Genomic DNA, 144,179 nt, shown 5'->3' with positions numbered 1-144,179 from the left:
GCTGCAACCTCCACTGTGGGCAGCCTGCAGTGCAACATCATCTGTCTCAGCCGGCCCAAGGGTTCCCTGCCCTAACACTCATAGCAAGTTGCAAAGGGAAAGTGCTTTGAAAGCTGGGGCAGAGTTTGTGTGTTTAAAAATCCTTTGTCTGAAAGCAGAACATTTGAAAATAGCTCCCTTAAGGCTCTAAGCATTTTTCCCATAGACAGAAAATGGAGAAACCCTTTAGCACAGAGGCCCCTTAATGCCTCTTCTATTAGATAACTACCTATTTAGACATTCAAAAGAAACAATGGGAAAGTAGAAACCTTCGCTCTTGCCCTAGAAAGGTGTTTATTTATTTATTTATTTAATTGACAGTTTTTCTATACCGTCATTTGGAAGTACCATCACAACGGTTTACAAATCGAACAATAAAAGTATAAAATAACAGAATTATAATTAAATAATACTAAAAAAAATTAAAATTAATAATCAAATCAATAATAACATCAAAAATAAAAGGTAAAAGAAAATAGGGAAGGTGACAAAAGAGGAAAATACCTAGCTTTATCCAGTTCACAGCCCTAAACAGAAGACAAAAAGTAAAGTGCACAGACTGAATGGGCCACTATTTAATATGTAAATCAATTTTAATAGGACCAAAATGAAGATTTTCATTTCAGCTTTGTTACTAGTTAAAAATGTGCTAGTTTTGGTTCTTCTATAGAGGTAGATTTTGGGGTATCCTTAGTCACATTATATTATTACCTTCGACCTCCCAGGATGTGGTTGGAAGTAAGCCATATAGCTTAGCCTTTCTCTACAAAATAAAAAAATCCTAGGGAGATCAACTTTTCAAAACTGTCCGTGGTACACTATGGGGCAGATTTAAAATGTTACATGCGCGGGGTACATTTGTACGCGCTACCTGGCGCGCACAAATATACACCCGATTTTATAACATGCGCGCACTACCGCGCACATGTTATAAAATCCGGGGTTGGCGCGCGCAAGGGGGTGCACATTTGTGCACCTTGCGCGCGCCGAGCCCAAGGGGAGCCCCGATGGCTTTCCCTGTTCCATCCAAGTTGGATGGCTTTCCCTGTTCCATCCATCCATGCCGCGTGTTCCGGCACAGTGGCCTGTGCTGGGGCATAGTGCGCCGGCAGCCGGCCGGCACGCGTAACTCCTGAAAAAAAGGTAGGGGGTGGATTTAGTTAGGGCTGGGGAGTGGGTTAGATAGGGGAAGGGAGGAAAAGGTGGGCAGGATCGAAAAAAAAGTTCCCTCCAAGGCCGCTCCGATTTCGGAGCGGCCTTGGAGGGAACCTAAATTCACCCCCTAAATCCACCCCCTACCTTTTTTTCAGGAGTTACGCGCGCCGGCCAGCTGCCGGCGCACCATGCCCCAGCACAGGCCACTGTGCCGGAACACGCGGGACCGCCTCCGGACCACCACCACCCCCTTGCCCCTGCACCCGGCCCGCCCATTTTGGAAAGCCCAGGGATATACGTGCGTCCCAGGGCTTGCGTGCGCCACCGAGCCTATGCAAAATAGGCTCGGTGCACGCAGGGGTAGGTTTTCGGGAGTTACACGCGTATCTTGCGTGCGTAACCCTTTGAAAATCTACCCCTATTTGCATGCATAAAGTGGGTCTGCAGAGATTTATGCCAGCTTTTTATAAACTAGAAAAAAAGACCCTAAATGATATAACATGTAATCGAATCTAAACAATAAACTTTTTATAAACTTTTTATAAACTGCATGGCGAGAGCTTCATGGTTTATAAAATACCATGTATTTCTGCCCCATTATCATGCATCTAAATTTCAATACATGCTTATATTTATAAGGCAGGAACACATATAATTCTCTACCCATTTTATACAATTATACATCTATAATGTACACACACAAAAACTGCAAAAATGCACACACTATAACCCAGAATTAAACGTGGAGGGTGGTATTTTATAAAGTATGTGCTTACTATGATTATGAAAATACTTAGTTGCATGTGTACTTGGAATCGCCAGTTCATTGATACGTCCACCAGTTCACCCAGAACCCCTTCACCAATTTAGCTAGACCCTCCAGCACCACCCTAAAACCCCACCAGTTTTCAAAGATCTCCCACCGAAAAACTACAGACAAAAAAATCTGAATTTAATTGTGGGTGTTAATTAGCAGATGTAAAATGTACCATCAAATTTTGTAATATAAGCACATTTACTGCTTACAACTTATGTGAACCTGCTCAAATGTCACTATGAAATGCCCCTAAACTGTCCTTTCTTTTCCCTGTTAACATTTACATGTGACACTGCAAGTATGCGTGTACTCTCGAGATTTATAAAATAGGATTTGTGTGCATGCATGCTACTTATGCACATATATGCTAATTTTAGGATTGCAACCACCCAAGTAACTCTATTCCAGAAGGCATAAGGGACAATTTCCAACACAAAAGAGAGGATTTTAGCAAGCTACTGTGATTCCATGCTGTATGCATCTGTTGTGGTATTTTTAAATATCAAAAGAATATCTCACCAGTGAAGTCATGATCATACCATGATATCCAGAAGCTGTATTCCTAGAAAAGTGATGATCATAAGCCAAGTCGAATGCACGTGATCAATTCTTTTAGCCTTTAGCTTTCTTATCTCATAGCATAACTCACCTATTGTTGTGACAGCTGCTTTCCCAGATGTCTGAACAGCCCTGGAACACAGCAAGTCTTTTTTATCACTTACTAAGAAAAGGATAATTAGGTGAAAGGCTTTACAACACTGTAAATCAATTTCATTTATTGCACCTTCAGAACTAAAATGGAATGGAATAATAATTGAAGAAGTTTCCAGGTGGTCCTTTTTCTTTAATAGGACACATTATGCTGTAGTGCAAAGTGACAAGCAATGATAGAACAGCATAATTCTGCCCATAGGTAACCAAGGCCAAAATATGACAGAAGGTGAGTATGGACTATTATTTATAATGGAGATGAATTTTTATTTTCCATAGATCAAGAAGGCATAGTACCACAAAAATTCAGAGTATTCTGGGACCTGGAGGGAGGTACCACAGTGAGATTATTCTGGAGCATTTTCTAAACAGATGGCATCATTTTGTGAAGTGCCGGTAAAGACAAAGATGTAGGGAGACTCGGGCAAAAGTCTTCAAGGATAGGACTAGGCCTCAGTGATGGCACCAGGCCTCGGGCTGAGCCCCAGCTCCAGACCTAGGCCTTGGCACCATGGCTAGGCCTCAGGTCAGGCCTCTATGCTGGGACCAGGCCTTGTGTTATTATTTGGGATAGTTGTGGGTGGATCCTTGGGCCGGTGGCAGATGACCACGCCCCCGGGGGGGAAGATCCTGAGAGGGACCACCGGTCAGGCTCAGAGTTTGGAGACAGACACACACAAGTTCTTTTATTAAACAGGATATTGAACCACCAGAGGTGGCAGTAGTGAGCTGGAAGCGCCCGGCTGGGCTGTAGTCCTTCAGATAACTGGAACAGCGATCCCAGGATGGCTGAGCTGTAGAGAAACTGAATATAGTGAGTAGGCAGGGTATGCAGAGTTCAAGTATAGAATCTCGATGGTAACACTCACACAATAGTCTCATAGAATTAGCCCAGGAGCTGGAATGAATTAGGCCCTCGAGGAGCGAGTACCTGGTTCCAGGGAAAGCTCTGAGAGAGAGATGGTAACTCACTGATGTTGTAGGCAGCGACGACTTCCTGGCAGAAGAGATATTCAGAGCCAAGTCCGGAAACATAGGCCCTCGAGGAGTGAGTACCGGCTCCAGACTGCGACCTGAAAAGCAAAGAGAGAGCGAGGCCCCTGAGGAGCGGGTACCCCTGGTAAGTCTGAGGAGGCAGAGCAACTTAGGTAGAGTAACCCTTGCTAACTCGATTTGTTATCGTTTGTAGAGACCTTAAATATCCGGAGCTGATGATGTCATCTCAGGGGGCGGCCCTGAGGTTCGCACCACTGCTGGTACTTCAGTCGGGGTCGCGTCGCGTGCGTGCCCTAAGGCTTCTGGGAAATCATGGCGGCTTATAGCATCAAGCCGGTCCAGGGACGCCGGAGGGAGACTGCAGAATGACGCCATGGCAGCCAATCTTCCACTGAGCAGAGAGGGAGTCGCCACAGAGGTAAAGAGGGTGGAGTGGAGACGTCGGGCAGCGATGGTTGCAACACCTTGGGGCCGGGCCTAGACTATGGCAGGGACCAGGCCTCAAGGCCAGGCCTCGGTACTGGGACCAGGCTTCAGGACCAGGCCTAGATCTTGGTGCTGGGACCAAACTATGGTATCGCACCCAGCTTGGCCTTAGGCCTTGGTGTCAAGCCCAGCACCTAGACCTAGTCCCAATGGAGGCCAGTTTTTTTATTTTTAATAAATTAATGAATACAAAAATGCATGAAAATTTTGTGTATATTCAGAGGGGCCTATTTTTGGCTCGTTCCATTCATTGCAATTTTTTGTGTTCTTTAAACGTAAATGCATATTTCTAATAGGTGCTGGTATAAATCACGCTGGAAACTGATTGGTGTTCCAAGACAACTTTACTGAAAGGTTCCTTTAAAAACAGTGGCATACTAAGGGAAGGGTGCTGGGATGTGGTCCTCCCTGGGTGACAGCCAGGAGGGGGGTGCCAGCTGGGAGGTCAGCGGCTGCGAGCGGAGCCCATCCCACTTGCAGTGGAAGAAGAGGGAGGCCTCCTGGCTGTGAGCGGTGGAAGCACTGGCTGGCCGCCTAGAGTGCCACGGGTCTACAGCTGGCAACTATCTACCTTTTTCTTCTTCCTGGCCCCCCCCCCATGGCCCAGAAGAGGAAATGATGGGTCCATGCAGGTGGGAAGAAGGAAAGGTCATGTAGTCGCAGTCCAAAGCAGGAGGAAGAGCAACAGCGCTGCCCCCCACCCTACCCACCACTGATGCATGAAGTAGACCCGCACCAGCCCCTGTGCTGCCTCAAGAAAAATGAAGAGTCCCTATCTGTTGCAGAGGCTGAAGGAGGAAGCTGCTACTGTGCTTCTGACGAGGAGTGGGGTAGGAAGTGAGAGAGTGTTTGTGACTATGTGGGTGTGAGCATGTCTGTGAGTGTGTGTCTAGGAGAGTCTGTGTGTTAGAACACATCTGTGTGTGTGTGTATGGGAGTGAAATTGCATGTTTTTGTGTGAGAGAGGGAGCTGTGTGAAGGGGTGTGTATGTGTGAGAGAGAAGTGAAGAGAGCCTGAGTACAGGGGTGTGTGAAAGTTTGTGCAAGAAAGAGAGAGAGAGAGAGAGAGAGCTTGTGTGAGGGAGAGGGGAACCAGAGATCACTGCGGGGGGGGGGGGGGGGGGGGGTGTGAGGAAGGGAGAAATGAGTGGGGGGAGGAGGGACAGAGAAGTGAATTGGGGGGAGGGGGCTGTGCCAAAGGAATTATCCACCCCGGGTGCCAAATACTTTAGATACACCACTGTTTAAAACTAAAAAAAATGTTGGTCAAACTAAATATCAACATCAAGTAACCTTGAAAAGACAGCTCATATAATATTATTATTATTTATTATTATTTAGGATTTTTAATATATCGACATTCATAGGTACATCATGTTGGTTTACATGGAACTGTGTTAACAGGAAAAGAGAGTTACATGAAACTGGAGCATTGTTAACAAAGAATTAAGGAATTTCAAGGGAAAGTATAAAAACAATATGATAACGTGTTGTATGTTGTATATGTTTGTAGGAACCCCCTTCCCCTAGTCAGCCCCTAAATGTCTCTGAAAAGGTTGAGTGAAGATAGGTCTACTTTTATATTTTTATATTTTTAAAGTGCAAGTAAAAACTAATGGTTAGAATAGATCACCTTTGCCAAAAATTCATGGAGTCCATCTGTCTACACTAAGGAAAAGGAGATTATCAGGTAAGTAATCTCAACATTGCTGCTGCCTTTAGGGTTAGAAGTGGAGGAGGCTGCTGCTGCTGCCACTAGTTCGGGGGAAGGGGAGAGTGAGTGAATGAGTAAGCATGTGTGTTTGAGATCCTGTGTGTGTGTGTGTGTATGTGAGTGAGATAGCATGTATGTGAATTATTGAGAGCCTGTACATGTGAAAGAGAGTATGTGTGTGATTGAGAGATGGTTTAGGTGAGGGAGCATGTGAGTATGTGATTGAGAGCATGTGTGAAAGTGAGAGAAAGACAGCATGTGTATCTGTGTGTGATTGACAGCTGGTTTAGGTGAGAGAGCATGTGAGAATGTGATTGACAGCCTGTGTGTAAATGAGAGAAAGAGGTTTGTAAGCATGTGAACGAGAGTCTGTGTGTGAGAGAAAAGGACATCATGTATGTGTGTGATTGAAAGCCTGTGTGCGTAAGCCTGAAAAGATAGACAGCATGTGTGTAAATATGTAATTAAGTGAGAGAGAAAAAGCATGTGTATATGTGAGTGACTGAGAGCCAGTGTGAGAGAGAGAAGAAAGTTGCAAAACCATCCCTCCTGCTAATTCAAAACAATCTCAGGGCACCTGGATATCAAACATTCCCAGGTATGAAGAGCAAAACATTTTTTGTATCATTATTTTTCATTACTGGGTCTTTGTGTCTGCTATTTTAAAATATTTTATTAGTATCTAAAAATTTTTGATATGAGTTTTTAATTATTGGATATTCCATTCATCTGCTGTTTTGAAATAATCTGTTCTTTTTGTTAGTATGGTTTTGCTGCTACTTATTTTATATTTCTTGATTTATTTTATAAGGATGTGTGATGTTTCTTTTTTTCCTTTGTTGCACTGCATACAGAGACTCTAGCTTGTTGCGGTTTCCAATTCAGTTTTTGTCTGCATGCTTCTAGTTATGCGTTTTGGTCTCTTTATTCTTTGTTAGGTGAGGGTCAGCACATGTTATTCAGGCGAGGTTCTCTGCTGGGGTGTAGTTTCTGTGCAGGGCTCTATAGCAGCCTGACTTGGTCTGTTTTCCTAATAGGAGATGTATTGTCTTAAGGCCTGGTGTAATATTTTCAGTGTTGCCTTTTCTTAGGTAAGGTGGTTACTGTTAAGTGCTGGAAATTGGTGCTGTTTTGGTGTGGGATGTTTACCGTTTATGCAATTTCTGTTCAGACAGAATACGTATCTTTTTCTTGTGTCATTCTTAACAATAAAAATAATACTGGACCTTTATTTTTTATTTCCACCTTAAATTGTAATGAGCAGTGTGTCACACATGTGAACGTGATCTGTCAGGTGTGTCACAATGGGAAAAAGGTTGAAAACCACTGCATTAGAGCATTCAAAATCAGGTATATTGGTAAATTAGACATCGCATCTGCTTTTGATGCTGTTCTACATGACAAGTTGGTATGTTAGATACAAGAATTTGGAATTGGAAGAACTGTATTACAGTGGTTTGTCTCCTTTTTAGCCAATAGAAAACAGAGAGTATGTAGCAATGGAGAATTTTTGGTTCAGTGTCCAGGTTGGGGTAATGCAAGGATCTGTTTTGTCTCCAATACTATTCAATAAATATTTGAGCCCATTAGGGAAATTGCTATTGGCTTTAAGGCTAACTTCTAAATGTTATGCAGATGATGTGCAATTTTTCATTCCAAGTATTAAACCTGGGGAACTACCTTTGCCAAAATTTCAACAAAGTATGAAAGTGATTCAGAATTGGCTAATGAAAAATGAATTAATTTTAAATTGTAGTAAAACAAATATTTTATGGTTAGGAAACCCTCAGTCTTTGACAATGAATGTGAATTTTGGGAATTATATATTAATAGTTAAAACTGAGACCCGTAACTTAGATGTAATGTGGAACTCCACATTGATGCTGAAGGCTCAGGTAAAAGGAGTAGCCAGGAGAGCATTTTTCAAAGTGAAAGTTTTAAGACCATTAAAAAACTTGCTGCCATTGGAGAACTTTCGACTGATAGTCCAAGTGCAATGCTATCTATGTGGGAATGCCGGCAAATTTGGTAAAAGTACTCCTATTGATACAAAACGCTGCTGTTAAGGTGATTTCCAGCTTATCATGGTGGATGTTGCACTGGCTCCCAGTCATAAATGGAATTCTGTTTAAGATGTATACTATAATATATAAATCAGTTATGCAGGAATCTTATGGACTGGCTGGTAAATTAGACAAATATGTACCTAATTGTACATTGAGGTCGGCCTCTGAAGAATTGTTGAGAATACCCTCTCTTTAGGACTATCGGCTAGCCAGAACAAGATCGAGGGCTTATTCAATCATAGCTCCTACTATGTGGAACAGGTTGCCATTAGGGCTATGCCAAAAGCAAGATTATTTGCGATTCAGAAAATTGTTGAAAGCAGAATTATTTAAAAGGACATATGACAATGAAGAAGGGGGTGGGGAGTGTGGGGAAGTGTAAAATATACGTTTTTTATTTTAGAACAATGATTTTAACAGTTGTTTTTACTGTTTGATTTTTTTATGTATGCTTTATTTGTAATCCGTATTGAACAAAATGGATCTTGCAGAATAAAAGATATAATAATAAATAAATAATAATAGAAAATTTTAGCCTTCTGGGTTGAGAAACCTCTTTCTAAGCATAATGTTGTCTTTTATGGAGCAATGACCCCATCTTGTGTCTGGTGTGCAGTTTGCATTTCTGTATTTCCTATGGGCTGTTTTCATGGGCTGAAAAGTTATCTGTCTAAATGGCAAAACAGCAATATTCATTGCCGTGTGTGGCTACATTTTTCACGTAGGAGTCAGGCAGGAGGTGTATCCGGGAGGAGTGGAGTTTGGAGTGGATATTCATAGTTAGCCCCTTAACTTTAAGATAGCTGGATATATTCAGCAGCAGCGCTGCCACACCACTGAATGTCCCAGTTAAGTTAGCCCTGTAGTTGTATTTGGCTAACATAGGCCTAGATTCATCATTTTGCAATAAATATAGCAAGAACAGTGCACGAGATAAAAAAAGGAGGGAGGGAGAGAGAGAGACTCTGTGGAGGCCCACTGATTTATGAACTCTTTTTACCACTGTAAGAGGGGGCATTATGAACTTGGAGTGAGGTTCGGGGGGGGTGAGTTGTGGTTTGGGGGGCAGTTTACATGCACAGTCATATGTATGAACAGCACGGTTACCATCAGTGATGATTTAATGTGATTTGGAGTGATGAAAGGTAAAAGAAGAGTAGATTTGTACCATGTTCTCTATACCTTGCTGCAACAAACCTCACTCCGAGTTCATAATGCCCCCTCTTACAGTGGTATAAAGGGTTTAAAAAATCCGTGGGCCTCCACAGAGACTCTCTCTCTCTCTTCTGAAATGAGATTTGTGATAAATCCCATTTCAGCTGTAATGCACCTGCTATCACAGGCATAATACTCACAAAAAAGGTGTAGTTAAATCCCATGATAGTATGTGTTACATTTTTGCATACAATGTTAAACAACCCTTATTTCCATTTACTCTGCCCAAACTCCTCCCACTTGAATACATTTTTCAAATTTGCATATGCATTTTGCAATGCAATATTTATCGCATGCGTTATATGGCATTATCACGGGCGTTAGGGTCATAAGAACATAAGAAATTGCCATGCTGGGTCAGAGCAAGGGTCCATCAAGCCCAGCAGCCTGTTTCCAACAGAGCCCAAACCAGGCCACAAGAACCTGGCAATTACCCAAACACTAAGAAGATCCCATGCTACTGATCCTAGTAATAACAGAGGCCATTCCCTAAGTCAGCTTGATTAATAGCAGTTAATGGACTTCTCCTCCAAGAATTTATCCAAACCTTTTTTAAACCCAGCTACACTAACTGCACTAACCACATCCTCTGGCAACAAATTCCAGAGCTTAATTGTGCATTGCGTAAAAAATAATTTTCTGCGATTAGTTTTAAATGTGCCACATGCTAACTTCATGGAGTGCCCCCTAGTCTTTCTACTATCCGAAAGAGTAAATAACCGATTCACATCTACCCGTTCTAGACCTCTCATATTTTTAAACATCTCTATCATATCCCCCCTCAGCCATCTCTTCTCCAAGCTGAAGAGCCCTAATCTCTTCAGCCTTTCCTCATAGGGGAGCTGTTCCATCCCCTTTATCATTTTGGTTGCCCTTCTCTGTACCTTCTCCATTGCAACTATATCTTTTTTGAGATGCGGCGACCAGAATTGTACACAGTATTCAAGGTGCAGTCTCACCATGCAGCGATACAGAGGCATTATGACATTTTCCGCTTTATTAACCATTCCCTTCCTAATAATTCCTAACATTATGTTTGCTTTTTTGACTGCTGCAGCACACTGAGCCGATGATTTCAAAATATTATACACTATGATGCCTAGATCTTTTTCCTGGGTGGTAGCTCCTAATTTGGAACCTAACATCGTGTAACTACAGCACGGGTTATTTCTTCCTATATGCATCACCTTGCACTTGTCCACATTAAATTTCATCTGCCATTTGGATGCCCAATCTTCCAGTCTCGCAAGGTCCTCTTGTAATGTATCACAATCTGCTTGTAATTTAACTACTCTGAATAATTTTGTATCATCCGCAAATTTGATAACCTCACTCATTGTTTTCCTTTCCAGATCATTTATAAATATATTGAAAAGTATCAGTCCATGTGCAGATCCCTGAGGCACTCCACTGTTTACCCTTTTCCACCGAGAAGATTGACCATTTAATCTTACTCTCTGTTTCCTGTCTTTTAACCAGTTTGTAATCCACAAAGGACATCGTCTCCTATCCCATTACATTTTAGTTTTCTTAAAGCCTCTCATGAGGGACTTTGTCAAACGCCTTCTGAAAACCCAAATACACTACATCTACCGGTTCACCTTTATCCACATGTTTATTAACTCCTTCAAAAATATGAAGCAGATTTGTTAGGCAAGACTTCCCAGGCCCGCGTAAGTTATAAAATCAGGGGTCAGCGCACGCAAGTGGGTGCACAATTGTGCATCTTGCGTGCGCCAACCGCACTGCCTTCCCCCGTTCCCTTCCCTTCCCTCTAGCCTGACCTTCCCACCCCTTTCCCTAACCTTTCCCCCCAGCCCTAATCTAACCCCACCCAGCACGCAACTTGCGGGATCAGCAAGTTGCGTGCTGATCCCGGCCCAGACCGCCCCTCCCCGCTCCCTCCCTGCCCCTTTTTGCAAGCCCGGGACTTACACACATCCCGGGGATTTACGTGTGTATCCTTTCTAAAATCCAGCCCTTAGTCTCTTGTATGATTTTTATCCTGTTGACTCTATACCCTCCCGGACATAAAGTGCCACACCCCCACCAAGTTGATCCTCCCTATCATTGTGATATAATTTTTACCCTGATATAGCACTGTTCCATTGGTTATCCTCCTTCCACCAGGTCTCCGTGATGCCAATTATGTCAATCTAATTATTTACTGCTATATACTCTAACTCTCCCATCTTACTTTTTAGACTTATGGCATTGGCATACAGACATTTCAAAGTGTGGTTTTTGTTTGTATTAACAACCTGCTTTTCAGTTGTTAGGGATAATTTGGAAATCATTAGCTTTGGTGATTTTTTACATATAGGCACATGGACTATGTTTGCTTTTAATGGAACCTCTCTTTTGGGATGCCCTAACTCTCCTGTTTCATTAGTATCCTTCAAGGATACATTCATCTGAACCATGCACTGCTGAGTGACTGTCAGCTTTCCCCCTTGTTCTAGTTTAAAAGCTGTTCTATCTCCTTGTTGAAAGTTAGTGCCAGCAGCTTGGTTCCACTCTGGTTAAGGTAGAGCCCATCCTTTCGGAAAAGTCTCTCCCTTCCCCAAAAGTTTCCCCAGTTCCTTACAAAACTGAATCCTCTTCCCTGCACCATCGTCTCATCGATGCATTGAAACTCTGGAGCTCTGCTTGCCTCTGGGGACCTGCACGTGGAACAGGAAGCATTTCAGAGAATGCCACCCAGAAGGACCTATTGCTGAGACATTTATCTGCCAGTCAGGTCATGATTTAAATGGCCCATCAGGCTGACGACATCGGGGAGGTGCCGTCGCTGAGTTTCCACTGCAGGGCCTAGACATAGTGGCCATGCATGGTCGTGCACATGCCTAAAGCAAGATGGAGGAGGCATGGCATTGGCGACATCTTGAGACCTGAAGCAAGCTGGTAGTAAGGTGCACCGGCCACAGGGTGGAGTCTGCAGTCAGTGTGGCACTATAGGAAGCAGTCTCCCTGTTCATTAAAGAAGAAGCCTCTAGAGTCTGGTCCACTACACCATCTGCTTAACCAATTTTTCTTCCTGAATCCACATCCCAGTGCGAGGAACGATCAGAACCCCTCTGCATATGGTTTTTATTTAATGCACCCATGCAAGGGATTATATATAAACTAGGTATTTCCATTCTTATCTACTTCTTCTACCTCTTTACGTTTATGTAGTACTACACAGTGTACACAGCACTGTATGGACATATAGAGGTCCATTTTCAGCTGCTATGCGACTCAGCTAGTTAGCTGGATAAATATATACGGCTAATCAATGGGGTATATTCAGCGGCGTGGTTGCGCCACTGAATATGCCCGGCTATTAAAGTTAGCGGTCATATCTAACCAACTAACTTTAGGACAGTCCTACGGCCTGACCAGGGTTAACTTATGTGTCTAACTATGCTCTGCCCGGAAATGCCTCTCATCCACCCCTGGAACACCTAAAACGTTTACGGCTCTCAGTTATCCGTCTAAATGGCTTTTGAATATTGACCTCATAGAAGTCATAGTTCTTGCTCTATGGATCTTACAATCTAGTCACCAGACAGATATTGAGAACCAATGAACACTGAGGAGCAAACATGGCTCCTGAAGTGTAGGCAGGATGTTATGCCAGCATTTTATCTCTCTCTCTTTTCTTCTTCTTCTGGTACTGATATTCAAGCAGAAGGGAAAAAGCACAGGACTGCTTCTACAGCAAAGTCCATAAGCAATGTATGTCAAGCAGTACCTTCTGAATTTTCAAGAAAGCTCATCACCCGGTAAAAAATGTTGCTAACTGCAATCTTTATGCGATATCATAAAACTTAAGATAACTGCACAGAGCAGCAATTACTAAGAGAACACGGGTAGCCTGCACAGAGTAGCAATTGCTATGTAGGGAAGCTTGCTGGGCAGACTGGATGGACCATTTGGTATTTTTTCTGCCAACATTAGTATGATAGCTAGATTGCAATGAAATGAAAGCTGAAATACAGTCTATACTAAAATCTGTAATAAGAGCTTATATTAGAGGGAAAATAGACCAAACAGTTGCAGGTAAAGAAGGTAAAGAAAGACTATAACCAGGTACAGTAGTTTTATAAGAAATTAAAAGAGGAAATAATGGCATTGAAGTATTTGAAATGTAATGAATCTTTCAGTTAAGGATGGAGGTCTGGAGGACTCTGCACTCCAGAAGCTTATATAAAAAAAACAGCCAAAAGGGTGGATGGGTGACTGGTAGGCTGGAAGGAAAATAAATACTAATCACCAGCAATTAAACAATCTTGCTTCTTTTCATGAGAGAAAAATCTGACATTAAAGCATAGAACAGCAGTGTCAGGAAAATGAAATAGCTGTAGATGTGGCAGATGTGGCTCTCTAGAAAGGGAAAATTACTAGGGATATTTCAGACCCAGACCAATCTTTTATCTAAAATTATGCTACAAGTCTAGCCCTATCATAAATATACTAGTACATGGGAGTTGAATTTCAAAGGAAATTAGCAGAACATTTTAAGCCCTAAGAAAATCTAAATTTTAATAGTATCTGGCACCGGCAGTTTTAACTGCTGCTGTAATACAGCAGCACCAAGAGTACTGCAAACATAGGAGGTAATGTACTAAGCCACGATAAGGCTATACGAGTAAAAAAGTATTTATCTCACATAAAAAGCTGTTTACCGCGCGATATACCCATATTGCAGTGAACTTGCATGCTAGTTTGTGAAAAAATCTGCTCCTATTGAATTAGCTGCAAAAATTTACTAATACATGCAACATAGCTAATGCATAGGTAATCCTATGCTAATAAATCAACATGGCTTGCCACAGGCATGTTATCCTCTGAAAAATTTGTTACAATTTAGGAGATGATTTTTAGGTGGGAGTACTGGGAAATTAATGCATGTCCTGATGCTCCTACACTGAAATTAAAGGGCCACATGGCCCAGAACCCCCACAACTGTGTAAAATAACCCCCGGGGGTCTGTGTGGACCCCTGCCTAACCCTTTGCCACCTGTTGAGGTGATCCCACAATGAAAAAAAGAAAATAAAAACTTTTAGTGTTGCACAGCAATGCTCTGCTCTCTTCCTCAAACCCCTCCCCTTTTAAAAATTTCTCCCCGCTTCTAATTCCCTGCCTCCCCAGAACCCACCCCATACTTAATAAAACTCCCTGGTGTCTAATGGCCCCCTGACTAGTGGCCTACTCCCGGACTCCCCCTCCATACATTAGATGAAATCCCTAGTGTCTAGTGAGGCCCAGAGTGCATCCTAGGCTCCAGGCCGTTCAACATCATTTTCCAAAATAGCATTGACTGGACTTTGCTTCTATCGTGTGGGCCGGGTCTTTCAAGACCCCTGATGGGTATTTTGGCAAATTGGGAGGGGAGGGGGTAAGGCCAATGCTGGTGGCCCCGTGCGAAGGTGGCCACCATCTCATGTTTTCACTCTTTCCCTGCAAAAAATAACCTGATATTTCTCCATCCCCCGCAATAAAATATCACGGCTTGATAAATCTAATTTGAATTAATAACCCACCTCTGAAGTAACAAAAGGAGGTTATCTGCAAATCATCTCAAATAAAAAAAAAAAAGTAACAAGTAAGAGCAAAAGAATTATTCACACGGAGTTTATGCCTCAAAGGAGATTTCAGTTGTGCAGGTTCATAAAATAAAGACTGTACTCCCTGATACATAATTAAGCAAGAGAATCAGAGCAGAAATTCAGCTCCAACAGCCACAAACCTTAAGAATATTTTTGTCTGGGCTGGATTGTTTTGCTAATATCAGGGATCACACATACTCAGTTACCTAAAAAAAAGTGCTTTATTATCCAGTCTCTGGCTCAGTAATATGGGAATACGGGATAAACTTGGCTCCTGACTCATTCTCTCCTTATATACAATAAAGCACAAAACCACAAATATGGATTTAAACAATGCCCCAGTTTATTGAATTACATAATCTGAGCCCAAAACATTTTAACACGAAACAAAACACGAACTCTGCCCCACTCCCATAACAGCCTTGGGGTGAAATGCAGCCTCCACCCAGAGACACACCTTCAAAGAGCCATACCAGCTTCCAAGACAGTTCCGGCAGACCACTGCCATGCACCAAGATCTTCCTGTCACGACCAAACAGAAAGGTCCTATAGTACAGACGGAAACTAGTCCAGCCCATACACCCATACACTCTGCTTACAGAGGATCCGTTTCTAGCATTCTTTGAGAGACGCATTCAGCCAGGCTCTACAATCACTACTCACTACTGCCACCTCTGGTGGTTCCATATACTGTTTAATAAAAGATTCAAATCTGTGTTTGTCTGTATGGAGTTTAGCCTGACACTGTGGTCCCTCACGGGACTGCCCCCCGTGGGAGTGGTCAGCTGCCACAGTGTCCAAGGATCCACCCAAACACCAGTAACCCTAACAAAACCCCATAGGAAAGAACCAGCCAGGGGTCATTTAGGCTCCTGTTTGATTTGAAAATCCCATGGAGAAAGAAAATGGTCAGAAGGAGGGGGAGGAAGCCCGGTGGGAGAGAAATGGTCCTCAGATCCCACCCAGGGAGAAACTGAATGAAAAAATGAGAGGACAAAAGCCTAGCCAGTCACCATGTTAATGACGGCAGGCTGGTATACACCCTCCGCCTCTAACTAATAAAAGATATGAAAAATATACTCCAGGATTCTGTGTCTTCTCCTGATTGTTCTAGGAGAATGGTTCCCATACCTATCCTGGGGAACTCCCAGCCAGTCGGATTTTCAGGATCTTTGCAATGGCTATCCATGAGATAAATTTGGCATATAATGGAGGCAATGCATGCAAATCTATTTCATGCATATTCGTTGTGGATATCCTAAAAGCCCCAACTGGCTGAGGATCTCCCTGGATAAGTTTGGGAACCAATGTTCTAGGATGTTAGTAAGATTCAGGCTATCTTGGGACAGAGACCTGTTTGATCCTATGTTTGATCATAGGAAGAAAATACTCTTCCTGTCTGTTTTCCTAATAGGAGGTGTATCGGTGTTTAGGGCCTGATATAATATTTGCAGTATGGCTTTTTTCATAGGTTGAGTGCTGGCAGTTATGATATGGAAGACTTACTATATTGGAATTGTAGTTCATTTATTCCTGGCTTTCTGTGGACCAAGTCCACACCCAGTGCACTTTACCATAGGCCTAATACCATATGGGATCCAGTAAACCGCCTTGATTACTATGAGAAAGGTAGTTTATTAAATTTATTAAAATATTATTATTGAAAATGTGTTTTTTGCAGTGCACGCCTATATAATATATATATGTTGTAATTACTTCAGAAGATTATACTTTGAATGTTTATTTTCCATATGCAATCTGCCTTTTTAGGTTGGGGAAGTTAAATGCATTTTAAAATGGAAAAGAATGCATAAGTTTTAATTATGTGGGGAGGTGAGGGAAGGGGGAATGAAAGGCTGTAAGGTTTGTCTAGGGCATCTAATACCCTAAGAGAGAATGTGTCACACACACAGACTCCCACCATTCACCAACCTCTCACACCCCCAGGGGGCAGATCCTGGAAAAGGGTGGGAGGCAGGCAATAGGAATGGAGGAGTCCCATTTCTAGACCCAAGAGGAGGGGCAGTCTAAGGCCTCCCCGCCCCATTAAACATTTCTCCGGCGCCCACTAGTGTGGATTCTGAAGACTGAGAACAAAAAAATAACAGGCCCAAAAATTGGGTGGTTAGAGCAGTGGGGCTGCAAACAAGGGAAGCCAGGCCTCCTGATGTCATTGGTTCGTGGTGGGATGAGCTCCACCACAGCCTCGCGGGCCTCTTTGAGGCCCACTGTCCTTCCTGATTGTGGGGGGGGGAGAGGAAGCTGGGTGCATGCGTGCGCACACGCAAACGAAACAGCGGCCTCTCCTGCTGCCGCCGGCTTGCTGCCTCCTCTGGGTGTGCCGCCCTGTGCAAATGCATGGTATTGTATGGTTTTAGCCCCCCATATACCAGGCACGAGACTCAAGAGATATTTTAGAAATTTAGTAAAATGTTTATTATGGTAAATAAATGATAGCCAAGTACAATACAAGTATCTGGGAAGGATAAGCATAGACTCTGCAAATTATCAGAAGCCCTTAAGCTCATCCTTGCCTATGTCACAATCTTACAAGGCTTACATACATTTTTTTCCTAGTTACTTTTGCCAAGTATTGATCATTTCTAAATATGTCATTCTGGCCTGGCTTCCCTTCCCTAGACCACCTGCACCCAACATTCATTCTCTTTCTTTGGTGTCTAAATGTTTGTTCTCCTTCTGTACTATCTTCCTATCATCTCTTATCAATGCCTGCACTTTCCTTTGTAGTTGATCTCCACACAGACCACACATATATTGTGAGGCATTCCTATATCCTTCACTCCTCACTGACTTAGGCCCATATCCTGTAGCTGTAATTAGCTGCTTTCCTTTCAGCAAACAGCACAGCATGTATTTGACATGTGCTCAAACAAACTTAGTAAGGCCTAGCTCAGCAGTCCAGCAGTCAGAATTAAACAATATGTTCACCCGGTCGCGCTGGGCCTGTGCAAAGTCCATGGGTACTTTTGTACCCATAGATCTTGTGAATTTTCAAAGAGAAATTATGTGAATAGTTAACTTTGAATACAGGGCCTGAAAGTACAAATTACCCACAGATTTTACTCCTGCTATCTGTGTGATCAAAATGTTCATGGAAAAAAATGCATGTAAATTTCAAAATTCACAGTCTGTACATATTTTCCACTACTGTCCAAAACATACTTTCAGGATCCTGTGTCCCCTCAACCATCTAAAACTCAGATGACGTGGACTCTGTCCTCAAAATCCCATGCCTCAATAAATTGGTTCGTCTATAAGATGCCACCTGCCTTGTGTCATTTTTGCCACACCAGACTAACACAGCTCTCCCTCCGAAGATTATACACCCAGTGAAAGCCCCCCACGTGTGCTTTGAGCCAGACAGAGGAAGACAACGTTCATGAAGGAGTTCGATTCCATGAACCCCTGAAGACTGCACAGCTGTGATGCCTCTCGTCTCATCATGCTGCAGTGAAACGCACAGCCATCTTGATTTACTAACATTTGCAACGCAAATAACACGTAATGACGTACTTACGCACTAACGTTTAGTGAACGTGACTCCATTTTGGATTCATATTTTGTATTGTATTAATACGAACGCTGTCGCGAATATCTAACCCGTCAATTAAATGACGAAACAATAGTCTGATCATAAGCTACACCTACTAGAGACCACGCTAGCTATTGCTTGTTCAGCAGTTTGTAAAATGTTTGTTCAGCAAAACCAGAACGCATGTGTGAAAGATAAGAACTGTAAAGTGTATAAAGGTTTGCTCCGAAGGGGGCGTGGCATGCAGTTGTACTAAGCCGTTGTCTTAGCTGCATCTTGCTGGCAATAAAAGTCTATCTTCACGGATCAGTTGTCTGGGCCTTCTTACTGACAGAAAAAGAGACGGTTACATTGGCGAGCCAGCCAGGAGGTACCGGAGACGCTATTTTAGCTCTCCAGAAGGTCCGGTAGGTTGGTGGCGGAGCGGTCCCCCTGATACACCTGGTGAGTGGCCACCGCTGAGTTCAGCGATCAGGTTTCTAAGGGGATCGTTCCACAGAAATTCTGCCGGGACCTCTGGATTGATGATCCGGGAAGAAGGCTTTCCTGACGATCGGAAGACCCCTGCAGGCGAGTATTATGGGAATCTGGAAATAAGTAAAGACTAGCTAGCTCAGGAAATAGCCCGGTCTTTTCTGGCTGACCGAGGGGGCCTTGATCACACCCCACGCAGTGTGTTAGTAGGAATTATGCTCCGAAGACCACGCGGATAATCTGTATGGAAATAATAAGTAGCGTATACGACAGTGGGAATAGGTTTCTTGTTGTGTGAAAGAGAGTGAATGGCCTCGCAGTTCTAGACCGGGCGACCGCGTTCTAGTCGGGGCAATTGTGACCCTTTGTGTCTGACGGATACGGACCCCTTACCTATCCGTCTTCCCTTCCCTCCTTTGTCTGTGAACTCTATCCTAATGGGAGGGAGCGGGTCGACTCCGTTAAAAGTCATGACGGAACACTATAGCGAAGTGTTCGATGAACATAAATGTACGAAACCCGGAATGATTCAACGATGCACCCATAAATGGCCCGGTTTCTGTGTAAATTGGCCTCCTACAGGAACCTTTAATTTCCAAACGGCCACACGGGTCCAGAAAATAGTTATACGAGAAGGGAATCCGGGTTGCCCTGAGGATATACCATACATAACCGCGTGGATCGCAGTTATTGAAAATCCTCCATCTTGGGCGAAGAAATTAGTGGAGGGAGCCGCCCTCGTAATGGTGGCTCAAGCATGTAAGATGGGAGACCGGAAATCCCCAAACCGGAAGAGAAAGGGCAAAGCGGCCATATTGGACTCTACAGAGCATGCGTCAGCTGAGGCGGCCATATTTGTAGTACAAGGGAATATCTTGGCCAAACAAAACACCAGAATAATAACAGCTGTCTACCAAAATCGTTTAGCCTTGGACTACCTCCTAGCACAAGAAGGTGGTGTCTGTGGCAAATTTAACCTCTCAAATTGTTGTTTGCAGATCGATGATAAGAGCAAAGTTATCGAGGAAATTACTGATCGCATGATCCGATTAGCTCATGTCCCTGTGCAAACATGGACCGGTATCCTTGATTGGACTTCCTCACTACCAAATTGGCTTACTTCAATCCCCGGATTGAAGGACATCTTCATTCCTCTTTTGTTTTTTATTCTAACTTGCATTCTGTTCCCTCTTTGTTTACCTCTTATTTTCAGAAATCTACGATCTATGATTGAAACCATTGCTGATCGCAGGGCTGCAGCTCATATTATGATGATCAATAAGTATGTGTCGATTTCTACTTTCCCTGATTCTGAAGCATCTGACTCTGATGATATCTCTTTTGATTCTGATAATGATTATTTTGATACTAAACTCTAAAACCACCTAATTCACCGACAGGACCACTTTTGTTACTAGGGAAAGCCGGGCTACAAAGGGGGTTGACGCCAGTAGGGCCCATCCGTCTCAAACCCGTGAAGTAACCAACGACCTAGTAACATTTTAGGGTCCACCTTACAGTTATTAGTATTGATTCTTGCTTCTCTTTTCAGTTACTTAACAGCTGCAAATGATACTTCCACTCTCCATCGGCGTTGAAAGTATCAAAGGGGGGAATGAAGGAGTTCGATTCCATGAACCCCTGAAGACTGCACAGCTGTGATGCCTCTCGTCTCATCATGCTGCAGTGAAACGCACAGCCATCTTGATTTACTAACATTTGCAACGCAAATAACACGTAATGACGTACTTACGCACTAACGTTTAGTGAACGTGACTCCATTTTGGATTCATATTTTGTATTGTATTAATACGAACGCTGTCGCGAATATCTAACCCGTCAATTAAATGACGAAACAATAGTCTGATCATAAGCTACACCTACTAGAGACCACGCTAGCTATTGCTTGTTCAGCAGTTTGTAAAATGTTTGTTCAGCAAAACCAGAACGCATGTGTGAAAGATAAGAACTGTAAAGTGTATAAAGGTTTGCTCCGAAGGGGGCGTGGCATGCAGTTGTACTAAGCCGTTGTCTTAGCTGCATCTTGCTGGCAATAAAAGTCTATCTTCACGGATCAGTTGTCTGGGCCTTCTTACTGACAGAAAAAGAGACGGTTACATTCAGACAATTTATCTGGGTATATAACTTTTAAAATTGTTTCCCTTTGAAAATGTGCCAGCGTGCACACTGTGGATATAAAAATACCTGCAGAATTGGCAGGTTCAAATTACATGCCTGAAAAGCACATGCGACGATTTGAAAATGAAATCACTGAGCACACTTTACCTGCTGCGCTCTCGCCCTTCCCCTTTCCCCACAGGTAAAACTATGCACATTGTTTCACAGTATCTACATGGGGGGGAAGGGGGGCACGGCAATTTTCAAGGCATTTTTACATGGGTAAACCATGTTTACCAGTGGGAAAAAACTATCCTCAGGGTATAGTATATAGAAACCATGTCTAGATATTTATATAAACCCCACACCTAAGGGAGAGGAAGCATAAATAACTCCACCTCTCAGCTGTGTGATTTAGAATGTGTATGAATGACATTGTGTACACAATTAAAGATTAAATACACAATATTACTACTATTTCAAGTAATATAACCCATATCAGTGCATGAACTGTTCCAGTTCAAGCAAATTAAGAATGGGTTTCCAACATTCCCACCTAAACTCTGGCCAGAATCACAGGCATTGGAAAAGAGGGGCCACGGCCCCCCACAAAAAATGTGGCTGACTTGACTCCTCCCCCTCTCACTTTCAAATTGCTGCGGAAGAGAGATCTTCTTAAAAAAAAAAAAAAGAATGCATTGGTGGCACTGGGACAGTGCTTGTTGTATTGTCCATTGACTCCCTGCCTGCTCCTGATCAGCTCACTTACAGGCCGATACAGTACAGTGCGCTCCGGCGGAGCGCACTGTTAACCCACGATTGGACGCGCGTTTTCAACGCACTAGCTTTACCCATTATTCAGTAAGGGGTCAAAAACGCGTGTCCAACTCCCCCGAACCTAATAGTGCCCGCAACATACAAATGCATGTTGATGGCCCTATTAGGTATTCCCGCGCAATTCAGAAAGCAAAATGTGCAGCCAAGCGGCACATTTTTCTTTCAGATATTAGCGCCTACCCAAAGGTAGGCGTTAATTTCTCCGGGCACAGGGAAAGTGCACAGAAAAGCAGTAAAAACTGCTTTTCTGTGCACCCTCCAACTTAATATCATGGCGATATTAAGTCGGAGGTCCCGAAGGGTAAAAAAAGTTAAAAAAAAAGTAAAAAAAGTAAAATAAAGTAAAAAAAAATTTGAAATCGGCCCGTGGCTCACGGGTTGGAAACCGGACACTCAATTTTGCCGGCGTCCGGTTTCTGAACCCGTGGCTGTCAGCGGGCTCGCGAATTGACGCCGGCAAAATTGAGCGTCAGCTGTCAAACCCGCTGACTGCCACCGCTCCTGTCCAAAAAGAGGCACTAGGGACGCGCTAGTGTCCCTAGCGCCTCTTTTTGCCGCAGGCCCTCATTTAAATACAGAATCGCACGCACACGAGAGTGGCCTGTGCGCGTGCCGGGAGAGCGGGTGTTCTCCCGGCACGCCAGGGGAGTAGGGAGAGAGGTTTAAAGAGACACTCTTACAGAGCACTTCTAGGGGAATTCTGCTCAAAATATTTGACTGCATTTTTGAGTAACAACTTTTCGGTATTACATTTTAAGTTAATTACTCAAAGACTGATGTATATTGTATTATTTTGACCAATATAAAATTTGCAGAATTTTGCATAATTTTAAAATTTTGTGTGCAGAATTCCCCCAGGAGTATTCTGTGATTTCCTCTCTTCTTGTACCCTGATCCCTTACCCTCCTTCCTCCCCAGACCCAGTGTATATAAGAAAATTGTTGTGATTCCGCCCATGGCTAGGGCCACGGGCGGTCTCTCACCTTCCTGCCAGCCGGCACCCTGACGACGTTGTTCTTTGCGGCCGGAAGCCACCCATGTTTTCCTCGGCACAGCGGGCCTGGAGCCGCCATCATTGCTGATCCATGGCCCAGGCCCGCCGCCGTCTCCGCCGCTCCTCCCCCCATGCAGCTCGGAAGTCGCCAGCATTCCTGCTGCGGCCCGGCAGCTCGCAGCACAGAGTCTGACCTGAAACCTTCCTACGTGGCGGCAGGGAGCTGCTGACGTCTCTGGGCCTGGCGTCGGCTTGGTCCAGTCTTTGCTCCTCTTCACGGCATGGATGCCGCTCTCCAGGGTCCTGCCTCCTACATGCCTCTAGGCGTGGGGCCACGCCTCTTTTCTACATTTGAAGGGCCAGGCCTCCCGGCTCCTCCTGATAACATCATCTCCTGCCGACTATAAATCCTCTGGGGGCTCAGAAGCATTGCCCTTGCTACTGGTCCTCCTGTTCTAGTTGCCTTGGCTCCATGGTTTCCAGAACCTGCCCTTTCCATGCCTTACCTAGCCTGACCATTGCCTGTCTGACTACACTGACCTCTCCATGCCTGATCTCCGCCTGTCTTACTACGTTGACCTCTCCAAGCCTGACCTCCACCTGCCTGACTACGCTGACCTCTCCAAGCCTGACCTCCATCTGCCTGACTATGCTGACCTCTCTAAGCCTGACCACAGCCGGCCTGACTACTCCGTCATCTCTCCAGCAGACCCTCAGAGGTTTACCTATGTCCAAGTGGTCCGGGTACCCAAGGGCTCAACTTGCGGAAACCCCCGTACTGTTATTGGTGAAGCTCCAGCTTGCCTCTGTCTCCTTGTGAGCTCCACCTCCTGGTGGCATGCGCTCTCTGGGTCTGACCAGGCCAAGGATCCACCTCCAGCGCAACAAAAATGATAGGAGTGGATTTGGGGGCATAGTTGGAGGCAATTTGCATGACCCCTCCCCCCAAACAGAAAGGCATTCAGCTGCCCGTGGCCAAAATATTAGCATAAATTCTCATTTTAATTTTACATGATTATGAAAACATAGAAAATTTTCTCTGCAATACAGATTGATGAAGCAGTTGCTCATGATTAGGAGATCTGCAAATGTTTCCAGCGCTCCAGTAACTCTGCAATCAATTTGTCTCACAGAGAAGTACACAAAATCAGATCACACTGAACTAGAACAAACCCTCTCTTTTCCGAATGAACTCACAACAAATCTTCTGAAAATAAATGTGCCTAACGTTAAATAGATGTAAGAAGTCTGCTAACACTGTCCAGATAATTTGAAATTAAACCAACGTTTATCTAAAAAAAATCACTGTTCCATTTGGCCGGACGCAGGCAGGCCCCGCAACAGGCCACACTTACCCCATGCATGCCGAGGCCCTGAACACCACGGAAGAGTGCTGTGCAGCAGGAACACCACTAGGATACTGCTCCCCTTCCTCTCCACATCAGCCTTAGACGCAAACGCACACACCTAAAATGTATTTATTTAAAATTATTTATATACCATCTAACAATAAAATATTGATCCAAACGGTGTACAATGTTCATAAGCAAACAAAAATGAAAAAAATAGAAAAAATATAATCTTGAATTATACTAAAGATTAAAAGTTATAAAACAAAATTTTAAAATAATAACTAACTTTAAACTTTACAAACAAGATAAAAAAGATCAGTTCCCCATGACTTTGGAGTACACAATAAAAAATGATGGATGTGTTAAGGTTACAATAGATCTGTATGTGAGATGGCAAATGCTTTTGAGAAAAGATAGGTTTTTAATGATTTCTTGAATTCTTTTGGGTTTGAAATTTGACATAAGAACATGCCATACTGGGTCAGACCAAGGGTCCATCAAACCCAGCATCCTGTTTCCAACAGAGGCTAAACCAGGCCACAAGAACCTGGCAATTACCTAAACACTAAGAAGATCCCATGCTACTGATGCAATTAATAGCAGTGGCTATTCCGTAAGTCAACTTCATTAATAGCAGTTAATGGACTTCTCCTCCAATGACGAAGTGGGGTTGGTAATGAGTTCCATATTTGTGGGCCAGCAACTGAGAATACTCTGTTTCTTGTAATATTTAAATGTGCTAGGCGTACTGATGGAATATTTAATAGGTTTTTGTTCAGAGACCTTAAATGTCTGGTTGGTTTGTAAATTTGAAGAATAGTGCAAAGCCAGATTGAGGATAGATTATGTAATAGTGAATGTACAATAGTCAGGATTTTATACTGTAAACAAAATTTGATAGGCAGCCAATGTAAAGTATATAATTGGGAGAAATGTGGTTTTTGACAGGTGAGCCAGTTAGGATACGGGCAGCTGAGTTTTGTATTAGTTGTAATGGCTTGATTGCCGAGTCCAGTAATCCCAAGTAAAGGCCATTACAGTAGTCAAGTCCTGAAAAGATTAAAGATTGAAGGACAGAGCGGAAATCCCGATAGAATAGAAGTGGATGGAGGCATTTTAAGAGATGTAATTTGTAAAAAGAATGTCTAACTGTTAAGGAAATGTGCTGAGACAATGACAAGTTGGAGTTTAGTAAAACTCCTAAATTTCGGGCTTTTGTAAGGATCAGTATAGAAATACCGTTTAATAGTAGATGTGAGGGAGGACCGTTCGCCAGGTCACTAATTGAGCTGAGGAATAGAATTTCAGTTTTTTGGGGATTTAATTTTAAAGCGGCTATGAGATAGCCACTTGTCTATAATATTTACGAATAAGGCTACAGTGGATAAAGTTTCTGACCAAGAGTTTTTATAAGGAATGAAAAACTGTATATTGTCAGCATATATTTTGAATTGGATATCCAAAGCTGAAAGAAAGCGACTGCGGCGGGAAAGCTGCTTCACGGCACCTAGTGATGGTATCACCCGGCACCCTGTTTAAGGTCCAACCACTCTACTCTTCCTTGCCTCAGCAACAGGTCTTCTGTCTACAGTGGGTGTTGCCTTACATTCCTGATTCCTGTGTCTCATCCAGCCTTGCCTCCTGCCTTGTTGCCCAGCCTTGTTTTGTCCAGCCTTGTCTTCTCCAGCCTTGTTATCCAACCTTGCTTCATCTAGCCTATTCTTCCAGGCTTGCCTCATCCAGCCTTGTCTTCTCCAGCTTTCCTCATCCAGCCTACCTTGTCCAGCCTCACCTTCTCTTATCTGTTTTGTCCAGTGTCTTCAGTTTGTCTTTGTCCACCCGCAATCCGACTCTTCAGATCTTGACCTCTTGCTTGGACCTGACCATGACTGCCTGCTGCCTGGACCTGACCACTCTTGTTAGTGCCTGCCCTGACCTTGATCTGTCTCTGACTCCGTTAGTCTGCTGTCTGTCCTAACCCCGGTGAGCTTTTGAAATTTAGTTATTGTCACTGTCCTAGGGACCAGCCTAAGACCTGCTGGTTGCTAGAACCCAAGGGCTCAACCCGTGGGGTAGATGACAGGTAAAGGTGAAGCTCCAGACTGTCTCATTAGAGGGTACATTCGTCAACTGCCAGCAATCATAGGCCTCGGTGGTTTGTCCTCAAGGCTGCATCAACTACACTGCAGCACCCAGGGCTCACACACCTGCTAACGTTCATAATCACTTTACTTGCCATAGCTACAAAACAACACCATCTGTCTCAGTACTACTGGAGAAATAATTTTCTTCAGGATAATTAACTGCCAGAAAACTTATAGCTACAAATAAGTGCCTTTTCTTTGTTGTTAGCAGCAAGCTGGAAGCTGCACTTAAAGTTTTCACCTCATGACTACATCCTTGTATATTTCCCTCTCTGTGTCTAAGACAAAACTTATCCTTTTATATGTAACTAGTTAAGTCTCAATAGTATTCAATCATATGCTTCTTATTGGTTACAAGGATGAATGCGCAATGTATTGCTTACTATGCTGAGGCAAATATATACCATTTGTTAGTTAAAATATTTATTAGTATTCCCTAAAATAACAAGGAGCAGTTAATTATAATAAATTCTAGTATCCCTTCTTTCCACTTGATGTCAGTGTAATCTTGCAAATAATACAGAACTGGCTTTAAGACAAAAGGAGCCCACTTCTTGGATGACAGCACTTTCCAGGGATATCTCTATAAACAAGCTGATTGCCTTTCTCATAGTCTCATAGTCATATTTGGTATTTCTGACTTCAAAAAGATTTTCATAAAACTGTTAAATGTCTATTTCTTTTTTTTTTTAATTCAGCTTTACTGAGCAGAGGGAGCAATAATTTTGAATGAATAAATGCTTCTTAAAAATACACTTATTTACATGTATCTTTAAAGTCTAAATACAAAATATTAAAATATGTAACAACAGATTTTCAAGTGCGCCTGAATCTGAATGTATGAAGGACAAGTAACAAGTTCCAATCCTCTGCTTGCTCAAATGGAATATGTCTATGAAGGAGACAGAGAAATGGATATGACTTTGTAAGGTTAATTTCAAGGAGAAACATATTGCATATTTGTTTATCTTTTAACAACACACAGTAAATACATTCCAAAATTCTACCAAAACTTTGCAGATCAATAAGTACACATGCATAATTTAATAAAAAGTCTTACTGGAAAGTTGCTTGAGGAATGTCAGTCAATCTGAGTTTGATCCACAGCCTTGCTGTGTTGTTGCCAGTTGCCATTCTTACTGCCACTGTCTGGCCTGCTGTCGCTGCCGTTATCTTGCATCTCTTCTGGTTCAGCACCCTGCTGTATTGTTGTCACTCTTGCTGCTGCTGCCCCACTAGCCTTCTGCTCTCTTTATTTTATTTTTTCCACTTGTCAACCACCCAATTCTGAAAACTCAAAGCGATGTACATATCGATGAAACACCAATATAATAAAATGACAAAAAAAAAAAATTAAAAAAAGAAATCATCGTAAAAATAAACAATACAATTCATTTAAGACACTTTAGGGTTCCACTGGGGTGTTTTAGTCCCTCAAAGAAAAACAAAAAGAAAAAAGACAAATTTAAAATAGAAAAAAATATTTCCTCCCATGCCCCCTTCCCTCCTCCGGATGCCTCCGAAACTTTTTCCCACTCTTGCGGCTCCTGCCTTGCCTCTTTCTTGGTTCAGTGCTGTGCTGTAGTGTTGTCACATTTCTTGCTGCCTTACTCCTCACTCTATTCCTTGGGGCCTTTTTGCCACTGTGCTTGCTGCCATTCTCTTTACTCTAAGCCTTGGGGTCCTTGTGCAATTATTTTGGGGCTTTGAGGTGTCCGTTCCACAGTTTGTGCTTTTTTGCCTTTTTCATGGTAGCTTGGGCTGTTTATGCCACTGTTGGTGTCCTTTCTAGTGCCATGGAGTGTTCATGCCACTTTTAGGGTTTTGGGGTACTGTTGCCTCTGCTGTAGATGCCCTTCAGCAAGTTTCATACAACTTGGTTAGAAAATACCGAAGTTAGAGTAAAAAATAGGACGAATTGCTTCTCTCATTGGTTTTAATGGAAACAAATGAAATGGATGAACTTCTGATCTGAGCCAAATGAATCAGGAACTGGACTCCAAAATCCATACTGCACCGAAAATGTTTGCCATGTGCACCCCTACTATCTGCGCTGTTAACAATATTACAGCTTTCCTGGTTTCTTCCTAGCATTTTTATTATTAATAATATAAACATTGCTCTTATGTCAGTTTAATAATAACAATGCCACAACTTTATAAACATGGCTACAGCTAGTATAAACCTCACCATTAAAATAAATATGATTAGTGGTATAAAGTTCTGTACCTCTCCACATAAATCAGAATGAGCAGCCATGATCATCTATGAATATAAACACTGCTTATATAAACCAGTTCTTAAGAAGAAGGTCACACAAGATTGTACACAGGCCTTTTCATCTTTCATGCGTAGACTTGTGATTTAAAACTGCATAAAAAAACCTGCAGGTTTTCATGTGCACACCAACACTGTGTCTGGTTCCTGCAGATCTGCTTTATGACTTTTAAGAGATACATATTATGTACAGACAAGTGTGGCCACTGTTTTCTAGAGTAACAGGCAGGATGTTCCATGTTCTGTTGACCTCGAGTGTGAGAGACTTTTCTTGTTATGATGTGAACGAGGGAGTGGAATTTATTAAAGTTGATCCTCTGGTTATGGGTTAGGCCTGAAAGTATTCCTCCTCCTTAGTGAAAATCCTTCCCTTTAGATTCTGCTCCTGTGTTGTGTGCTCCAACAATCTGACAATCTTACCGGTTAAGTTCTCTTTAAAAAAACTAAAGTCAGTGATCCTGGAACTCCCCTTCCTTCCAACAGATAACTGATTTACAAAAGAAACAAATATGTTCACCTTCAGGCTCTGATCCTTCTTCTTCACTTGTGGGCACGTGATAAAAAAAATATGCAAAATGTTCTGCTCCCTTCCCCCAATCTCTAAAATAACCCCCTCGCCCTAATGCCTCAACCACACACCTCAGAAACCCCCAAAGGCACTTCAAAAGTGTTACGAATTTGGGCCAAGGAGGCCTCAGACCAGGCCCTCATACCTTCCGTTGCTGGGCCCCGAGTTCGGTCCCTCTTGCTCTCGCAGCAGTTGGCAGCCCCCTGCGCGGACATGCAACGCCACACACCCCGGTCCCTCCGGCGTTGGCCTGCACCTCTTCTCCGGTGGCGCCTGCCACCCGCGGCCCACGCCACTGCCACTGACATCCTCAGCGTCCTACTCTAGGCGCACGCATGCGCCATGCACCGAGACTTAAAGGGACCATGGTGGGAAAAGCTCCCACGGCCCGTACTGATGATGTCAGCAGTCCAGCATATTTAAGGTAAGCTCTGCCAGTCAGAGCTTGCCTTGGCAACAGGTCACCTCGCTTGCCTTGCATAGTTCCTGAGTTGCCGTGTTCCTGATCCTGAGTTCCAGTGTTCGTTTCTGTTTGTTCCTGTTCCTGACATCCACCTTTCATTGCCGGCCTTGCCTTAGTTCTTCTTTGCTTTGCTCCTCGGACTGATTTTGGCTTGACCCTTGGACTGGACCCGACTATGTCTTCGCCGCCTGCCTCTGACCTTTGTCCGGATATGACTACGACTTTGCCGCCTGCCTCTGACCTCCTTCATTCTTTCTGCCCCTACGCAGGCCAGTTGGAAGCCTCCTCCCTTCTACCTGCCAGTGGGAGTAGGAAGAAGGGAGGAAGCCGCTGATTGGCCAGTGAGGCAGGAAGAAGGGGCATTGCATAGCCCGGGTGGGAGGAATGGTAGTGTCAAACCCCCGATGAAGCAAGGCTGCCACGGGAGCTCATCCCTGTGGCAGTGAAAAGGAAATCCGACAAAGGCCGCCACGGGAGCTCATCCCCGTGGTGGCGAAGAGGAAACCCGACCCCGACCAAGCAAGGCTGCTACGGGAGCCCATCCACGTGGTGGCGAAAAAGAAGGCCTGCCAGAGTAAAGCAGCGGCAGAACTGGAGCCCATCCCTGCAGCGAAGGAAGAAGAGGTTTAGCAGTGTGAGCATATGTGTGTGGGTGTGAATGTATGCCTGGGTGAGAGCTTGTGTGTGGGTGTGAATTTGTGCCTGGGTGAGAGTTTGGGTGTGAATGGGTGTCTGGGTGAGAGTTTGGGTGTGTGAGTATGAATGGGTGCCTGGGTGAGAGTTTGGGTGTGTGGGTATGAATGGGTGCTTGGGTGAGAGCTGGTGTGAATGGATGCGCGAGCATTTGTGTGTGATTGAGAGCTTGTATATAAGAAAGTATGTGTGTGATTGAGAGAGAGACTGGTCAGGGAGGTGATGTGTTTCTGTGTGTGAGAGAGAAATTGGTCAGGAAGATGACTGGTGTGTGTGTGAGAGAGACCGAGACTGGTCGTGGAGTCTAATTGTGTGTGTGTGTGTGTGTGTGTGTGTGTGTGACTGGATGTGGGTGCTAAGGAAGAGGACTGTGAGGACAGAGCTTCAGCAGCCCTTGCTGCTTCTGGTGAGTGCTATTGTTCTGGAAGGGAAAGGAGTAGGAGAGTTGCTGGAGAGGGTAAGTAAAGGTGGCTTTTTAAATTTATTTTTCTTGATTGACTACCATTTTAATTATTGGGTATTATGCGATGTCTGCTGTTTTGAAATAGTTTATTGATATTTGGAGAATTTTTAACAATTGTTATAAGTTTTTAATTGTTGGATGTTATTGTGTTCATCAGCTGTTTTATAACATTTATTAGTATAGCTTTACAATTATTTCTGTATGGGGCTCTATAGCAACTTGGCTTATTCTGTTTTCCTAATAGGAAGTGTATTAGTGTTTAGGGCCTGGTTTAATATTTATAGTGTTGCCTTTTCATAGATAGGGTTGTTACTGTTGATGTGTTCCATAATACAGGTGTAACTTTGTGCGGGTTAGTTTGTATGCATTATTGCAGATCCTGGGACTATGTTAGGTGCTATATTTCTCTTTCCATTTCTCCAGGTTTGCACTGCATGCAGAGTGGCTTTTTTTGTTTTCCATTCCAGTTTCTGTCTCCATATTTATAATTTGTGTTTTTCTGTACTTGGTGAAGGTCAGTTCAGGGTGTGTGACCCAGGTGAGGTATTTTACTAGCATGTAGGCATTTGTATCAATCTTATTTGTTGTGTTTTCTCAATAGGACATGCATTAGTGGTCAATTACTGTCTTTTCATAAGGAAGGCTATTGTGTCTGGTAGTAAAGGGAGTTTGTTTTGCTTTTACTGAGATGTCATCAGAACCAGAATATCTTTTTTGTTTGGCGACTTGTACGGGTGATGCCCTAGTTCTGCTCTGCACTCATTGCTGGGGGTGGAGGGGGTTCCTGGGAATGCAGAGTGCATGTTTACATATAGCCCCGTGACAGTCACATGTTCAGTGTGTCACACATGTGAGAACCATTTGTCAGGTAAGTCCTGGCCAAAAAAAAAAAAAGGCTGAGAACCATTGCACTACAGTAACCTACACTGTCCATTAAAGAACAAGCAGCAATTTTATAGCTTAATAAGTTCCTTGCTAAACTACTAGAGCCTACTCCACAAAGGCACAGGTATATATGGATCCTAATAAAAACATCCCTATGAAGATTCCCTTGGATCCCCCTGCATTGTTTGAAATTTTGGTGTGGGTAGGATATTAAACACAAAGTTATCGGTTGGGGTGTGGGTGCACGCAGACACGACGAGCTCATAAATAAGCCTTCTCGCTTCGAAAAATAGGCTACAAGCAGATTTTTGAGGTCAGCCTTTTTCCTGGGACTGCAGGTTCTAGCCACAATCACCATGTTACACCGTCCTAATAGTAAAGGGCTCGCCTCTTCTGGAATGTCACTGCCAGGCTCCCTCACCCCCGCCCGTGCCACGGTGCTACCCAGCAGCACTCCTGCCTCCTGCCAGCACAGTCACTACATGGCCCGGTGCCCGGACCATCACAGCAGCCAATCAGAGGCGAGCTCTGAAGCCCCCCCCCCCCCCCCCGCCAGGAACGGGCCAATGAGAGACCGCCTTGCGCCTGGCTGGCGGGGAGTGAGTGGAGTTTTCGGCCGCAGCCGTGCCGGCGCGCGCCCTGTGTGCCTTCGGAAGGGGAGGGACGTGAATATGGCGGAACAATCGCCGCCGCCGCCGGGCTCCGCGGCCCCGGGCAATAACTGCGGCGTGCCGGTGCTCTTCTGCTTCTCGGTGTTCGCGCGGCCGTCCTCGGTGCCGCCCGGCTCGGGCTACGAGGCGCTCGTCCAGAAGTTCCTGAACCTGTACGGGGACCGGATCGACGTGCACCGCAAATTCGTGGTGCAGCTCTTCGCGGACGAGTGGGGCCAGTACATCGACCTGCCCAAGGGCTTCCTGGTCAGCGAGAGGTGCAAGGTGCGGCTGGTGCCCCTGCAAATACAGGTGGGAGACAGAGGGAGAGGCCACTGATTGCAGTTGGTTTCTAATAATAATTGTTTTAATTATGTGATGTGTTCAGCCTAGCAAATAATGTCAACGACAGCCCCTTGGTGGCAGCAAAGTATGTTCTTGGCTGAGACTCTACTGTCGCTAATGAACTGAGACTTTTGCGGAAGCAACAAGTGCAGGCTTTTTTTTTTTTTTTTTACTTTGGCAACGCATCTCAAAGCGGCACGCCAATGAAGTTATCGGAGTCTGAATGCTTCTGCTCACTGCAGGCGTTTTGGCTTTCACGGTAAGATCTCGCCCTTAAGCTGCTGCAGGAATGGTGACCTCTGCTTCCGGAGTGCTACAGACACGCCGGTCTGACTTCCCAGGATTTCCAGAAGGAATATGCATGAGAATTATTTTAAAAACATTTATATGATGGTCTGATATGAGCACCCGATGTGGTGAACTAATCTACGCTTCTGGGCATGAGATATAAAACCAATCTGTTAATGGTAATTATTTCTCATTGCTGACCTAGCCTTCTTGGCAATTAGGAAAGCAAAAAGCCTTGGCTCCTTTTTTTTTTTTTTTTTTTCTGAAAGGAAAAATACAGTTCCTGATGCACATCAAAATATATGTGAGCCAAGAATCGGCTGATTTATAACCTCTGGCCGTCTTGGAAAATAGACCTGTACGTGTAAACCAGAAGACTACTGAGCTAGTAGTATGTGAACAGCAGGCGGAACCGAAAATCACAACCAGTTTAGCAACTTCCCCGAGGCAAGTGGATTGCTTTTGAGGAAACAGGGACCTCACCAAATTACACTAGGCCTAGTGTGGATTTCATATTAGCGAAATAAGACGTTGAATAGTTTGGATTTCTGCATCCCTTAAACGTGACAGCATGTGACACATACCCACTGTCTCTTTTTATTTTCTTAAATATTGGGACAAAAATTATTTCTTCCAAGAAGAAAGCATGCAGTAAATCTCAAAATAAAAATGCATCAGTACAATAAGTAACATTTAAGACTTGCAAGCGGGTGCGCGCACACGGACGTGGCAATTTTATTACATTTGTATGTGTCATAAAATTGGCTATACGTGCGCACGACTATATATTGACGTGCGCATATGGAGACTCAAGCGCACACCCACCAACACAATTACCTGTTTCCCCAGTTTTTCCAGTTCGGCCCAGTAAAGGAGAGGACTTCCTAAACCCCCTAACTAACTTGCCTCTCTCTTATCCTATTAGCCCTGAGGCTTAATGCCCCACTGACTAGCCTAGTTTTTTTTTTTTTTTTTTGTTACATGACCATAGCAGAAGTAAAGCTTTGCGGTAGGGGACCCCGGCATGTGCCTAAACGCTTAACGCGCAGACTTCATGGTGCAGTTCTGGCCCACCCATGCCCCTCCCCTTTTGGTGAGAACAATTTTTATGCACGTAGCTGCGCGGGTTTTCAAATCCATGTGGTGCGTGCCAGACCAAGTCATAAGAACATAAGAATATGCCATACTGGGTCAGACCAAGGGTCCATCAAGCCCAGCATCCTGTTTCCAACAGAGGCCAATCCAGGCCACAAGAACCTGGCAAGTACCCAAAAATTAAGTCTATTCCATGTTACCATTGCTAGTAATAGCAGTGGTTATTATCTAAGTCAACTTAATTAATAGCAGGTAATGGACTTCTCCTCCAAGAACTTATCCAATCCTTTTTTAAACCCAGCTAACACTAACTGCACTAACCATATCCCCTGGCAACAAATTCCAGAGTTTAATTGTGCGTTGCGTAAAAAAGAACTTTCTCCGATTAGTTTAGTTTTAAATGTGCTACTTGCTAACTTCATGGAGTGCCCCCTAGTCTTTCTATTATTCGAAAGAGTAAAAAACCGATTCACATCTACCCGTTCTAGACCTCTCATGATTTTAAACACCTCTATCATATCCCCCCTCAGCTGTCTCTTCTCCAAGCTGAAAAGTCCTAATCTCTTTAGTCTTTCCTCATAGGGGAGCTGTTCCATTCCCTTTATCATTTTGGAGTCCTTCTCTGTACCTTCTCCATCGCAATTATATCTTTTTTGAGATGCGGCGACCAGAATTGTACACAATATTCAAGGTGCGGTCTTACCATGGAGTGATACGGAGGCATTATGACATTTTCCGTTTTATTCACCATTCCCTTTCTAATAATTCCCAACATTCTGTTTGCTTTTTTGACTGCCGCAGCACACTGAACCGACGATTTCAATGTGTTATCCACTATGACGCCTAGATCTCTTTCTTGGGTTGTAGCACCTAATATGAAACCTAACATTGTGTAACTATAGCATGGGTTATTTTTCCCTATATGCATCACATTGCACTTGTCTACATTAAATTTCATCTGCCATTTAGATGCCCAATTTTCCAGCCTCACAAGGTCTTCCTGCAATTTATCACTATCTGCTTGTGATACTCTGAACAATTTTGTATCATCTGCAAATTTGATTACCTCACTCGTCGTATTTCTTTCCAGATCATTTATAAATATATTGAAAAGTAAGAGTCCCAATACAGATCCCTGAGGCACTCCACTGCCCACTCCCTTCCACTGAGAAAATTGTCCATTTAATCCTACTCTCTGTTTCCTGCCTTTTAGCCAGTTTGCAATCCACGAAAGGACATCGCCACCTATCCCATGACTTTTTACTTTTCCTAGAAGCCTCTCATGAGGAGCTTTGTCAAATGCCTTCTGAAAATCCAAGTACACTACATCTACTGGTTCACCTTTATCCACATGTTTATTAACTCCTTCAAAAAATTGAAGCAGATTTGTGAGGCAAGACTTGCCTTGGGTAAAGCCATGCTGACTTTGTTCCATTAAACCATGTCTTTCTATATGTTCTGTGATTTTGATGTTTAGAACACGTTCCACTATTTTTCCTGGCACTGAAGTCAGGCTAACTGGTCTGTAATTTCCCGGATCTCCCCTGGAGCCCTTCTTAAATATGGGGGTTACATTAGCTATCCTCCAGTCTTCAGGTACAATGGATGATTTTAATGATAGGTCTGAAATTTCATTTTTTAGTTCACGCGTGTACCTCTCGGCTTTGGCACGCGTAGGGCTTTTAAAATCGACCTGTTAGGAAATTTAATGTTATACGTTGAAAGTAACATAAGTATAGCAACTACATGGCTGCATATAGAATTAAAAAAAAACAACTACGCTAACAATTCTGAGAAAGTGACCGAGTTAGGCAAAACATCCTGGGCAAACTCTGCTCTATATAACTTAATAAATTCAGCAAGTTGAGCAGAATCACAAAATAACATATTCCACACCCTTAAAGATAGCCCTTAAAGATAGCAAAGAACCATAAAAAGAGCTACTCCCTAATTTTAGGACCTCAGGCTGCATATTTATACATTTTTCTTTGTTTCTTGGTGAGCTTAGAGCTATATGGAAACCTGTTGGGAAGGATTCTTTGTTTTTTTTGCTTGAAAAAGATATTGGGAACACAAATTCAGCTATTAGAGTGGCTTTAGCTAGTTTACTAGTCAGAAGTCTCTCTGATAGACTGGACAATAAACTTGAACAGTTAATACCTCTTTTTGTTATATTTCAGTTTTGCCTGTACCTAATGAAAGCCAGTGCTTGTAAGATATCAGGCACAAGAAGCACTTTAGTGACACTAGGTAGGTGGGATTCAGCCATGTTCAGAGATGCCATAAGATATTTACAAAACAAGTCATAAGCGGAGAAGGGCATTCAGCTTGAGAAAGTGTTTCATTTTAAATTCCTAGGAAGTAATTTTCAAAGTTATGTCGCATGCGCAAAATTTATCACATACACGCGTAGGTAGACTGTACTCATGCAATCAGTATTTTACAAAAGTTGAAAGTACACGTGTACTTTACATTTCACACGCATATATACACTTGTAAAAAAAAAAAAAAAAAGACATGATCTTGGGGGTATTCCAGGGCGGGGCCATCATTTTATGCACGAAAGTTGCTATTTTAAGACACACGCGTACATTTGGCAACTTGCTCATGTCCTCTGGAGGGGGCAGCCAGCGGCGAAAACAGCTTGCAGCGGTCCCCCCCGCGCAGGTCCCGGTTCTCCTGGCTCAGCCCTCATCTGAAGATTGTGAAGTCAGGTAAGAGCCCATTGTTCTGTGCCCTCTCCAGTCACGGTGCGAGCGGAGCGAAGCATACTTAAAGCACATGGACGGGCGTGCGTGACACACGCCGTGACGTCACGCCCGCCTGTCCATGTGCTTGAGCACCCAAATTGACAGGCGCTCCAGCAGATGAAAGCACATGGGTGGGTGTGACGTCACGCCCACCCGACCATGTGCTTTCATCGGCTTGAGCGCCCGAAATGACGGGCGCTCAAGCCAATGAAAGTACGCTTCGCTTCGCTCCGCTTGCGCTGTGACTGGAGAGGGCACAGAACAATCTTCAGATGAGGGCTGAGCCAGGAGAACCGGGACCTGCGTGGGGGGGACCGCTGCAAGCTGCTTTCGCCGCCGGCTGCCCCCTCCGGAGGACGGCAGAGAAGGGAAGGGGCTGAAAGCAACAAAAAGTAAGTTTTCATGGGTTAAAGTTGGGATCCTCTTCCTGGTGCCTGTCATTTCAAATGACAGGCACCAGGAAGAGGATCCTTCCTGGTGCCTGGTACCTGTCATTTCAAATGACATTTGAAATGACAGGTACCAGCGGACCCAGGATACTGTATAGGCGCTGTATTAAGCGCCTATACAGTAAAATGGGTTGCGTGGGCCTAACACGTCACAGACGCTTCTTGGAAGTGGCTTGCATTTGCAAGCTATTTAAATACAGTATCGAGCAGTAGATGAGCCGAACTGTGCGTGCGGCAAACGCGGGAGCGCCCGGCACTAACGCAGCTCTTCTACCGCTCCTTACTGTATCGGCCCGTCAGGAAGAAGACAGCCTGACCCCTTCTCCCTGTGTGTGCAGTGCACTATTTGCAGTGTGAGAGGGAAGTGCAGATATAAAGAGAGAAACTGAGCAAAGGGAGAGGGTGAGAGAGCAAGAGAAATCAAAGGGTAATTTATTTTTCTTGTATTATTTAATGCATTACCTAGGCAACATGTACAAATTGTCATGCCAACAAAGGCTCTTGAATGAAATTCCCAGAGCAAGAGACAGAGCAAAGAGGAAGAGGACATTGGAGACAGAAAAGAAGTTAAGGGGAAGAAAAGAATGATCTGGGGCATTGTTACAGGGAGATAAAACTGGGGCTAAGTGAAGCCTCGAGCTGTAATGTGGTTGGCACGGCCAGACGAGAAAGCGAGCCCATCAGATCCACACTGACAACTGTCAGACGTACCCCGAGGCAGGACTGATAGGATCCTTCGCCTATAGCAATCTTCTCCCCCCACAGGTTGATCCCTTGGGTTCTGACGGCTGGCTGGTCTTAGTGTCCCTGGATGGTAACACATGCGAGAGTCCAAGTCCATGTGAAGGTCAGGGCAGACAGCAAACAGCAAGAGCCAGTAGACAGGCCAGAGGTCGGGGCAGGCAGCAGACTAAGAATGATTGGGTCCAAGGCAGAGGAGAGTTTCAGGCAGCGATCAAAGAAGGTCAGGGTCCAAGGTGAGATCAGAATCCGGGAAGTCAAGCTGAGGGAGACAGGACAAAGACGAAAACCAAGGTAAACAGGATAACAGTGAGGCAAGACAGGCAAGGGCAAAGTAGGAAGGCAGGAACGCTGGACTACGGGTTCGAGACGGGCAGAACCATGGCCACACGCACCGGGACCAGGAGGCACCCCAGGAGACCTGATGCGGAGGAGACTGATGCTCTTTTGAAGGAGCCTTAAGTAGAGGAGAGCTGGTGATGTCATCGGGGGGTGCCATGGACCCTTTAAGACTGGAGGTGTTGGGTGTGGGTGCGCCTGGAGAAGATCAAGAGAGGAAAGGAGGTGTGGCAGTGACCTGAGCCGCGCTGAGCGGCGTGTGAGAGCATGGCGGCGGCCAGGGCGCGAGACAGAGCTGGCCGTGTTGGGATGCATGAGGCGGCTCCTTAGGAAAATTGTAAGTGAAAGGAAGCTGGGTGCTACTTAGCATACATGCTGCAGAATTTGCTAATTTTGAACTAATATGATTTATGTGCAGAAAGGTTACACCGATGAGGTGTCTCTTTTCCTGTTCCTTCTCGTTGCCGCCTTGGTGACCCCTGGTTGCATGAAAGATGCGCATGTGCATACATGCACCAGAAAACTTGGATTGAATTGTTTTCTCTGGGAATTTTAAGAGTGCATATTATGACAAGAACAAAAATATTTACCTGGAAAAACGATGAGTAATTTTTTTTCCACTGGTTTTCTCCCATTTTTATTCTTGTAGTAATCACTGATGAGTTCCTGGGTCAAAAAAATCAGAAAATGAAGGGTCCCTATGGAGAGCATGAAGCGTCTCCTTCTCTTCAAGCAAAGAAAGGAGGCAGAGGTGTGGTTTTGTTCTAGTGCAGGGCTTTCCATACCTGTCCTGCAGACCCCCAGCCAGTCAGGTTTGCAGGATATCCACAATGAATATGCATGAGATAAATTTGCATATACTGAGTCTCCATAATATGCAATTTTATCTCATGCATATTCATTGTGGATATCCTGAAAACCCGACTGGCTGTGGGGTCCCCAGGACAGGTTTGGGAAGCCCTGGTCTAGTGAGTGTGTGTGTGTGTATATATTTTTTTGTTTGGGGGTGAGGGTTGGGGAGAGTGAGTTGGAGGGCTGTTGCTACTGGACCTGAAATTTCATGCCCTGTCTAAACAGACTTATCCAGTGTTCCTTTAAGTGAGTGTCTTAATGACTGGATGAACAAAGATAACAGAAGTGTGCTGCTTGACAAATAATAGAAACGCTCAACAGCTCTGAGTGTTTGATTTTCAAGGCTGAGGAAACATTCTTGTTTTTAGATAATGAAAGTTGTTTTCTAATGTTTTCATTTGCCCTGTACATATTTGGCTTCTTCTTAAAGACCTCTATAAGATCTTTATTGATTGAACATTGACAGCCTCCATTAGATACATTGCTGTGATGTCCCCGAAGAAAAGCAGGGCCGCCAGTCTAGGCGCAGTGGGGAATGGGCGTTTAAAAACCAGGGATAGATTTTCTAATAAACTGGTAAATATTGTCCTGTATGTACAGTTAGCTAGCGTTTGTGTGCTACTCACTCTGTCATCTGAAACTGAGCTGTCGGCGGGACGTTTGTAGAGCTGCCGCTGACGCCTGCATCATTTGGGTTTCCTCACACTGCTGAAATGGGAATGTGGGGCTGGATATTCCAGTTGATGATCACCATTTGAAGCTTTGGATTTTAAATTTAATTACTCGCCTTTTCCAAATCCGAGCTCCAAGCAAGTCTGCATTCAGGTGCTGTAGTTATTTCCCTGCCCAAGAGGACTGGAGGATGAATTCTTATTAGCGTGGCTTTCTGTGGATCTGACCAGCTCAGGGTATGCACTAAATGTCCAGAACTCATGGCGTAGGACAATAATGCAAATGACAGATGGATAGTTAGGCTCGCTAACGCCCCATTCCACGCACCCATTGCCTCTCGCATGCCAAGACTGTACAGTGTGTCAGACACGAGTTAGCGTGGAGAAGTGAATGACTGGCCAGGAGAATTTGCACACATTGACGCAGTGTGTGCATATAAGAAAGCACCTTCCCAGGCTGTCATTTTTCACAAGCTCTGTCAGCTAGTTGTCTTAATTACCACAGCAGAAATAACAATTCATAATTCTTGAATGCATGTTCTCCTCAGCCACTGCAACCTCAAGGGCCAAGCTTTTCAAACATGAAGTTAGGTATCCATGTGGGATTTTCTGCCAACAGCATAATTACACAAAGTGGGATGGATTTTGAACTAATATTAGATGATTGAAATAAATCCCCCTACATGCCTAGAAATAAAATATCCAAGTGTTAGGCAGCCAAACGAATGATTTGTTTTGGCATCTGATATTTGTGGTAGAACTGATTATGGGATTTAGTTGGCTAAAGTTCTGTAAAACGTTTTTTTATTCTGTTGCGATGAAAGCTAACGGTTGACACAGCATCAAAAGTAGAAGTCACTTTGTTCTGGAAGTAGCAGCAAAACAAAATCCAGCCTTTGCTTTTTACAGTAGGAATGTATTCAGTTAAATAAGGGAACAACCTTAATCATAATGCATTTTAAACAGATTAATGGCACTGGAGTGTCATCCTGTTAAGTGAGCAGTCGATAGCTGAAATAAGACCTGCAACAGATGAGACAAAGGTCTCTCACCGGTCCTGAATGATTTCGGCCAAGAAATGCAAATATTCGATTTACGTAAAGCAATAAGAATGCTAAATAATCCTGCAATTTATATAGTCTAGCAATTTTTTTTATTTCATGATTTGATTACAATTAAGTTAAACTGTTATGCTTAAAATAGAACCAGGATATTAACTATAAATGAAGCAACAGATGAACACAAATGTTTTAAACTGAATATCAAAACATGGGTTTAAATGACAGTCATAGATTGCCTGAATTTGGCCATTCTCGTTGGTATTTGATGGCAGTGGAGAAATAGAGGCAAACCTTAGTTTGACATACAAAAGAGAAACTACATCTACCAGCATGCAGAGTAAAGAGTTCAGTTCCAGCCCTACTTTGAATGAAGGGTCAAAGTTGCATGAATTACCGGGAGCAGAACATGTGTTTAATTATTTGTATTAAGTAGCTGCCACTTGCAGAGTGGTTGCGAAGCAATGAGGCAGACTCCCTCCTCAGTCCTTGCCCTGCTCGATTCCAGCACGCCCGTTCAGACCCAAGCAGTTGTTCCCTTTTTCCTCCTTACCTGCTCATGTCCGGGCATTCCTCCTGGTCTTCCAGCTTCACAAAGTATAGGCATGTGAACCCATCCCTCGTTGACATGGATGCACCAGCACAGTCCCCGGCAGAAAGATGCCACTTGCAGAGTGCTAAGCATATTACATGTATAGATTAAAAAAAATGTAAACATGGATTCTGTAATAATTTTGTTATAACTGCAGGATTACGTCCAAACTTTTTGTTTGTTTGCACTACTGCTTTAAGTGGCCAATGTACTAAACAGTATTAACATTTGACTGTTAAAGACCGATAAGATGAAAATGAGGCAGAAGTAACAACATCTCCATGAGCTATGTTTTTTTGCATTAATGGATCTGTTATGTTTTACTCATTTTTTTAACACGCGTTCTTTGCTAATAGGTAATGAGCTATTTAGCTTAATTCTACATCTCATTGCTTCATTAGCATTGATTTTGCATTAACTCGCTTGGCCTAGCTTGCATTACAGCTAACAGTGCTGCTAATGCACATTGGTCTGTAGGCGTTGAAAGCATGTCGACATATGCGTTGCATTAAACAACCTTTAGAAAACTGGCTTCTAAATCTACAGTGACTATTTTGTTTACATAAAATCTAATTTTATTTTTCAGCTGACCACACTGGGGAATCTTACGCCCTCAAGCACTGTGTTTTTCTGCTGTGATATGCAAGAAAGGTTTAGACCTGCAATCAAATACTTTGGAGACATCATTAGTGTGGGACAGAGACTGGTAGGTATAAGGTTTATTTTATAGTGGATTTTTATCTCTAAAATGTCACTAAATCCGACTTTTATATGGTGTGTGCTTTTTTAAAATGAATTCAATACTGATGCGTGTTAGTTTCTTCTTTCCATTTTAGCTTCAGGGTGCACGGATTTTAGGAATCCCGGTCATTGTAACCGAGCAGTATCCCAAAGGTCTTGGCAGTACCGTGCAAGAACTGGATCTAACAGGGGTTAAACTTGTGCTTCCCAAAACAAAGTTTTCTATGGTGCTACCAGAAGTAGAAGCTGCCTTAGCAGAAATTCCCGGCGTCCGCAGCGTTGTCTTATTCGGAGTGGAAGTATGTACATTTCTTTCTTAAAGAACCTAGAACCAAAATGTTTGACTTTCGAGGTTCAGTGTGACAAAATGTTTTGAGTTCTGCAGCGTTTCTGATGAAAGGAATCAGGACTTTAGGACTATTGACCTGCGAAATGGTGAATAGTAGAAACCACCTGAGACTCATTTTCAGCTACCAAATATGTGACAGAAAGCACAGTTTCAAACTAAAAGTGCTTTTTGCCTCAAGACTGATCAGTGTAACACTGAGAAAATGTCTAATCAAAGTATTTCTGGGTGCCGAGTGACACTTTGTCTTGATTGTAGTTTGTGCCTATCAGGAGAGATGCTTTTGCACCACTTAAATTGCTCATGCTACTGTAGTATGGATCTGATACTTTTGTCCCATGGTAACGTTTGGTGCTTTTCTGACAGACTCACGTATGCATTCAGCAAACTGCGCTGGATTTGATTGGACGAGGTGTGGAAGTTCATATTGTGGCTGATGCCTCCTCTTCCAGAAGTATGATGGACAGAATGTTTGCATTAGAGGTATTGTAAACCTACAGATTTCACATTCTTTACGTATGACTTAACATTCTCGAGAAGAGAGGGGTAAAGCAGCCATGCCAGCACATTTTCAGATAAAGAAATCATGACTATACCTCCTCTCCTCAGATTTGTATTAAATTCCTAGAAAGATTTACATTGCTTTTTGAAAGTTAACTCCTGTCAATATGAATCCAAGTAAATCAGAGCATTGCTGTGCTGAAGTGAGTATAGATACATATGTAGAAATAAAGTGTCTCTAAGTATCATCTCAGAGGACTCGAGTGGACTACACAATTTTCATAGTCCTCCCCTTTCAACTGCCTTTGCTTGTTTAAATCCTGAAGACATGGCTTCCAGAATTGGATGGATGAGGTCTCACCAGTCATTTGTTTTGGTATTATCACCAGCCTCATTTCTTTTTTTTTTTTTATTTGTACCTCTCCCTACCATGGAATATGATTCCCTGTTCCTCCACCCAAACGCTCTCGCCTCATCTGCCATTATGAACTGCTTTACTGGGTTTCAGCACTTTTATGCACTGAATGAGCTGCCACTCAACCACACGTCAAGCTTTTTAGATGGCGCCTAATTCTTTTCCACACCCTCTGGTGTATCAGCTCTTGCAGAAGAACCTCGTCTTATCAACAAAAAGACAAACCTCCTTTACTACCCCATCTTCAGTATCCCTTAAGATAACTGGTCTTCTCCTTGAAGTGAGCCATTGTACCACCACCCTCCTTTTCCTATTCCTTATCCAGTTTATCACCTTTCTACCTATCACTGAGCTGGCCAGCTTGCTACTTAGCTTCCTCTGTGGAACAGTGTGAAAGGCCTTACTGAAATCTAAGAACATGACGTCCAGCACTCTCCCTAATCTAGTTGCTTTGTTACTCAGTCAAAGAAATCAGATTTGACATGACCTCCCCCTAGCAGTTGCATGCAGCCTGGGATCCTGCATTCAAGATGCTTCACTATATATTTTAGTGGTGATTTCATGAACTTTTCTCCCTGAGTCAGGTTGATTGATCCATAGTTACCAGCCGCCTCCTAAGCTCCCGCTTTCATGCTGAAGAACTGCATCTATCCATTTCCAGTCCCCAGAAACCACTCCTGCCTCCAGAGAGTGATTGTTACTGCCAGAATCTCTTTGTTTCATTCCTTGTCTAGTTTCAGTTTTGCTAGTTCATGAAAACTCTCTTCTAGACGTGAACTGGGATTTACTTCTTTCATTGGTAGTCCTGACATTTATGGTTCCTCGCCAACCACTTTCTTCTGTTAAGATTGCTTCAGGATATTTGCTCAGAATTTGCTTTTCCCTGTCACTCTCCATTCATTCCTGCCCTTCTCCTCTGTCCATTCTCCTTTCTGTAACAACATCTAAAGAAAAGTCAGTATCTTTCTTTCCTGCCTTAGCTGCATTTGCACCTATTGATAACTTTCTTGCCCTTATTTTTGGCAACATCTTCTGAAAGATGTTGCCAAAAATGTTATTTACTTAGTTATTTACTTATTGTTATTTACTTACAGGTCGATCCAGTAAAGTGTGCTCCGTCGGAGCGCACTGTCACCCTGCTCTGGACGCGTGTTTTCCCTTACCCCTTATTCAGTAAGGGGAGGAAAACACGCAGCCCACCCGCGGCACCTAATAGCGCCCTCAACATGCAAATGCATATTGATGGCCCTATTAGGTATTCCCAAGCGATCCAGTAAGTAAAATGTGCAGCCAAGCCGCACATTTTACTCTAAGAAATTAGCGCTGCCCAAAGGTCGGCGCTAATTTTTCCGGCGCCAGGGAAGTGCACAGAAAAGCAGTAAAAACTGCTTTTCTGTGCACCCTCCGACTTAATATCATAGCGATATTAAGTCGGAGGTCCCCAAAAGTAAAAAAAAGTAAAACAAAAAAAAAAAAAAAATTTTGAATTCGGCCTGCGGCTGTCGGGCCGAAAACCGGACGCTCAATTTTGCCGGCGTCCGGTTTCCGAGCCCGTGGCTGTCAGCGGGCTCGAGAACCGACGCCGGCAAAATTGAGCGTCGGCTGTCAAACCCGCTGACAGCCGCCGCTCCAGGCCAAAAGGAGGCGCTAGGGACGCGCTAGTGTCCCTAGCGCCTCCTTTTCCTCGTTTGCACCGCGTCACCTAATTTAAATACTGGATCGCTCGCACCGGCGAGGGGCCGGTGCGCGCGCCGGGAGAGCGGGCGTTAGTCCGCTCTCCCACGGACTTTACTGGATCGGGCTGTTATTTGGTCATAAGTTTATTGCACATTCAGTGACTCATTTTTTACTTTCACCCTGTTCGTTTGCTCCGTCCAGATTTATTCCCGTCGTCACTAGCCTTGAGTTACCCTCCATCAGATAAACTTGGCGCACCTGTGACCTACGTCTGGGATTATTTTAATAATTAAATTACACTGCTGATGCATTAAAAACCCCTTTTTCTGTTTACAAGTGGCAGGCGTAGGATTGCTATTGCATGTACTGGTTCTCTTAACAAACACTTGAGGTGTGCCCCCTATAGAGAAGCCAGGATCTCTCTGCTTCTAAAATGCCTCAATTGACATTCAACAAAATGAAATATTTACCAGCGTACCCCTGACTTGTCTTTTGTATTCAAATAGTCTTCCCTGTGCTGGAGGTCTGTAGACTGTCAAAATTAATGGAAGCTTCATATCGTCTCCATTGCATATCATGGGTCTCCTTCCCTCCCCACATCCCTTACATTTTGACTGCTTATTACATTAGTCTGCCTAAAATGCCAGTCCCTGAACAGAATGACTATATCGCACGTAGGGTTCCCATTGCATAATCCTTCGGATGCTGATCACTTACAGGGCAGCCTCTAACAGTAGAACCTCCAGGACTTGAATTTTATTATCCAGACTATGATGATTTAGGAACCTAGATTTTCTTCCTTTATTCTCCGATCTAATCGCTAGATCCTACCCCTTATTCTGTACAGGCATATTTGTAGCTTTTCCATCTTTGCTGGTTCTTCAATTGACTTCCTTTGTTAGATGGGAGAAACACAGTAACATAGCAGATGAAAGCAGAACAAAACAAATGGGTCCTTTGAGTCTGCCCAGTTATTCCTAGATGCCAGCATGACAGCCAGTAGGCTATTGCGCCTTATCCAAGATAAGTTTTTGGTCATCTTCCTCCATTGTACTCTTGAACTTGCAAGATCCTCTCTTAGTTTACCCCCAGCATCTTAGTTTGATTTTTCCTGCTTTATGCTTCTCGTTACGGGCTTTGAAGTTTTTGCTAGATTTCCTCTGACCTTTCTATTCATAACTTTAAACACCCTTCATGTTCTTCTTTAAAATTGGATTTAAAAAAAAAATCAACATTGTGTATCCTATATACAGGGCAGCAGCGCTACTAAATGGGTTTGCAGTGCCAGATCATTGTCATTCAAACACTGTCCATGCATTCCCCAAGATTACATTAAGCTTCAATTTAATCTGTCATTGAGTGGGACTTTTATCAAGAGTTTTCAGCAGTTGCCTAAAGGAAAAATAGACATTTAAATAAGGCCCACCAGGCTTTTATCAAAAGTCTGATAATACTGGTTTATTTTTAGCTCGGGAGCCCCATATGGTTCTTCATGATGTTACAGAATCAAATGATGCTAAATTTTATATTGTAAAATTAAAATATAGATAACTTCTTGGTATCTCAAAAAAAAACCCCACAAAGTAGATGGCTAGAGATGATAGTTTTATAACGTTCATTGAGGCATGCTTAAAAAAGGCAAGTGTTCGTAACTACTATGGTTCCTTTCAGTTGCTATAGCTACCCATCTTGTTATCTATGTTTTAATCTTAGAATTTAAAATTTTTGCTTCATTTGATTCTGCATTGTTTCGAAACTGAAACTTAATTGTCATGAAAGAGTCACACTGAGCGAGGGTCATGAAGAGCCTTACAGGGCTCCTGAGCAAAAAACTAAGTGAGCACTATTGACTATTTGATAAAAGCCTTGTGGATCTTATTTACTAAAATAAGTTACCATATTTTTCGCTCCATAAGATGCACTTTTTTTTCCCCCAAAAGTGGGGGGGGGGGGGGGAAATGTCTGTGCTTCTTATGGAGCGAATATTAAAAAAAAAAAAAAAAAGCAGCTAACTACAACCCTCCACCCTCCTGACACCCCCCGCCCCCCAAGACTTGTCAAAAGTCCTTGGTGGTCCAGCAGGGGTCCGGGAGCGATCTCCTGCACTCGGGCCGTCGGCTGCCAGTATTCAAAATGGCGCTGATAGCCTGTGCTCCTACCATGTGACAGGGGCCGACTTGGCACCGGTAGCCACTGTGACATAGTAAGGGCAAAGGCTATCGGCGCCATTTTGAATACTGGCAGCCAACTGCCTGAGTGCAGGAGATCGCTCCCGGACCCCCGCTGGACCACCAGGGACTTTTGGCAAATCTTGGGGGGGGGGGGTCAGGAGGGTGGGGGGTTATAGTTAAATAAATTTAAAGGGTTTGGATGGGGAATGGGAACAAAAACCATTTTATGCCCTCCCCTAATTTGCTCCATAAGAAGCACAGACACCCGGGAACAGAGCCGGTTTAGCACACCATTTTTTTATTTTTTTTTTATTTTCCCGCTCTGAATCCTAGGTGCGTCTTATGGTCAGGTGCATCTTTTGGAGCGAAAAATATGGTATATACAAAGTATATTTTTTCTTTAGGCATAAACTGCTGACAGCTCAGGATAAATCCAGTTCAGTGACTTTGATTAAATTGAGGCTTAGTGTAATCTGGTGACGCATAGGCAATGTTAGAACAATGATATGCTGTTGTAGCCTTGCTTAGGGATTACTGCAAAATCTAATTTTCTGTAGTGTGTGTGGGGTTTTTTTTTTTTCTTTCATGGTTTTCCAGGTTTTCTAGGCTAAGCACGGAATACCCTAGAAACTATGAATACTTTTGACATTTTTTCCTAGAAACTGAGAACAAAAACATTTTAGTGCCATTTGCATCCAGACTGCCAGTTATAAAATATAACTCACTGGTATGAGGGAACAGTAATAGCGCCGACAAAAATGACAAATATTTGTTTACAACTCCAGTATAACAACAAGCATGTTCAAACTGATGCAACAGACTTTGCTTCACCAGGATGGGTCAGGAACTGGCTTGAACAAGTAGTTGAATCTTCTTGCTTAAATTGGTGTAGTATTTGCTGCTGCACTAACAGAAGATTATTATTGCGGTGTAGGACATTCAGGCAAAGAAGGGAAAAGAGTAATCATTTTATTTCCTTATAATCATATATTTGTACATAAAATTCGATTTGTTATAATTGAGAGCTTTTACATTGATTGTGCAAGTCCTTGTACTATCCATCCAGTCGTTCCTTCGTCGGGCAGCAGCAGAGATGTGCAGAATTCCACTAACACTGTAAAACCGCAGCCTTTGTAGCATGAAAACCTGTAATCCTTTCCACATATCACAAATGATGAAAAAAGGATAAAAACTTTCAAAAGCCAGCTGTAACTAAAACAATATAAAAAATTATATTGGGATCTCAAACTCCTGTCCTTTAGGGTCACAGAAAAGTCTGATATTCAGGGTAACCAAAATAGGTCAATTAGCTATAAACTTGGATGTACTGCATGAATGACATCTCTTGATAACTTTGAAACTTTCCTGAAGGGTCAGAGCTGGAAACCCCTTTTAGGATATTACGATTCTTTCTTATTAAAAAATTCTTTTTCCTATTATACTAAGCAGGCCAATAGCCAGAATCCCAGAATATTCAGAATATATATATGGCTTAAGCTCACTCTTCCCACAGAGAAACAGACTTTAAAGAAATAGGGTAGAAGTTTGTTTTTATGCTTTGAAATTAAAATAGAACAGTTATTACAGGCCTGCCTGGTGACTGAGATGGAAGGTTATGGGTTTGATTCCTGAGTCGGGTCTTCCACTTTCTGACTCTGCTGGGGCTGCAGATATATTATTCATATCCGCCAGGGAGAAGGGTCATTGCTTAAGGATATACCTAATGGCCTAATTCAGGGCCCATGATTGCAGGTTTCCAGATGGAGCTTTAGTGCATGGCCTTCTGTCCAGAACCATCACTGCAGTGATCAGATTAGATTGTTAGTGGGAGGATGAGATATAAGATAAGGGGAGAAAATCCCTAGGTAGTTGTGAATGGGCTCATGGCACCAGATCCCTGCATTGGTTCTGAATAAGCTGGAAGTATAAAGGAATAATAGAAAACAACTTGATCAAATTTTAAAAAGACCATCTCATTATCTCAGCATAGATTCTGTGACATCTGTAATTACAATAATGCAAGCTAATTTACACACTGTTAACGTGTTTGTGATAGATGCTATAAAATGCTTAAGGACCTTCATTTTCAGATTTTACTTTCCCTGACTTTATCATTGTTTATTATAAGGAACAAAAATGGGTCATTTATGTGATTTATTTTTTTTTTTCATATTTTTGTTCATTTTAATAGAAACTAATCAGTTCATGGAAAAAAAATAATAAAAACTTAAAAATAAGGTCCATGAACATGCTTTATTTAGTAAATTGGGCCCTAAATTTGCTGGTTGGGTAATTTGATTGCACACCACAATTTTTTTTTTCACTATAGGAATCAAAGGTATTAGCAAGCTAAACTTGATCACAGCTGGTCTTCTTGATCATGTACCTAGAAATTTTCTATCTCTTCTGTTTGTTTTTTTCTTCAAAAATTGTTTTTGCACATAAAATTTCCCAGTGTTATAAAACCACTTTGTCATTTCCAGCCAAACACTGGTACTACAAAGCTGAAACAGATGACAGCTGATGTTTTCTTTAGTATAGAATCTGTGTTTTGTTGGGCAGTCTGCGGGCTAATCCCGTGAACTGCTATGCTCACCTTATCGACCAGGCACCGGCTGCAGCGAAATGTTCCCACAGCGGAAAGCCGCTCTGTTCTTCACAGCAACACTCCACCGACCTGCCCTTTGGCTGGACACTACCAACTTCCTGCCACCATGCAAATGGACAACACCAAGATTTAAAGGGTCCATTGTGGGAAAAACCCCGTGGTGTGGCTCAATGACCTCACACAGCTAGGCCTGTAAAAGACCTTCCAGACCATCACCCCCTTACCTCAGCTAATGGTGCTTGTTGACACAGCATTCCTGTCCTTGGTCTCAGCACTCCCTATCTTTCCACTTCAGTTCCAGTGTCATCTTCCTTCAGTTTCAACGTTCCATGTCTTCAGTTCTTGTCTGCCTCCCTTGTTGCCCGTTTGGTCTCTCCTACCTTCCTGCCCTGCTTATTCATCCTTCCATTCCCTTCGGACGGATACCCAGTATTGACCTCAGCTTGACTCCTGGATACTCTTGAACGCCGCCAGCCACGGACCATTGTCTGCCACTGGACATACCACACCTGCACCAAACCAGCTATCTCATCGGATCTCTCCACCTCCAGCAGAGGTCCCCACCTAAGACCTGCCGGCCCCGGTACCCAAAAGCTCAACCTGAGAGGAATGGGGGCTGGGAAAGGCGAAGCTGCAGTTGGGCCTTTGCTTCTTCTGGGTCCGCTTGCCAATAGTGAGGACCTGCAGGACTGCTCCCTGCAGGTTGCGTCACCTCTACTTTGACTCGAGGGTCCACAAACTCAACAAACTGCTTCAGGGGTATAAAGTAAAACAGAATACGTAGCTTTATGACTTGGATGCAGGCATCTCACCCTGTTATGATAGAGGCTATCTTGGGCTGATATCAACTTCAAAGATGTGACGTACTGATTACAATATCTAATGTCAACTTCAACCAAGTACTAATAGCCCTGTGATCACCAGTTGCAGATGTCTTTCACGAACCTCGTTTTTCATGAGTAGCGATATTGAAAGTCAACAACGTTAAAACTGTCGACTTGAATGGAATAGATATGGTGAGTGAAAACCAAAATATGGTTGATCACTATATTTATGTATATTCTCGTTCTTTCTATAGACCAGTGAGCCTGGCTTCAGTGCCGGGAAAAATAGTGAAAACTATTCTCAAGATCAAAATCATAGAGCATATAGAAAGACATGGTTTAATGGAACACAGTCAACATGGATTTACCCAAGGGAAGTCTTGCCTAACAAATCTGCTGCATTTTTTTGAAGGGGATAATAAACATGTGGATAAAGGTGAACCGGTAGATGTAGTGTATTTGGATTTTCAGAAGGCATTTGACAAAGCCCCTCATGAGAGGCTTCTAAGAAAACTAAAAAGTCATGGGATAGGAGGCGATGTCCTTTCGTGGATTACAAACTGATTAAAAGACAGGAAACAGAGTAGGATTAAACGGTCAATTTCATCAGTGGAAAAGGTAAACAGTGGAGTGCCTCAGGGATCTGTACTTGGACTGGTGCTTTTCTATATATATATATATATATATATATATTATATAAATGATCTGGAAAGGAATATGATGAGTGAAGTTATCAAATTTGCGGATGATACAAAATTATTCAGAGTAGTTAAATCACAAGTGGATTGTGATACATTACAGGAGGACCTTGCAAGACTGGAAGATTGGGCATCCAAATGGCAGATGAAATTTAATGTGGACAAGTGCAAGGTGTTGCATATAGGGAAAAATAACCCTTGCTGTAGTTACACGATGTTAGGTTCCATATTAGGAGCTACCATCCAGGAAAAAGATCTAGGCATCATAGTGGATAGTACTTTAAAATCGTCAGCTCAGTGTGCTCCAGCAGTCAGCTCAGTGTGCTGCAGCAGTCAAAAAGGCAAACAGAATGTTAGGAATTATTAGGAAGGGAATTTTTAATAAAATGGAAAATGTCGTAATGCCTCTATATCGCTCCATGGTGAGACCGCACCTTGAACACTGTGTATAGTTTTGTTGTCGCATCTCAAAAAAGATATAGTTGCGATGGAGAAGGTACAGAGAAGGGCAACCAAAATGATAAAGGGGATGGAACAGCTCTCCTATGAGGAAAGCCTGAAGAGGTTCGGGCTGTTCAGCTTGGAGAAGAGACGGCTGAGGGGGGATATGATAGAGGTCTTTAAGATCATGAGAGATCTTGAACGAGTAGATGTGAATCGGTTATTTATACTTTCGAAAAATAGGACTAGGAGCATTCCATGAAGTTAGCAAGTAGCACATTTAAGACTAATTGGAGAATATTCTTTTTCACTCAACACACAATAAAGCTCTGGAATTTGTTGCCAGAGGATGTGGTTAGAGCAGTTAGTGTAGCTGAGTTCAATAAAGGTTTGGATAAGTTCTTGGAGGAGAAGTCCATTAACGGCTGTTAATCAAGTTTACTTAGGGAATGGCCTCTGCTATTACTGGCATCAGTAGCATGGGATCTTCTTAGTGTTTGGGTAATTAGCAGGTTCTTGTGGCCTAGTTTGGCCTCTGTTGGGAACAGGATGCTGGGCTTGATGGACCCTTGATCTGACCCAGCATGGCAATTTCTTATGTTCTTATATTCTTGTATTCTTATCTGTAATCTTACTCAAAAGCAGTACAATAAATGTCTGTCAGGCTCTTAAAGATCAATAAATAGAATTGGCACTATAGGAAACAAGATAGGGCAATATCCAAATTTAATCCCCAGGAGGAAACAGTTTTTAAGCAATTAATCCAAAATTGTTCCTTTTGTAAAAGACGTGGCAAAATCACCATCACGTCAACGGGAACATAGTCTCTCTTTATCAACCAAACCAGAGCTCTTCAAAAGTGTGTTGGAACTCTAGACAGTGAGAAACAATCAGGGCTGCTATCCATTGATTTTTCAAGCAATTTAGACGTTCAGTCATCTTCACCTCGATCTTGCATTTTGTCTTTCCAGCATATGCTCTATTGCATGTGCAGAAAACAATGTACACTACACCACTTGTAGTACAGTCCATGTCATGTCACAAATGACATGACATGTCATTTGTCATGTCAACATAATGTCAACACTAATAAAACAGAAATCCTCATCATCTCGCCTGACGAAAACCACACTCTCTTCAACGTCCAAAGCTCAACACAAGCCACAATACCACCCATTAACCACTCACCTTCTGTTAGAGACTTAGGAGTACGCCTCGACAATCAATTCAACTTCAAATCTTTCATTCTCAACACAACAAAAGAATGTTACTTCAAACTCCAAGTGCTCAAAAATCTGAAACCACTCCTTCACTTCAGTGACTTCCGTTTAGTAGTTCAGTCTATAATTCTGTCCAAGTTGGACTACTGCAACTCTCTTCTGCTAGGTCTTCCGATCTCATCGATAAAACCCTTACAGATGGTACAAAACACTGCGGCGAGGTTACTCACTAACACCAACAAAAGAGCCCACATCACACCAATTCTGCACTACCTCCACTGGCTTCCTATAAAAGCTAGAATCACCTTCAAGACTTTATCAATGATCCACAAGGATATTATGGGCAGCGCCCACCTAAATCTTATCTCGCAACTCCGCCTTCACACATCAAAAAGACCTATCAGATATAATTACAAAGGTTCTTTACATGCTCCCCCGATTAAAACTTCACTAGCTAAACGAGCACTCTCCACAGCCGGGCCCACCCTTTGGAACTCATTACCGCCAGATCTTCGACTAGAAACCTGCCATCTAACTTTCAAGAAAAACCTAAAAACGTGGCTCTTCCGGCAAGCCTTTCCGGAATCGCAAGAACACTTAGACACCGGTCAAAGAGCAAAATAGTTCAATATAAAGTCCACGACCGCCCATATACCCTCAGGACCCGAACACGCCGTATTTGGACAGTCCTCTTGTTATGAAAGACCTTTTCCTGATGCATTAGCTCACTAGCTCATGCTCTTCCCATAGTTATACCCTCAACAGTGCTCACAGTCACCTGTATACCCCAACCAGTACATTTCAACCTTACCTACCAATTATTTGCAGTTAACCGTATCATGTATTCATGTTATTTGACAAATTTTGTAGTCTATTTTATATTTAATATTTAATATTTATTGATTTACGTTCTATTGTTCAATTCTCTGTTTATTGTTTAATGTAACGCCTTACCAGCGACTGTTTTGTTCTATGGAAACTGACTTGATTCGATATGTATATCGAGAATGTTGGTATATAAAAACCCTAAATAAATAAATAAATAAATGAATCAGAAGATTACTGGAAGAAACATAGGACATCAGTATTAAGAGACACATTACAGACTGAGCTCTTCTCGCATAACTGATGCCAACCATTCTGTATTTCTTTGATCAATGGAATGATGACATCTAAGGCAACCAGTGTGTGCCGTAAATTTTTACCCCATCTATAAACAATTCTAGGCAATTTGTGAAATTCTGGTTACAACTACAGCACATGCCAGAGTTTTAAAATGGCCAATTGAACCATATTAACCTTTTGAAGAAAAAGTTAAACACGGGTGATTTTATTGCTTGACTCTTTACCTCTAGGCAAGAAAAGCATTGACAATATAAGTCATTGATGGAACAATAGTAAATAAGCAACTGATGTTGGAAAGGGTAAGTGTTTGACCAGTTAGATTAAAAATGCCCTGTATATAGATTGGCTAACTAAGGGACCATGGTGGCTCCCATGGCCATTCAATGAATTTCAACAGGTGGCAGTCCTGATGGTTTCTCACTGTCTAGAGTTCCAATATACTTTTGAAGAGCTCCAGTTTGGAGTGATAGAGAGACTATGACCCAGTTGGCGTGGCGGTGATTTTGCCACACATGTTTTGCAAAGGGAAAAGTTTTAGATTTATCACTTTATAACTGTTTCCACTAAGGGATTAAATTTGGATATTGGCTTATCTTGTTTCTTATAATGCCGGTTTTGTCTATTTATTTATCTTTAAGAGCCTGACAGACTTTATTGTTCTGGTTTTGAGTCAGGTTACAGATAAGAATGAATGAGGTTATTCATAAATTCAATAGTGATAGACCTTATTTTATTGTTTTTCACTTACCAAATTTATTCCATCCAAGTCCATGGTTTTTAATGTTGCTGACTTTCACTATTGCTACTCAATGAAAAATGGGGTTCATGAAAGATGTCTGCAATTGGCGATCACAGGACTATTTGTACTTGATTTAAACTAACATTATGTATCGTGGTCCTGCTTCACAAGAGTGGGAGCAGAGAGGAAGCTGGAAACTACCGGCTGGTTAGCCTCACCTCTGTTGTGGGAAAATTAATGGGGACTGCTGAAGGAAAGGATAGTGAACTATCTACAGTCAGGAGGATTGCTGGACCTGAAGCAGCATGGATTCACCAGGGGAAGATCCTGTGAGACAAATCTGATTAGTCACCCAATCAAAAAAAAATTAAAGAATTGGATCTTGGATAATGTGATCTACTTGGATTTCAGCAAAGCTTTTGATACGGTCCAACCTAGGAGGCTTGTGAACAAAATGAGAAGCTTGGGAGTTAGCGCCAAGGTGATGGATTACAAACTGGTTGACAGCATGTGGTGGTAAATGGAACCTACTCTGAAGAGAGAACGGTTTTAAGCGGAGTGCCAAAAGGATCATGTTGGGTCAGGTCCTGTTCAATATCTTTGTGAATGACATTGTGGAAGGGATAGAAGGTAAAGTTTTCCTATTTGCTGTCCCATGGTCAGATCACTATCTCATTTCCAGTACCCTATCTTTTAAATCTCTTCCATCTATACAGTCCATGACTAATCCTCTATTTTATTCTCAAATCTTTTAAATCTGAAGATCTACATAATGATCTTCCTGATGCACTCAATAGTATCACTTTTGAAAATGCTGCTTTAGCCACCTCTCAATGGTCCATGGCCCTTGAAAAATTAGCCAACAAAATTTGCCCACTGATAAATAAAATGTTAGTACACAAAAAAACAAACCCTTGGTTTACACAAAGTTTAAAAGAAATGAAAACCTGACTTAGAAGAAGAGAGAGAATTTGGAGGAAATATCCAAATACGGAGAATCTCTCCAGTTACAGAATTCTGCTCTCTAAATATAGAACTAGTATTAACGAGGCTGAACAGACATTCTATGGAAACAAAATGGCACTTCCAGGTTAAAGCATTTTAAGCTTTAACCCGTATTCTCTATTGTATTACTTTATAATTACTTCCTGCCTTTACCTTCTTTCCAGCTATATAAGCTTCCAAGTTCTTACTCCTTGTTGATTGTAACTTTGCCTTATTCACTTCTATTGTTTAATTTACTTTAATTGTTGCTCCAGTTATACCCTTGTTAAATGTAAACCGATCCGATATGGTTATTACTATGAAGGTTGGTATAAAAAACTGTTAAATAAATAAAATAAAATTCATGGCTTAAAATTTAATCCTAAGGCCTTATTTACTTTTGTATAAAGCTTAAATCAGCCCCTCGTCTTCTGTTCTATTTCCCAGCTGTGATGATATCCAAAAGAAATGTGATGACATTGCCATTTTCTTGAAAGAAAAAATTTCCAATCTCACTACAAAATTATCAGCTGTATCCAACCAAACAATCTACATGGCAGGAGATCCTTCAATTTCCTTGGTGGCTGTGCAGATTGGCAGCGTCTACTAATTCTTCTGGTTTTTTTTTTTTTTAAGTTCAGTATTTTTATTGAAGAGCTCTACTTCTAATTCTTAATAAATGCTGTATCTGCAGTTTAGTTTGTGTCCTCTCCTTGCACTCCTTGTCTGTTTTTGGTACCTTCATCTGGTGCTGACAGGGCTGACAGAATACAGTCTGACTGTGTTCTATGTAGGCTACTTAGTCTTGGGACCTGCCTGAGTTCTACCCAGGCAGGAGTTCTATGTCGTTTCACTGATCGATTGGCATTGATTGAGGCGTAGACAGTAAAGGTATCGAGGGCAGCACAGTTTCTGGGGTGGGGGCAGGGAGAGCTCATCTTTCCCACATTCTAAGGAACTAGTCTGCGGGCAGGAGTCATGAACGATGTAGCCTCCTCTCCTGCTCGCCAGTGATGGCATTGCAGTCTTTATGAGAGAGGTTGAGCAGGAGCCTAGGCAAGCAACGTTGCTGTTGCACTTTCAGTACCATGCCCGATAATGGCTGCCGTGCACATCTGTGACCAGTGCACCAATGATATGACATTTTGATGTCAGGACTGTGTTGGGGACTAGGACCACCATTGGGCACCTTGGTCACCCTTGATGCTTTCAAGGTGCCAGGACGCCCTCGATACTATCGATGCTGAAAGGGCCATCGACCAAGGGCCCTGTCGAGTGTTGTGCACACTGTCAATTCATGGTTCCAGGCTTTAGACACCAGCAGGCGCTGTAGATGCCATCATGCATCATGGGTTCTCTGCACCAAAGGAATGGTATCGACCGCGCATCCTTGACTGCCATGGGCATAGATGCACCAGGATAGCAGCACCATCTGGTGTTGCGGTCCATACCATGTTAAGAACCAGGCTGGCTGTCAAGCGCCATGGTTATTATTGAAGCCACTGGAGCCATCCTCAAGGCCATCAAGGAGGGGGGCCACCCCCAAGGCCATCGAGGTTGGGGGCTGCTCTTGGTCGAGCACATGGAGGCTATTGGGCGTGTTTGCCAGTGATGCTATTTGTGGCTGCTTTCAATGATGTCAAGTACTGTCGCACCAGAGCACCATCAAGCGCCTGGTTGTCTTGGAGGCCATTGACCGCCAAGCTGGGGAAGTCCTGAGAGCCCTCAAGCACCATGGAAGCCCTCGGCCAATAGGGGCGTCAGACAGGCAGCTGCAGTGCTATCAAGCGCCAGGGTTGCCATCAACCTTAGGCACCCAGAAGCGCCGAGGCATCCAGGGTGCACCATGGCCTAATGCACTCGAAACTGTCGCATGTTGGGGCACTGACGAGCCTCCTATCTGGTGTTTGGAAGGACAATGTGGGGGGGGGGGGGGTGGCATTGAGATGTGCCATCGATAGTGTACGACTATCAGGTGCCTGGAACCACCGTACAGCGCCAAATGCACTGGGCTCGCAAGGTGCCGTCTCGGCTGGCATCAACAATAGACATGGGCATGCTGTGTTGGTTGTTATCAGCCATAGGCATGGACATGGATGCTGTCAAGCCTGAAGCATTGACACCATCAGGTGCTTTGCTGAGCCAAGGGGAATCGTGGAGGACACCGGCTGTCATCGGTTTCTTTGTGCACTGAGGTGGCGTGTTGGTTCCATGGGGCATCCAGTGGTGCATTGGTGCCGCAGGGCCTCCACCTTCAGGCACCGTGGGCATCATTGGTACTACTGGATCATTGACACCTTCAGGTACCAATCTCCATCGGTACTGGTGACCCTCGGACATTTTTGGAAAACCATTTGCACCTTTGGGCGCTGAGTACATCATGAGTGCCACTGGATTGTCGCTGTATGCAGTCACCTGGGGCACCATAGATAGTGCTGCATGCCATCATGCATGCTGGGTGACTGTGATGCAATTAAGCACTATTGGAGCCCTGGGCATGACATCAGTGTCATTGAAGCAATCCATCACTAGTGAGCACCGAGGATGCTATTGGCATTGGGAGCGCCATAGTCACTGAGGGGATCAGTGGACGGGGCCAAAGGCTGCAGAGCACCATGAGCACCTTCGATTACCATGGGCTTCCCTTCTGCCATTATCCGGTGAAAAGGGAGGTGAGTCATTCACGACCCCAATCCAAGAGTGGCAATTAACCTCTTGGAGCATTATCAGGTACCATGGGTACTAGGGGGGAAATGCTGCCTATCACTAGGGACAGCCATATTCAGAACCCCCAGTGGCACTGGGGACGCCATCGACACATTGTATCTGCTATTAAGAGTTGGTGTAACAGTGGAATGCTTCATACACAGTCAATGGTGGAGATCATCTCACCTCCAAGTGCTTTAGGTGCTGATGAGCGGCATTTTCTCAGCCTGTACTGAGCCTCGTCTGTTTTGCACCTTTGGGTGCAATGGGACACTAGCGAGGAGGACACAATCACACACTTTTGGATTGCTTTTTCACAGTACGCAGCCACCAACTCTTTATAAGTGATGTGTGATCACTGCTGTGTTGTGGGATTCTACCCATGGATGCAGTGATGGGATGCGTACATGCACCCCAATACGCAAGATGGGTACCGCTATATGAGTACTGGTTTAAAAATCTAATAGCTCCAGTTACCCTCTAGTGTAGGTGTGTGGATGTTTCCCTTGTGCACCGCTGCTGCAAGTCGGACATAAGCCTGCATTCCTGGTCAAACCGCTAGGGGTGTGAATTCCAGGAGGGTAGTGTTGGGAATCTTTCCCTCCCACAGAAGAGGTTTGTATCTTTCAATCCCTCCACTATTAACTTACGTTGAATCCTCTTAGAGGGAAAGCCTCTAGGGTACCATCCCTTGCAGGCCCGTTGCCATTCTGGAGCATTGATTCTTTTGAATTGGGGCACCTCCTTGCAGGCCAGGACCTGCAGTTGTTGATGGGATAGCAGCAGTTGTGGGATTGTTCTTTCTGGTCCATGGATTACTGTGGATGGACACCTCTGGCCAATTTGATTGCTTATAAATCTCAGCAATCAGCAACCATAACCCATGTTTCAGAAGGACCCCAAATCCCATTGCTTTCCTGTCCCCTTTGGAGAGGGGAGCTACAACTTGGTTTCCAGAGGCGACCCTTATGGGTTCCCCCGAGCTACTGGGTTGTCTGCCTATACAAGGGTGGCCCTTGTTCTCCATTTCCCAAAAAAATGGATTTCATTACCTCTGATGAGGGGTTGCGTTCTGTTACCTGCAGAATCCAAGAGCAAGGCGGGCGTTAATGCTCGTCCCTAGGTCATCCTGTGGTGCAGCAGGTCTATTTCACGAGGGAGTTATTCCGGATTTGATCTCCCCATCGTACCCAGGGTCTCCCCTTCTTGGCCACTCCTTGGCAAAGATTAGGGGTATTCTGCTCAGGAATCACTCTTTTCTTACCTGCAGAACACACTATGTGGTGTTCGCAGATGACCACTCTTTCTTGCATGCAAAACTCTACCTTACTGGTGAAGGTTCTGGTCTAGTTACATCTCAGTTGGTGGGTGTGCCTTTCAACCTTTCACCATATCTATGGCTGTGTGAGTTGGGGGATGAGGGAATACACAATCGAGATGCTACACTTGTGTTGCAGTGGCTTGCGAGCTATATTTTCCCCCTTTTAGGGATAACCCTGTCTGTGGGCAGGAAGGTCCTGGTTCAGACAACCATTGCCTTCTCCTGGCCCGGATGTTTCTTTGGGGAAAGTAATCATTATCCTGGCCTTAGGTATTGATATTGTTGGTTGGTCTGTTCTGAGATCAGACCAACCCTGCCCTGGTACCCTTTGCCAGGTTGGTAAAGGAATCCTGTTTCTACAGGGGATTGCACTTGCAGTATCCTGCTTTCTGTCCCCTGGTGGTTGTCTTCCCCAGGAAGCTGGCTCGCAGTTTTGGCTGTTCTTGTCATGTTGAGAGGTCTACCGTGGGGGGGATCGTCCTATTGCAATCAGCAGGGAGTTGGTTGTTTTTTTTTTTATCCCGGCAGCCCCGGGGTCTGCCTCATTGTGTGCTTTGATCCTTTTGACTTCTGGCCAGCATATCAGAAGTGGGGGAGAAAAGCTAGGACATTCGTGGTATATCTTAGTTTATGCTTGCAGGGATCTGTACACCACTTTTTCCCTGTTCTTTCGCCAAGTTCTGGCTAGTACTGCCTTTAGCTTTTCATGCTTCACTGAGTTGACCAAAGTGCCTTCGTGCTCACCTGAGCTATCCTGTGAACTGGATGGCTAGGCCTACCCTTGACAGGGTGAGTGTGGGTAAGCTTTAGTCCCAGCTTAACTCCCTACTCAGGAGTTTTTGAGCTAGCAATCCTGTTCAGGGATTGCTTTATATCCTCTTACCCTCGACATCTGTCTTGGGAGGTCAGATCTTTCTGGTGCATTGTCTGGTACATTCTGGACTTAGCTGCTGTTGCCGCTTCTTCTCCCAAATGTTGCTTGGGTTTTTCTGCCCATTGAACGTAATATCCAATTATTGGGTGTGCTTCTGCAAAAGCATTCTATCCTTCAGATGTTAGTGGCCCACAGTTTGTTTCTGGAGGGCTTTCTGACCCCAGTGGGTTTTTTCAGTTGTTTAGTGACACCGAAGGAAACTGCGGTTTTCATCCAAGAGTTCTCCTTGTGGTTGATTCTGTAGGCCTTTTCCTGTATCCAGAAGGAATTAGACCTACCCTGCTGTCAGGGGTTGCTGATCCAAACCCTGGCTGTAATAGTCCCATGAGGCAAAGTATGCATTTTGCTGAAATTGGCATTATGCCCCTGCCTTAGGTGCCCCTGCTATGCATTGGGGTATGTGTGTCTCAGTCTGTTCTGTGGTTTTTCTTTTGTAGAATCCAACTCTTTTCCCACCTAGACCCATTTTTGGGTTGGCAGCCTCACAAACAGCTGGGGTTTCACCCGTATGTGAGGACTACCATCCTGCTTGTCATCAGAGAAAGAGTTGCTTACCTGAGGACAGCAGGATGTTAGTCCTCATTAAACCCACTCACGGGAGTTGGTTTCTCCATTTATTAGCTATATCATAGACTGAGGGACTCTGCCTAGGGAGCAGGGTGTTTAACTACTATAACCAATATCCCGTTTATTCTGTACTTTCGTAATTTATTTTATATATATTCCAATATTTAACTACCTTGTTCTTATGTAAAATTGTTAAATGTTCCCTGTAAAGGCCATGCCTAAATGATAGTTACACTATCATAGTTTTAAGTTATCTGTAAACCGATACGATGTGCAAACGGTTGTCGGTATATAAAAGTTTCAAATAAATAATAAATAAATAAATAAAACTAGAGCTGCACATGCTCAGTAGAGCATGTTTGAAAGCTCTAGAATTCTTTGAGATCAAAGTTCCGTGCCAGGCTCCATCCGATGATGTCACCCATGTGTGAGGACTAACATCCTGCTGTGATCGGAGAACACCTTTTATAGGGAAGCAACTCTGCTTTACTTCATACCCCTGAAGCAGTTACTATGCTAACAGAACATCAGCTGATATTGGGTTTGGGCTTGTAGTACCGGTGTTTGGGAGTTTTTATGAGAAAAGAGAGACAATTTCTGGGTGCATGATTGAGAAGACCAGCAGTAATCAAGTTAGGTCTCGTGTTTGGCTTACTGATACCCTTTATTCCTAAAGTTAAAAGAATTGTGTGTTAAAAAAATTTGGGTTGGTGGGCTCTGAGTATTTGTGGGAATTCAGTCTGAGCTACATTGGTGTACTTTTTGTAAGTTAGGAAATGTGATTACCGATAATATTTAATTATAAGACATGGTCAGGATTCTAATAAAATTGTGAAATAAGAAAAAGGTTTATTTTTCCCTTGGGCTTTCACAATAATATGACCAGATTTATTAAGGGTTTTTTTTTTTCTTATTCTGCTATGGGATAATGAATCAGTCTTTAATTAGCTTATATCTTGAACTTGCCAACAGGAATAGAAATATATTTTAACTGGCACCTGAATTCTCAAGTCTTACAGGTGAATTTTAAAAGGCCAGCACGCACAAAACCAGGAGATATGCAAATATTTTGGGCTGCCTCGCACCGAACAGATTTTAAAAGCTGCCCAAGTGCGCACAAATGAAAAGTTCCAAAAAAAGGGGCATGGGCGTGGTTTGGACGGGCCATGGGTGTTCCTGGATTTCAACTTCAAATTTGCATGTAAATACTTAATACAGGTGCACGCCAGGTTCCCGGCCACATAACTTTAATTCTGCTCTGGAGGATGTGTAAGTAATAAAATAAAGATAAATAGGCAGGGTTTTAAGGTTCAAGGCTAACAGGGGAGAAGGGAGGCTATTAAACTGGGGGAGATTGGAAGACCTATCCCTTACATGGGCAAACTGGGATTGAACTGGTAATGGTGTCTGTGCATGTTTCTATTAAAAAAAAAAAAACAAAAAAAACAAAACCTACTTAGCAGTAGAAGCAGCATTTGCGTGCACAGGCGTGCGTGTACCTAAAATTGTGCACACATGCTTGCGTTCAGGCATATTTTATAAAATATGCGCATATACATGTGTATGTTATAAAACAGCTGCATCCCTAGGCATGGGCTGATGAATGCGCGCACGTGTGCCTGTTTAAAAGTTACTGTCCTCGTGAGCGAGGAGGAAACTTTTTTTTTCACTGTTTTTGCTCATTTTATCTTGCTTTGTTTTCTCTACTTTAATTGTACTTTTTTGTTTATTCTTTATTTTTGCTTTATGGAGTTTTAGGCACCCATGTAACCTGGCTCCTGATATTTTTCAGTCCTACATGCTAATAAAGTTTAGTCCTATTATATTTGGGTGTCTGTATAATTTCTCTAGCATGTTTTCCCAGAGAACTCTAGAGAGATACAAACCCAGTTTCCTTTTGCGAATGGGGAAGGTGCTTGCTTGTGTTTGAAGATGACAAATGATTAATAATATTGAGAATGCCTTAAGATAGTCATGTGGTTTTTGTTTTTCTTTCTTCAGCGTCTTGCCCGCAGTGGGATTATAGTTACCACCAGCGAGGCTGTACTGCTGCAGCTAGTAGCTGATAAGGACCATCCAAAATTCAAAGAGATCCAAAACCTCATTAAAGCAAGTGCCCCAGAGTCGGGGCTTCTTTCCAAAATATAACGAGAACAGCGCTCCAAAGCAGCAATGCTCTGTCAGCATCCAGCAAGAACTCAAGCCATGAATGTACACAAAGCTGTGAGCACACTTGCAAGAACGCAGAAACTTTGACAAACCTGTAAAATGAAAAAATTGATGTCTCTGTGCTTTCTCTTGCAAAAGTTGTCCATTGGTTTTTTTTTGAGTGCCATTGTGTTCTGTTGTCCTCTTTCTGTGGCCAAAGTCCATATGTCAAAAAGTTTTGGGTGTGTTAAAAACCCTTGTTTTTGCAAATGTTTTGCTTTTTATTTTTTAAATTCTTTATTTATAGATTTTACTTTCACACATACATTGAGTAAATAAAATAAGAATAACCACAGCCTAAATTTTTCCACAAAAAGAAAAGGAAAAATACAATCAATAAGGTAATAATATCTGCCTTTAAGAAAAGACAACCCAATATTGTATATCTGAACCCATCATATCTGTGATTTAAATCATCAAACATAAGAGAAAAATGAGACTGTTTTAGAAATAATTGGGTTATAAATGGAGATAAACTTAGAAAGTTTTTCATAGAAAAGCTTAACCTAGAAACAAGCTGGCATTTCTACATATATGCCCTATTCAAGCTACTCACCAATGGGTATTACACTGGCAGATGTTTTATTTTTTATTTTTTTTCTTTAAGCGTAATATGAAACGGGGGTGCCCAGTGGAAACTGTGATGTGCCACTGTTGCGGCACTGCTCGGTAAAGTATTGGGTTTTCTGTGCACTTTCAATATTGTGGAGTTCTGCCATTTCCCTTTTTTTTTTAAATGGGGACAAAAATCAAATATATGGTTTTGCTGTAATATCCTAAAAATCTGTGGTCCTTAATCATTAAAATAATGGTAAATTGTTTTTGATTTCCTTACCAGAGTAGCATTTTATATACTAGATGGGGCATAGGAGATCAAGCCACAATCTGACTACTTTTGTTAGCTAAAACTGACTGAATTGATTTCAAATGATTCAGGACTATAATCTCATCTTGGTGCACTTGCATTCAGACAAGGATTTCTAGTGAGGAGGAATAAGTTCATGCACCGTCTCTGAATGAATGAATGAATCAACTAATCCAATCGAAATTGATAAGCAATCAAAAATAGTGAGAATGCATTAGCAGTTTGATATGTCTGTCTCTATTTAGATTTATATTTCACCTTTCAGCCACTTCAAAGCAGATTACGTTCAGGTACTATAGCTATTTCCTTGTCCCCAGAGGGCTCACAATCTGTTTGTTACCTGACTTATTGGAGGGTAAAGTAACTTGCACAAGGCATGTCAATGCGATTTGAACCTTGGCTCCCATGGTTCATAGACCACTACTCTAACCACTAGGCTGCATGCTGACTGTAAAGGGGACACTGAGGGCTCATAATACCATAAATGTTTCAATTCGTTGGGCAGCAATCAAGGTCAGATGATACCTTTTTGATTAGACTAGTTTAATACTTTTGTGAGTAGATTTCAGGAGTTGTGGTCTTCAAAAGCCAATCACAAATGTATTTATCCAATATCAAAAGTTTCACCTGCAACTTATTTTTCTGTATCAAAGTGGACTGACATGGCAACCACGCTACTTTTTAATCAAGTATAAACAGAAATGTCGTTGTCCCCTAGAACTATGCCCCTGCCATTTATCTTTCTGTTGACCATCAAAAACTGATCCAAGGAACAGATCTGTGGAGGTCAAAAAAGAAAGAGAAGCATTTGTAATTCAGAACTGTAGCAAGGAAGAACTTGAATTCTTTGACAAGCAGGGCTGAAATAGCCATGACATGTGAGGTGACATTATCCAATGGATGGACCCATTTTTCCAGATCTGAGTTTTTACTACTGAGCATATACAGGAGTTCCCTCACATGTTACCTTGCAAGTCCCTTCTTCTTTTTATCTGTGCTGCAGCATGGGCTTGTACCCTTTCTCTTTTGTGAAATATGTTGTATATCCACTGTAGGGACTCTATTTTATTCACATTTTTTTGTTGCTGCCTAGGCACCTGCCTCAACACTGTTTAAAATGATAAGTAAATAACTTGTTTCTTTTTCACAAGTCTTGAATCCATGTCTGACAGACACTCTCCTACCATACATTTGCATTAAGCAGAAGCTCCTCACACAAGACTCCCTGTAGTGCCAGATTCTGGATTCACTATAGTCCGAGTTTAATGCAGAAGAAATACCGCTGACCGGTTTGAATGGTCGGTGCCATTGAGGTAGACAGCACCATCAACACAATCAGCCTCTCAGCGATCGCGTGATACATCGGTGCCAATGTTTTGATGCATCAGCATTGTCTATGCACTTGACACTTTGGACTCAATGCTTCATGTTCTGCATTAGAGGGTGTCTGCATCTTTGGAGCACGCCATACATCTGCATCAGGTCTGTGTCTGCACCAGTTGTCAATATATCAGTCTTATCAATGTATATGTGCCATGGGTGCATTTGATGCCCCTGTTTCATCCATGGCACTCTGCATCGTCTGTGAAGAAGCCTCTGGCTGTCAACACAGATGTTGTGTCTTCCAATTTGACAGTTCCCCTACATCAGAAAATGCCAGAGCCCATTTCCTGACACAAGTAGTCCAGATGGGATTTCCTGCATGGAATATGGTACTGGTATCTCAAGGGAATTTTGATAAAGAAAAGTATACAGGTCCATCACAATAGAAGGGAGCTCTGTCTTGGTGGGGAAGCTAGTTACTTGTGTATGGACAGAGCCCCATCAGTGTTATTGACTTGACACTCTACACATGTCAGGCATATTTTCAGTTGAGTCTGCTTTCTTCTCCTTCCTCTGACATCAGTAAGATTCTTACCTTACTTACCATCTTGTTTGGAGTCATGGTCCCACTAATGTTAAGTGAAACCCTTTTCTTCTCTGATCAGAAAAACTCTCGTCCCTGATACTGGATTCCTCCTCCCAGAATTCTTGATGAAGGTAATTGGCAACATTTGGAAGAGGTATTTTTGGAAAGAGCAGTGATTCCAATACTATAGTGGTTGACTGATCACCTTAGTCCATCATAGTATGGTAGACATGGTCGTAGAGTGGGTGACAGTTATCTAAAACCTTTGGTGAAATGTTCATATGGTGACTCAGCAGCCTTATGTGGTCCAGTGCTCGCATAAACAATAGCAAGTGGGCTGATATCCCCTTCTTCAAAGATGATTATTGAAAGAGAATAAAGTACAGCACCTGACCCCAGTTTTTGACATATATGTGAGCACATCTCTGTCCATGAAGGATAGTTCTCCGCTATTTCTTGAACAGTTGTAGTAAATCACGAAGCACCGTTGAGTCCTTAAGGTTACAGAATATGGTTAGAGTTATTGCCTCCTCCATCTTCTAACGAATCATCATTATTTGGTCTCCTATTTGGAACACTTTGGAAACCCCAATCATGTCTCAAAGTGAAGTCATTCCTTCACCAATAATTAAGAGCTGGTTCCTCCCAACAACTATAGCACATCTATTTCCACTATCCTCATCTTTAAAGATACAAACCAGTTGAATTCTGTCCCCATTTTGCAAAGCATTGTCTTGGGAGAAGTTCACACAGAATGCCCCATACTGCACCATGTCAGGTTTTTCAAAGCAGGAAGGTCTTCACTAATTTGTTGGCAGCATTAGTAGCATGCTTAGGCCACTGCAGAATGTGTATTTGCTCATGCTTAGACAAATGGCTGGTATCAGGAAGTGATAAAACTCTTTCAGCCCTCAATTCTTAAAATATTATTGCTTCAGGATGTGAATAGCTTCAGTGAAGGAAGATACATTCTTCCCACCAGATTAGGTCAATGATACTTCAATTGAGCCACATGATAACAGCAAAGCTTGTAGTCCCCTTACACCCCTGAACCTGAGAATTCTGTATCTGCTCTCATTGGATTTGGTCACGTTACACTTGTTATACTTTATATTGGTTCCTTGATGATGAACATATCCTTGTAAGCCTAGCTAAATCTGTTGTACTGGAGAATACTCCCTTCTTCGGGTTTCTCCCATAACCGGTATCGCTAGTTCCTGCCGTTCACGGACCATAGTCTGGTACAGAACAGGTTTTTTTTTTTCCCAGGTAAACCTCTTGGAGCTGCGAACCATTCCAGTTTGCATGAGAGGTACTCCTATCTCATTCAAGGCATGGGATGGTTAATCCAAACCGACAGTCAAATGGTAGTAAATAAAAGGAGAGACAGGATCTGTGACCCTCTGCTGAAAATCTCAGCAGATTAGGTATGAGTGCTTGGTTGCAAGGTCTCCCTTCATGGAACAGACCTTTCCAGAGTCTCCAGTTCATTAGTGAATAGTCTTCACAGGGTCTTCCAAGCTAAGAGATGGGCCATTTTTCAGGCCCATGTCCTTTAGACCTTTTTGCATTGAAAAATACAGATTTGCTGGGTCCGTTTTTGGGTAACATGAGAGACGAACATGCTATCTGTATTTCCACAACTGTGGATAGTGATAAGAACAGTTCAGAAATTACTTTAGGTTTGGCTAACTGTTCCTCATTGTCGTAGCATGAACCATTCAGGGTGTGTTCTCATATCTCATTAAATAGTTGATCCTCCTCCTGATTCTCACCGAGGGTCGAGTAATTGTCCCTACCACAGGAGAAAGGTCATCTATAACTTATAAACATGCCTTCGCTCAACCTGATAGTAAGGGAATTCAACACTCGATTATTTTCTTTGCTGTTCAAAGAGGTTTGGAGCCTCTTCTATTTGACAAGGAAGCCATATCTCTTAGAGTAGTATGAGTTTGCACAGCAGATATTCTCATCCAGGTACCAGGCTGACCTCTGTTTCCCCTTCCCCTGTTCTACTGAGAATCTGCATCAGTACTTAGTCTCTCTTTCACCAGCAAATCTCAGTGAGGCTGGCACCTTACTACCATTGCAGCATGCTTCTTTCAGAACAGGAAATTCTGCTGTCACTTCATTCTTGAATATTGTGATGTACAGAAGTCTTACTGGCACTTTAAACTTCCAGTTCCAAAACCTCCTGTCTTACACAATCTCATGTTTGAGCAGCAAGAATGGCCTTTTGAAAATTTTACCTAGAAAGTGATTAGTCCTAGTCGTGATCTCTTCGATTAGACAAGTCAGTAACTGCAGTCCTTTTGTAACAAAAGGGTGCACTGCACCCATATTGAATTTCTCCTTAAGTGGCCTATTTATTTCACCGAAATCATGCCATATGCAATGAGACAAGAAGGTCCTTCCTTCATTCCTCTGTGAGAGGGCTATGCCATATTACTGGAGGAGAAATCTGCCATATTGTAAGGCTCTTCAGCTGTTTTTGTTCTACAAACCCTTCAGTCTGGGAGTAGTAGTGGCCATTTGTTCCTTGTTCTTCTGGCTAGCAGGCTATATCTCACACTGCTATGCATTTGCTGGCCTTCCAGTTACAAATTTTGTCAAGGCTTATCAAGTCAGAGCCATGCATTTTTGTTGCTGTCCTGAAACTGTCTCCATTGCAGTCATCTGTAAAGCTGTGACTTGGTCATCTGTATGTTCCACTACTATCTGGACAAGCTGTCCAGAAGAGATTTTAAGCATGCAGTTTGGCATAGACTGTTTGCTAGTAGTCTGCTCTCTACAGTGAGATCTCAGTTGCTTTCCAGTAAGTGCTCCGCTGCAACCCTCACAAGTCATGGCTAATTCAGCCCTGCTTGTTGACAGAGAGAGCAAATTTGTGACAACCTGACATCACATTTATTTATTTAAAAACATTTATATACCGCTATTTGAATACAACCATCATATCGGTTTACAGTGTTTACAAATAGATTAATAACAAACAATATCTCCAATGACTGTAGTTACACTCATACTTTCTTTAAAAAATTTAAACGGTAAAATACAATATAAAAATAGAAATAAAACAAATTCATTAAACCATTCATACCATTACTGATACTCACTGCTTGCACATGCTAGCTCCTTATGTTCTAACTATACAATCCTTTTATTTCTCATTATTTTCTGTGCCAAAAGCTTGCCTATATAACCAGGTTTTGATTTTTTTTTCTTAAATATTGCTGTGTTCAGTTCTAATCTTAACTCAACTGGCAGATTATTCCAGCTAGTTGGACCGGCCAAAGACAACGCTCTTTCCCTTACCGAAGTTAATTTTGTGGATACTAATGATTGGATGGAGAGGAGACCTTTATTGGCAGATCGCAGATTTTTCTACAGTATATGTAACCTTATTGCCGCATTTAGCCAGTCAACATTTTCGTTATGTATCGCTTTATGAATGATACATTTGACACACTGACAAGCTGACAACTTCTAAAAGGAAATTGAAATAAAAGGCCCTGTTGATATTACTGACCCATTACCGTACATCTGAGTAAATGAAGAAATAAGTTAAACATGATTTGCCACAGAGGGAGCGAATGGCAGGGTGCTGGGGACTGATGTATGTACAGCAAGTTTGCTTATTGTTAATTTGCAGGCTGAATTAGTCATGCTTAATGCCTGCCCACCTCCTTGGAGAGGATATTTAGTTCTAATATCGTCTTAGGGGCTCTTGGGGAGACATATGTGCAAGAACTCCCACACATTCTCATTAGCAGACCTACTGAGCTGGCGGGATGGGGCCGTCTGATGATGTCACCTCACATGCCATGGCTAATTTATCCTTCTGTCTTCGGAGAACATTTACAGTAAGAACTTGCTGTATGTACACCACTCCCCAGCACCCTGCCATTTGCTCCCTCTGTGGCAAACCATTTATAACTTGGTATGTCTCCATTTACTCAGCTGTACTTGGTCAGTAAAGTCAGCATAGTCCTTTATTTCAGTTTCCTTTTAGAAGCTGTCAGCGTGTCAGGCTTCCCATGCCATATGTTATAACATTAATTGCAAGAGTGTTTATAGTTTTAAAGCACATTTGGATCCTGTATTTTATTGCAGCATTTATGTAGTGCCCTACATCAAGGTGCTATACAGTAGAGATGTGAATCTGAACTGGAATTGGCTCGGATTCCGGTTCCGATTCACATCGTGGGTTTTTTTTCCCGTCCGGCCCGATCGCGGTTTTGTTTATCGGCTGCACCCGAGCTGATAAACAAACCCCCCCCCCCCCCCCCCCCCCCCCAAAAAAAATATTTTACAGGTACCTGGTGGTCCAGTGGGGGTCCCGGGAGCGATCTCCCGGGCCGTCGGCTGCCACTAATAAAAATGGCGCCGATGGCCTTTGCCCTTACCATGTGACAGGGTATCCGTGCCATTGGCCGGCCCCTGTCACATGGAGGGAGCACTGGATGGCCGGCGCCATCTTTAAAAATTGTGCGGGCCATCTAGTGCTCCTACCATGTGACAGGGGCTGGCCAATGGCACGGATTCACATGGTAAGGGCAAAGGGCCATCGGCACCATTTTGATTAGTGGCAGCCAACGGCCCGGGAATGGGAGATCGCTCCCGGGACCCCCACTGGACCACCAGGTACCTGTAAAAAGTTTTGGGGGGGGGGGGGTCGGGAGGGTGGGGGAAGCTAAGGGATTCGTTTTAAAGGGTCAGGGTGGGTTTAGGGGTTATTTTTGTGTGCTGTTTTTCCCGCCCTCCCCCAAAATGATAAGAGAACCCCCACGAACAATATCATGGGGTTTTCCTATCGTTTTGGGGGAGCCCCCGATTTCTGACGATTTTGAAAATATCGACAATATTTTCAATCGTCCGAAGCCCGATTCACATGCCTACTATACAGCAGTGTTCATACAAATACATAACAATCCCTTTCCCACAAAATCAAGGCTCAAATTCTGTTTCTCCCACTGACACTCCAGGTAATCTTGGGCATTTGTCTCTCATTGACTCAGGGAGCTACTGAGACACAGTCACTTGCCCAAGAGCAGCAGGGAGTGTCAGTGGGAGAAATGGGTTTTGAGCCCTGCTCCTGTGGTTCCCAGCCTAACTAGTAGGCAACCTTCTCTCTTGAATAAAAGACACAATGTGAAGCCAAATAACAAGTTGCTAGGGTTATATTAGCAATTATATAATTGAGCTGATCCTGCTTTCCAGCTATAAATTTGAAAACCTCAGCAATCTGATTTGTTTTCCCCATGTTCTGATAGTTTAATGTGGTTTTTTTATCATGTGATGTTTACAGTAGCAAGAATGCTACTTTTTAGAAATATTTTTGACTCTTATTAGTGGATAATTTATTTTTACATTGGCTCAAAATTCAGTGTCTGTGTCCGCCTGGAGTAATGTCCCTTACCTATTCATTGTTCTGAAACTGTTCTTGTAGTTGAGATTTTGTACCGTATGTAACTTTGTATATCGAAAAATAAAGCCCTAATGTTTGTTCATTTGTTTTTCTATAATTAGATCATGTTGACCACCCATCTCCCTCCTTTATTTAGGCTTCTATCTCTATATTCACCTGCATCTACCTGGGATATCTTCCCATTTTTACTCCCTTTACCACTTCACCATCTAGCCCAGCAATTGTTAGTGCTCGAGAGGCATGAACTGTAGTAACAGAAGGAGGAAAGACATTGCGTTCTCATCAGCAGTTCCCATCCACCCCCCCACCCCCAGTGTCTCCACATAAAACTCAACTCTTGGTTGGCATTTAAAATTGGCCGCAGTTTATTTCAACCAGAACTCAAGCCCTTACAAATATTCAATAATAAGCCCCCTTTAATCCGACCCCCCCCCCCCTTCAACTCCTCCCCGGGCCTCCACCACCTTAAACCCCAATGGAGGAGATACCCTCCCCCTTTCCCACCGCTTCGCCTCGTGCCAGCGTGAGCAAGCTTGAACCGTGAACCTTGGCCCCACGGTTCGCTGGTCTTCCCACGTAGCAGCCCCCCCAGCTATGCAGGGCCTTAACCCCTCCTCCAACCCCCGCCCCCCATTCCCCTTTTATCAACAATAATGCTGGGCTTGGGTTATCCACCACAAAACAAGTCGTTTGCGAATTGTTTCCCCCCACTGTGGCCAGCTATCCTCTACTGCTTATCTCCTTCTCTAAACCTTCTTGAATGGTGTGGTTAAAGAGATCCATTCCAATTTCAGATAAATGGACACCATCTCCACTAAAGAGACCTGCTTCTCCACTCCAAGCCCAGGTATGCCTGATCCAGAATCCCCCCTCCCACTCCATCCACCTACCCATCTGCCTGTTTAGCTTTTTAACCCCACTCTTCCAAACCGTCTCCTCAGCATTTCGCAGACGGATAATAATATCGGACCACCCCAATCTAACTGAAGGCCACCTTGCCCAAATTTGTGCTAAGTCTTTTTTAATACATGTTAGTAAATTTCTGCACGTTTTCCCTCCGACATCATTTCCTCCTAAGTGAACAATTAGTATGTCCGGAACAACCCCACATGTCTATTTGCTCGCTTATGAACGGCAACAACTCGTCCCATTCCATGCGTCTGTGACTAAACCACGCTAATTGCCACCCTAGATGTTCCAGGTCCAGATGTTCCCCATACGGTCTTTTCATGGCATGTCTTTGTGCTCGATGGATATAGGAATGGCCCACGATCCAGGCACATTTGTGACCTCTCCTTCACCCCCCGGCTCTGCAAAAGAAATAATACATTATTCATATCTTATGCCTGCACACACACACCCCCCCTCCCCCCACGTGTATACCGACTCTTCTTGCTCTTTGTTCTATTTGGGGGTTTTTTGGTTTTTTTTATACATCTGATCTAATATAATCCCTGAAAACTTTCGATTTCTTCCGGCCTATACTTTTTATCCCCATGTCAGGTAATCCGGCCTCAGCCGCCGACGTCACTGCCCCTATCCTGAAAGAGTGGGAACTATATCTATTTGCGTCCCTCCCGTCTGCTGCAATCACCATTCTGAGCACCTGAGCGAATTGATACTTGGTCAGTGCAAAACCGTTCTCATGCACTAAAAAGGACCCCCCAATAGCTGGTCTTAACCGCAAATACCTCTAGGCGGAGCGCACTGGGCAAATGATGGCACTTGCCGCCGGCAATAACTTTATGGTAGTGCCTTTGCCCTTCTGATCTGTCTTAGATCTTGGGAGGAAGATCAACACGTCCTGCTCCCTGTCCTGCTCCCCGATGTCCACGCAACCCTATCTGACCCCCGGGGATCCCTTATCTGTCCCTGACCGAGCCACTAACTCGCTGACTCGCATAGCTCTGAAGAACGCCCATGAAAACGCCACGCTGAATAAAACCGCCTCATAAGTAGACCAGCAAACCTGCGGTAACTGCTTAGTTAATCTGACCAAGTCGTTATACTGAATAGGCAACAGTTTGTCTCTCCGCCTACCCAACCTTTTTTGCCAACCCCCTAAAACTTTACGCAACCGAAAACTGCCCATCGGGTTACCCCAACCATGTAACTTTTGAAAGAAAGAGAACCCAATTAAATGCAAGTGGGTCTTGGCCACCGACCATCCACATGCCTTTGCCCCTAGCACAAAATCGACTAGCCATTGCTCCCGAACAGACCCCTCTCCCCAACCCCTAGTACCCAGAAAATTAGCCACTACAGCATATACTTTGGAATATGAAGTCCAAGTACTCGGGGTTACGGATTCTCGGATGAGTTCCCATTCTTCAGCTTGTGATGCATCCGGCCACGAATCCATCACCGCTCTTCCTCCTACCAACTCGACATCTGACGAGGAAATCATATAATGTTCTGCACTCTTCCTCTTTTTCCACTTCACACCTCCCTTTCCGTAGTGCCTTATATTATTGTACGAATTTCTAAGTATTTATTCATGTAGTATTTGTTCGGTTTACTTGCATGCCTTCGTTGTTGTTTATTTACAAAATTATTTCCTTTTATTATTATTTTATTTATTTATTTTTGCGCCCTGGATTGAACCTATCCCTATAAACTCATCTCTCTTTACTGCTGTTTGCCAGTTTTCAGCACTGTCTTAGCCCCTGTCTGTGCGCACTTAGCGCTGGTTTATGCCCCATTGCAATTGGTGCACGCATGCCTAAACTTGCATTCCGGGAATAAACAGGTGGCATGATTGAAAAGCCAACATACATCACCTTTTGGTATCACCGCTTTGCTTTCTTTCCCTACCGTCCCCCCGGCCCGAGTTGCTGCATCCCCCCCCCCCCCCCCCCCCCCCCCCCAGTGCCTCCCCATCTGCTCTGTGTATCCCCCGTGACTGAGCCTCCAGTGCTAGCCTTTGCTACCTTGGTACTTTTGTTTGTCATCTGCGTGAGCCATAAATTAATGTCCTGCGTTCCCCAAGAAATGAACCTGTTACCCGCCATCTTTTCTCTGAATCGCTCATCATAATTGAGCCGCGCCCATCCTTCATAATCCCGGAATGCCCCCAAAATACTATCGCAATACGCCAATAAGGCCCCGTGTTGATCTGGCCAGTAATGACCGACCACGCTGGCTAAACATAAAAAACCTCTCATCCAATTTAATAAGTTTTTTTTGGTACTGTAATGCCTGTCTCAGTCCCTTTCTTTTCTTGCTTCCTTTACCTCCTCCTCCTCCTCCCTCTTCTGCCCTCCACCAAACTGAAGATATGAACGTACTTACGTGTCTTTATTCGCTTCCGTATCTTACCCGGCACCCCTTCCCAAAGCTTGGTCAAAGAAGCCAATGCTGGGTGCCCCATATCCTGTGCTGGCCCCATTCCTCCTTCTCTCTCCTGCCCTGCCTGCGCTGGAATGTCCGAAGAAGATGAGTCTGACGAACTACTATCGGTATCACTGGAGCTACTGACATGCCGGTGCTTCTTGGACTTAGATCTAACCACATGCTCTGGGACCTCTATGTGCCCGTTACCTTCACTGCCTCTCCCCTTGGTCTGTAGGCTCGTCCCACTACCGGTCCGTCCACTCTGGGGTAAACCAGGTCCTTCACCCATCGCTCCTCGGAGTATGATGTTCTCTGTCTCACTTCTCCCCCTATATCTGCAAGAGAAAACACACTAGCCCCAGTATCAGCTCTGCCAGTAACATTGTGCCCCGGCTTCTCTGTGTCCTTGCAAGATCCGCCTCCCACTCTTGTTACCATATGTGCCCTTCCCAGCTCCCTACTAATCTGCCAGTCCCTTCCCCCTTCTTCTCTATCCTCGTTTTGAGTACATGTCCTCCATTCCTGCCAACCCCAAATCCTTGTTGCCTCCCCGCTGCGTGATCTATGCTCTCCCTCCCATATCCTGCGTCCCTCCTACCACCCCCTATCCCCTCCCTTCCCAGGCGCATGCGGCCACACTCGCCGCATGCCTGCTCATGCTCACGACCACGGCATGCCTGCTCGTCCTGTCTTCTCCCGGCTGCTGCTCCGCGTGCTCTCCGTCGACCTCGGCCTTCCCCCAACGTGCCGCCTCTGTCTGTCTCAAAACCTGCTCTTCTCGTTCTGGGACAACTGGTGCTGCCTGCTCTACTTCCTCCATTCCGGGGTCGAGCCTGGTGGCCTCGCGTCCGGCCAGTGACCGCGGTCCTCTCACCCGTCGACGGCAGCTCGCCGCTCTGGTCTGCTATTGGGGACTCAAGCTCTGCCCGCTTGCCTCCCTTGGTCCCCGCTGCCGGGCCTTCTCTACCTCAAAATCCCACAGATATGGTGCGGGCCGCTATCTGCGGGCTGGGGGTGTGCTCCGCCGAGTCGGCGTGGCTGAGCGGGAGGCGATAGGGGCTCACCTCGACCGGGACTGGGCTGCAACGCAGCTCGGGCTCTGCCTCCGGTCCGCTTTCCCTGGAACTGACTACTGCTTGAACCTTCTCCCGCTCCGGGAGGAGGGTTCCCTGGAGCACCCCGGGGGCGTGGGTGCCAACAGTCCCAGCCACGGGGAGAGCCCTGCCCCCCTTTTTTGGGACCGGCTCGCCCCTGGCTTAACGGCAAACTTTTTCTTTCTCCTAACCTTCTCATGTTATTAGCCTGCCCTGCCCACCGAATCATGACCTAAACGGCAACTTAAACTGTGTACTTTCTCCTTTACCTCAGCACAAAATTCGCCTTCCTGCCTCCCTGCTTCCCACGACGAACTGGCCCGTTGCTCTGCTGACGTCACCTTTAACTCACCAATCCCTGTTCCTAGTTTGAACTCGCATTCACTCCTAAGTCTCCCCCCCTCCCTTACTCTATTTGTCTTCCCGCCTTCTGACATTAACACTTTCCATTCCCCGTCCCTGCTGCTGCCTGTGCGCTTTCCCATCTGTTATCCTCGCCGTGCTGTAAACCAGCACGGCTTGCTCTTCCATCTGGAGCCCAGCACAAATAAGCTCTGGAGCCAGCCAGTTGGTTGCACTGTTGCACGATAGGGAAGGGGCTGTGAATTCTGTCTCCATAGTGGCCTCTGCCCTAGCCAACTTGAAGAGCAGTTGCTAGGTCCAGGAATCGAATGCATCTCTTGCAAACAATGCTGCCACTGGGGTCAGCAGGCCGGCCCACCATTAGAGGCTATTATTGAAAGGGACACTGATAAGTGGGAGGATCTAATGCACTTTCATTATGTATCGCTGTGAGCATAATTCAGATCACAGCACATTTTGGACAGATAAAGTGGGGTAGTAATATTTTTTTCATTTGTTGACCTAATAATATTTTTCCCGATGTAATAGTCCTCTTATCTTGCAGAGGGGTTAGTTTTATATGCTATATAGGTTTATGTAAAAAAAAAAAAAAACCTACAAAAAGACAATGCAAAATTTTCTATTTATAATATTCTGTAATAAAAAAAAAAAAAGACCATTAATTTATCACTTGTAACTTAATCACTAAACCATTCATTTTGCTGATTGGATAACACTGCATTTCTTAGCTTCCAGGCAGATGAATTCAGAACCAGTGGGTTATGCACCTCTACCAGCAGATGGAGACGGAGCAAACTGATATCACAGTATATACATTCCTGCAGTGACATCAGCCTGCCAGTATTCTCAGTCTCCAGCAGATGGTGGACGTGCATCTTCCTATTGGGGATTGCTTCAGATCTTAGAAGAAGAATTTAGGAAAATTGATTGCCCCTCTCTCCTGTGATGATACCAGATGGTCCCTCCCCAGCTGAGATTTCCTGAAGTGATTTCAGTGATCCCTTAGAGGTGTGCCTTGGTCCAGTAGCTGTGTTTTTTCAGCCAGTGTGGACTTATCTGTTTAAGCACCTGAAAGGCAGGAGGTGCAGAAAGCTGAGCACGACAGTGACTGTATACACCCTCTCAACCTGCAGCCGGACACTGTCTCTATACTTGGCCAGTAGGCTGAGCTCAGGTATGTTCTGGAAAAAAAAAAAAAAAGAAACAGTGGAGGGGTTAATTTAGGACTTCCTCCAATCTCCGTTCTTGGTGCGCTGTCCCAATGTGCGTTCCTGCTCCCGTAGGGGTTAGGGGACTGGGCAGCTGGCAGGTTAAGCGGCTCCATTGGGCTAGGCCCCGCATTAGGCTTCTTGTTTTTTTGTACATTGCTTGGTAGGCTGCGGCAGCGTTTTTTTCGCACACCTTTTTCTGTGCGGTCGGCTGCCTTCTACACTAGGGTGTCTCCTCTCCTGCAGATTTTGGTATCATCCTCTAAAAGGGAAACCTTTCCCAAATGTATGAATAAAACAGTGGCCGTGTGTTTTTTCCACTTCCCTTGGAGATACTCTTATGTACAATGTAATAGAAGAGGCTGGGTATCAGGGAGAAGGGTAGAGCAATAAGAAAAAGGGAGCAGTTTGTCATGAGGAAGTAAAGAAAGACAGTGTACTTGTTCATTACCAAATTCCTTTTTCTTTGCCAGGCTCATCCATGCATAGCTCCATAATTACTTTTCACCACAGGAATAAACAAAAAGTGAATTTGTAGGAAAATGTGTTAAGATAACTGCATATTGAAGCTGAGTTAATTTAGTTGTACTGTTCTTTTCTTTTTAATATGGCATAAGTGTACTGTTGAGTAATTACCACCAGGTGGTAGCAGTGTTTTAAAAAGAACTAGATCCAATGTGTTCTTTATAATCTACTTGCTAAAATTGCAATAAAAAAAAATACAGTTTCTATTCTTTTGGTACACTGCTGCAATTTTTTATTAAATAGAATTGTTAACCTCTTTTCATCCTTGATCTTTCCCTGTTATCACCTTTTCATGCCAAGTTCATGTTTTCTATGGTTGATCCAAGCTGGTATGTTTGTTATCCATCCCTCTCCAAGCACCTACATGCATATCCCTTGGCCTTTATTGTCAAATGAAAACAATGGTCTTGATTGTATGGGGGGGGAGATGGACCAAGGGAGACAGAGTATGGGGGAGCAGACATTTTTGTGGTTACATGAATGGCTTTTAATTACCTTGAGCAGCTGGGTCATTTGCATCATCGAAGAGGAAAACCTCCATCCTTCAGGGATAGCTGTGCCATTAGAGGTGGCCTCTTCCTTTCCCTTGATCAATACTCTGGCTACTTTGGCCAGCAGTGGTTCTGGCTCTCACACAGAAGTTTTATTTGCCAAAGTGGCCCCTGCTTGAAAAATAGCGAAGATCACTCAACTAAAATATTATACAAGACTATTGTCTTTCTATCACATGTCATTTTGCTGTAATAAAGTGCCTATTGTTTGCTATAGATTTGTTTTTGTCTGGTGCCAACATTTTTAAACTGCCAATACTTAACATAATCAAACTCTGAGTAAGCCTCTTGCTAAGAAACCACGTTAATGATTTTTATCCCTTTCATATATGCAGCAATGCATGGAGAGGTTTTCCTTGGTTATTTACTTAAGGCTTGATCTTCCCATATTCAGGACTTAGAAAAAAAATCACTGCACATGTTATTCAGTGAGTTTGACAAATGAAACTGATCACATCCTTTGTTAACAAAAGACAGGTCAGAGGTCTTGCATATCTTGGAAAAGTCCTATAAACACCCTTCACATTTTAACACTTTCAGGCAAAAATCTAGACCCACAGTCTGTTTTGCAGATATAGGTTTTGCTTTTCTGTGAATATTTTTCACATCTTGAAAATGTAGAGAATTAAATTAATTGGGTAAAACTGTGGAAGCAAACTGTTTTGTGAGCTGTTTGTACTTTTTTTGATCCTACTTTTGACCACATCTTAAATCTGGTCCTAAACACCTTGTAAAACATGTATATTCTATTTACATGCCTGTAAAAAAAGATGCTCAGAACCCCTATGGTATGGTATGGTATAATATTGTTGTGCTAGTAAACACTGAATACCAATAGCCATATAATAGGAGCAGCACTTGCTGCTTACCAAACAATGCAGAGTAAACCTTCAGCTCCGCACTTCTGAGCAGATACATTCAGTTAAATAGATCACTACCTCTATTTTGCACACCAGTGAGTTAGTTTGTTTGCATAACATTTTTCTAATTTGTTGGCAATATCATTTACTCATATACGCTAATAAGATTAGGTTCTTGAGCCATATGATTTCTTGTAAATTGAACTCAGAAGGCAGAAATGAAACTCAATGCTGACCTTTAAAATACTTTGATCTTTAACATACTGTTTAGTATTTCAACATAAGAACATAAGAAATTGCCATGCTGGGTCAGACCAAGGGTTCATCAAGCCCAGCATCCTGTTTCCAACAGAGGTCAAACCAGGCCACAAGAACCTGGCAATTACCCAAACACTAAGAAGATCCCATGCTACTGATCCTAGTAATAACAGAGGCCATTCCCTAAGTCAGCTTGATTAATAGCAGTTAATGGACTTCTCCTCCAAGAATTTATCCAAACCTTTTTTAAACCCAGCTACACTAACTGCACTAACCACATCCTCTGGCAACAAATTCCAGAGCTTAATTGTGCATTGAGTAAAAAATAATTTTCTGCGATTAATTTTAAATGTGCCACATGCTAACTTCATGGAGTGCCCCCTAGTCTTTCTACTATCCGAAAGAGTAAATAACCGATTCACATCTACCCATTCTAGACCTCTCATAATTTTAAACATCTCTATCATATCCCCCCTCAGCCATCTCTTCTCCAAGCTGAACAGCCCTAATCTCTTCAGTCTTTCCTCATAGGGGAGCTGTTCCATCCCCTTTATCATTTTGGTTGCCCTTCTCTGTACCTTCTCCATTGCAACTATATCTTTTTTGAGATGCGGCGACCAGAATTGTACACAGTATTCAAGGTGCAGTCTCACCATGCAGCGATACAGAGGCATTATGACATTTTCCATGTTACTTATGCAATTAATAGCAGTGGCTATTCCCTAAGTAAACTTGATTAATAGCAGTTAATGGACTTCTCCTCCAAGAACTTATCCAAACCTTTTTTGAACCCAGCTACACTAACTGCACTAACCACATCCTCTGGCAACAAATTCCAGAGCTTTATTGTGCGTTGAGTGAAAAAGAAGTTTCTCCGATTAGTCTTAAATGTGCTCTTGCTAACTTCATGGAATGCCCCCTAGTCCTATTATTTGAAAGTGTAACTAACCGATTCACATCTACTTGTTCAAGGCCTCTCATGATCTTAAAGACCTCTATCATATCCCCCTCAGCCATCTCTTCTCCAAGCTGAACAGCCCTAACCTCTCCAGCCTTTCCTCATAGGGGAGCTGTTCCATCCCCTTTTTCATTTTGGTTGCCCTTCTCTGTACCTTCTCCATCGCAACTATATCTTTTTTGAGATGCGGCGACCAGAATTGTATACAGAATTCAAGGTGTGGTTTCACCATGGAGTGATATAGAGGCATTATGACATTTTCTGTTTTATTAACCATTCCCTTCCTAATAATTCCTAGCATTGTTTGCTTTTTTGGCTGCTGCAGCACACTGAGCTGACGATTTTAAAGTATTATCCACTATGATGCCTAGATCTTTTTCCTGGGTGGTAGCTCCTAATATGGAACCTAACATCGTGTAACTACAGCAAGGGTTATTTTTCCCTGTATGCAACACCTTGCACTTGTCCACATTAAATTTCATCTGCCATTTGGATGCACAATCTTCCAGTCTTGCAAGGTCCTCCTGTAAATCCGCTTGTGATTTAACTACTCTGAATAATTTTGTATCATCCGCAGATTTGATAACCTCACTCATCGTATTCCTTTCCAGATCATTTATATATATATATATATATATATATATTGAAAAGCACCGGTCCAAGTACAAATCCCTGAGGCACTCCACTGTTTACCCTTTTCCACTGAGAAAATTGACCATTTAATCCTACTCTCTGTTTCCTGTCTTTTAAACAGTTTGTAATCCACAAAAGGACATCGCCTCCTATCCCATAACTTTTTAGTTTTCTTAGAAGCCTCTCATGAGGGACTTTATCAAATGCCTTCTGAAAATCCCAATACACTACATCTACCAGTTCACCTTTATCCACATTTATTAACCCCTTCAAAAAAAATGAAGCAGATTTGTTAGGCAAGACTTCGCTTGGGTAAATCCATGTTGACTGTGTTCCATTATACCATGTCTTTCTATATGCTCTACGATTTTGATCTTGAGAATAGTTTCCACTATTTTTCCCGGCACTGAACTCAGGCTCACTGGTCTATAGTTACCGGATCACTCCTGAAGCCTTTTTTAAATATTGGGGTTACATTGGCCACCCTCCAGTCTTCAGGTACAATGGATGATTTTAATGATAGGTTACAAATTTTAACTAATAGAGCAGAAATTTCATTTTTGAGTACCTTCAGTACCCTAGGATGCATACCATCCTGTCCAGGTGATTTGCTACTCTTTAGTTTGTCAATCTGGCCTACTACATCTTCCAGGTTCACAGTGATTTCGTTCAGTTCGTCTGACTCATCACCCCTGAAAACCATCTCCGGAACTGGTATCTCCCCAACATCCTCATTAGTAAACATGGTAGCAAAGAATTAATTTAATTTTACTGCAGTAGCCTTATCTTCCTTAAGAGCCCCCTTTAACCCCTCGGTCATCTAATGGTCCAATCAACTCTCTCACAGGTTTCTTGCTTCAGATATATTTAAAAAGGTTTTTATTATGAGTTTTTGCCTCTATGGCCAACTTCATTCAAATTCTCTCTTCACCTGTCATATCACTGTTTTACACTTAGCTTGACAATGCTTATGTTTTATCCTATTTTCTTCAGATGGATCCTTCTTCCAATTTTTGAAGGATTTTTTTTGGCTAAAATAGCTTCTTTCACCTCACCTTTTAACCATGACGGTAATCATTTTGCCTTCCTTCCACCTTTCTTAATGTGTGGAATACATATGGACTGTGCCTCTAGGATTGTATTTTTAAACAATGTCCATGCCTGTTGAAAACTTTTAACCTTTGCAGCTGTACCTTTCAGTTTTTTTTTAAACTATTTTCCTCATTTTAGCAAAGTTTCCCTTTTGAAAGTTTAGTGTTAGAGCTGCAGATTTACTTATTGTCCCCCCGCTTCCAGTTATTAGTTTAAATTTGATCATTTTATGATTACTGTTGCCAAGTGGCCCCACCACCGTTACCTCTCTCATCAAATCCTACATTCCACTAAAAATTAAATCTAAAATAGCTCCCTCTCTTGTTGGTTCCTGAACCAATTGCTCCATGAACCAGTCATTTATTACATCCAGGAACTTTATGTCTCTAGCAAGTCCTGATGTTACATTTACCCAGTCAATATTGGGGTAATTGAAATCTCCCATTATTATTGCACTGTCAAATTGGTTAGCTTCCCTAATTTCTCTTAGCATTTCATCATCTGTCTGACCATTTTGTCCAGGTGGACGTTAGTTTACTCCTATCACTATACTCTTACCCAACACACATGGGATTTCTACCCATATAGATTCTACTGAGCATTTAATCTCTTGTATGATCTTTATCCTGTTTATGTTTATGTCCTCCCAGACATAAAGTGCAACACCCCCACCAAGTTGATCCTCCCTATCATTGCGATATAATTTGTACCATTTGCTGCTAAACACTCTAACTCCCCCATCTTACTTCTTAGACTTCTGACATTGGCATACAACATTTCAAAGTGTGTTTCTTGTTTGTATTAACAACCTGCTTTTCAGTTGTTAGTTATAATTCGAATAATTGGATAATTCCTAAAAACCTGATCTGTACAATCTCATTGTGCTGTATTTATCGTTATTTTTCACCACTGGCACCAAACTAGTTTGGCTTCATAGAAAACCTTCTCAAAGTACCCTTACATATGGAATGTTTTATGATAATGTTTTATCTAAGATTTTAACTTGCTATACACAATCTTGTACGGGTTTGACTTGGGAAAACAGTTTATAAATAAATTAAATTATATTAGGCCTCTTGTAATGCATGTTGGGTGTGGGCTTGACCTTCAGAAAGCTATAAGTAAACTAATTACAATTACTCTATAATAAATCTCCCATACCACAACAGCAACAACCCTACCTATGAAACGGCAATACTGGAAATCTTACACCAGGTCCTAAAATACCAATATTCCTCCTATTAGGAAATCAGAAAAAGCTACATGATAGCAGAATAACTCACGTCATTCACATGTAAAATACAGACAGACAGACCCTCACCAAATACAGAATAAGGAGACAAATTATAAATAGAAACGTGCAAACAAAAACTGAACTCGAAACCACAAGAAGCCAGCCTGTGTATGCAGTGTAACAATGAAAAACATAAACATCACCATTCTTAATAAAACACAACACAATAAAATCAAGAAATATAAATCAGCAATAAAGTAAAACTGTGTTAATAAGAATAAATATTTCAAAGTAGCTGATGAATAAAAAAAACATCCAATAAATGACAACTCATATAAAACTTTTCCAGACATCAGTAACATTTTTCAAAACAGCAGACACATCAAACACTATCCACTAACTAAAACTAATAAGAATTAAAAAGTCCGCTGCTCTCCCTATCTGTGAACGTTTGATTTACAGATGCTCTGAGATTGTCATGGATTAGCAGGGGGAGGAGAGTTGTTGCACACAAACTTTATCCTCTCTCTATCATACATACACACACACATATGCTTCCTCTCGCACACATACATTCTGTCACTCATACCCATGCACTCATTCACAGATACATACTTGCTATCACTCATATATGTTCTCTTACTTATGTTCTCACATATACACATGTTCTCTCACTCACTCACATACATGCTCAATGGCACACATATGTACTCTCTCAATTTTCTTCATTCCCCCCTCCCTTCAGAAGGACAAGCGGCATAAGCAGCCCTCGCACTAGATTAAATGTTTCCTCTTTCTTCAACAATTACCTAGAAGGGAATTTTAAATGGTTGCAGATCTTACAAAACACCACTACAAGATTTTTATTGAATAAGAAGAGGTTATATCATGCCGATCATCTTCATTTTAAGTTGTACTAGCTGCCAATTGAGCAGAAAGTGATGTTTAAGGCTTTGTTTGAATTTTAGAGCCTATTGCTTGGGTATTGTGTTGGTAGACTGTTCCTTCATGACTTCTTCGGTATTTGCAACAGGCTGTGTTGATAGTGCCTGGGATGACAAATGATAAATTGACCAGTATACAGCAGAGGGCATTCAGTTATTTCAGGCCATGGTTATGGAATTCAGTGCTGCTAGAATTACGAGTTAAATTAGATTATTTAACTTTTCATAACAAGTTGAAATCATAGCTCTTTGTAAAAGGGTTTGGAGTTTCATAGAAAGGAGAGGAGATGAGCAGAGTATACTATTCATTTTTAATTGGTGGTAAAGTGTGTGATGCAAACATTAAAAACAATTATATTTTAAGGTGAAGTAGGCTAGAACTGGGTTTGAAGTAGGGTGATGGTGGATGATGAGAAACTGGAGAGATGATAGCATTGGATTTGAATTGGTGGGATAGGTTGGGGTAGGAGGAAATTGAGAGAGTCGTCGGTGATAATTGTTAAATTTGTGATTGTAACATCTGTAATATAAATCACCCTTTTGGTAGCTATGTCTATTGGAACTTGCTCTGGGCTTGAAAGGATGACCATGTAATCGAGTGTAACAAAATAAATTTGGGCCTCCAGGGGCTGATGCTGTTGTGCCCCCTGCTCCTGAAGATCTGTGGCCGATACTGCTCCTTTGGGCCGCATGGGCTATGCTGCTCCTGACTGCAGCGTGGTCAATGTTTGTTTGTTTGTTTGTTTGTTTGTTTAAATACAATGGATATTAGGTCTAATGTTGCTTCTTCTGGCCCTTATCTGTGCTGTTCCCTCTCCTGCTCCTCACCACCGCGCAGCCCTGGGCTGATGCTGCTGCTTCCTGCCGAAGGAAGAAGGAACATCAGCCCAGGGCCATGCAGTGGTTGTTGCATAATTAAAATGTTATTCCATCTGTAACTGGAAATTATTCTTGCTTGTATTCCAATGTCTATGATGACTCAAAAACTGAGCATTGTCACTTTTTATGATCCACAGTTATGAATAAAGTTCAGAATCCACTTATCTTGGACATGAGTCACAAATCTCCAATGACGCTTTCAATTTGAGGTTTTTTACCCATCAAATGTTTTTTAATTATAAGGTAAAGAATATATAGTGTGTTATATGTGATGTATATCTTTATTTGTTGAGTTACTCACTTGTTGAGGCATGTCTCACATGTGACACAGTGTTTTTAGTTATAGTAAAGAACATGTTGTTAAGTTATTAAAAATCCTTCACTATTATATGCAAATGTTTTGTCTTCTTCTAGTACCCAATGGTCTGATCTTCTTACATTTTACAAGAGAAGCATCCATTTAAAATATCACTGAGCCACATTAATAGAGTACTGTAAGTCTGAGCAAATATGGTTTAAGGGTTTTAAAGGAACCAAAACTGTTTATGGAAGATCAGAATTTCATAGAATGCTGGAATAGCATTTTCAATATATGCAGTTTAGATTTGATGGTTTTAATTATAGAAACCACCAAACTATATACCAATATGTTAAAACAGCAGCTAGATGATAAATTGAACTCTTTAAAGATGGAATCAGCTACTGATGTGTTTGATTCCCACTTTGAAGATTTACAGAACACAGTAGATCATTTCAGAAATTACATTTGCAAACAAAAAGGTAAACTATCACGTGGTGAGAAGGATTATCATAAAGGGTTGACATATCCATGGAGAAGACCAGAATATAAGAAGAACAAAGATAGACGTATTTCCTTTGGCCTTTCTCCTTCATCTTCAGAAGAATCTTCAGATGGAGAAATCTCCATCTCAGCTGCTTTAAAATCATTTTTTTTAGAGTCAGGATCAAGAACCAAAAGGAGAGGTCAGGGAGTTTGGAGAGGTCCAAGATCGGAGTCCCCTCAACAGAGACACTGGACACAATCATCAAGGTTAAACTGGTAACCTCAGTGGTCATTCATTTTTCTTACCATCCATTGTCTGATATTGAGGAAAAAGTTTTATCTAAGGGCATGTCATTTGTACCCGTTACCCTCGGTGATTCCTTTCAATTTAGAATTGATATTGAATAGTTTTGTCAGCTTTCAGTAAAATTGTATTTTTCTCATATATCATCATTCAGTTCATTCACAACAATTGTGAGGAATCATTCCAGCTGGATTTCATTAGGTCCTCTAGATTCAGTTATCACACAATGCTTTAATCACTGGTCAGTCCATGAAGTCCATATGTATTTAGCCAGGGGAAGTTTTGCCTCACCAATCTGCTACATTTTTTTTTGAAAGTGTGAATAAACATATGGATAATGGTAACCTAGTTGATATAGGGGCAGATTTTCTAAGCCCTACGCGCGCCGAGTCTATTTTGCATAGGCCCGGTGACGCGCACAAGCCCCAGGACGCGTGTATGTCCCAGGGCTTGAAAAAAGAGGTGGGGCGGGGGCGTGGCTAGAGGCCTCCGTTGGGCCTCTAGGCCAGGAGATTGCGGGCCGGCCAAGTGCCGGCACGTGCAACTTGCAAAACAAAGGCATGGGGGGGGGGGGGGGGGGGTTAGGTAGGGCTGGGGGGCAGGTTAGGTAGGGGAAGGTGGGGGGCGGAAGGAAAGTTCCCTCCGAGGCCGCTCCGATTTTGGAGCGGCCTTGGATGGAACAGGGAAAGCCATCGGGGCTCCCCTAGGGCCCTGTGTGCACCCCCTTGCGTGCGCTGACCACAGATTTTATAACATGCACGCGGCTGCGCGCGCATGTTATAAGATCGGGCATAGATTTGTGCGCGCCGGGTTGTGCACATAAATCTATGCCCGCGTGTACTTCTTAAAATCCGGCCCATAGTGTATTTGGATTTTCAGAAAGCATTTGACAAAGTACCTCATGAGAGATTCTTGAGGATATTAAAAAGTCAAGAGATAGGAGCAGAGTTCTATTGTGGACTGAGAACTGCTTAAAAGATATAAAACAGAGAATAGGTCAAAATTGTCAATTCACTCAGTGGAGAAAGGTGAATAGTGGAGTTTTCCAAGGATAGGTACTGGGACCACTGCTTTTTAACACATTTATTATAAATGACCTAGAGATGGAACAAAGGATGAAGTGATCAGATTTGCTGATAATACAAAGCTATTCAAAGTTGTTAAATCACAAGAGGATTGTGAGAAATTGCAATAGGACTTTGAGACTGGGCATTCAAAAGGCAGATGAAATTTAATGTGGATAAGTGTGAAGTGATGCATGTCAGGAAAAGCAACCCAAATTATAGCTACACAATGCAAGGTTCCACATTGAGAGTCACACACAGAAATGGATCTAGGCATCATCATTAGAGATGTGAATCGTGTGATCGATCGTTTTAACGATCGATTTTGGCTCGTGATCCCGTTCGAATGCTCATTTGATGCCTAAGTGTCTTATCTTATTCTTTCAGACTGCATTATATATATTTATACATTTATATATAGTTTTGGGTTGTTTCCTTTATAGATTTTCCTGTTGCTGAAAGTATAAAAGTAAACCAGAGCAACTAGAAATGATTATTATTACAAGATCTAATATGATGCTACCAATCAACTCAGAAGAAATTTATTCAATTTGTTCTATTGCAGAAAACATAAAATGAGCTAATACACTTTTTCTCACTCCTCTTTCTGGTACCAGGCAGTGTTTTTATTTTATCCTGAAAATTAAGTATCTAAAGAATCTACTATGGTATTACTAATTAAGCTCCTCCTGAACTTTACTTAAGTGTTTTGATTCCACAGTAATTAAATTTATCTAAATTACTTTATTGTGATACTTTGCCAGCCAAGGTCAGGTTGTTCTGTGTAGTCCAATCCTCTAATTAGTGGGTTAGTCTATAAAGATAGAATTGAAGGTAGGGGTGGTAGGGAGTGAGCTCCTTCCTATTTATTCTTTCTTTCTTTCTAAAGCTAAATAAAAATAAATGCCGAAGAAACAAACAAACAAAAAAAAAAGCAATGCAAAAAAAAAAATCCCTTTTTCAAAAAATAAAAGAACAAAACACTATTAATAAAAATATCACCTTCAAAGTACGGTCTCTGCAGTTGAATTCAGCTAGAAAACTTATCTTTTGTAGGATCAAGTCCCGATAGTGAGGAAATACAAATGTAACAAGAAATGTAGACATACAGGATATGGATATTTCCTGATTTGTGTAGGGCAACTCAAGAAAGAAGAGAGAAGTTTTTGGCCATGTGCCAGGGAGCAGCAGTTCTGTTATGTTTTGTAATGTTTGGGTGGACCCTTGGACACTGTGGCAGCTGACCACGCCCACGGGGGAAAGACCTGTGAGGGGCCACAGGTCAGGCTCAGCTCTGCACACACAAACACAGATTATATCTTTATTTAGACAGTTTGTGAAGCCACCAGAGGTGGCAGTAATGAGTAGAAGGTGGAGCCCAGCTGGGCTAGTATTCCTCAGGGCGCTGGAACAGCGGTTCCTCCGGTAGCAGAGCTGTAGTGAAAAGAACTGAGAGAATGTGTACAATAAGACATTCACAGAGTCCCCAGTATGGAGAAGCCCCGAGATAGGAAAAGCTGGCCCTTGAGGAGCGAGTACCAGATCCCTGGGAGTAGAGACTCGTTGGCAAGTACTCACGCAGCAGTTCCACATAGGAGATGGCACTGGTGCTGGAACCGAGGCAGGCCCTCCATCACAGGGGCCGGACATAGTGAGGGCAAAGGCTATCGGCGCCATTTTGAATACTGGCAAAGGCTATCGATAGCCATTTTGAATACTGGCAAAGGCTATGGAGTGCAGGAGGTTGCTCCCGGACCCCTGCTGGACTTTTGGCAAGTCTTGTGGGGGTCAGGAGGGTCCCCCAAGACTTGCCAAAAGTCCCTGGTGGTCCAGCAGAGGTCTGGGAGCGATCTCCTGCACTCGGGTCATCGGCTGCCAGTAATCAAAATGGCGCCAATAACTTTGCCCTTACTATGTCACAGGGGCTACCGGTGCCATTGGTCAGCCCCTGTCACATGGTAGGAGCACAAGATGGCACCGATGGCCATGTGACAGGGGCTGACCAATGGCACCGGTAGCCCCTGTGACATAGTAGGTCAAAGGCTATCGACGCCATTTTGAAACCGGCAGCTGAGGGTGTGAGTGCAGGGGATAGCTCCCGGACCCCCTGCTGGAACACCAGGGAGTTTTGGTACATCTTGGTGGGGTCAGGAGGGTGGGGGCTTGTTTAAATTGGCTCCTTTAGGTGGCCAAATTATTCGTTGAGATTTGTTGTAATCGTCGGGAATCGCGATACGTTTTGCTTCCCCACGAATACAACGAATAAGGCCCTATACGTTGCAGATTCCCAATTCATAAGGAATGAATGCACACCCCTAGAAAGAAGCAGAGAGGCCCCCGAGGAGCTGGCACCCCGTTAGCAGAAATGAGTCCAATAGAAGTTGGAGGCAGAGTAGCTGGGTACGGAGAGCGAATCCCATCCGTAGGGAATCCCTTGCTAACTCAACGGCTAGCAATAAACAGTAGGCTTAAAATATCCGGGCAGTGTGACGTCATCACAGGAGGATCCCCTGAGGTTCGTGCCATAGAGGAAATAAGAATGAGGGCCACGCGGTGCGCGCGCCCTAAGGTACCTGAGGAGCATGGCGGGAGGCAGCGCACAAGCCGGTCCGGGGACGCTGGAGAGGACGGCGGGCAGACGCCGCAGCAGCCTGACGTCCACAAGGAGCAGGAGGAGTCGCAGAAAAAAAAAGGTAGGTGGAGTGAAGCCGGGCAGCGACGGTTGCAACAAGTTCTTAGCACTTCTGACTTATTTTGCTATTCATGTAAATGTATAATGGTGATTTCTAATTTTAAGTATATTTTCTTTGAGCCCTCTCAATTGAGGTTTCTCATTGACTCTAAGAAATCTAGCAGGCAGTAACACCTTCTCTGAGGTCCAGGAAGGATTTGGATATCCAGGTGCTTCCTCCCTTTTTCATGTTTCTTTTGATTTGCTACCATGTTTTTCCCATGGTTCTTCTACATGTTTTAGTCTCTTTTAAGTGCACTAATGTATTTGTTTTTTTGCTTTACCTTTATTTAGTTGTTGTTGCTGTTGTTTTAATTTATTCTTTTGTGATATAAACACTTTTTCCATGTGAAATTATGCTTGTATATAATTGTTAAATGGATTACATAAAAATTAAAAAAAATGATAAAGAAGATGGAACAGCTTCATGATGACAGGCTATGCAGGCTAGGGCTCTTCAGCTTCAAAGAGACGGCTTAGATGGGACATAATAGAAGTTTATTAAATCATAAGTAAGGTAGAGCAGTTAAATAAAGGATGGTTATGTACCCAAATAACACTAAAACAAGGAGACACTGCATGAAACAGGCAGCAGATTTAAAACAAATCAGAAAGTGCTTTTTCACTCCATGCACTATCAGAGTGTAGAATCTGTTGCCAGTGGATGTGATCAAGATGATTAGTAAGGCTTAAAAGAAATTTGTTCAAGTTCCTGGACGAAAAGCTCACAAAACATTATTAGCCAGGTAGACTAAAAGCTATTGCTGTCCCTGAGAGTAACAGGAAATACATCTACTTTCTTGGATCTTCCAATTAGTTGTGACCCAAATTGGCCACTGTCAGAGACAGGATGCTGGACTCAATGGACCTTGGTCTGATCCTGTATGGCATGTCTTATGTTCTGATGTTTTTATGTAAGTCTACTAAATTGATATTTGGTGAAAAGATAAACAAGGTACCTTTGTAAAGTTAATGCATATTTTAAGATGTAAACTTTTGGAACTCTCAATGTATATGAATTTGAAATAAAGAATCCTTGCACTTAGATTACATATTTATTGTTTTGATTTGTTTTGCAGAAAAAATTACAAATACAGATTGTGTCATGTTGGTGTTATAGATAGAACTTCTATTTTTTGGTGTTTATAAATTGTAAATTTAAATGTTTAGATAGTAACTTTAAAAGGCATGTGCAGGCACCCAAAGACATGTGTATGAGCGCTGGAAAATTGAATTGTCCACACAACTGCACGTTTACTTTTAAAATGATTACAGGCACACATATATGTGCTCCTAATTTTAAGTGGCTACATGAGCAAACACAAAAAAGAATTTGTTGACTTTAACGCGTGCGGGCAAGCAGATTTTTAAAAAAAAATCTTTATTTATAACTTTTCATTGGGAAAGCAGATTTTAAAACCTGCGCACGTGAAAGAAATAGCCAGCTTGACCAATGAGTCCACCAGTTTGCCCAGCCTACCTCTATGTCATCCAAACCCTTCTGGTTCTTCAGCCTGCTTTCCCCCCCTGTTTAATCAGTTTCCTCACCCAGGGCCAAAATACACTGAAAACTAGTTTTCTTCAGACTTATGCCTCATCAAAAGCAGAAGAAATTATGCATGGCTAACAGCTTGCTGCATGCTTTGGCTGCTGGTTTTAAAATACGGATTTACGTGCAGGTGTTGGCCCTGGAATGCCCCTGACATGCTCTGACTTTGCCCCTTTTACCCCACGCATCTGGTTGTTTGCGAACGCACATATATGCACATGATTGGGCCGTTTTAAAATACGAGTCACTCGCATTCGGCCCAGATACTTGCATATATGGGTCTTGTAATGCTAGCAGCTCTAGCTAGTGTTTCCTTCAGCATTCAAAAAAAATCGAGATAGATTTTAAAAGAAGAGCGCGCGCGTGTCCATGTGTGCGTGCTTCCCGGCGCACACAGATGGATGCACCGATTTTATAAACATGCAATTTCCACACGGCGACATCCCATCCTTCCCCAGTTACCTCCCAGTCCGCTCCAATTAAGGAGCGGACCGGGAGGGAACTCCCCTATCCCCCCCTACCTAACCTTCCTTCCCCTTCCCTTATCCTCTCCTCTCCTCCCCATCCCCTAATCCTACCCTACCTTATCTTTTTTTTTTTTAAATTTTAGGTTGCTGCTCCTCAGGAGCAGTAGTAACTTGCGCGCTCCGGCAGCCTGCCGGCGATGTTTCCCGAGCACAATGGCAAATGGCCACTATACTTGCCGCCTCCAGCCTCGCCCCCTCCCCGTCCCCCCGGTTCACCCCTTTATCTGGGCCTGGCACTTCGGAGCATTATGGGGGTTGCACATGTGGCCTTTGAAAATGCGCGTGGTGCGCGCAAGGCCTGGCCACGCACATAACCCCCATTTTGTATGCGCGCAAGTGATTTAAAATCTGCCCGTCAGTGTTTATTGGTGTTTTCAAAGTGCAGGTATTATTGCTGGGTAGCTTTTCCAGCTGAACTAAATATATACATTTGTGCAGCTGAGGAGTCATCAGCAGGATCCAAGGCAAGCAAGGGGAGGGGTGGGCAAGTGTATGGAGAGGTGGTATTTTCTTGGTGTTTATTCAATATACACCTATTTTCTTTCTTTCTTTCTTTTTTTAAGGCATGGGGAGTGTTTTATTAGTGTTAAAACCTACAGTCAGAAGCTCTAGTTGTAGAACATGTGGTCAGTTGGAAGCTCCTAAGTCTGATGTACTTTTGTGGACTATTGGTTGGCCTTGTACAAATCAAGAGATATAGGGCCTGATTTACTAAGGTTTTTCTCCCATTCTGTGTCTATATGGGAAAAATGCTTAGTAAATGAGGTCCATAGTCAGTAAAGTATTTTTGGGCTACTATTGTGAGTAAAGGCAGGATCTAAGGATTAGGTAAAAATAGAGCAACGAAAGTTCAAACATCCCGGTTTGCTTCCACTGTTTTAAAACAGAACATTCTCCCCCCATTTCCCAAGTCTTTCATATTTTCATCTGCTTGAAGGGCAAAATAAATCCATATGGGTGGAGGGGAGAGGTAACATGCAACCAAAATCTTCTGCAAAAAGCATTATAGGACTTTTGCCCCTTAAAGGACTGAGTTCAGAATGAAGCACAGGTCTGCTAGTGCAAAGGAAGTTTGAATGAGCTCCTGTAGAGAGTGCAAAGCAGATGCTGCTAAACCTGGATACAAGACATCACGCTGCACCTTCAAGTGAGATAAGAACTACTGTGTGCTGGTGTAAGTCAGATAAATGAGCTGCTGATAGACCGCTGAAAGCTTCATGAGACAAGCTTCCGCAACTTACAAGCACTGAATTACAAAGATAAATCAACCCGCCCAGTTGCATGGGGAAATAAAATTACTTCAAACTGCAACCAAATGTAGTTCTGTGGCTATGCTGGCTAAATACTACTCGCCAAGTCTTTGTGATGGGTTATTGAAGCAGAAAGATTGATCTTAACAGTAAGAATTTGCCAGAGGAGCCTTCTTTAATCCTGTATAAATAATCTTTTATTCTATGATGCACTCATTACATTTTTCTAGTACAGTATAACCTCAGGAAATATTGTCTGTCTTTGTTAGGTTATTATTGACTGACCAGGGGGGAAACACTGTATGGATTAGCAGGAGAGATAAAGCTCGATTTAAGTTTTGGATAGAAGGACTGAAGCAAAAAAAAAAAAAAGAGCATGAAAAGATGTACAAGTCATTTAGGCTGTTTGCTGCATTTTCGGAAAGAGAAAAAATTCTGCAGGAAAAGATGTGTGAGCAAAAAATGTGCTTCGAGACGTGCTTCAGCAGACTTATTTTAAGAATCAGCTAAAGTCTTGTGGTGGTTTTTGTACATGATTTTAGCTGCCCATTTTTTTTCCTATGGCATCCTTGACCTTCCAGAAGATGCAGGAAATGAATTCCTTGGCCAAAAGAGGCATCTGCTCAAAATTGCATAAATTAACTTGCAGGTTCTTGGTACTCACTTTTGCCTGAAAACGTAATACTGGCTTTTAGACTTCTCTTTTAAATCCAGGCTTAATTTTCTTAATGATTATAATTAATGTTTGCTATAAAATGCAAATGGTAGGGCCTCAGCCAACCTCCAGTTGGAGGGAATTTTCATTTCCAAAATCAGGGATAAGAACATGCCATTCTGGGTTAGACCGAGGTTCTATTAAGCCCAGCATCCTGTTTCCAACAGCGGGCAATCCAGGATACAAATAAATGCAAGTACCCAATAGGGATGTGTATTCGTTTAAAATGAATGCCCAGTCCGTGTCGAGGGACTCTAATTTGTTTCATTCGTGAGCTCACGAATAAGAATGGACACTTCCTACGAATGAAACATATGTCATTCATTTTATTTGTTTACATTTCCAATAGAAAAGCATTGGCTGCATTCAAGTGCATTGTAAAGAATAGACCATGTCTGAGGCTGGTCATGTGGGAGTTTCCATAGCAATTAACCTTGTGCTATGACCCATGTGTGAGGTCAGAGAGTAACCAGGATCTGTTGGCAAGGAAACCAGATTGACAACTTAAGGGAACAAATGTATCAGAGTGAAGTAATTTACTTCATATATCAGAGTGAAGTCATTGACGTAAGCAATTTTATTTTTCTTAAAACATAGGACTATAATAAAATTTTGACTTTCAAATTTGGGTACATAGATTTTTTTTAAATAAAAGATTGATTGACCCCCTTTCAGTTTGATGAATATATAACTATGACAAAGTCAATTAATGAGCTAGGATGTATTTCTTTTCCTAAATATACTTCTATCACTTTTGCTATTGTCAAATCCTGTTTATAATTTGAAAATAACCAAATTGAACCATCAAACCTAATCACTAACAAAGGAAAATACTGTTGCATTGCTGATGGCACAGGCCCTGATGTAATAAGCTGCACTAAAGCGGGTGCACATTTTTATGCATTCAACTTTACTACCAATTTAACAAAAAGTTTTGTGCACAAAAAATGTGCCTACAAAAATGTGGTTACATGCTAGCACTGCCTCCGTTGCATGCAAATAGATCTCATGCATTTTCATTGTAGATATCCCAAAAGCCCAACTGGGTTTTGGCCCTTATGGAACAGGTTTGGGGACTCCTGTGTTAGGCAAGGCAAAAGGAAAATCAGAACTACTAGCCCCAGCATGTCCTGAAAATCTGCAGTCAATTGGCAACCCTACCCTGGAATGAGAGTTTGGGAGTCCAGGACTCAGGTTCTGTGCACACAACTTTTATGAGCACAACTTTTATTCACCTAGGTTTTATGGGAGTAATTTTCAAAGAGTTAGTCAGGGTTTATTTGTATAAAATGGCACTATAAATGCATAATTTTCTAAAACCAATATGTCACGAATAACTTCTAGCTCACAGCCAAAGGTACATACATAACAATTACACATTTCAGGGACATGTTCTTAAAATATGCACATATATGGTAATTTGTTTTATAATGTCAGTACATAAATACATGATCACATTGGTATGTACTCATTTGCACCTGCTATAAAATAAGCTTAGGTTAAATCTCACTTACTTTTTGTGACCTGGTGTGGATAGTAGTTATTAGAGATTAATTGTCAATGTTTGTCCTTGTCTCTTATTTGTGTGCTGTTAGACAGGTCTATCTGTTTCAATGCAGGTACAATATAAAATATGCTGCCTGAGGACTATGGAATGCATTACAGCTCTCTGAAGCTCTTGTACTACTATGAAGCACTCTGAAATAATTAGTACCTTACCATGTCTAAGGCATAAATCATGATACCAGTTTGATAAGTATCTATATACACTTTCTTACACATTTCCATATTGCTATGATCCTCATAGCACGTGTCACACTTTGATCTTTTGTAAAAAGTGACCTCCTTAACCTCTGTGAAGTCAGTATTGAAAGTTAAATGTGTATGTAAATTAGCCAAATAAAATGTATCTGGCTAACATACATGGAATATTCAGCAGCATGGATATGCTGTTGAATCTCCCCATCAAAATCAACACTTAGCTGGATATGATTTATCCAGCTAAGTTAGACCTGAGATGGTTTTCAAGGGTGATGAGTCAGATGAACTGAACCAAATCACTGTGGACCTGGAAGATGTAGAAGGCCAGACTGACAAAATAAAGAGTAGCAGATCACCTGGACCAGATGGTTAGTATCCCAGAGTTCTGAAGGAAATGAAAAATTAAATTTCAGATCTATTAGTTAAAATGTGTAACCTATCATTAAAATCATCAATTGTACCTAAAGACTGGAGAGTGGCCTATGTAACCCCAATATTTAAAAATGGCTCCAGGGGTGATCCGGAAAACTATAGACCAACGAGCCTAACTTCAATGCTGGGAAAAATAGTAGAATCTATTCTAAAGATCAAAATCACAGAGCATATACAAAGACATGGTTTAATGGAACAGTCAACATGGATTTACCCAAGGGAAGTCTTGCTTCACAAATCTGCTTCATCGGATAAGAGGCGATGTCCTTTCATGGATTACAAACTGTTTAAAAGACAGGAAACAGAGCATAGGATTAAATGGTCAATTTTCGCAGTGAAAAAGGATAAACAGTGGAGTGCCTCGGGGATCTGTACTTGGACCGGTACTTTTCAATATATTTATAAATAATCTGGAAAGGAAAACAATGAGTGAGGTTATCAAATCTGTAGATGATACAAAACTATTCAGAGTAGTTAAATCACAAGCAGATTGTGATAAATTGCAGGAGGACCTTGCGAGACTGGAAGATTGGGCATCCAAATGGCAGATGAAATTTAATGTGGACAAGTGCAAGGTGTTGCATATAGGGGAAAATAACCCATGCAGAAGTTACACGATGTTAGGTTCCATATTAGGAGCTACCACCCAGAAAAAATATCTAGGCATCATAGTGGAATCACAGAATGTTAGGAATTATTAGGAAGGGAATGGTGAATAAAATGGTAAATGTCATAATGCCTCTGTATCGCTCCATGGTGAGACTTCAACTTGAGTACTGTGTACCGTTCTGGTCACCGCATCTCAAAAAAGATATAGTTGCACTGAAGAAGGTACAGAAAAGGGCGACCAAAATGATAAAGGGGATGGAGCAGTTCCCCTATGAGGAAAGGCTAAAGAGTTTGGGGCTGTTCAGCTTAGAAAAGAGACAGCTGAGGGGGGGGGGGATATGTTAGAGGTCTTTAAAATCATGAGAGGTCTAGAACGGGTAGATGTAAATCGGCTATTTATACTTTTGGTTAACAGAAGGACTAGGGGGCACTCCCTGAAGTTAGCAAGTAGCACATTTAAAACGAATCGGAGAAAATTCTTTTTCACTCAACGCATAATTTAGCTCTGAAATTTGTTGCCAGAGGATGTGGTTAGTGCAGTTAGTGTAGCTGGGTTAAAAAAAGGTTTGGATAAATTCTTGGAGGAGAAGTCAATTAACTGCTATTAATCAAGTTGATTTAGGGAATGGCCTCTGCTACTACTGGCATCAGTAGCATGGGATCTTTTTAGTGTTTGGGTACTTGCCAGGTTCTTGTAGCCTGGTTCAGCCACTGTCGGAAACAGGATGCTGGGCTTGATGGACCCCTGGTCTGTCCCAGTATGGGAATTTCTTATGTTCTTATGTTCTTACAAAGTCTACCAAATGTTTATATTCTCAATGGCTCATATTTTCAGTTTAGTATGATTACAGCTTAGGACATAACTGAAATAAAGGGACTATGGGCCAACAGAGATGCCAAGCAGAATGTCCCTAAGTGGTGAGCTTCCTATGCTGCCTTATGGGCATACCTTGATGGACTTACTGGCATTTGAAACTAATGAGACCATTTGTTAGAAGAGCCACCAATCTTCTAGCTTTGGTGACTTTTTCAGTTTAGAACTTTTCAAGCCCTTCCCTCTGTCAAGATCCTTTCTATTTATAAATGTCCCTAAAGAATGCCCTTTTACAGGATTTAGTAAGAGGAAACCTGAACTCATGCACCATAAGAAAACACCACATATAAGACATAATCAAAATGCATTATTAAACTGTAGAATTTGTTGCTAGAGGATATGGTCAAGGTGACTGTTACGCATGCCGCCCACGGCAGACCAGCGGAGCGGTCCTCTCACCTTCTTGTATGGACTCCAGCTCCTGATTCCTCTTCACTGGTGGTGGTGGGCCAACAGCTCTGACCTCGGGTTGCCTCCGGTGCCTCCGGCTCTGCCATGGTCCCCAGTGTTGCCAGCCAAATGTCCCTGCTCGTCGGGCCTCTCTGCGTGGCCCACAGAAAGACACCGCCATTGGCGCCGCGCCCATTGTTGATCTTTTAAAGGGCCCACGGTAGGAACCTGGCCGCGGCTCCGGATGCTGACGTCAGACTCCAGCATATATAAGCTCAGGCCTCGCTCCATAGCTTTGCCTCTGCAATAGGTCTCCTCATACTCCTCGTACTCATTGCTGATAGAGAATCGTCTCCATGTTGTGTTCCTGTCTCCTGTGGTTCCCGGTTCCTGTCTTCCTTGTTCCTGCCCTGTCTATGTGTTGGACTGACTTTCTGGATTTCAACTTGGCTTTGTTTGACTACTCTTCAGCCTATCTCCAACCCTGGACCTTTGCAACGTTTGACCACGCCTTCCTTCTCCGTGCCCTGACCATTGCTTTGATTGACTATGCCTGCCTTCTCCATGCCCTGACCATTACCTTGATTGACTACGCCTGCCTTCTCCGTGCCCTGACTATTGCCTTGATCAACTATGCTACAGATTACTCTGTGTCCAGAGTTCTACATTGCTTGCCACGACCTTCATTTGCCACCAGCCCTGACTCCAGCCTGTCAGTGATGCCTCCTCCAGCCTATCTCCTGGACGTGGACTTACAAGGCCTCGGCCTTTCTTTGCTTAGGCACCTCCAGTTGCCTCCTCTTCCATTGGTGCCTGAGTTCCTGTACCGAACCTTGTCCAGGGTAGGACTACGCCACCCATTGACTGCTGTCTCTGGGCTGAACTGCCTTATGTCGCGAACCAACCTCGAGGCCCACCTAAGTCCTGCTGGCCCCAGCACCCAAAGGCTCAACCCACGGGGAACGAGGGCTGGTGTAGGTGAAGCTCCAGTGGCCTCTATGTTCAGCCCTCTCCACCTGCCGACGGTGGGGATCCGTAGGTCCCTACCTACGGGTTGCATCAACCCCACCTCAGCCAAAGGGTCCACCTCTGACACAACAGGTTGCAAAGGCCATGACTTGGTGGAGCCGCATGCCCTCCAGGCCATCCCAGGCCTAGCCTCTAAGGTACAAGAACAGCAGCAGTTTCTTGAGGCATTGGCCTCTTCCATGGATCATCTCCAGGCCCGGCTTGATGCCATTACAAATAACCCAGTTCCTCTTCCGGCTCCTCCTCATCCACAGCCACCTTGTTATGAACTAACTCCTGAAAAGGGAGGAGTTAGCAATCTGTTATGCTTTTCTCCTCAAGAGGGGAGGAGTTAGCAATCTGTTATGCTTCGCTCCTCAAGAGTGGAGGAGTTAGCAATTTGTTATGCTCTACTCCTCCAGAAGGGAGGAGTTAGCAATCTGTTAGGAAAGCTCTGTGTTAGAGCCGGGAGTTAGCACCCTGTTATGCTTCGACTCCTATGGAGGAAGGAGTTAGCAACCTGTTGAGCTTTGGCTCCTGAAGGAGGAGGAGTTAGCAATCTGTTGTAAACTAGCTCCTACTGAAGGAGGAGTTAGCAATCTGTTATGTATGACTCCTGAGGAGGGAGGAGTAATCTGTTAGAGTTTAGACAGCAGAATAACAAGCTGAAATGAGTCTGTTGCTGAAGACTCCTGATGGAGAAGAGTAGCAATCTGTTACCAGCGGAGTGCTTGGAGAGGGCACTCAGCTGTAGAAGAATGAGGATAGGTGAATCCTTGGGCCGATGGCAGATGACCGCGCCCCCAGGAGTATATCCTGAGAGGGACCACCGGCTAGGCTTGAGTACGGAGACAGACACAGCAATCTGAAATAAAGAAAAGAGAGCGAGGCCCCCGAGGAGCGGATACCCTGGAAAGTCTGAGGAGGCAGAGTAGCTTAGGTAAAGAATCCCCCTTGCTAACTCGATTCGTTAGCGAATATGGAGACCTTTTATATTGGAAACGGATACATCATCTCAGGACAACTCCCCCGAGGTTCGCGCCCTTGCTGGTACATCAATCGGAGCGCGCGCGCACCCTATGTCATCAGGAACATGGCGGATCCACAGCGTTGTGCCGGTCCAGGGATGCCGGAGAGAAACGGCAAGAAGACTTTGCGGCAGCTAACAGTCCATCAGACCCGGAGGGAGTCACCACAGAGGTAAAGAGGGCAGAGTGAGGGCGTCGAGCAGCGACAGACGCAACACACCTCCATCGATGCCTCGAGCCTTGTTGGCACTACCAGCGCCCCCCGCACTTTAATGGTGACTCTAGACTCTGGAGAGAGTTTATAAACCAATGTTATATGCAATTTGCTCTGTAGCCCACTGTCTTCCAGGATGAGTTAACTAAAGTCATCTTTATCCTTTCCCGCCTAGAAGGGAAGGCGCTGGCCTGGGCTTCTCCCCTGTGGGAATGCTTGGACGCTCTGCTGAGAGAACTGGCTCAATTTGTGGCTGTATTCAGATGAAATTTTGATGATCCTGGGCGACATGCCATGGCAAGCACCAGCTTACGACACCTTCAACAAGGTCAAAGAAGTCTCTTTGATTATACCATTGAGTTTCGGACTTTGGCTACTGAGCTTGCCTGGCAAGAAGACTGCCTCCAAGCTATCTACCTGGATGGACTCTCCCCACAGCTGAAAGATGAGCTGGCTGCACAGGAGCTCCCTTCCTGTTTGGAGGACCTTATAGACTTGGCAGGCTGAATCGACCATCGCCTTCAAGAGTGTCACCGGGAGTGTCAGATGCCCAAGAAACCTACGCGGGTTCGCTCCCATTCACCACCCATTTCCAACCCTGCTTTCGGCAGCAATACCAGAGTGGTCAAGATGGAAGAGCCTATGCAGTTGGGTCGTGGGCGGCTGACACCGGAAGAGCGCTTCCGGCGGAGACAAACTGGTCTGTGTCTGTATTGAGGAGCACCTGGCCACCATCTACAGACTTGCTCTATCGGTCTGGGAAACTCCTTGGCCCGAGTTCAGTAGGGGTCCTGAACTTGGGTGGACTTCTCCGGCCCCCCAGTTATCTGTACCAGTTACTCTGATCTGGGATTCTCGATCTTTCCCAGTCCTTGCTCTGGTAGACTCCGGAGCAGGAGGTAATTCTATTCTCAAGGACCTTGTTCAGCTTTTGGGTATAAAGACCCATTCGCTTGACACATCACTATGCATTGCTTCTATTTATGGAGGGCTGTTACCCGGCCGAATTTCCTTTACTACGGAGCCTGTCCAGTTACATACTGGGGCCTTACATACCGAGGAACTCGAATTACTAGTGTTGGAGGAATTCATCCAACCCATAGTGCTTGGACTTCCCTGGCTACAGAAGCATTCTCCTTAGTTCAACTGGGGTTCGTTACAACTCATGGAGTGGGGTCCCACCTGCCACCAGTCCTGTCTTCAGAAAGTGATACCACCTCCTGTGGTCCCTCTGGCTACTACGTCCTCTGGCATACCTGCTCCGTATGAGGCCTTTGAGGACATGTTTTCTAAACAAAAGGCCAACCTCCTTCCGCCTCTCCGAAGGTTTGATTGTCCAATCAACCTCCTTCCAGGAACCATGCCTCCTAGCGGATGCACCTACCCTCTGTATCTGCCCAAGACAAAAGCAATGACGGAATATATCCAGAAAAATCTTGCGAAGGGATTCATTCACCTGTGTATGTCTCCCACTGGGGCGGGATTATTTTTTGTGACCAAGAAAAATGGGTCACTTAAGCTGTGTATTGACTACCACTGCCTCAATGCCATCACTTGTAAGGATAAATATCCCTTGCCATTGATATCCGAATTATTTGACCGCCTTCAGGGTGCTTCCATATTTAGGAAGCTGGATTTACGGTAAGAATCTGTCCCAATGACATTTGGAAAACTGCCTTTAACACCCGGGATGGGCACTACGAATACTTGGTGATGCCCTTTGGCCTCTGTAATGCGCCTGCAGTATTCCAATGAATGATGTACAAAATCTTCAGAGACCTACTGTACACCAAAGTAGTGGCCTATCTGGACGACATCCTCGTCTTTTCCAAAGACCTTGACACTCATCGCGCCAATGTACGAACCATCCTCCAGCATCTTCGTGAAAACCATTTGTTTGCGAAATTGGACAAATTCCTATTTGAGAAATCCAGTCTACTTTTTCTTGGCTATATAATCTCTCGGCAGGGCTTCTCTATGGATCCAGCCAAGCTAAAGGGAATCCAGGATTGGCCACAACCTGTGGGCCTCAAAGCGCTCCAGTGCATCTTGGGATTCCTCAACTACTATCGTCACTTCATCCCACACTATTCTACCTTGGCCTGTAAAGGCCAAGACATGCAAAACTGGCCCCCTGAGGCCATTACAGTCTTCCATTGTCTGAAGGAAGCCTTCCAGAAGAGGTCCTGTCTGCACCATCCTGACCCAAACCGCCCATTTCTAGTTGAAGTTGACGCCTCTGCCATTGGGGCTGGGGCAGTCCTGAGTCAATGCACCACCTCTGGTACAGTGGTTCCTTGTTTCTTCTATTCCTGAAAATTTTCATCTGCAGAGCAAAATTACAGCATCGGGGATCGTGAACTGCTCACCATAAAATTGGCTCTTGAAGAGTGGCACCCATGGCTAGAGGGCGCACAACACAAATTTACTGTGTTCACTGATCATAAAAATCTGGAACATCTAAGTCAAGCACAACGTCTCAACACCTGCCAGGCTCAATGGGCCTTGTTCTTCTCCAGATTTGACTTTGAACTTTGTTATCGCCCAGCCGATAAAAACCTTCAGGCAGATGCCATATCACGATCCTTCGAACCCGAGGACACTCTGGAAGAACCAACTCATATAATCAACCCGACCTGTATTTGCTTATCTGCCACTCATCCAGTTCCTGCTGGAAAGACAGTCGTGCCCCGACGACTCCGAGAAAGAAATCTCCGCTGGATGCATGATTCCAAATTCACTGGTCACCCAGGACGAGCACGAACCATGGCACGGCTCTAGCAGTTCTTCTCGTGGCCTATCATGGTCTCCGACATGAAACCATACGTCGAATCTTGTAATGTATATGCACAACAAAAAACCCCGGTCGGATGACCTTGGGGTCTTTTACAACCAATTCCAGCACACGAAAAACCGTGGACTCACTTATCTACGGATTTCATTGTAGATCTGCTGCCTTCAAAGGGTCACACCGTAATATGGGTCACCATAGACTTTTTTCAAAGATGGCTCATTTTGTACCTCTACCGGGCCTACCATCTGCTCCAGAGCTAGCACGATTATTCTTCCAACATATCTTCAGACTGCACGGCTTACCCATAGACATTGTTTCAGACCGAGGTCCTCAATTTGTTGCTAGTACTGGCGCTCCCTTTACTGGAAGTTCAGCATTAACATCAGCCTCACGACCGCCTATCATCCCCAACCCAATGGGCAAGCTGATCAGAAGAATCGCTTTTTGAAGGCCTTCCTGTGCGCTTGTTAGCTACCAACTCCCCCGAGGGGAGGAGTTAGCAATCTGTTAATGACCACGCCGCCAGGGGAGCGGAGTTAGCAACCTGTTGTGAATCTGCTAAGGAGTTTAGCAATCTGTTAAGGATCATCTCCTCCAGAGGAGAGGAGTGAGTAATCTGATCAATGCTGCTCCCTCAAGGGGAGGAGCTAGCAATCTGTAATACTCCATAGGCGGGGTCAATGATCTGTTTTGGGTTGGCTCCCACAGTGTGGCAGTCTGTATGATACTGCTCTAGTAGTGTAAGGAATAAACACTTAGTGGGGATTGGTGAATCCTTGGGCCAATGGCAGATGACAGCACCCCCAGGAGGATATCTTGAGAGGGAACACCGACTAGGCTGGAGTATGGAGACAAACACAGATAGTTCTTTTTTAGACAGGAAGTAGAACCACCAGAGGTGGCAGTAGTGAGTTGATGTGCCCAGCAGGGCTAAAGTCCCTCAGATACTGGAACTGCGATCTCTGGGTTGCTGAGCTGTAGAGAGAGACTATAGGTAGTGAGTAGACAGGGTATACAGAATACATAACCAGTAGTAGATGATACACTCACAATTGTAGATATCTATAATGGCTTCTTTGCAACAGAGAGTCTTCAGTATATTCAGGAACAGGAGCCGTAGGCGAGTACTGGTTCCTATATGCAGTCTGGAATAAGAACTCACAATATCTGTGTATGAGATGGCTTCTGGAATAGAAGAAAGTCTTTGGAGAGTTTTAGGAACATAGGCCCTCGTGGAGCGAGTACTGGTTCCTATCTACAATCTGTAATAGTAATGTACCAGATATAGGTATGCGATAGCTTCTGAGATAGAAGAGAGTCTGTGAAGGGTTTTAGGAACATGGGCCCTCATGGAGTGAGTACCGGTTCCTATCTGCAATATGAAATAGTAATGTACCAGAAATAGGTATGCGATAGCTTCTGAGATAGAAGAAAGCCTATGAAGGGTTTTAGGAACATGGGCTCTCGTGGAGCGAGTACCGGTTCCTATCTGCAATCTGCAACAGTAACTCACGATCTCCGTACCTGCGATAATGTCTTAGACAGAAGGGAGTCTTCAGAGATTAGGAACATAGGCCCTCGTGGAGCAAGTACCGATTCCTATCTGAACAGAACTCACAGTGTTCATGTCTGCGATCACTTCCAGGCAGTAAGGAGTCTTCTGAGCATTCAGGGATGTAGGCCCAAGAGAAGCGAGTACCGGATCCCGTCTAGCAGTCTGAAATCAAGAAGAGAGAGCGGGGCCCCCGAGGAGTGGGTACCCCTTGTTAAGTTTGTGGAGGCAGAGCAGCAGAGAAGATTCCTCCTTGCTAACTCGATTCGTAGTAGCAAACGAAGACCTTTTAAGTTGGAAGCGGATGACGTCACTACAGGGGAACGCCCCAGAGGTTCGCGCCCTTGCCAGTACATCTCTGGAGCGTGCGCGCCCTTACGTCATCAGGAACATGGCGGATCTGCAGCGTCAGGCCAGCCCGGGGATTCCAGGAATACATGGTGAAGAGAAGCCGCGGCAGCATCTGTCCGTCAGACCCGAAGGGAGTTGCCAATAAGGTAGAGAGGGTGGAGCGAGGGCGAGAACAGGCACGAACGCAACAGCGCTTACATCAACGACCTCTTATTCTGGGCGGAGTTTTCTCACAGCTCCCACATTGCTACTGGAACATCTCTATTTTCAGTCTTCTATGGGAAACAACCACGACCACCACTACCCATACCTCTATCTATGCCATCCCCTGCAGTGCAGGCTACTGCGGATACCCTTAAACATTATGGGAGCAGACAAATCTCCGCTTGCATCAGGCTGCCTCCCGGGCCAAGAGAACTACTGACAGCCGATGTAGCTCAGCTCCTGAATTCCTCCCTTTCCAGAAAGTCTGGTTAAGTACTCGATATATCTGACTTCAAATTCCATCACAGAGATTCGCTCCTAGATACATCAGTCCCTTCGCTGTTACCCGATGCATCAGACCTGTTCTTATCAGCTTTGGCTGCCTCCTACGCTGGGAATACATAATACATTCTATGTATCACTTTTAAAACCTGTGATTTTATCTTGGCCTGCCTGGAAAGGCCCTGAGTCACCTCCTTTGGTGGCAGAAACTGATACGATGTATAAGGTCCATGAAGTCCTAAATGTCTGCCGTAGAGGCCGCAAATGGGAATACCTCCTTTCCTGGGAGGGATACAGACCCGAAGAGAATTCGTGGGAACCAGCTCAAAATATCCTGGACAAGACTCTCCTCTTAAATTACCATCATGCCCATCCAGGCAAACCCCGACCTCCAAGAGGGGGGCATAAAGGGGGGTACTGTTACGCGTGCCACCCATGGCAGACCCGTGGCGTGGCCCTCTCACCTTCTTGTATGGACTCCAGCTCCTGGTTTCTCTTCGCTGGTGGCAGTGGGCTATCAGCTCTGACCTTGGGTTGCCTTCTGTGCCTCTGGCTCTGCCAAGGTCCCCAGTGTTTCCAGCCAAGATGTCCCTGCTCGACGGGCCTCTCTGCATGGCCAGCGGAGAGATGCTGCCATCGGCGCTGGAAGAGAGATGATGGCAATACCAGCAAAACGAACAGGCTGATGAAAATACAAACAAAAAACAAACTTTGAAATGTTTGTATGATGAGTTAAACTTGTTTGTATGGTCAAGTTAAACTTGACCCCCCTTCCGGAGGCTCCCTATTGGACCAACATTAAATGTGTAAGATGAAAATCTTACCATGAAAAAGCAAATCAATAATTTAGTCAATATAGGTTATGCCAAGTTGCATATATTAGAATGGCTGAAACCTTTACTAACTTTTGAGGATTTTCGTACAGTATTGCAAACTCTTATTTTCTCAGACCTAGACTACTATACCTCTCTATTACTAGGTCTTCCTGCATGTCTTTTAAAACCACCACAATTATTATAAAATGCCTCAGCTAGACTCTTATTAGGAGCTAAGAAATCTGATCACATTACACCCACTCTGATTTCACTGCACTGGCTTCCAGTACAATCTCAAATATATTACAAAGTATTAACGCTAATATTCAAAATAATTAGTTCCAGTGGTTTTGGCCTGATAAGTATGAAATTACAACTACACACACACCTCAGCGAGCACTAAGATCCCAAAATAGAAGACTTCTGGTTGTTCTAACAATAAAGAGCGCACAGCTGACCCAAGTAAGAGACCATGTGTTTTCTAAAGCAGGCCCAAAGCTTTGAAATTCACTACCCAAGATATTACATCTGATACCAGATAGAAAGAGATTTAAATGTGAGCTAAAAACATGCCTGTTTAAAAATGCTTATAATCTTACTTAAAATTAGAGTGTAAGAGAACGAATGTATCAAGAAGGACGAGGGTTTAATTTGAAACATGAGGAATAAATTGTGAGAAGAGAGCAAGGTAATTTCAATACTAAGAATAATGAGAGCTCTTTTGAGTGGAAACAAGTAAGACAGATGCAATGAAACATGACTTACAATATACTGATTGTTAAGATGAATTAGCTGTTATATGTTATGGGCCGGATTTTCAAAGGGTTACACACGCTGGGCCTATTTTCAAAAGGCCCGGCGATGCACGTAAAGCCCCAGGACACGTGTAAGTCCCGAGGCTTTACTAAAGGGGTGGGAAGGGGGCGTGGCCGGGGCGGTCATGGGGCGGGGTTAGAGGCTTGTGCACGCAACTTACCTCAGCCCAAGGGCTGAAGTAAGTTTTGGAATAAAAAGAAATAAAAGAAAAGATAGGGGGGAAAGGGCTGGGGAGGTAGGGGAAGGAAGGGAAGGTGGGGTGGGGGGTAGGGAATGGGGGAAGGCAGCGCAACTCGGCATTGGCTCGGCATGGGCTCGGCGCGCGCAAGGTGCACAATTGTGCACCCCCTTGCGCGCGCTGACCCCTGATTTTAAACTTGCGCGTGTGCGCAAGTTATAAAATCAGGTGTAGATGTGTGTGCGCCGGATAGCACATGCACATGTACGCCCGCGTGCACCCTTTTAAAATCTACCCCTATATGTTTTGTTATATGTATTGGAGCATTTCACCCTATATGTGTTAATTCTGTTGTAAAATTGTGAATGTTATTTTGTAAATCATTGTGATCTTGATATAGAATGACAGTATACTAAATGTCTAAATGTCTAAATAAATAAATAAATGAATGTGTCCTACATTGAGGGCTGGATATAAGTCAGGCTGATATACCTTTGCTAGTTCAATAGTTCTCATAGAGTTTGTTCCATGATACTGCTGTTTGCCTGGCTTGTTCCTGCTTCCTACTTCAGTCCTGGTCCTTGACTCCTTCTTGTTTCCTATTTCCATTTGGTAAATCCTGGAAGTTGCCTATACCCAAAGGCCCAACCTGCGGGGAATGGTGGCTGCTTTAGGCAAAAGAACATCTCCTCTAGTGCACCCAGATTCTCTGAGGTGTGCCCCTCTCCAGGTGCAGTACCTCATCTCTGCCCTCAATGGAGTGGGCCATGACAGCTTGCACCAGCCCAAAATAGAGGCACAGCTAAAATGGAGCAGCTCCCTACAGACCCAAAATACCTGAAGAACCTTATGGAGGCAGTAGAAGGGATGCAGGCTCAGCTTCATGCCCTACAGCCAAAGGTGGACTTCCTCCAGGGCCCTACTGCAAGTCAGAGTAAGTATTTCCATTACCTCTGGAACCCATATTTCCACTTCTTGAAAAGTTTGATGTAAACAAACAAGTTGTGAGATTTCCTGCACCAATGTAAGCTATGGTTTCACCTATACCCACATTTGCATTCATTGGGACCACTCAAGGTGGGTTTTATGATTAGTCTGTTCATCATGAAGGTCCTTGCATGAGTAATGCCATTTCTGGAATGAGATGTTCCAATCATGAATCATTTGTTGCTGCCCTCTACCAAGCTTTTAGTGAGCCAAAACATGTACAATTGTCAGAAAATAGGATCCTTGGGCTTCATCAGGGCTGATGAAGTGTAACTGAGTATGCCATGGAGTTAAAACAGTTACTGAATGATCTGAATTGGACACACCAGCCCTTTCGGTAGAGTATAGTAGCCAATATCAAGGATGAATTGGAGAAGCTAGATCCCCCAGACCACCTGAAGGTTTTGCGTACCATATGTGTGTGAGATGCTTGGCTGAATAAAGTCAATAGAAAGAAAGAGAGTTATTAGCCACAAGATTCGTTTAGGCCCCACCAACAAATCACTAACTTTTGAGGAGCCTGTGCTACGAGGAAGGGTCTGTGCCTCTACTGAGAGCTCTCTGGATACTTCAGAAATACATACCCAACTATACCCCAGAATCAGGGTTGTTCTCATCAAGGAAACACAGACTCCCAGCCCCAGTAGAGAGAACTGATCAGGTGATAACTATCCCTCTGAGTACCAATATTGCCTTGGGCACACTTCTCTCTCATGTTATTATTCCATTACAGCTTTCCGGGGGGATAATGGAATCCCTGCTCTAGCCATGATTGCCTCTGGAGCATCTATTTGTTTCTTGAACCTCACATTTGCTCAGAAACACCAGGTTCCTATACAACACAAGGGATTAAGTGTCATAGTAGAGACCATCAATGGCTTTCCCTTGTCATCAGGACTGAGACTGAGCTTCATGTTTTAGCCATGATACATAACCATCAGAAGGTTCTTCATTTGGACCTCTTAGAGCACCACACTTTCCAATCATTCTAGGTCTTCCATGGTTGGAACACCATGAATTGCATATCAATTGGAAGATCTAGCAGGTAATGTTCCTGTCATTTTTCTAGCATAATTGCATGCCTAATGAAGAGACCCAGGAAGTAGGACTCAAAATGGGAATCCAGGCAAACTATGTTGTCTGCCATGCGAAGGTTGTACTGGAGAACTGCCAAAAAAGTAACAGCATACAGGGATATCTTTGGTAAAAAGGAAATTGACACCCTCCCTTCTCACATAGGCCATATAACTGTCCAATAGATTTGCAGCTGGGGCAGAAATTCTTTTTCAGAGAATTTATCCTTTGTCAGAGCTGGAGCTGAAGGCTCTCCATGACTGCTGTCCAGCTCAGGGAAAGAGATTAATGGAAGGTAGGGTTTTAAACATGCTATGGCCATTTTGAATACCTGGTGATGCTATTTAGGGTAAGAAACACTTCTGCTGCTTTTCAAAATCTGATGAATGAAGAGGTCAATATTCAAAAGCCATAGACAGATAACTCGAGCAATTTTTAATTTGTGACGTGGTACATAAATATTGTTAAATAAATAAATGGCAAGATTTGAGATATTCAGCCACTTATCCAGCTAGATTGTAGCTGGATAAGTCATTATCCAACTGAAATCTAGCTAGATAAAAAGAGGTGTTCCATGGGTGTTTCAGGGAGAAGTAAAGTTATCTGGCTAACTTAGCCAATTTTCAGTGCTATTCAGCTAAGTTAACCAGATAGCTTTAGACCAGCTTTTGAAAATACCCAGATAATGAGCACTGGGAAAGTCAAATTAAAAAGAATTACAGGGATCTATAGCACAATTTCCTCCCCCCCCCCCCCACCAAATTTTACCCCCTTGCATCCTCAACCCCACATTCTTTCCTAAATCTCAGCAATGACCCATGGTCCGCTGCTGACCCTTTCCCTCGCCAAACCCCTGGGTATTTGTGACTCAGTCTGGCCACTGACAGAAAAAGGATTCTGCCCTCAATGGACCTTGGTCTGACCAAAATGCATTTAATATGTTCTTATGTTTTTATGCAAAAATATTTCATTTTTAAAAAGGTAGAAGGAATAACTAGGGGGAAAAATGGAAAAATATAAAAGGTACCTAAAGAACTGGGGAGGAGGGCTCCTGGGGGGTTTAAGGGGCAGGATGTTGAAATACTAGCCACGGCTGGGATCTCAAAATTGGCTGATAGGCATTCTTGAATGTTAGCCAGGTGGCCTACTTCTGCCAATAGCCCCTCTGAGGTCATCCTGATTGGTGGCCACTAGGGGTGTACATCGGTAAAAGTTTTGATTTTTTTTGTTTCATTTCCCCCACCCCCACCGGTTTTTTGTTTCATTAGATTTTTCTTTTTTTTTTCTTTTTCATTTAGAGCACACCATTTTTTATTTAGTACGTGCTAATTGAGTTAGTGCGCACTATGTGAGTTGTAATAATGTGCACTAACTCAAATAGTGCACACTAAATCAAAATAGTGTGCACTGTATTAAAACAAAAAAACAAAATAAAACATTTTAGAAACAAAATTTTGTGACTTTTAAAAAATCGTTTTGGTTTAGAAATTCTATGAAATAAAATATTGTTATGGGAGTCTCTGTTTAGTGGACCCTTGGGCCGACCTGCTGGAGACTGGGAAAGGTGGTCAATGTCTCTAGTGAATAGCAGGCCGGGAGGCAGATGTTCAGGCAGGACGTAGACGCTCTTCACCCTGGAAGCTGGTGCTGCCCCGGGAGGAGCCCGTAAGAGCCCAACCACTGGGACTTAGGTGGCTTCACCCTTGGAAGCCGAAGCCCCCCCCCCCCCAGGAAAAGCCCGTAGGGACCCGGCCGCTGGGACTTAGGCGGGTTGTGGATCAGGACAGGTAACTGGAACCAGACTAGGACAGTAGCTACACTGTAACTGGGTTCGGCTTCTGGAACCAGGCAGGAACTGTAGCAGGCAGGCTGGGACTGTAGCAAGCAAGCAGGAACCAGGCAGGTACTGTAGCAAGCAGGCAGGAACCGGGCAGGTACTGTAGCAGGCAGGCAGGAACCGGGCAGGTACTGTAGCAGGAACGGAGCGACGAAGCGAAGTGAGTCACTCCGGGGCACAGTGCAACAGGAAACCGGGAAGCTAACCTGTTGCAAGGCAAAGACTGGATGACCACGGCCGGCTTATCAAGGCCGCGGCGCCTGACGTCAGAAGTTGGGTGGAGTCACCACTGGCGGGAAACGGCCTAGAAAAGTGCTCAAGTGGCACGCACGTGCGCCTAGGAGCCGGGCGTCCATGGGAGGGCTTGCAGCGGCGCAGCCCCAGCGGGGACGCCGCCAACCAGGCCTCTGGAAGCGGGAGCAGCTCCGGGAACCCGGAGGTAAGGGCCTGGCTGCGGTGCTCGCGGCCAGATCCGCAACAAATATGTCATTCAAAATGAAAGCACATCCTTAGTGGCCACATTTTGGCATAGCCACTCCTCCAGCTGAACTCTGCTAGAGGAGCCAGCACTCTTCCCACAGACTCAATTCAATTTTATTTTATATTGCAAAATCCAGGTTGTTCAATATGGTATTGCCTTGAGAGCTGCAGCTCAACTTCAGAGGTTGTGGGTGGCTCCTGTGTGTGCGCCTGGCGAGAGATGGCACACCATCCTGGCCTTCCACATCCTAAAGGAGTACCAATCTAGCACCTTTTTGCTCAGTCCTGGGGGCAAAATGGAGGATAGTCCGAAAGGTGGTAAGAAAAGAGGGGCGAAAGGGTAGAGGCCGGTCACCAGTGAGTAGTGGGACAAGTTCCAGCCGATTGACAGTGATAGCAGGAGCAGTTGGGTGAGCTCCAGCCCTGCTGGTGGTGGAGGCAGTGAGGAGAGCGCCAGCCCTGCTGTTGGCAGTGATGGGGGGTGGGGGTTGTGCAGGCTCCAACTGGCTCCTGCTGCTGGCAGTGGGGCTGGAACAGATACTGGAGGTGCCTGTTCTTCCTTCTCTGAGTGGCTGGTGGTAGCTGTGAAAAGCCATGTGGGGGTTAAGTGAGCAGGTAATATGAAAGGCAGTGTGAGCAACAGTTAGTTGAAAGAAGCAAGTTGTTTCCCAAAAATATAGGGTGAATCTATTGCAAAACCTCTTTCGGATAATAGAAATACTAGGGGGCACTCCATGAAGTTAGCATGTGGCACATTTAAAACTAATCAGAGAAAGTTCTTTTTTACTCAACACACAATTAAACTCTGGAATTTGTTGCCAGAGGATGTTGTTAGTGCAGTTAGTATAGCTGTGTTTAAAAAAGGATTGGATAAGTTCTTGGAGGAGAAATCCATTATCTGCTATTAATTAAGTTGACTTAGAAAATAGCCACTGCTATTACTAGCAACGGTAACATGGAATAGACTTAGTTTTTGGGTACTTGCCAGGTTCTTATGGCCTGGATTGGCCACTGTTGGAAACAGGATGCTGGGCTTGATGGACCCTTGGTCTGACCCAGTATGGCATGTTCTTATGTTCTTAGGAGCGGGAGCAGGATCACGGAACCAGGAGCAGGAGCAGGATCACGGAGCAACTCACACTCTAGGCAGAGCAGGACCTGTTGCTGAGGCGAGGAAGTGTTATGCATGCTGCCCGCGGCAGCCCCGTGGCACGGCCCTCTCACCTCTTCAGATGGACTCCAGCTGCTAGCTCCTCTTCGCTGGCGGTGGTGGGCCGCCAGCTCCGACCTTGGGTTCCCTCCTGTGCCTCCGGCCCTGCCGCACTGCCCAGTGTTGCCAGCCAGGATGTTCCTGTTCATTGGGCCTCTCCATGTGGTCCACAGAGAGAGACGCCGCCACCAGTGCCGCGCCCCTTCATAGGCGTGCGCGCTCGCATCAGTGATTCTTTTAATGGGCCCACGGTGGGAACCAGGCCGTGGACCCAGATGCTGACGTCAGACTCTTCAGCATATAAAAGCTCAGGCCTCGCTCCATAGTGTAGCTTTTGCAACAGATCTCCTCATACTCCAAGTACTCATTGCTATTCCTTGAATCGTCTCATCATGTGTTCCTGTCTTCCTGTGGTTCCTGGTTTCTGTTCTCCTACTTCCTGTTCATCTATTTTTGAATTGACTCTCTGGACTTGACCTTCGCTACGCCTGACTTCTCTTCAGCTCCGAACCTTCGCTATGCCTGACAACTCTTCAGCTTCTCTCCAGCCCTGGACCTTTGCTACACCTGACTACTCTTCAGCTTCTCTCCAGCCCCGGACCTTCGCTATGCTTGACTACTCTTCAGCTACTCTCCAGCCCCGGACCTTCGCTACGCCTGACTACTCTTCAGCTTCTCTCCAGCCCTGGACCTCCACTACACCCAATTATTCTTCAGCCTCTCTCCAGCCCCGGACCTTTGCTACATCTGACCATCTCTGCTTTCTCCGCACCCTGATCACTGCCTTGCCTGACTACGCCTGCCTTCTCCGCGCCCTGACCCTTGCTTTGTATGACTACGCTACAGACTCTCCTTCATCCAGAGTTCTTCATTGCTTGCCACAACTTCCATTCACCGCCGGCTCAGAATCCAGCCTGTCAGTGACGCCTCTGCTCGCCTATCCTCTGGATGTGGACTTTCAAGGCTTAGGGCTTCCTTTGCTCGGGTACCTCCAGTTCCTTATTGTTCCTTTGGCACCTGAGCCCTCATACCATATCCAGTCCAGGGTAGAACTACGCCATCTACCGACTGCTGTCTTTGGGCTGAACAGCTACTCACCTCTAGCTAACCTCAAGGCCCACCTAAATCCTGCCGGCCTCACCACCCAAAGGCTCAATCCGAGGGGAACGAGGGCTGGTATAAGTGAAGTTCCAGTGGCCCCTAGCTTCAGCCCACTCCACCTGCTGATGGTGGGGACCCATAGGCCTTCGCCTACAGGTTGCGTCAACCCCACCTCAGCTGAAGGGTCCACTTCTGATGCAACAGAAAGAGATGGCAAGGCAGGGTATTTATACTTACCTTGCCTGATGTCATAATCCCAAGCCGTGGGGAACTTTCCCGCCGCTGGCCCTTTAAATTGAAGAGCATGGCATGTGCGTTCGCCTAAAGGGCCCGTGGAGAGTAGTGGTGTAGTCAGTGTCGGAAGATGCGGTGAGCACTGGAGCAGGCTGCATGAGTGGGAGCCAGTGCCAGGGATGGGAGCTGGCCGTGGACGGGGCAGGAGCGTGCCTTCTGACCCTCAAGGTGAGGGGAACCGGCTGCGTGGGCCCATGGCCGGGGCATCTAATAGTACCCCCTCCCCTCTACACCCTCTCCCAGAAGGTATGGGTTTCTTGTGATGAGTGCGGTGGAAATGTTGAAGCAGCGTTTTATCCAGGATGTTGGAAGCGGACCCCAATGCATTTTCATCAGGGCCGAAACCCTCCAAGAGATTAGATATCCCCATCTCTTGTGAGGATGCCTTACATCAAGAATCTCCTTCACTTGATAGGTCTGGTCCTCCTCTGATGACAGATCTGGGGTTCAGGGAGCTTCCAATGTGGCCAGGACAGAACCAAGGGTTTGAGGAGAGACATATGAAAGTGTTGTGAATCTTCAGAGATCATGGTAGTAGCAGTCGATAAGTGACCGGCCCTATACATTTAATAATTGAGAAGGGACCGATGTAGCAGGAAGCCAGTCTCATAGAAGGTACCCTAAGGTGGATGTGCTGGGTGCTAAGTCACACTCTATCTCCAGGATTAAAGGGAGGTGCTGCTCGTTGGTGCTTGTTGGCTGTCTTCTTAGCTTTTTCTACCACTTCCTGGAGCCTCTTCTGAGTGTGGTTCTATAGTCCTTGAAGTTCCTGGGCGGTGAGCAGGGATGCTGGAGAGGCTACCAAGAGAGGCATTGGAAGCAATGGTATAGGCTGTCTCCCGTAGACAACAAAGAATGGAGAGGGACCGATAGCCGAGTTGGCATGTGAGTTGTGAGAAAACTCAGCCCAGGGGAGAAGGGTGGACCAGTTATCCTGTCTGTTGTTCATGAAGGAGCGGATAAAGGTTTTCAGGGTTCGGTTTGTATGTTCGGCCTGGCTGTTGGCCTGGGGGTGATAGGCCGAGGTGAAGTCCAGCTGAATACCGAACTTCCTGCACAGGGAATGCCAGAAATTGCAGTAAATTGAACTCCACGGTCAGAAATGATATGCTGCGAAGTCCATGAAGGTGGAAGATATGCTGGCTAAACAGTTTAGCCAGTTCAGGAGCCAAAGGAAAACTAGGGAGAGCAGTGAAGTGGGCCATCTTCAAAAACCTGTCAACGACAACCCAGATGACATGGTGGCCATTTAAGGGAGGTAGGTCCACCGCAAAGTCTGTAGACAGGTGGGTCCAGGGTTCCCTGGGGGCTGGCAGTGGCTGTAATAGGCCCCAGGGTTTCCCTGCCAAGGGTTCTTGCCAGGCACAGATAGGGCAAGAGTCCAAGTGGGCCTTGAGGTCCCTCTCCACATTTGGCCACCAGTAGTAGTGCTGCAACAAGCTCAAGGTATGGTCCGTCACTTTTTGGGATTTTTTGTGGGATCTTTTTCAGTGTTGTGTATTGGTTGGTCGATACAGTTATGATCGAGTGTCAGTTTTTGACAATAAAATATTTTCACATATTGGATTTCAACTATAATGTCAGTGTATATAAAATACAATTTGGTTGGATGTTTGAAGGATGTGCCGTCATTTCCGATGTGGGACCTGATAGAAGACTAGTGCATTGAGGGAGTATTGAAAAGGTACGACCTGGTTGAAAACTAATACGACCTCGTTGGAAACGTAGGCGCCTGACATCATTTCCGGGATTCCATCTATGCGTGACCTGATAGAAGACTAGTGAAGTGAGGGAGTAATGAAAGTGTACGACCTGGTTGAAAACAGTTACGTCTTTGATGTAAATCTAGGCGTCTGTCGGAACTTCTGGTTTGAGTGGTTTAAAGGGTCCAGTTGGTTGCCGTGTTTTGAAATAGTGCGAGTCTAAATGTAGACCGCGAACATAGCCTTGGATTAAAGAATAGCTGTTGGTTATTATGAATTGAATACTGATGGATGCCTTGCTGGATGTCACGGATGAACAAGTGTGAAGGACTACTCCCCTGAAGCAGGACCCCAGTTTTTGGGGGGGTCCAAAACGCGATCGTGTCGGGACTGAGTGTAGATGAGTATCACCGTTACAATCTTGTGCTTATATTTGAATGTGTGACATTATTATTACTTCATATTGTGACTGTGTCTACCAGGTCAGCTGGATTAAGGAATTGTTACGTTTTTTTGAATCTTGGAGTTTCCATCAGTTTTGGACTTTATATAAAGAAATAGAAAATTGATAAAAATGATAAAAAAGATATAAACAAAGTAAAGGGACCCGATACCACAAGAAGAGTCTGGTTTATTCCATTGACTCCACGAATAAGGGTCCTACAAATTTGTACTTTTTTGAAGCCGGACAGCTTGAATATGATTATATGAATGATATACCAGGTTTAACCATACTTTGTGATACATTGTTTACAATCTGGTTACTGGAATACACAGTTTGAGTTTGAGGGCCTTTTTTGTGTGATTGATATCGTATATTATGGCTCACATGGCGACCCTGGATGTGGAATGGAAGAACACTGAGTTTCTCGGACTCACAGATAGCAGCTATAGCAAAACAGACGTCTTTGTTTGACTCAGGAGAATTGAATGAGACTGGGAACACTTGGGCAGATTTGACAACGGCCTCGAAGTAGCTAACTCGTGCTGAGTTGCATCAAGCAACCATAGTAGAATATATCAAGCAACAGATGATACCAAGGGGTCTCAGGATGCAAAAGGGCCCCTTGATGTTTCAGGATGATCAGGAGTTTGTGGCTCGATGGATAGCCTTTCTGAACAAATGTTCTTTAGACCTGATGGTCTTGATTGTCGAATGCATAGCCATCTCAGTGAATCAGTGTCAGAAGGAAGTTGAAGACATACAGGCGTATTTAGCTACTACCAATAATGTAGATATCGTGGAAGCATCTACAAAACAATTGGAACACATGATTTCTCAATTTAGGAATCAGTTGAAACAGTTCAAGGTTCAGAAGTTTCGGCGTGATGAAAATGACTATAAGAACGATAATATTTATTTAAAAGCTTTTCTATACCGTCGCTCAGTGGTGTACCATCACAACGGTTTACATATAGGCACAAAATAGGTTTGGTCGGTTTCTAAGTTATCCATAGGGTGCCAATATTATGCGGTTACATAGATCAATAATATAATCTAAATGATAAGTGGATTGGGGTTACTCATGTGTGAATACTGTTTTAATTTAATATTTAACAATGACTACAATAATAAAATAAGTTCAGTTTTTTACAGGTGACATTCGGCTGAATATTTTGATGTTATTCAGCGTTCTCACTGTGAAATGCTTTTTTGTAGAGCCAGGTTTTTAGGCTTTTTTTGAAAAATAATATATTTATTTATTTATTTATAGTTTTTCTATACCGACATTTGAGATTAGAAACCCCATCATGCCGGTTTACATATAACAAGAGGGTGTGAACAAAAATGGAACAAAAACAAGTGCGAAGAGATAAAGTTACATTACAACAGGGTCATATAACTGGGGAGAGAATTAGAGTAAGATAATTGAGTAGTAAAGATTAATTATTTACATTAATTATTTACATAATATTGTGTAGTCTCTTATAAGATGTTGCTGTCATTCAATTGGGATCTGGGAAGGCTTGCTTAAATAGCCATGTCTTAAGCCTTTTTCTGAAAGTAGGAAGGCATGGTTCTTGTCTTAGATCGGGAGGAATAGAATTCCATAGTGAAGGTCCGGCTGTGGAAAAGGCTCGGTCTCTGAAAGTTAGGTGGTGAGTGGTTTTGGTTTGTGGAACGAGGAGTGATCCTCTGTAGGCTTCTCTGATGGGTCTGGTGGATGTGTGGATGTATACTTTTGGAAGAATAAAAAAGAGTCTACTAAACATCCTCATATCACCTTTCAAGATAGTTCTGATGAGTCAAGCGGTAGTAGTGGGGATGGTGATGCAAGGAAACAGACACAACAGATACAACCTTTTTTAGGTTCATCAAGAGGAGCGTACCATTCTCGCCCATACAGGGGCAGAACAGGGTTCAAATGAAAGTGTATGACCTGGTTGAAAACAGTTACGTCTTTGATGTAAATCTAGGCGTCTGTCCCAACTTCCGGTTTGAGTGGTTTAAAGGGTCCAGTTGGTTGCCGTGTTTTGAAATAGTGCGAGTCTAAATATAGACCGCGAACATAGCCTTGGATTAAAGAATAGCTGATGGTTATTATGAATTGAATACTGATGGATGCCTTGCTGGATGTCACAGATGAACAAGTGTGAAGGACTACTCCCCTGAAGCAGGACCCCGGTTTTTGGGGTCCGAAACGCGATTGTGTCGGGACTGAGTGTAGATGAGTATCACCATTACAATCTTGTGCTTATATTTGAATGTGTGACATCATTATTACTTCATTTTGTGACTGTGTCTACCAGGTCAGCTAGATTAAGGAATTGTTAAGTTTTTTCGAATCTTGGAGTTTCCATCAGTTTTGGACTTTATATAAAGAAATAGAAAATTGATAAAAATGATAAAAAAGATATAAACAAAATAAAGGGACCCGATACCACAAGAAGAGTCTGGTTTATTCCATTGACTCCACGAGTAAGAGTCCTACAAAATTTGTACTTTTTTGAAGCCAGACAGCTTGAATATGATTATATGAATGATATACCAGGTTTAACCATACTTGGTGATACATAGGATGATTCTTGGCCAGGGGTCGCCATCTTTTTTGCTTCCAACCCGGTGTGCACGCTCTATTTTTAGGGCGCCCTGTAGATGTGGTAATGAGATAATCTCCGGGAGCCAGATTCCAAGAAGTAAGGCAGGGAAGGATTGGGGATCTCTTCCGGGAGACCAACTAGGCAGATATTGTTTCTACGGGAGCGATTCTCCAAATCATTGATTTTGTTTTTGCTTTCGTTTTTGTTAGTTTCTCTAAATTAAGTAGCCTGCCGGCCTGCATGGTGGCCTCATCTTTGATAACAGAAAGTCATCCCTCTACGTTATCAATTCAGGAATCAGCAGAAGTCAGACATTGCAGATTTCACTTCTGTTATTTGCTCTGAGATCAACAATACGGTATCCTTTAAAGCTTCTACTACTGCATCGGTTAGTTCGGCGATCGTTTCTCTTGAGAGGTTAGGCCCTGAAGGGCTCAGCTGTGTCACGGCCATCTTGATTTCTCCCTCTCCAATTTTTTTCTTTATCTTTTTTTGCCCCCTTGATGGGCATGCTACTGGGCAATTTATGCATAAGTCAATTGACATTAAAGGTTTTTGTTCATAAGGTTTTTACTACTGTGGACTCCATTCTAGGCTCCAATTCAGAAAGATTGTGGAGCAAGGCACCCGTAGCACTTTGAAATCTGACCTCTCAGGCTCACCATATCACATGGCCATCTTTTCAATATATCTTTATTGAGGAATACAATTTACTACAAATTGCCAGTAAATTCTCAAACACATTTGTTCTCCCACAAGTTTTTCCATTTATTCCCCTCTTCCCCACATTGTCCAGGATCCCAAAAATGTCCACATCTAAACTTCAGTTGCCCTGGCTTTTCTGCAGTTCAGTTTTCCTCCTGAATAAAATTCCAATTATTATTTACCTACCTTTGAGATTTTTGGATGAGTGACACATGTATCAGCCACTAAGGTTTATTCATCATTTTGATAATATTTAAGGTGGTATAGTGCATTCAAATTAAAAGGTTTCAGCATGGGACCTGAAGGTTTATTTATAGAACAATACTGCATTAAAACAAGAAAAGCTGCCTCCAATTGAAAGATTACTGCTATAAATTTAACAAAGAAAGGATGAATTAGCACAAATTTGAAGCTCAATATGTTGTAAATTCACATCACGGTAAAGTTACTGCTTACTTGTTTGAAAGCTATGCTAATGATATCGTTTTTTCCTCTATTACCTTGTGTCCGTGTTGCACACTCTTCTTCCTTGTACTATAATTTAACAAAAATGAATTGGATTCTCTTTGGAAAATGCTTTCATATGCTTACTGATTTTGTTCACTGAATTCCATTTGGGCAGGATAATTTTGCATGACATATATGCATTTGCTAATGCAGCATAATTTAGGGCTCTGTCATCTGTTCCTAAATGTCTAGACCAGGTATCCTGTTCAGCTCTGCAGCAGGCCAGCTGCTACGGTTTACCAGCTACTGTATAAACAGCAGGGGCTTGGACCAGTTTCAAAGGTACTAATACCATGTGCTTGTCTGGAAGATTATGCCTTTAGTTCATGGCCTACTGTGCGTGTAATCTCTGAAGAATTAAGAAGAAAATCACAGAAAAAGTACCTTTTTTTTTTTTTTCAGCTCAAGCACAAGTGCATACAAAAGATCACCCTGGATCTATTGCAAGCCGCATGATAGAGTGACAGGATAAAAAAGGGATAATGTGGGCTTATCGTTGCCATGCGTTCTGTTGATAAAATAAACTTTTTCACATATGCAGCAGGGTTTACAACTTATACATTAATATCTTACTGCTGTGAAAGAAGATATATACCTACAGGTCAATGTACTATCCCACTGAGGGGGTCTGCAGAAATGTCCCAGCAATAGAAAATATTTTTCCCATGATACCAGACCATTTTCATAATATGGAAATCACATTTGCCTTGGGGTTTTATTGCCATCGTTTGCACAAAATTGAGGTCTTTATCACAAAATTCATAAAATACTTCTCTGAAATGGGGTTAAGTTTCACAAAAAACATGGTTTTACACAATTTCGTACATAATTTTTAGTTATGCGAATAAAGGTAATGAATTGCTTTTCATGCAACTCTCTACTTACTGCAAAAACAAAAAGTAATATCACACAAAATTTTGAAAACAGATGCAAGCTGACTCTAAGTCAGAAGGATTATTTTATATAGATTTGGAAAATGAAGATAATAAATGTAGCATCTTGTCCACCAGATAGTAGAGCTTAGGGACTGACTTGGGCGTGCTGGGGCCACATTCCCGTCCATGTTCCAGGGTTCTTTTCCTGACGGGGTGGGGAGGTAAAGTCTTTCAAAGCCTTAGGCCACCTAGAGGGCTTCTGCTATTATCCAGTAAAAGAAAAACAAAACCCCACTACACATAGTTGTTAAAAAATAAATCCTTTTATTGATGAGTGTATTGAAGAGTGAGTGTGTGTGTGCCTGTGCTTGTGTATGTGGGAGAGAGTGCATGTGTGTGTGTGTGTGTGTGTATGAGAGGGTGCCTATGTGTGTGTTTGAGAGGATGCCTATGTGCGGGGGTGGGTGTGAGATAGAGGAAGCACGTGTGTGTGTATGTGGGTGAGACAGGAATCATGTGTGAGAGATACGGAGGAAGTGTGTATGTGTGTGAGAGAGAAGGAGGAAACGTGTGTGTGTCCATTTCACACACACACACTCAAGTTCCCTCTGTCTCTAACCAAGTGTATATGTGTATGAGAGACAGAGGGAGCATATTTTGTTTGTGTCTGTCTGTATGTGTGTGTGTACCCCCAGTTCATAACAATCAGAGTGTCAGGTATGGAGCGAGGGGGATTTTTAAAATCCTTATTAATTTTAATTACTGGGTGTTATTTGATGTTTGCTGTTTTGAAATATTTTATCAGTGTTTAGGAAATGTTTAAAAATGTATACAGGAGCTTCTAGTTATGGAATATTATTCTGTTCATCAGCTGTTTTGAAATGTTTATTTTGTAGTATGGTTTTACTGGGAGAAAATGAGAGAGGGGAACAACAGTGGGCCAAACTAAAAAGAACAATTACTAAGGCAATTAATCTATATGTTAGAAAAGTAAACAAAAGCAAGAGAAATAAGAAATGGATCTGGTTCTCAAAGGAAGTGATTGATAAAAGGAAAAAAAAACAGCGTTCAAGAAATATAAAGGATTCCAAAAAGAGGAACACAAGGAAGAATAGATGGTGAAACTGAGGGAGACAAAGAAAGCAATCAAGAAAACAAAAAGTCAGGTGGAAGAAAGAGGTAAAGAGAGGGGACAAAACATTTTTCAGATACATTTGAATTTTCAGAAGGCATTTGACAAAAGGTCCTTGAGAAGCTGCTAAGTAAAAAGTCATGGGATTAGGTGGTGATGTCCTTTTGTGGATTACAAACTGGCTAAAAGACAGGAAACAGAGAGTAGGATTAAATGGACAATTTTCTCAGTGGAAAAGGTAAACAGTGGAATGCCTCAAGGATCTGTACTGGGACCCGTGCTTCTCAATATATATATAAATGATCTGGAAAGGAATACGAAGAGTGATGTAATCATATTTGCAGATGATTATTATTCACTGTAGTTAAATCACAAGCAGATTGTGATAAATTGCAGAAGGACCTTGTGAGACTGGAAATTTGGGCATCTAAATGGCAGATGAAATTTAATGTAGGTAAGTGCAAGGTGATGCATATAGGGAAAAATGACCTATACTGTAGTTACACAATGTTAGGTTCCATATTAGGTGCTACCACCCAGGAAAGAGATCTAGGCGTCATAGTGGATAATACATTGAAATTGTTGGCTCAGTGTGCTGCAGCAGTCAAAAAAGCAAACAGGATGTTAAGAATTATTAGAAAGGGAATGGTGAAGAAAACGGAAAATGTCATAATGGCTCTGTTTCTCTCCATGGTGAGACTACACTTTGAGTACTGTGTACAGTTCTGGTCATCACATCTCAAAAAAGATATAGTTACGATGGAGAAGGTACAGAGAAGGGCAACCAAAGTGATAAAGGGGATGGAACAGCTCCCCCAGGAGGAAAGGCTAAAGAGGTTAAGGCTGTTCAGCTTGGAGAAGAGATGACTGAGGGGGGATATGATAGAGGTGTTTAAAATCATGAGAGGTCTTGAACTAGTAGATGTGAATCGGTTATTTACTCTTTCGGATAATACAAGGACTAGGGAGTGCTCCATGAAGTTAGCTTGTAACACATTTAAAACTAATCGGAGAAAATTTTCACTCAACCACAATTAAACTCTGGAATTTGTTGCCAGGGGATGTGGTTAGTGCAGTTAGTATAGCTGAGTTTAAAAATATTTGGATACGTTCTTGGAGGAGAAGTCCATTACCTGCTATTAATCAAGTTGACTTAGAAAATAGCCACTGCTATTACTAGCATCAGTAGCATGGGATATACTTCATTTTTGGGTACTTGCCAGGTACTTGTAACCTGGATTGGCCACTGTTGGAAACAGGATGCTGGGCTTCATGGACCCTTAGTCTGATCCAGCATGGCAATTTCTTATGTTCTTATGAGAAAGCTGCAAAATGGTATAGTAAAATTGAAAGGTGACAAGGATCAATGTGTGTAAAGATTTTTTGTTCACTAAAGAAGACCATGGAGAGGGACCATCGCTAATTAGCAAGACATTGGAGGGGGTTGGAGTAGACGAAACTCCGTTTACAGAAGAAAATGTATGGGAAGAGCTAGGAAAACTGAAAGTGGACAAAGCCGTTGGCCTGATGAGATTCATCCCAGGATACTGAGGGAGTTCAGAGATGTGTTGGTGGGTTCGCTGCAAGACCTGTTCAATAGATCCATGGAAATGGGAGTTGTGCTGCGTGATTGGAAGAATGGTGATGGTTCTGCGTCACAAGAGTGGGAGCAGACAGGAGGCTGGAAACTACAGACCAGTTACCTCACCTCGGTGGTGAGAAAAGTAATGGAGACTTTGCTGAAGGAAAGGATAGTGACCTATCTACAGTTAGGAGGATTGCTGGACCCCAGGCAGCATGGATTCACCATGCTGCCTGGGGTCCAGTGCTGTCTGACAAATCTGATTGATTTTTTTGATTAGGTGACTAAAGAATTGGATCGAGGAAGAGCGCTTGATGTGATCTACTTGGATTTAGCAAAGCTTTTGATATGGTCCCGTATAGGAGGCTGGTGAATAAAATGAGAAGCTTGGGATTGAGCGCCTAGGTGGGGGTATGGATTACAAACTGGTTGACGGATAGAAGACAGTGTGTGATGGTAAATGGAACCTACTCTGAAGAGAGAACAGTGTTAAGCTGAGTGCCGCAAGGATCGGTGTTGGGACCACTCCAGCTTTATTTATTGAAAAAGTTTTATATCCCGCACAATTAGGCATTTACATGTCCGTCCAGAATTTTAAAAAGCTTACAAGCGTAAAATCTGGGAGCCGGGCCATGCGTGCCAAGCGCATTTTGGGGTAGATTTTAAAAAGGAGCGCATGGGCGTACATGTGCGCACGCTACCCGGCGCGCACACATGTACGCCCGATTTTATAACATGTGTGCGCAGGCACATGCATGTTATAAAATCCGGGGTTGGCGCACGCAAGGGGGTGCACAATTGTGCACCTTGCACGTGCTGAGCCTGCTCCGAGCCGCGCTGCTTTCCCCCGTTCCCTCCACTCCATCTTCCCTTCCCCTACCTCCCCCAGCCTTCCCCCCCGCCCTTTCTCCTCTACCTTTGATGACTTCTTTTTTTTATTGCAAAACTTACTTCAGCCTTGGGGCTGCATTAAGTTGCGTGCGCCGGCCAACAGCCGGCGAGCGATTCCTGGTACAGCAGCAAATGGCCGCTGTGCCTCAGGCCTCTGACCCTGCCCCTGCCCCACCCCCGAACCACCCTTCCCCGCCCATTCCCCACCCCCTTCCCGCTCCTTTAGTAAAGCCCCGGGACCTACATGCATCCCAGGGCTTTACGCGCATCGCCAGGCCTTTTGAAAATAGGCCCGGAATGCGTAACCTTTTTAAAATTTGGCCTTTTATAAATGGCCCGGCCACACACATATTTATTTATTTATTTGTGCTTTTTCTTGACTGACCATCATCAGAGATATCATGCCGGTTTACATGTAACAGGGGAAAACAAAGCATGAAGAGAGCAGTTACAAAAAACAGGTTAAGGAAGAACTGGGAGGTGCAGAGGAAGGTGCACGTAGGCGCAATAGCTTAAGGCTTGAAAGCAGTATAGCAAACTTATATACATAATATGTGTCCCAACATTTAACTTATATACATAATATGTGTCCCAACATTTAAGATGGGTATAAATCCATCGCTGCTCCCTCCGACCCAGAATACCGGCGAAATCTCCTCCCCGCGGGATGGATTTATACCCTCAATACAGTTTTTCCCAATGGATTAAACAAAGACATAGAATGGTATCTGTTCTACTAGTACTTGTTGTTAACATGTCATCACGATCACAGGTGTTGTCCCGCTAGTAACAGCATCCCGCGAGAGTTTTTTTTTCACGCCTTTTTTTGCTCTTTAAATGGTTGTCAAAATTAGAGGGCGATTGCGCTCCTGAAGTTCTTCTATAAGGTTATGTGAACCACACTAGTATTCTCTATACAGCAGCCTTTTGTTTTTGTTCTATTCTTTATTACCTATGTTATATTGCAGATTTGGAATATTATTTGGTCCCTCCCGATGCAGCCACCGCGAAACACGGGACCGTGTCGGGGGACTTTAAATGCCTTACTGCTACTTTGAATGGAGTTGCCGCATTGAATGAATTGTGAATCTTTACAATAAAAACTTCTTATATTACTGAATGGAACTTTATCCTTTTGCCTGCACCAGTGACTCTGAGTACTTGCTTATGTGCAAGGATTGCTTCTGTGGATTTTTGGACTTTGCCGCACGACTGAAGCTTTAATGGCTGCTTCTGATGATTACACTTTTAGTTACACTGAGGATGCTGTAAACGCTGTACTTACAGACACCTTGTTCTTCTCAGAAGATTCTTCAGATTCTGTTCCTCCTGTGTCATGGACTGAGCTTATCAATACACAGAAACGCCTCACTCGGGCGGAGCTGCATTCTGCCACATTGATTGAGTACTGCCGAGTCTGCCGAATTCCAAGGGGACTGCGTATTCAGAAAGAGCCGAGGCTGCACACAGACAATACCGCGTTTGTGAACCGGTGGAATCAGATCCTCAATAAGTGTTCCCTGGACCTTATGGTCCTGATTATTGAGACCAACAGAGAACTTCATGACCTTCTCCAGGATGAGGTTACACAGAAATTGGATCTGATTAAACAATCCTGCTCGGTAGAACTGTTTGACCAGCAGCTGGGAGAATTTCAGGACAACCTGCAGAAGTTTAGATCTGACCTCAAAGCTGTCAAGTACAGTAAATTTCAAAGGGACGCAGCTGACTATCAAACCGGGTACGTGTACAAATGGATGGCACAAAAACCAGCCAAGAAAGTCACATTTACAGACAGCTCCTCTTCTGGAGACTCATCCGGAGAGGACTCTCGTGCCCAACGTACCCGCGGTCAGACTCGTCAAGCCCGCGGTGCTTCCGCTTCCTCAGATTCCGCACGCCCAACACGCACCCCGTGTGTTCTTGGACCTACACTTGGCGATGCCTCTCTTACGTCATTGGCCTCTGCCTCCTCCCGCTACTCCTCCATAGCTGCATCTTTTTTAGATTCTGGCCAGCCACAGCCGAAGCAGGACTCTCGACAGCTTCGACCTCGAGGGGTCCCTCCCTCGCAGAACACTCTACAGAATCGTGCATTCCGCCCTCCTCGGACCCAGGCAGACCTTTGGCAATGATGGAAGAAACTGTCTTTAATCTTTCATCACGCAATCTATCCCCTACTGAACTTTGTTTATTACATCGGGGACTCTCTTTTGTTCCTACCCAAAAAGGGGACTTGTTTGATCTTCAGGTTCATTTACACCGTTTTTTTCGGACACTAAAACTTAAGCTGTTTTTTGAGGATTTTCCACCATCCTCTGATTCATCTGTTGTGCATACTAAATCTAAATGGACTCCTCCGGGGGTGGGTGATGTTTCCTTGGGAGCCTTTGAGCGCCTTGTATGCAAAGATGTTGCTTTGATTTGTTCACAACAACAGTATATTAGGTATAATCTGTCTAAAGATGAGGCTGGTGCCCTTGAGACCCTATCCAATGACTCATCTATTGTCATTAAGCCGGCTGATAAGGGGGGTGGGATAGTGATTTTAGATAGATCAGATTATGAGGCTGAAGCCTTAAGACAACTTGGAGATACTTCATTCTACTTATCGTTATCTTCGGACCCGACTGAGTCATTGCTTCAGAACATTAAATCCCTGGTTCAATCAGCCTTAGATGCTAATATTATCACGAGTAAAGAAGCTAAATTTCTGATTTCCACCCACCCCATTATGCCTTTGTTTTACACTCTGCCAAAGGTTCATAAATCTTTGGTACACCCCCCGGGTCGGCCCATAGTGTCTGGCATAGGATCCTTACTGGAACCCCTGTCCCAATTTGTGGATGTTTTCCTTAAACCATTGGTACCTCAGATTAGGTCCTATGTGCGGGACTCTTCCCATTTTATGTCAATATTGTCACAAATAGAGGTCTCTCAGTCCGCAATGTTTCTCATCACATTAGATGTGGTCTCACTTTACTCCAACATTCCTCAAAGTGAGGCTCTTACTGTCATTGAAAAATTTTTGAACACACGTCCATTACCACACAGGGTTACCACATCTTTTCTTGTTCAACTTGCTGAAATAGCATTAACCAAGAATTTCTTTCAATTTCAGGATACAATATATCAACAGGTTAAGGGGACCGCTATGGGGGCCATGATGGCCCCGAGTTTAGCATGCCTATACATGGATGAATATGAAACATCAAATATTTATTCATCTACTTGTTTTCAATACATCCATGTATGGCTACGCTACATTGATGACATCTTTATTATTTGGACGGGCTCTGACATTCAGTTTTTTATGTTTCTAGATTGGGTTAATTCACTTAATCCTCATATTCAATTTAATCACTGCATTCATCCTACTTATATAGCCTTTTTAGATATCTCTATCACTTGGGTGGAGGACCACTTTGAGACCACTTTGTTCCGCAGAAATACTGACCGGAACACCTTGCTTGCCTATAACAGCTGTCATCCCCGGGCACTTCGAAATAACATACCCACGGGGCAATTTTTAAGACTTCGTTGTCTTTGTTCTACACGGATGGAATTCCTCTCCCAATCCCGGGGTATGTTTACCCGTTTTGTTGAAAGGGGTTACCCATTGCGGGTCATTAAAAAGGCTTTTAAACAGGCATTGTACACGCACCAGGACTGGCTTTTTACATCTTCTATACAGTCTGATGACGTTACTCATAACTGTATCCTCCCCTTTTCCATCGTAGGTAGGACTATAGTGAATATGATTAAACAACATTGGGCAGCTTTGTCCCTCACTGATCTAATGCATGGTCCCCCACGTTTTACATTCAAAAGAGGTACAAATTTAAGAGACCGTCTAGTGCATACATCTTTATCGTCTTTACATAATCACCCACGCACAAGTGGTCAGCACAACCCCTGTGGCCGCTGCACGATGTGCAGCCACACGGAGTCTTCGACAGAGTTTATACATCCTGTGACAGGACGTGTGTTCAAATTGTACTCCCAGTCAAACTGTAGCACTAAGGAGTTATCTATGTGGTTAAATATCCTTGTTCACTATTATATGTGGGCAAGACCTCACGCATGATTAAAACGCGTATTATAGAACATTGCTCCAATATTAGATCCTCTAGGACTGATGAACCTCTAGTAACCCACTGGCTTCAGGCTGAACACTCCATCACTGCTCTCTCCTTCTCAGTATTAGAGGTGGTCTGCCCTCCGCGCGGGGAGGAGATTTCGCCGGTATACTGGGTCGGAGGGAGCAGCGATGGATTTATACCCTCAATACAGTTTTTCCCAATGGATTAAACAAAGACATAGAATGGTATCTGTTCTACTAGTACTTGTTGTTAACATGTCATCACGATCACAGGTGTTGTCCCGCTAGTAACAGCATCCCGTGAGAGTTTGTTTTTCGCGCCTTTTTTTGCTCTTTAAATGGTTGTCAAAATTAGAGGGCGATTGCGCTCCTGAAGTTCTTCTATAAGGTATGTGAACCACACTAGTATTCTCTATACAGCAGCCTTTTGTTTTTGTTCTATTCTTTATTACCTATGTTATATTGCAGATTTGGAATATTATTTGGTCCCTCCCAATGCAGCCACCGCGAAACACGGGACCGTGTCGGGGGACTTTAAATGCCTTACTGCTACTTTGAATGGAGTTGCCGCATTGAATGAATTGTGAATCTTTACAATAAAAACTTCTTATATTACTGAATGGAACTTTATCCTTTTGCCTGCACCAGTGACTCTGAGTACTTGCTTATGTGCAAGGATTGCTTCTGTGGATTTTTAGATTTTAATTACCCCAATATTGACTGGGTAAATGTAACATCAGGATTTGCTAGAGACATAAAGTTCCTGGATGTAATAAATGATTGCTTCATGGAGCAATTGTTTCAGGAACCAACAAGAGAGGGAGCTATTTTAGATTTAATTCTTAGTGGAACGCAAGATTTGGTGAGAGAAGTAATGGTGGTGGGGCCACTTGGCAACAGTGATCATAACATGATCAAATTTAAGCTAATAACTGGAAGGGGGACAATAAGTAAATCTGCAGCTCTAACACTAAATTTTAAAAAGGGAAACTTTGACAAAATGAGGAAAATAGTTAGAAAAAAACTGAAAGGTGCAGCTGCAAAGGTTAAAAGTGTTCAACAGGCTTGGACATTGTTTAAAAATACAATCCTAGAGGCGCAGTCCATATGTATTCCGCGCATTAAGAAAGGTGGAAGAAAGGCAAAACGATTACCGTCATGGTTAAAAGGTGAGGTGAAAGAGGCTATTTTAGCCAAAAAAACATCCTTCAAAAATTGGAAGAAGGATCCATCTGAAGAAAATAGAATAAAACATAAGTATTGTCAAGGTAAGTGTAAAACATTGATAAGACAGGCGAAGAGAGAATTTGAATTGAAGTTGGCCATAGAGGCAAAAACTCATAATAAAAACTTTTTAAAATATATCCAAAGCAAGAAACCTGTGAGGGAGTTGGTTGGACCATTAGATGACCGAGGGGTTAAAGGGGCTCTTAGGGAAGATAAGGCCATTGCAGAAAGACTAAATTAATTCTTTGCCTCCATGTTTACTAATGAGGATGTTCGGGAGATACCAGTTCCAGAGATGGTTTTCAGGGGTGATGAGTCAGACGAACTGAACAAAATCACTGTGAACCTGGAAGATGTAGTAGGCCAAATTGACAAATTAAAGAGTAGCAAATCACCTGGACTGGATGGTATGCATCCTAGGGTTCTGAAGGAACTCAAAAATGAAATTTCTGATCTATTAGTTAAAATTTGTAACCTATCATTAAAATCATCCATTGTACCTGAAGACTGGAGGGTGGCCAATGAAACCCCAATATTTAAAAAAGGCTCCAGGGGCGATCCGGGTAACTATAGACCAGTGAGCCTGACTTCAGTGCCAGGAAAAATAGTGGAAACTATTCTCAAGAACAAAATCGTAGAGCATATAGAAAGACATGATTTAATGGGACACAGTCAACATGGATTTACCCAAGGGAAGTCTTGCCTAACAAATCTGCTTCATTTTTTTGAAGGGGTTAAAAAACATGTGGATAAAGGTGAACTGGTAGATGTAGTGTATTTGGATTTTCAGAAGGCGTTTGACAAAGTCCCTCATGAGAAGCTTCAACGAAAAATAAAAAGTCATGGGATAAGAGGCGATGTCCTTTCGTGGATTACAAACTGGTTAAAAGACAGGAAACAGAGAGTAGGATTAAATGGTCTATTTTCTCAGTGGAAAAGGGTAAAAACAGTGGAGTGCCTCAGGGATCTGTACTTGGACCGGTGCTTTTCAATATATATATAAATGATCTGGAAAGGAATACGACGAGTGAGGTTATCAAATTTGTGGATGATACAAAATTATTCAGAGTAGTTAAATCACAAGCAGACTGTGATACATTACAGGAGGACCTTGCAAGACTGGAAGATTAGGCATCCAAATGGCAGATGAAATTTAATGTGGACAAGTGCAAGGTGTTGCATATAGGGAAAAATAACCCTTGCTGTAGTTACACGATGTTAGGTTCCGTATTAGGAGCTACCACTCAGGAAAAAGATCTAGGCATCATAGTGGATAATACTTTAAAATCGTCGGCTCAGTGTGCTGCAGCAGTCAAAAAAGCAAATAGAATGTTAGGAATTATTAGCAAGGGAATGGTTAATAGAACGGAAAATGTCATAATGCCTCTGTATCGCTCCATGGTGAGACCGCACCTTGAATACTGTGTAGAATTCTGGTCGCCGCATCTCAAAAAAGATATAGTTGCGATGGAGAAGGTACAGAGAAGGGCAACCAAAATGATAAAGGGGATGGAGCAGCTCTCCTATGGGGAATGGCTGAAGAGGTTAGGGCTGTTCAGCTTGGAGAAGAGATGGCTGAGGGGGGATATGATAGAGGTCTTTAAGATCATGAGAGGTCTTGAACGAGTAGATGTGACTCGGTTATTTACACTTTCGAATAATAGAAGGACTAGGGGGCATTCCATGAAGTTAGCAAGTAGCACATTTAAGACTAATCGGAAAAAATTCTTTTTCACTCAACACACAATAAAGCTCTGGAATTTGTTGCCAGAGGATGTGGTTAGTGCAGTTAGTGTAGCTGGGTTCAAAAAAGGTTTGGATAAGTTCTTGGAGGAGAAGTCCATTAATGGCTATTAATCAATTATACTTGGGGTAGATTTTCAAACACGGTGCGTTCGTGTACTTTTGCTGGCGTATCAGGCGCAAGCAAAAGTACGCGGGATTTTAGTAGATACGCGCGTAGTCGCACGTATCCGCTAAAATCCTGGATCGGCGCGCGCAAGGCTATCGATTACGTATAGCCAGCGCGCGCCGAGCCGCGCAGCCTACCCCCGTTCCCTCCAAGGCCGCTCCGAAATCCTCTAACGCCCTCCCCTCACCTTCCCCTCCCTTCCTCTACCTAACCCACCCCCCCGGCCCTGTCTAAACCCCCCCCTTACCTTTGTCGGGGGATTTACGCCTCCCGGAGGGAGACGTAAATCCCCGCGCGCCAGCGGGCCACTAGCGCCCCGGGACGCAACCTGGGGGTGGGTACGGAGGGCGCGGCCATGCCCCCGGACCGCCCCGGGCCGTAACCACGCCCCCGGACTCGCCCCCAAAACGCTGCCGACACGCCCCCTAAACGCTGCGACGACTGGGCCCGCCCCCCCCCCGACACGCCCCCCTCGGAGAACCCCGGGACTTACGCGAGTCCCGGGGTCTGCGCGCCCCGGTGAGCCTATGTAAAATAGGCTCACCGGCGCGCAGGGCCCTGCTCGCCTAAATCCGCCCGGATTTGGGCGGATTTAGGCGAGCAGGGCTCTTAAAATCCGCCCCTTAGGGAATAGCCACTGCTATTAATTGCATCAGTAGCATGGGTTCTTCTTAGTGTTTGGGTAATTGCCAGGTTCTTGTGGCCTGGTTTTGGCCTCTGTTGGAAACAGGATGCTGGGCTTGATGGACCCTTGGTCTGACTCAGCATGGCAATTTCTTATGTTCTTAACAGGTAAAGTAGGAAATCAGCACTCCCACACTCCTCCGCCTCATAGAAGCACTGCAGAGGGGCCGGTTTTAGGTGTTCCTGCCGGTCCCTCCCTGATGGTGTCAGCATTGAGGAAGTGTTCACTGTAGCCCTGTTGGGGCTGAGAGGGCTCCTCATCACCCCCGGATGGCCTCAGCTGTAACAGGTAAAGCAGGAAATCGACATTCTCACACTCCTCCCCCTCCCCACATTCCTCCGCCTCCTAATTTATATTTTTAACAATTATTTAATTTGGGTTTTTTTCTAAAACATTAATTGGCTCCCTATCCCCGGGAGACAAAAGCAAGTGGGTTCTGGGCCCTATTAAAATAAAAATAAAAAGCTTGGTAGGGAAAAGCGGTTATCTTTTGTGACTACTGGTGAGGGTGGACATCTTAGAAAACCGGTAATTATAATATTCTTTTTCTTATTCTGCAGAAGGGTTTTCTGATTCCTCAGGGGTGGTTACAAAAATTGGTGTCATAAGACAGGATTTGTTTTGAATAAAAAGGATACTAGACTTTTAGAAATCCTAGTTTTCAGAGTATTAGTTGACACTGTTGTTGACTAACCAAGTACCTATATCATTCAACTCTAAAGAGAGGATAGAAGATGGAAGATAGACCTACTACTTACTATGAAACTTTGAGGAAGAAATATGGAGAAAAAGAGGAAGTGTTGAATTTTGCTACGACTCATAGAAAACATGCAGGGTCATTCATCAAATTGCAATGTCACCTTATCACATGCATTAGGGCGTTATTGCATGTGATAAATTACAAGTGGATTGTGATAAATTGCAGGAGGACCTTGTAAGACTGGAAGATTGGGTATTGAAATGGCAGATGAAATTTAATGTGGACAAGTACAAAGTCATGCATATAGGGAAAAATTACCTGTGCTGTAGTTACAAGATGTTAAGTTCCATATTAGGAATTACCACCCAGAAAAAAGATCTAGGCATCATAGAGGATAATACATTAAAATCATCAGCTCAGTGTGCCACAGTGGTCAAAAAAGCAAACAGAATGTTAGGAATTATTAGGAAGGGAATGGTGAATAAAATGGAGAATGTCATAATGGCTCTGTATCATTCCATGGTGAGACTGCACCTTGAATATTGTGTGCAATTCTGGTCACCACATCTCAAAAAAGATATAGTTGTACTGGTGAAGGTACAGAGAAGGGTGACCAAAATGATAAAGGGGATGAAACTGCTCCCTTATGAAGAAAGGATAAAGACGTTAGGGCTATTCAGCTGGGAGAAGAGACAGCTGAAGGGGGATATGATAGAGGTCTATAAGATCATGAAAGAATTTGAACGGGTAAATTTGAATCAGTTATTCACACTTTCAAGATAATAGAAGGACTAGGGGACACTTCATGAAGTTAGCAAATAGCAAAATTAAAACCTATGGAAGAAAATTATTTTTACTCAATGCACATTTAAGCTCTGGAATTCATTGCCAGAGGATGCAGTTAAGGCAATTATTTTAGTTGGATTTAAAAAAGGTTTGGATAGTTTTCTGAAGAGAAGTCCATAAACTGCTATTAGTCAAGTTGACTTAGGGAATGACTGTTGCGTGTCCCGGCCGCGATGGTGCCACGACCAGCCCTGCTCACCTTGGGCCTTCCTCCGCAGGCTCTGTTCCATCCTCCCTAGCTGCAGCAGCCAGCTCTCTGCGTCCCCAGCGCCTGTCCCTAATGCCTCTGGCTTCACAGGCCTTACAACGGAGCTCCCACAGGGGCTCTGCGTCCTCGGCCCCGCCCCTAGGTATGCACATGGCCAACACTCCCTCTTTTAAAGGGCCCAGAGCGGGAACTTTGGCTTGGATGCCTACCGATGACGTCACATAAGCACAGTATTTAAGGCAAAGCCCTTCCCTCAGTTCCTCGCCTTGGCAAACAGGTCGTCCCATTTATGTGAAGCTAGTTGCCATCCTTTGTTCATGTTTCCTTGATCCTGTGCTTGTTCCAGTGTTCCTGTGTTCCTGTCCTTGTTCCAGTGTTCCTGCATTCCTGTGTTTGTTCCAGTGTTCCTGCGTCTGTGTTCCCATGGTCCTTCCAGTGTGCCAGCGTCTGTTCCTGATTTCTGTTCCGCTACCCAGGTTGTACCTTCTAGGACTGATTCACGGTACTAACCTCGGCTTCCATCTGACCACGTGTGGACTGATACCCGGTATTGACCTCTGCTTGCTACTGACCACATTTGGACCACTGTCTGGAACTGACCTCTGCTCGCCACTGACCTCACTTGGATTGATACCTGGAACTGACCCTTGCTTTGGCTGACCACCCTCAGATGGATACCCTGGCTTTGACCCTTGCGCTCCATATGGACACTCTCTTTGCTTCTCCTGTGACCACCAAGTCTGCCTGCTCTGACACTGCCCGCAGCCTTCTACAAGCTAAACCACTAGGCGCTGCCTATCCTGCCCAGAGGACTTTCAGTTCCTGTTTCCTTCCTTTGGTCTCTGGTAAACTCTGTTCTGGTCTAGCTTATCTGTTCTCCACTAGGCGCACATCCTTGCTCTTAAGTACATAAGAACATAAGAAATTGCCATGCTGGGTCAGACCAAGGGTCCATCAAGCTCAGCATCCTGTTTCCAACAGAGGCCAAACCAGGCCACAAGAACCTGGCAATTACCCAAACCTTGGTGGGCACACCTCTCCGCTACCTCTCCGGGAGACCCTCTGAGGCCCACCTAAGCCCAGGCGGTCCGGGTACCCAGGGGCTCAACCTACGGAAATCCTGGACTGTTATTGGTAAAGCTCCAGTTTGCCTCTGTCTCCTCATGTGCGCCGCCTCCTGGCGGCAGGCGCCCTCTGGGACCTCCCTGAGGGCCGTACCAATCCTTTGCCAGGCCAAGGGTCCACCTCCAGCGCAACAATGACCACGGCTTTAGTAGCATGGGATCTATTTAATCTTTGGATACTTGCCAGGTACTTGTAACCTGGATTGGCCACTGTTGGAAACAGGATGCTGGGCTTGATGGACCCTTGTCTGTCCCAGTATGGCAACTTTTTATGTTCTTCATTTTTCCACTGTTGCACTGCATACAGAGTATGGCTTCTTGCTGTTTTCAGTTCAATTTTTGTCATTTCTATTTATACATTCCTCATGCAAAAACAGAATAAATGTTTTAAAACAGCTGATGAGCAGAATAACATCCAATAATTAAAAACTCTTAAAAATTATTAAATATTTTAATTTTCTGAACACCAATCAAATAATAGTCAATAATTAAAACAGCAATGAAGAAAAATAAACTTTAAAAAATCCACCTTTACTTAACCTCTCCAGAAACTCTCCTCTTCCTTTCCCTTGCACACCAGAACCACCAGCTGCTGCTGAAGCTCTGTCCTCATAGTCCTCTTTCTTAGGACCTAGACCTAGCCTCTTTCCTAAACTTTGGAGGGGTGGGAAAATTTGAACATCACCACACCACAGGTTGTCTTCTGCTGCCTTCAGAATTGGAATTTACCCATGCTTCTCTCTCTTCCGTGCCTCCTCGAGTGGAAAGCATTTGGACCAACACCACCCTTGGTCTCCTGTGGTTAAAGGCAACCTGCTGCCTGAGGTGAGAGTTGAGATGGTACTCCCCCTTCTCCGAACTCAAGGCCAATACATAAAATGACCAAGCTCTCTCTCTCACACACACAGCAGTCACACCCCATGACCAGTCTCTGTCTCTCATACACCAGACACCTCCCTGGCTACTCTCTCTCACCTACACACATCACACCCCACAACCAGTCTATCTCTCAAACCTCAGCCACTTCCCCAACTATTTCTCTCTTTCTTTCTCTTTCATACCAGTCACACCTTGACCAGTCTCTCTCTCTCTCACACACATACCAGTCATCCCAACCAGTCTCTTTCATACACACTCCAGTCACCTCCCTGACCAGTATCTCTATTTCACACATATAGCCAGACACATGAAATTCTCTTTCCCATACTCTGTCTCACACACATACACAGGTTTTTCACTTCCTTGCTGTCTTTCTCTCTCTCACACACACATACACTCTATCAGGGCCTCCCCTTCTCTTAGAGGTCTCCTTGCTGCAAAGCCTCCTTGGGTCACCTCAGGATGAGCTCCATGGTGGCCTATGGCAGGGTCCACTCTTTTCTCGTCGCTGCAGGATGAGCTATGCTGTGGCCCTGCGACATGGTCTCCTCTTCTCATGTTGCATCAGGATGTGCTCTGCAGCAGGGCTTCTCTTCTCAGGCCACTAGCATTGCTGATTTGGGTGAGCCTGAGCCCAAAGTGGCACTGCAACTGCTGGGCAGAGGAAGTTTTTTTACCGGAGGGTTGTGAACTGCAGTCATAAATTGTGACACAATGTCAGTATGACTTTGTATATATATACCACTGTAAGAGGGGCACTTTCAAGCGGGGTGGGCTTTGAAAGGTGGGATGTGGTTTGGGTGGTGTTGTAATAGAAACATTCTGAGGCATTCTTAGTAATATTGACATCACTAAACATTTGAGGTCATTATAATGGATGAAAAGTATAACAAGAGGAGTTGATTTGTACAATGCAGTTAGCAGAGGCATCATTGTACAAATCAACTCCTCTTGTTATACTTTTCATCCATTATAATGACCTCAAATGTTTAGTGATGTCAATATTACTATGAATACCTCAGAATGTTTCTCTTCCACTCGCCCCCTCCAACCGCACCCCACCTTTCAAAGCCCACTCTGATTGAAGTGCCCTCTTACATTGGTACATATATAGAGTATCATACTGATCCAATACAGAGGTTCTCTGTCTCTCTCTCTCTCTTCCCTCCTCATTATTGCAGGCACTATTTTTATATTTATAGCATTTTGATAAATCTAGGAGCAAGTAAGGATAGAATGAAAGCATTGCATAATTTAACTTTATATTTGTGTGCTCAAATTTTTAAAGTTAAACTCAACTAAAACTGGGGTCATCTGACTGGCTACACCAGGATCCATGGACCTAACTCATGTTTCTCTTTTGATGAAGTAACCATACCAGTGCAAACTCAGGATCATAATCTCAAAGTTCTAATTCACAGCTCTTTATCTATGGTTCCACAGATGAGAAGGTCTATAAATCTGGCTTTGTGCACTTATGCCTTCTCAAGCAACTTTCCCTTTTATGCATAGAGTATATTTTATCAAAGTAGTTCATGCATTAATTACTAATAAACTTAACTTCTGTTACACCCATTGGTCGCAGACGGCTGCGACCGCTGTTGCTCACCTCCTTCTTTGCTGCTTTGACTCTGTTGGGAAGACTTGTGGCCTCCGCCAGCTATCCCCGGCCTGCCTACCGTTCCCAGGGCTCCCTGGATGCCGCGGATGCTGCCGACCTCCTTCTTGCCCTCGGAATCCCCTAGGTGCACACGTGCGCATGGGCCAGTCTTAAGCATGTCATGGCGGGAACCTCGGGGGCATCCCTTCTGGATGACGTCATCCTTCCAGGACATTTAAGCTGGCTGGCCCTGCCTACCTACAACTTGGCAATGAGTTCCCTCATTGCTGAATCCGCTTCGCTCACTAGGGACTTCCCGTTCCAGTTCCTGCTACCTTGGCATGAGATGCTCTGGGTATCCGCTCCTCAGGGGCCCTTCCTCGTCTCTGGCTATCCGCTCCTCGGAGGGCCTTTGCCTTGGACTACTGCTTGCCCCTTTCCCTGGAGCTTCTCCTGGAACCTTTGCTACTGTGAGTACCTCCGCTCTACGGACCACTACCGTACCATCTCTAGTGAGGAACCCTCATCGGTGTACCCCACTCTGCGGACCACTACCATGTCATCTCTTCTGAGGACCCTTCACTGGTGTGCCCTGCTCCACGGACCACTACCGTATCAGCTCTACTGAGGAGCCTCATCAGTTTAGGTATTAGTGTAGGGATTAGGGGCCACTTTGACATTCAAAGTGAGACGTATGAACAGAACAATGCTCTCTTGTGAAGATTTGATGAACTTTAGAGTGAGGAAACTCACCCAAAGATTAGATTTGTGCAGTGTACTTTCAACCTAGCTTGATGGACTCTCAACCTGGGTAACATCAAGCTAGGTTGAGAGAACATTTCACAAATCTCATCTTTAGGTGAGTTTCCGCACTCCGAAGGTCATGAAATCTTCACAAGAGAGCACTGTTCTCTTCATACATCTCACTTTGAATGTCAAAGTGGCCCCAAACCCCTTCACTAATACCTAAACCTCATCTCGAGCTACTAGGTAGGCCTCCCATAGAGGCCTGGCATCTCCAGGTTAAAGCATATGCTCTAACCCGTTAAATTATTCGTATCACGTTATATTTATTCTACCTGCCTTTATCTTCCTTCCAGCTTGCCTTCAAGCCTCCAAGTTTTTATTCCTTGTTGATTGTAACTTTTTGACTTATTCCTTTTTCCTTTGTTATCTATTATTAACCAGAATTGTTACCTTAGTTTTACCCTTGTTAAAATGTAAACCGATCAGATATGGTTATCTACTATGAAGGTCGGTATAAAAAACTGTTAAATAAATAAATAAAATAAATATAAATAGCAATCTAGTGGAAGAGCATTGTGGTTAGGTGCTTTCCTCTCTCTCTTTCTCTCACTCTCTCATTATTGCAATTTGCACTTCATATAGGTATTAGTGCAAATTGTGATAAACTGCCTATTATCATAAAACACATCCCTTTTCCTATCGCATGCGATATTTAGTGCATTTTGATAAATCCAGGCCATTGTTTGTACAATGCACCATAAGAAAAGATGGAAAACAAATCTGTTATGCAGTTTATGACTGTATTTCTGTAGGGTTTGTGAAAGCTATGATACAGAACTATACCTTGCAGGCTAAAAAAAATCATTTGGACTGATTTTGAATCTGCAAAGTTTTTTTGATAACTACAACATAGAACTACACTATTCTTGTTTTGGTTTTTTTTTTGAGGGAGATTACACTTAAGCTAATGTTTGCATATGTAATGATTAAATAATGTAGCCTAACGCTGCTTATAATATTATAAGTGTTAGCCTATGTCTGAGCATATTGCACTTGGCTCAGATATACACCTAAAAATGTTTTAAGAATTAAGAACATCTGTTTTTCTTTTTTAGAAATGTGTTCTTTTTGGACTATTTTTTGTATACATTAGGTTTGGTGTCCATGGAACATTTTGGGGATTATTTTGCCTTTTTTTGTATATTCTTGATAGGAATATGAAATGGATGTTTTCTCTTGAATTGGCTCAAAGCCCTTGAATAGTATGCCTAGTGATATGAGATTAGAATTGGATTATTTGGTATTTAGACACCAACTAAAAGCTTGGCCTTTTTCATGCTGGTTTTAAAGCTGTAGATGATTGACATTCAGAAGGGAAATATTGTGGAACTGAAGAAGTAGATGCATGGCTGCTATTTTATATCTGCTATTGCCAATAAGTGGGTAGACTGTTTCTTCATGGTTGTTTGGTTAATTATGTTCATCTTTAATTGTGTTTCTAGTACTTTTATATTTATGTTATAATTTTTTGGTTAGATTCTGTTTGTCCTGTGTTATGGCTGTTATAACTATTTATTTCACTATTAAATATCAATTCAGAAGGTGTATTTATTTATTTATTTATTTATTTATTTAAAGTTTTTATTTGCATCCTTTCATAGTTCAGGGCAGGGTAATTTTCACTGTTTTAATTATTACTTTTACAGTGTATCTTAATGGTTGATATATGTTTACCACTTTGAGGGCTTGACTTACTAAGACTTTTCTCACAGTCTGTGCCTATGGGAAAAATTCTTAGTAAATGAGGCCCTAGTGTCATCTAACTTCAAATAAGATAGTGCTTACTTGTCAATGACTAAGATTTTGGTGTAAAACAGGTTAAAGTAGAATTAACATATCTCTTTCAGATCAATCTTATATATTTGAAGTTTTTAGATTATTCAGTGTTACTGAACATGACTAGAAGAAGAAATCAGAACAGTCTTCGCAGTGGAATATTTGATAAAGACTTCTGTAAATGAAAATTATCCTCTTGATATCATTGCTGCTTGCTTAAATTCAGCCAGTTCCACTGACTTTCATTTTGGGTATATACACAGTTCACTGTCATTCACACATTGTTTCATTTTTTGAGTGTCCTACCCAGTGGCATGCAGTGACATTCACAGCAGGGGGATTCAGTAAATGCATCCCACAGTATAATAATCTTCTCTTCCGTCCCCCACCAACTACTAACATAATCATTCCCTTCTTCCCCTTACTCTCCTTCCCTCCCACGCCCTGGCATATTCACCTTACCTCCTTCCCTTCCCTTTCCCCCCTCCTTCCTGGTATAATCACCTTCCCTTCCTTCTAACCCACAACCCCATGACATATTCACCATCCCTCCTTCCCATCATTTCCTCCCCCTCCCCCACCTTCCTGGCAGAATTTTTGTGACCCTAGGGGTATAAAAGACATCGAAAACTCTTGAAAGGGGTACAATAGTCATACAAGTTTGAGAACCACTGCCCTAGAACATAATACATTCTCATATCAGAAGGTGCAGATTGGAAAACATAAGTTGGACAACTGCAGATCCTGATACAGCAACTACACTCTAGCAGAATATTGCACTTCAGTCTCACAAAGCACAGACAAATCCTCACCAAATACAGAATAAGTGACCATAAATTAGAAAAAGAAACATGGAGACAAAAGCTGAACTGGAAACCCCAAAATGCCAGACTCTGCCTGCACAGAAACATCAGAGAAATAAAAACAAATGCATTTTTCCTGTACTACACAAAATAGAAATATTCAGAGAAGCACACTTCTCAAAAATGTATTAACTTTTATTTCTGTGTATTCAAGTAGACCAACACAGCAACCAAATGACTTTACCCTAGTGAAAATCAAATTCCTCCCACGTCCCATCTCAGAAACAGAAGAAACAACAACTACAGTTCACTCCCCAAGCCCTACCCTGTCCCCTGCAGTCTCTCTAATAACCCCTGTCCCCATCAGTCTTGCCCCTTCAACTCCCCCCACCCACCTAGTCCCTATCAGTTTTGCCCTCTGAACCCCTCTCCCCTCCACCCTAGTCCCCCATCAGTCTTGCCCACTCGGCCCCCTCTCCCTTCCCATCCCTCAGTCTCCCGTCACTATTGCTCCCTGAGCCCCCTCCCCCCTCCCAGCCTCCAAATCCTCAGCTGTCTCATTCTAAAGTAGAAATGGAGGTGAAAGTGGAAGAGGGGGTTTGAGAACCAGACTGCTTGGGGCTCTGGGATGTGGGGAGAAAGGGGGTTGAAAAGCTGAATCCCCCTTTTCTTCCTCACTCTGAACTAGAGCTCCCTCCCCTCAGGTCCCCTGCAGCGTCTGCCAGACAGTGACCTTCTGATGGGCTCAAGATGCTGGAGATCCTAACAAAAATGACCCTGTGCTGATCTTTCTATTTCCATGAAGCACTGCAGTCTCTTCTGATGCCTGCCTCCCTCGCCTTCTGCTCTGGCTCTGCATGGATGGTGCAGACTGCAGTCAGCTCTAAATGTCCCTGCACTCCTAGTTCTTGCAGCTTTTCAAACAGGTCAGCACAGAATAGGGCAGAAGGCAAGACCGGGTTGATGTGATTCCTATCATGAAACTCGGTATATCAAAAATAATAAATAAAATAAATAAAAAGACCTTGCTTTGAGCTGAAAAGATCCTGCCTTCTGCCCCATGCTGTGTTGCTTACTACTCTACATTTAGTTATTTAGATTTATATTCCGCTTTTCGCACTTTTATTTTTTTCAGCGCTTCAAAGTGGATTACATTCAGGTACTGTAGGTATTTCGCTAACCCTGGAGGGCTTACAATCTAAGGCCTGGATTTATCAAAATGCACTAAATATCATATGTGAAAGGAAAAGGAGCACAGAGTTGTTGTATTTCTGAGAGACAGAGCCTAGCCATAATACCCTTATTGTAGGTAGGTAGGTAGGTAGGTAGGTATTTATATCTCTATAGGAGGCCCACCTAGTAACTCGAAGTGAGGTTTAGGTATTAGTGTAGGGGTTAGGGGCCACTTTGACATTCAAAATGAGACATACAAACAGAACAGTGCTCCCTTGTAAAGATTTGATGACTTTCGGAGTGAGGAAACTCACACATAGATGAGATTTGTGCAATGTTCTCTCAGCCTAGCTTGATGGACTCTCTACCTGCGTAACATCAAGCTAGGTTGAGAGAACACTGCACAAATCTCATCTTTGGGTGAGTTTCCTCACTCCGAAGGGTACAGCTAGTGTTAAATAAAACTGAAAAAATAATGACTCTTGAAATCATACAGTTAGTTTCAAATCTATGAAGTCCATATTCACACAGGCATTTAGCTAAAGGTTAACTTTTGAATATTTTGGGTACTTATATGTATAAACGTTCGCTGAGTATCTCATTAATTGGCTAAAATGGAGATGGATAGCATAGGGGCATTCTGGAGGATTTTCTGGGAGGAATTAAGTTAGCCAGATAAGATATCTGGCTAACTAATGTTCAGAGTTAGCTGAATAACATATCCTGTTAATTCTGATCATGCTGTATATCTGTCCTAAAGTTAGCCGGATAAACGTATCCGCCTATCTTTAAGATTTAATAATGTGGCTGCACCACTAAATGTCCTTCTAAAGTTAGCCAGATAAGTTTATCCGGCTAACTTTGCAATCCGGGCCAATAA

The 144,179-nt window shown here is 43.5% G+C and overlaps 1 protein-coding gene across 3 annotated transcripts; it reads left to right on the top strand.

The window, feature by feature from the left end:
- The first annotated feature begins 32,214 nt into the window (after positions 1 to 32,214).
- Positions 32,215 to 86,187, top strand: ISOC1 (isochorismatase domain containing 1). Of its 3 annotated transcripts, none has more exons than XM_029619046.1 (5): positions 32,215 to 32,577; positions 42,032 to 42,151; positions 42,282 to 42,485; positions 42,899 to 43,015; positions 85,943 to 86,187. In XM_029619046.1, the coding sequence occupies exons 1-5, from the start codon at positions 32,287 to 32,289 to the stop codon at positions 85,946 to 85,948; spliced, it is 738 nt and encodes a 245-aa protein (XP_029474906.1). In that variant the 5' UTR covers positions 32,215 to 32,286; the 3' UTR covers positions 85,949 to 86,187. The 3 variants fall into 3 exon arrangements, with proteins under 3 accessions (XP_029474906.1, XP_029474899.1, XP_029474917.1); XM_029619039.1 differs by lacking the exon at positions 85,943 to 86,187 and adding an exon at positions 63,465 to 66,687; XM_029619057.1 differs by lacking the exon at positions 85,943 to 86,187 and adding an exon at positions 56,383 to 56,510.
- Positions 86,188 to 144,179: the final 57,992 nt, after the last annotated feature.

The sequence above is a fragment of the Rhinatrema bivittatum genome, chromosome 1, assembly GCF_901001135.1.
Source record: "Rhinatrema bivittatum chromosome 1, aRhiBiv1.1, whole genome shotgun sequence".
Taxonomy (NCBI): domain Eukaryota; kingdom Metazoa; phylum Chordata; class Amphibia; order Gymnophiona; family Rhinatrematidae; genus Rhinatrema; species Rhinatrema bivittatum.
The sequence above is the reverse complement of the archived record's forward strand: the minus strand, read 5'-3'. Positions and strand labels throughout refer to the sequence as shown.

Excerpts from the sequence above, each read along its gene's own strand:
- ISOC1 (XM_029619039.1), top strand. The coding sequence starts at position 32,287 with ATGGCGGAACAATCGCCGCCGCCGCCGGGCTCCGCGGCCCCGGGCAAT. Across the intron at positions 32,578-42,031 it reads TGGTGCCCCTGCAAATACAG|CTGACCACACTGGGGAATCT; the intron begins GTGGGAGACAGA and ends TTTATTTTTCAG. Across the intron at positions 42,486-42,898 it reads TTGTCTTATTCGGAGTGGAA|ACTCACGTATGCATTCAGCA; the intron begins GTATGTACATTT and ends CTTTTCTGACAG.